The following is a 144,179-nucleotide window of genomic DNA, read 5'->3' as shown; positions in this document are numbered from 1 at the left end:
TACAATACATTAGCAAACATTAAATACATAGAATGTGATGTTAAAAGATAAAACTTAACTTAATTTCTGCAGGACCTGAATTATGGCAGAACAGGTCTCTGGAATAATGATTTCCAGAGCCTGGGGGAGATTCCAGTGGTAAATTTAATATCCTGGAGTCTTCTCCCCATCGCTAAGTACAGCAAGGTGGAAATGAGCCTTTGCTCGGGAGTGATGGCTTGCCGGATCCTTGTCCTTGTCCGTCTCCTGCTTGGTAATATAGAGGGACAGCAAAGCCAATAGACGGTGAAAAACAGGGTCCGTCATCCAGAGATAGTTCCTGAAACCGTCAGGGTTATTCTTCTGGAGCTCCTGCAGCAAAGGCATATGAGAGAATTGGTCATGATTAACCACTTCGCGCCCGCCCTATAGCCGAATGACGGCCGTAGAGCAGGCGCGTTCGTCCGGGTGGCCGTCCCTGGACGTCCTATTGTTTACTTCCGCAATGCGCCCCGCCGCGGGCGCGCATCACGGAAGTTCTGTGTCCGCCGTGTCCCCCTGGGACAGGCAAACACAGATCGCTGTAAACGGCCAATCACAGCGGCCGTTTACAGCGTGATCGGCGTGTCCAATGGGAGATGATCTCATATGTAAACATATGAGATCATCTCTCAGCGCCGCTCTCCCTCCTCACAAGTTCTGCTTCGATCTGTGAAAAAAAAAAAAGTAAAAAAAAAAGTGCCATCCTCCCCCAGCAGTGCCATCCATCCTCCCCCAGCAGTGCCATCCATCCTCCCCCAGCAGTGCCATCCTGCCCCAGTGCCATCCGCCCCAGTGCCATCCTGCCCCAGTGCCATCCGCCCCAGTGCCATCCACCCCAGTGCTACCTGCCCCCAGTGCCATCCACCCCAGTGCTACCTGCCCCCAGTGCCAACCACCCCAGTGCTACCTGCCCCCAGTGCCACCTGCCCCCAGTGCCACCTGCCCCCAGTGCCATTTGTCACCAGTGCCATCTGTCATCAGTGCCACGTATAAGTGCCATCTGTCATCAGTGCCACGTGTCATCAGTGCCACATAGTGCCATCTGTCATCAGTGCCACGTATTAGTGCCATCTGTCATCAGTGCCACGTATCAGTGCCATTTGTCATCAGTGCCACCTGTCAGTGTCACGTGTCATCTGTTGTCAGTGTCACGTGTCATCAATGCCACTTATCAGTGCCATCTGTCATCAGTGTCACGCGTCATCGGTGCCATGTATTAGTGCCATCTGTCATCGGTGGCACGTATTAGTGCCACGTATTAGTGCCATCTGTCATCAGTGCCACGTATTAGTGCCACGTGTCTTCAGTGCCACGTATTAGTGCCACGTGTCATCAGTGCCACATATTAGTGCCACCTGTCATCAGTGCCACATATTAGTGCCATCTGTCATCAGTGCCACATATTAGTGCCATCTGTCATCAGTGCCACGTGTCATCAGTGCCACGTATAAGTGTCATCATTGCCACGTATCAGTGCCATCTGTCATCAGTGTCACGTGTCATTGTCCTGGTGCTTCAAAAGTGTAATAAATAGTCAAAAGTTAGATGTGTAATTTATGTTCCTAGAACACATGATGGCGCTACCTGCATGTTGGGCCTCTCTATGTGGCCAGGCTGTGAAAAAGTCCCACACATGTGGTATTGTAATACTCAGGAGGAGGAGCAGAATTTTTTGGGGGTGTCATTTGTGGTATACACATGCCATGTGAGAGAAATAACCTATTACAATGACAATTTTGTGGAGAAAAAAAAATGAAAAATCTTAATTTTGCAAAGAATTGTGGGAAAAATATGACAACATCAAAAAGCTCACTATGCCTCTTACTAAATACCTTGGAATGTCTACTTTCCAAAAAGGGGTCATTTGGGGGGTATTTGTACTTTCCTGGCTTGTTCGGGTCACAAGAAGCGAGATAGTCCACCAGTACATCAGATGTGATCAATTTTGTGCGATTCGCACCACAGCTTGTAGACTCTCTAACTTTCACAAAGACCAAATAATATCCACTAATTTGGGTTATTTTTACCAAAGATATGTAGCAGTATAAATTGTGGCCAAAATTTATGAAGAAAAATTAATAATTTGCATAATTCTGTCACAGAAACAAAGAAATATGCGTTTTTTTTCAAAATTTTCGGTCTTCTTTCATTTATAGCGCAAAAAATAAAAACCCCAGAGGTGATCAAATACCACCAAAAGAAAGCTCTATTTGTGGGAAAAAAAGGACAAAAAATTCATTTGGGTACAGTGTTGCATGACTGAGTAATTGTCATTCAAAGTGTGAGAGCACCGAAAGCTGAAAATTGGTCTGGGCAGAATGGTGTTTAAGTGCCCAGTAAGCAAGTGGTTAAGTAACCAATTCTTGATCCATGAACTTCTCCTCCCCCTGTTCATGGACTGGACTCCGATCAAAGGAAGAACTCCAACACCAAGCCCAACAACGGTTGGCTGCTCAGAACGAACTGAGAGAACGCACTGAAAATCAAAAAGTACCTGAGAAAAACAAGCTGAAAATCAGAAACGAGTGGACAAGAATGTACTGAAAAACGGAAATGAACTATAAACAGAATGCACTGCAAGACAGGAATGGACTGACTACATGCACAGAAGAACAGATACAAACTGACAAGCACAAACGGAAAACCAGAAACAACCTAAAAAGTGCAAGGCTGAAAAAAGCGAATCATCTCTCACCAAACTTCTACTAACACGAGCTAAACACGAGATTAGCATAAGGAGTCCAAAGAGTGGAGCACTGGCTATTGAACTTCCTTTTTATCGTACATGTTGTATGTCACCGCGTTCTCACGTTTGTAATTGTTGGCCAACATTTGTGTGGCAGTGTGTATGCAAGACAACTTTGAGCCAACAACCTTCAAACAAAAATCCACAGTTTTTTGGCAGAAAGTCTGATCCTGTGTACGTACATTAGTGTGCTTCATCCTTGAAAATAGTGGATTACAAATATAGGTGCTGCCGAAAACCAATAATGTGAATAAGACACGACTGTGAAAAGTGAGATATTTTTCCTTGGGAAGGTAAAAGTCAAGTAAAGAGACACTTTTTTCTTTGGCCACTTGTGTTCGCTAAGCGTAAATGCATTTAAAAGAAAAAAAAAGTAACTTAACAATTTTGTGTTGGCCTGCATTGATAGCCATCTTTGGCAACAGGTTGGACACCCCTGATTTAAAGGATAAGTTCACCTTTGGAAAACATGTTACGTGTTTCACCTGTATTTAAGGTGGTGCATGTAGCATGTTCCAGCTTCTGTGGCCTCTCACCTGATCCCCCACTATTTGTGACAGTGGGCGGGGTTCTTCTTCCCACACCAGTTTTTTGAAAAGAGACATTCATTCACAGTTTCATGTGAATGAACAAACTATAAGTACCGTATGCCACCGTGGAAGATTGGCTTGTAGTTTCAATGGGTTGCGGGAGCAACGATGAGCACTCTGGTAGTTCATTGACATGTTCTCTGTCTTGCAAACAGAAAGCCCATGCCACTGTATGGGCTGAAGGCTGGAGGACATGCCGGTTAGAGCCCTCATTGCACCTGTGATTTACTGATCATGGGTGCAATGTTTTCCAGGCTCCTGTTAGGAAAAGTAATGCACTTTTTTTCTGCAAAAATATGTGCATTTATTATTTTTTTCTATAAAGGCCAAGTTCACTTTTTTTTCTAATTCCAGCTTCCCTATGTACCAATATACTATTAAAGTACCATTTACTAATGTAGTGATGTAATAGATGTACTACGAGCTGATAAAGAGGAAGTTCAATTGTCATGCGCCACCCTTTGAGCCCCTTCTGCTAATTTCATGTTAGTAGAAGTTTGGTGACTGTTGATTCGCACTTTTCAGTTTGTGCTTGTCAGTTCGTTTCTGAATGGCCATTCGTCAACCAGCCATGTTGTGGAATCGGAGGCAAGACCATGCTTTTATCTGCCTTGGAGTTATTGCTTTGACCCAGTCCAGGAACAGGAGGAAGAGGATTTCTTGGACAAAAAATTGGTTGCTTAATCATGACCAATTATGTCATATGACTTTGCTGTGGGAGCTTCACGAGAATAATCTGGATGATTTTCAGAATTATCTCCAGATGACAGACCCCTGCTTTCACCAACTCTTGGCATTGGTGACCCCCTATATAAAAAAGCAGGACAAATGCATGTGGCTTGCCATCACACCTAAGCAAAGGTTCATAGCCACCTTGCATTAGTTGGCGATGGGGAGAAGTCTCCAGGACCTCAAGTTTACCACTGGTATCTCCCCCCAGGCTCTGGGACTCATTATTTCAGACACCTGCAGAAGGACTATATTCAAGTAATTTTTTGCCTTTAACATCACATTCTATGTATTAAATGTTTGATAATGTATTGTTTGAATTTCTTGATTCCATAATTAACATTACTGTAATATGCTGTGAATGTCCTCTTTGTCCTCATGCATGCTGTAAGCTTTGCCTGCTCCTTTTTCAGCCTACATGCATATTTTCCTTCACTAACCTCTCCAGCATGCTATCCTGGGCCCATATACACCTAGCCAAGTAACTTAAAAATGTATTTTGTCAGCTACATTTTTGTTTTTACCCTAAACACCCCCTAAAATGTGTCCAAATGTTATTGTTGTCCTCCAATTCAGGCAGAGTGCAAGAGGCCATTTTTTGGGGCCCAAACTCATTTGCAACCCCCCCCCCTCAAAAATGCTAAGTCAACAGATACAAATACCTCACCTGCTGACTTTTCAGAACCCATACACGCTATGCCTCTTTTGTGGTCATATTTCTGTATAAATTCACCTAACCATGTAGTGCAAGGGCCTGCTTGATTACCTAGAAAGTGTAACGTAGACAGTTTTTGTCTCCTATTATATTGATATGTATTTTCTGAATGTCAAAATTTACTGCAATTTGGATAGTGTGGATCCATATTTTTCGATTTTGACACTTTTTACCTGTCCACTGGGCTGCCAATAGTGTAAGTAAGGAGGGGCTGGCTAACGTATCCCAGATTATTTATGCAAACTGTGCTCATGGAAGTGGAGTGGGTTTCCTGTTCAAAACATCTACCCATTTCCTCCCCCCACCCGAAAATTTTGCTAATGGGCCACCAGAGGGGAGATGAATCAGATAAGTTGACCTTACCCTTTTATCTTTAAATACTGATTTAAGTTTTCTCCTTATGTTGGTTAACCATGTTTGTGTCAAATCTGCTTGCAATGTTATGAATGAATGAATGAAATACTTATATAGCGCGCAATGCGAACTGAATCGCCTCTAGGCCTCTATGTGCAGAAGTAGTAATTTTTAATTTTTTTAATCCGCAGTTTCCTTTAAACCCACAGCAATGGCATGATGTTGCAGCCTATTTCGAGCACCAGTGGGATTTTCCCAACTGTGGTGGTGATATTGATGGAAAACATGTCCAGATTGTCCCACCACCCAATCCGGGCTCATATTATTTTAAATATAAGGGCTTTTGCAGCATAGTCATGCTAGCTGTAGTGTCTGCCACATATGAGTTCTTGTATCTGGATGTTGGGAAGAACGAGCACAACTCTGATGGAGGAGTCATTATGCAGACAGAGTTCTACAAGCAGCTCCAGAATGGCACCTTAAACTTGTCACCTGCTGAGGGGAATGTTGAGGGCTTCAATTTTGTTTTTGTTGCAGATGGGGCCTTAGCTCTGGGGGAACATCTTATGAAGCTGTTTCTTATGAGGAACCTCACCCCAAAGCACAGTATATTTAACTACAGGCTTTCTCGTGCCAGAAGGGTGGTTGAAAATGCCTTTGGCATCCTCTCCAGTCATTTCAGGCTGTTTTTAACACCAATTAACCTGACGCTATACAAAATCCACTGTGTGGTATTGTGCTGCTGTATCCTCTATAATTTTTTACAGAAGAATGCTAGCAGCTACCTTGCCTCAGTGCCCCAACTGATGCAGACCCTGCAGTGGCAGGCCCGGCTGAGGAGGCTGCAGCTTGGCCGTCTGTGGGCATCTTGGACATCTCTCGATAATGCATGTGATGGATTGCCCTCCCAAAATGCCAGAGATCTACAGCAAAAATACGGATATTATTTTGTGGGTAGAGGGGCAGCGGCTTGGCAGCAAATTGTAGCTGATCATGAGTAATATATTTCTTTGATAATAAACTCATATTTAATTTGAACTAATGTTGTCTGTGTTTCCTATCTGTTTAATATGTTCACAAATGGGCTTTATTTTGGCCACTTGCTCCAAATGTACCTTATTTTGTACATGAGGTGAAAATATCTTCTTCTGCTATTATGGTGTGCTGTGGGTCTGCTACACACACACAATGGATCTAATGCATGAAGTTTGTAATTTCTTAGAGGACTAAAAAGTGCATGAGTTGGCCACATTTTAAGAGCACATTGTCACTGTAACTACAACTACTTAACAAATACACTGGTATTGAGCTTTGAAATAATAAGCCACACATTGTTTAGAAAAAAACAATTTACTCAAAGCACATTCACATGTGCATTTTAAGATTTTAAAACAAACCAACATCTTGGTGTGTATCATGTATGTTTTGCATTATTTCCCCTTTTTTGGGGCTAAACAGGCATGTTCAAAAACATTAGATACACATTACAAACTCAGGAACTTACAAAGTTCCATTCTGTTAAAGTGAAGGCCAAATAAGACATTAGTATCCCAAGACTGTGTGGATGTTGCCTTCCTCATATGGGGTGATCCCACCCCTTTAAAAGCCAAAAGTTGAAGCCAGGTACACGTAGAGGCATGACAATTTAATTACCCTTATGTTCCCATGCCGCAAATGTGTGTAGTTACAAACACATTTTTTCCTAAACCCACAAAACACACAGTGGGGGTTATTTACGAAAGGCAAATCCATTTTGCATTACAAATGCAAACTACAAGTGCAAAGTGCACTTGAAATTGCACTGAAAGTGCACTTGGAAGTGCAGTCCTTGTAAATCTGAGGGGTAGATCTGAAATGAGGGGAAGCTCTGCTGATTTTATCATCCAATCATGAGCTAAAATGCTGTTTTTTATTTTCCTTGCATGTCCCCCTCGGATCTATAGCAACTGCACTTCCAAGTGCACTTTCAGTGCAATTTCAAGTGCACTTTGCACTTGTAGTTAGCACTTGTAGTGCAAAGTGGATTTGCTTTTCGTAAATAACCCCCAGTGTGTCAACATGTGCTAGCTCCCATCACAGGGAATCAATGGAAATGTTTCGGGGGGTGTAACCCCTTCCTCTGATCTTCTTTAGTTATGAGGAAGGGGTTGTACCCCCAAAACGCGTCCATTGATACCCAGTGGTGGTAGATAGCACATGTTGACGCACTGTGTGTTTTATGGCATTTGGCAAACTAGATGTATGGAAATACACACATTTTAGGCATGGGATCGTGAGGAAAATAAGAATGTTAAGGCACAATTTGGGAGCACCTTCAAATTTTGGGTTTTATATTCTTCAAAACCCTGAAAAATTACAATTCACATTAGTTAGGGCAGTGTTTCCCAACTCTCCTCCTCAAGATGCAAACCCTGGTCATGTTTTCTATACTCGTAGAATTTGGCACAGGTGATGTTGTCATTTTCAATGTTAGTAATTCACACAGTCATTTTTAGACTGAGGAAAATACAGAAAACAGGACCTGGTGGTGCACCTAGAGAGGTGGAGTGGAGAAACACTGTGTTCGGACACTAAACTTGCTCATTTAAAAAAGTCATAAAAACATGGTAAATATTCAAAGTGCAAACAGGAGTCAACAAGTGGAACAAAACTTCCGAACAGGCAAGAGGAAATTAGAATTTGGCAAGCATTTCTACGAAATCTCTGATTCTTTGCTGTAAAGCAGCCTCCTTTATTTGCTCCAGCTCCTTCAAACAATGCACCATATCTACACTCATTCAGCCAATTGTGCATCTTGGAAGATCATGACCTAGTAAGAAGACAAAAAAGGATTAAGCGAACGATGGTCAAGAGGTTGAGGCCCTACATACAGGGGATCCCCGGGTTACGAACCTGTTAGGGACTTTCCTCCTGTTTGTAATTCAGAAATGTTCATAAGTTGGGCGCGCAATCGCAGAACGACAATTACGGTCATTTCCGTTCTTCCGTCGAATGCTGTTCAGCGCATGCGCGCCAAATTAAGGACATTTTTGTCATTTTCCAAGGCTCCGTCTGGCCATGCATGCGCAGAACGACATCTACGGACATTTCTGATGTTCCGTCGAATCCCGTTCGGCGCATGCACAGCAAATTATGGATATTTCTGACATTTTCCGAGGCTCCGTCTGGCCGCGCATGCGTAGAACGGCAGATGGTCCGCTCAGAACGGCAGAGGTTCCCTGGAGCACCCTATTCGTAAGTAGGAGTGGTTCGTAAGTCAGGAGTTGGTAAGTCGGGGACCCCCTGTAGTGAGTTATGGGCAAGTTACTAGTCAAATTCAGGAAATACTTATGTAGGTCTGCGAGTGCAGGTAGGTCTGCGAGTACCTGTGTATTATCTTGTTGAGTACCTGTGTATTATCTTGTTGAGTACCTGTGTATTGTCTTGAGTATTACTGTCAGGAAGCTAGTTGTTAGGTAATTTGGACAGGGTATAATCCCAAATCCTCATTAAATTTAATAGGTACGATGCCCGGCGGGTGTGGAGAGGCAACTTGTTGTACATCTTGCGGCATGTATGTATCCTTGATCATCCGATCGAGGGTGAATACTGCTGTGCAAAATGTAAGTGCATTGTTTCCCTGGAAGCCCAGGTTCTGAATCTGAGGAAGCAACTGTCAGCACTGAGAAGTCCCTCCATTCTAAAGGTGAGCCAGGAACGTACGCGGCAGGTATCGGCAGGTGCCAGCAAAGAGGTGGGTGGAGACAAAGAGGTGCAGGCATTGGCAAAGAGTAGATGGGTGACAGTGAGGAAGGGTAAAGGGGCAAGTGCTAGGGAGGCTAATCCAGGGCTGGAGCATCCCAATAAGTACGCTCCAATGAGTGGCATTGGTGATCCCAGTCAGGAACCAGCACTGTTGGAGCTGAGGGACTCTCCTAGCTTCCGGGGGAAGAACTCCTCCAGTGAGAATGGGTGGGGGAGTGAAGGGAAAGGAAAGACAGATTCTGGTGGTAGGGGACTCAATTCTTAGAAGGACAGAGAGGCCAATCTGTAACAAAGACCTGAAGCATCGAACAGTATGTTGTCTGCCGGGCGCTCGGGTTCGGTACATCACGGATCTGGTGGACAGATTAATGGGAGGGGCTGGGGAAGACCCAGCTGTCGTGGTGCACGTTAGCACCAATGACAAAGTCAGAGGTAGATGGAGTGTCCTAAAGAATGATTTTAGGGACTTAGGAGCTAAATTGAGGAAAAGGACCTCCAAGTTAGTAATTCTCGGGAATACTACCGGTACATCAAGCCACACCAGAAAGGCAGAGGGAGATTAAGGAATAAACAAGTGGCTGAAGAGCTGGTGTAGTAAGGAGGGGTTTGGGTTCCTGGAGGACCGGGCAGACTTCTCAGTCCATAACCGGTACTATAGAAGGGACGGACTGCACCTAAATGAGGAGGGTGCAGATCAGCTGGGAATGAAGATGGAGTTAGAGGGGTTTTTAAAGGCGATGGGGGGGGGGGTGCAGAGGTAGAGATAGTCAGCGCGAAACATATTACAGAGGGTAGTATTGGGGGCATTAGTGGTAGGTTGACCAAAGCACATAAACCCAAGCTAAGTATAGTAGCAAGTCCTAGTTGCAATCTTGGAACACCCGATAATAGGATAATATGCGACCAGTATACACTACATGGCATGTTCACCAATGCCAGGAGCCTGGCAGACAAGATGGGTGAACTAGAGATACTATTGTACGAGGAGGATTTGGATTTTGTAGGAATTTCAGAGAACTGGCTCAACAGCTCTCATGATTGGCTGGAAAACATTAAAGAGTGCTAGGAAGGGGGGGCGTGGCCTGGCTGAGCATGGGGTAAAACCTGCACAATAGGAGCTCCATAATAAATCCTGCATTACAGTAATCCTCCACTCTAACAACCCCCCCAGTCCAGCGGGCAGCCTGTCTGGGACCCCTCCGCACACCCCACGCATCCTTTGGCCCTCTGGTGATCCGATCGGAGCGGCGTTCTCCTGCGCGGCGGCGGAGCTCAGGCGAGTCCCCGGCTTCGGCCTACACACGGAGGCCGTGGCCATCTTGGCACACCCATCCCTGGGACCAGCGCTGAGCCCTGAGCAGACTGCTATCCTGCCGTCCTGACTAGCCCCTCGGCATTGCTGACCATCCGCCCCCAGATTGGAGGGGTGGCCCTGTTAAACAGGCTCTACACAGCGGCAGCAGCCAGGCGAGATCCCGGCTTCGGCCTACCCACGGAGGCCGCGGCCATCTTGGAACACCCTTCCTTTGCACCAACACAGGGCCCTGTGCGGACCGACGTCCCTATTGCTTGCCTGGACACCCTACATTACTGGCCATCTGACCCCAGAGCAGAGAGGTGACCCTGTGGACCTAATTCTCCACTCAGGCAGGGCCACGGCCTCGGCCTGCACACAGAGGCCCGCCGCCATCTTGGTACACCTGACCCTCAGGCAGGCTCTGAGCCTTGTCTCTGTTACCCTCTCTCCATCCTCCCTGGCCTGCTTTGCCGTGCCCACACCATTAACGAACCTGATATCATGTCCCCCCCCGAAGAGCCTAAAATCATCCGCAGCAAAGCTTGCGCAGTACCGCCGGAACGAAGGAGAGGAGCCGGAGGAGGATGGTGGTGCTGAGAGGACCGGAGGGGGGCGAGGGCAGGGAGACATGGATAAACTACTGGAAGCGATCACACTCTGCAGGACATCCCTCACCGCCCAGATTGAGGGGGTTAAAATGGACGTGTCTCTGATTAGACAAGATTTTCAGAAAATCCGCGATCGGGTCACAGAGACGGAAACCCGCATCAGCACAATTGAAGATGTCCTCCCGCCATTGCAGGCCGGATCTGAACACATGCAGCGACAGATTAACCAGTTGCTCGCCAAGCAAGACGACATGGAAAATCGTCTGAGGAGGTGTAATCTCCGCTTCATCGGTCTCCCGGAGGGAGCGGAAGGCAAAGACCCAACATTGTTCCTGGAACAGCTGCTGGTAGCCACCTATGGTCGCGAGGCCTTCTCCCCTGTGCTGGTGGAGTGGGCGCATAGGATGCCCGCTAAGCCCCCTCCTCAGGGGGCACCCCCCCGCACACTTATTGCAAAGCTTTTAAACTACAAGGATCGAGATGCCGCGTTGAGACTTGCGAGAGAGAGAGGTAACATCCCAGTGGGAAACGTAAAGGTGGCAATATTTCCTGACTTCTCAGCCGAAATACAGAAGCGACGTCAGAGCTTCATGGAAGCCAAACGCAGGCTACGCGACCGTCATCTGAAGTATTCCATGCTCTTCCCTGCACGCTTGAGAGTGGAACATGATGGCTGAGTGTCGTTCTTTGAGGACCCTCGTGAAGTCATCTCGTGGCTGGAACGTGGGCCTGCGCACAACGGGAGAGACCGACGACACATTCGGTGAATGGAATGGTGAGATCACCTTGTTTTATGTTTCCACCGGCACTCGGCCCTCCTAATTACTCTGGCCACATTTCCAAATTGTTTTTTTTTTTCTTTTGGATGTTTAGAGTGGACTTGCTATATTTCATTGCTCCCCTCATGGGAGTCTTTTTTTTTTTTTCTATACCCCTGATCGTATCCGCCGCACGGAGCCTCGGAGGTGTGTTGGTCTTACAAGCCGCATGCATAGTGCAGCGAATTTATGCCCCACTAGCCACTGGGACTTTGTGGATGAACGTTGGATCTGGGCTTTGCTGCCTGTTTTTTATACCAACCTGCAGGGGCACGCAACTTGGCCCCATTTTCATCCTTCTTTGCGGTGGTGGGCCCGGGACCACTGTTTGATCCAGCAACTAAAACTGTTCCTCATCTTCGTTCTAGATGTGCAGTTACTGTTTTTCCCAGCTGACAGTTCGGAGTTGTTAAGGGATAATGCCTACACAAGTTGGGGTGGGTGTAAGGCGGGGAGGGGGGTGAGGGTTGTTCAACAGTTGATTTTGCAATGTTTGAATGTGCATATGGTGCCTCAGGAAATGCCTATGGGAAAATGTGCAGGTGCTGTGGGGGTACTTGATGTGGTGAAGCATGTGCCTCGGCCCTACTATATAATATATTTCCCATTAGCCCATAAGATGCAGCGAGGTTCAGCCTCACTGAACCCTGGAGTTCACGGCCACCGAAGTTATGGAAGGACAGTTAGTTTACAACTGTCGGGGGATGAGGCCCGCACATGTGGGTGTAGGTGTAGGGTGGGGAGGGGGGAGGGGAAAGTTATATTGTTATTTTCTCAATGTCTCAGTGCACATGTATTGTCGCAGAAGGGGACCACGACAATAGGTATGTCTCCTCAATGGGTATCACATGTATGGTACGATCTATGCCAGTGTCTGATGTTACTCAAGTTCTGGATACTCCATGTGGCTTTACTAGATGATCCGTGGTGTTATTTTTCACAAGACATGCTATGACAACTATAAAATTCCTGACATGGAATGTGAGGGGCCTGCGTGAGAAGGTTAAACGCTCGGCAGCCCTCTCATTCCTAAAGCAGCAGTGGGCGGATGTGGTGGCATTGGTGGAGACCCATATAGAAGGGAGGCTGCAGATGGCCCTCCGACGCCCGTGGGTGGGGTGGGCATACCATTCCACGCACACTACCCACGCCAGAGGTGTCTCAATATTAATTGCTAAATCTGTGCACTTTGAGCTATGTGAAGTATTTACTGACCCTCAGGGCCGATATGTATTTCTTCATGCCAAATTATATGGCGAGCAATTTCTCCTCATGGCCTTTTACATACCTCCACCATTCAGTATGACTGTGATCATCGAGGGACTCGCCCTTATGACCCGGCATCCCACAATACCAGTGATCTGGATGGGAGACTTCAATACCACCCTGCGGCCGGCATTAGATAGACTCCAGACTACACAGGGGACGGACGCGGCTAACAGGGAGACAAAATTTTCAAAACTGATCTCCACTGTCCACTTAATAGACACTTGGCGCTACAAATTTCCCCTCGCAAAAGTGTATTCCTGCTTCTCACCTTCCCACAACTCCATGTCCCGCATTGACTTTATTCTTGTATCGAGCACCCTAACGCCACGAATATTAGAAACAGCCTTTTGCCCAAGACTGCTATCTGACCACAGCCCATACTGGACCTCACTGAGCATCCCCGTGGGTAAACCCCATAAGCCCTGGCGCCTAAACCCATTTTGGTTGTCCCTGTTACCGGATGATGATGAGCTCCCGAACCTATGGAAACAATACTTTGCGGACAACGACCAAACTGCCTCTATTGCGGCGATTTGGGACTCATTCAAACTATACGCGCGCGCGACCCTTACCTCCCACATAAATGTAATTAAGACAAAATCCGCAGATATCTTTGACAGGGCGCTAGCAGAACTAAGCTCCACGGAACGGGAGTATGCCATTAATCCTACCCCAGAGATAGCAGCTCGGCTCAAGCTGCAATCCAGAGTGGCAACTCAACTTCAGTTTACAAAGGCCAGACATAAACTGTTTTTCACGAAGCAGAAATTCTTTGAGCATGGAGAAAAGGCGGGCAAGCTGTTGGCATACCTGGTACATAGTGAGGATAGACCCCCAGTGGTCATCACGCTACATGGACCAGAGGGCCATCAGATAACAGATCCTCAAAGAGTAACTGCTAGATTTAGAGACTTCTTTGCAGATTTATACAAGACAATGACTACAGACCCAACGGACCAGAGAACGGCCTTCTTACGCAGCATTACCCTCCCTCAAATGACAACAGACCAGCTTGACCTTCTTGAGGCACCCCTCACTACAGACGAAATAGCCACGGCTATAGCCAGTTTTGCCAGATCCAAATCCCCTGGTTCAGACGGTCTCCCAATCGAGTTTTATTCTCAGTACAGTGAACTTCTTATCCCGAAACTGCTCACGCTATACAACCACCTGTTTGAAACCTTTTCCTTACCACCATCCATGAGAGAGGCAGTAAGGCCGCGTACACACGCGGGGACTGTTCGCTCAACTTTGTTCGTCAAACAGTTTCAGCGGACAGTCCGCTCAAAATTAGCATGGACGGACTTGCCCACACACGACGAACGAACAGTCCGCTGAAACCGTGCGCGATGACGTGAACGGCACGTACGACGGGACTAGAAAACGACGTCCTATACACTGCAATGCAACCTTCGGCGTGTAAATCCTTTCTGAGCATGCGCGGAACTTAGTTTGACGAACAAGCCTACACACGAGGGGACTGTCCGCTGAAACAAAGTTTCAGCGGACAGTTTTTCGGAAATTCCGAAAAACTTTGTTCAGCAGACTGTTCGCTGAAACTGTCCGCTGAAGCCCACACACGAGCGGACTGTCCGCCGAAATACTGTTCAGCGGACAAAGTTGAGCGAACAGTCCCCGCGTGTGTACGCGGCCTAATAGTACTCATTCCCAAACCAGGGAAGGACCCGGGATATCCGGAATCATATCGTCCAATCTCCCTACTCCAGGTAGACATAAAAGTTCTCGCCTAGGTACTATCCCTGAGATTGAACAAAGTTATCCTTTCCTTAATACATGTCGACCAGGCGGGATTCATGCCGGGTCGCAACACATCCTTTAACCTACGCAAATTGTTCATCAACCTACAGGCAACACACATGGAGGCAGGATCTAGGGTGGTGGTGACTTTGGACACGGCGAAAGCCTTTGACTCGGTGGAATGGGAGTACTTATGGAAATGTCTGGAGGGGTATGGCTTCGGCCCTAAATTCATCAAATGGGTACAACTGATGTATCAGTCGCCCACAGCCAGGGTAATGGCGAACGGATGGCCCTCCGAGCAGTTTGACCTCACCAGGGGCACAAGGCAGGGCTGCCCTCTCTCGCCGTTGTTATACGCCCTGGCTGCTGAGCCGCTAGCCATATCCATCCGGAATAATCCAGAAATCAAGGGACTATGCTCAGGTAATCTGATTGAAAAAATTAGTATGTACGCAGATGACACCCTTTTATACCTGGCAGATCCGGGTTCCTCCTTGCGGGTGGCACTACATACAATCGAACAATTTGGGACCTTCTCTGGTTTAAAAATTAACTGGCAAAAATCGCAAATATTACCAATAGACAGTTTCCCACCAACCGAGTCACAGGCCAGTCTGCCACTTCAGAGAGTTAGTACCATCAAATATCTTGGGATCCATGTATCCAGAATGTCGACAGACTTTGTACATCTCAATATTGAACCCCTCACGTCCTATGTAAAAACTAAGCTGAGGACCTGGGCTCGCTTGCCACTGGGGGTATGGGGCAGAATAAACTTAATTAAAATGGTTCTACTTCCCAAAGTATTATATGTTATGTGGCACTCCCCAACATACTTACCTTTGAAATACTTCAAGACTCTAGAAGCCCTTCTCAAACCTTTCGTATGGGGTCCTAACAGACACAAACTGGCATGGCAGACGCTAAAAAAAACCACCTGACCTGGGAGGTATGGCACTACCAGATTTCAACCTATACTATATTTCGTCCCAATTATCACAACTATACCACATTGACAAGACAGACAGGGAGCGGTTCCTCCAGCTGATGTGCCCCAAGTGGGCCAGATGCACTAAAGACCCTATTTATGCGATAACAATAAACACCGGAAATACTGATTTAAGAACTGGTGAGCTGGCCCTGCTGCGTCAATACAGACGCATATGGGACATTGCCTCTGCTAAACTAGAGATTCCCCAATATAACGACTTCACCCCATTATGGCACAACAAGGTCCTACCTGAATTCTTGCAAATTCCTGATGTAGATTGCTGGTCCACCTATGGAATCTTCTATCTCCATCATTTACTTACCAATGGGACTCTAAAAACCTTCCACACACTCCAAGAGGAGTACAAGCTTCCCAATCATATGTTCTTTAGATATCTGCAAGTCAAGCATGCAATCCGCACTCAATTCCCATTGTCCCCCCCTAAGCCCACTTCAAATGTCGCTATGGCAATCATCAAAAACACGGATCCTCAAAAACTAATTTCAGCCTTCTACAATCTACTCTCCACCCCAGTAGCAACTAAAATAGCTTATGGACTTAAACCTCGCTGGGAAAGGGCGGTGGGACCTATCGAGGACGGGGAATGGGAGGAAGCACTGGAATTCTGTAAGACAGTTTCCCCAAAACTGTCGGACAGGCTGACTCAAATTTACATACTCCATCAAGCGTACCTTACCCCCCTCAGGGTTGCCAGGTACAGAGGCTCCCAGTCCACTTTGTGCCAAATGTGTGGAAGGGAGACAGGAACATTCATTCACTTACTGTGGTCATGCCCCAAAGTACAGGGACTATGGACACAGATAGTAAGATTCCTCCATGACAAAATGGGCTCTCCAGCCACGCTGGACCCAAAAATGTGCCTTTTAGGACTCTTGCCAGACTCGACCGACAGGTACATGAAGACATTTCTACACGAGACTTTATTCACAGCACGAAAGACAATAGCTCGGAAATGGATGAGGACTTATCCCCCGAGCATTGCAGAATGGAAAGTAGAAATAAACAACACCCTCCCCTACAAAAAATTTATATACACCAATAGGGGATGTCCTGAGAAATACTACAAAATCTGGGACAGGTGGCTGCAGGAGTCTAGCACTTGTTCATAGCCGGTATATGCACAATACATAGTAATGTAAATGACAAGCGGATCCTTCAGCCCCTGGGTAGTGAAGTAACCCAAACCACTGACACAAGGTACCTTTTTGCTTTATTTATTTCATGCATAAAACGTGATGTGACATTGAAGACTTGAGATGGTTATACAATTGTTATTTGAGGATCTGTACGATATGTAACATTTTTGTAAATGTAATCTGTAACATGTATGCACTGTAAATCGCAATAAACCTGGTTGGTTTAAAAAAAAAGAGTGCTAGTAAGGAGGTGGAATCCTTACGGGTAGAGCTCCAAAGGGATGAAGCTAAGGGGAAGATAATCCTGGGAGTATGCTATAGGCCCCCTAACCTGAGGGAGGAAGGGGAGACTGATCTGCTATCACAACTTGGATTAGCAGCAAGGATGGGAAGTGTTATCGTAATGGGGGATTTTAATTATCCAGACAAAGAATGGGCAGAGGGAATCGGGCATTCATCTAAGGCTCGCCAGTTCCTAAATGTCTTGCAGGACAATTTTATGGGTCAGATGGTAGATGCACCAACTAGAAATAAAGCGTTACTGGATCTACTGATTACCAACAATACAGACCTGTTCACGGATGTGGACATACGGGGCAATTTAGGAAACAGCAACCACAGGTCAATTGGCTTCTGTATAAATCACATAAATAGGAAGAGCTGGTATAGTAAGGAGGGGTTTGGGTTCCTGGAGGACTGGGCCGATTTCTCAGTTAATAACCGGTACTATAGAAGGGACAGACTGCACCTAAATGAGGAGGGTGCAGATCAGCTGGGAATGAAGATGTCCGAAAAGTTAGAGGGGTCTTTAAACTAGGCGATGGGGGGAGGGTGCTGAGGTAGAGATAGTCAACACCGAACATATTCCAGAGGGTAGTATTGGGGGCATTAGTGGTAGGTTGACCAAAGCACATAAACCCAAGGTAAGTATAGTAGCAAGTCCTAGTTGCAAACTCGGAACACCCAATAAGAAGATAATATGCGACCGGTCTACACTACATGGCATGTTTACCAATGCCAGGAGCCTGGCGGACAAGATGGGTGAATTAGAGATACTATTGAACGAGGAGGATTTGGATTTTGTAGGAATTTCAGAGACCTGGCTCAACAGCTCTCATGATTGGCTGGCAAACATTCAAAGGTGCTAGGGAGGAGGTGGAATCCTTATGGGTAGAGCTCCAAAGGGATGAAGCTAAGGGAAAAATAATACTGGGAGTATACTATAGGCCCCCTAACTTGAGGGAGGAAGGGGAGACTGATCTGCGATCACAATTTGGATTAGCAGCAAGGATGGGAAGTGTTATCATAATGGGGAATTTTAATTATCCAAACATAGACTGGGCAGAGGGAACCGCCCATTCATCTAAGGCTCGCCAGTTCCTAAATGTCTTTCAGGACAATTTTATGGGGCAGATGGTAGATGCACCAACTAGAAATAAAGCGTTACTGGATCTACTGATTACCAACAATACAGACCTGATCACGGATGTGGAAATACGGGGCAATTTAGGAAGCAGCGACCAAAGGTCAATTGGCTTCTGTATAAAACACACAAATAGGAAACATACGGGGAATACAAAGAGACTGAATTTCAAAAGAGCCAACTTCCCTAAACTACGAACCTTACTAGAAGGCATAAATCATGATAAAATCTTAGGAAAAAGAGGGCGAAGGAGAGATGGGTTTGCTTTAAGAACATATTAAATAAGGGCATTAGCAAATCCATCCCATTGGGTAATAAATTTAAAAGAGTGAACAAAAGTCCTGGATGGCTTAACTCCAAAGTAAAAATTAATATAAAAGAAAAGGAGAAGGCCTTCAAAAAAGTACAAGGTTGAGGGATCCTCATCAGCATTCGACTTTATAAAGAATGCAACAAGAAATGTAAGGGTGCAATAAGAACAGCTACGATAGAACATGAAAGACACATAGCGGAGGAGAGCAAAAAAAATCCCAAGAAATTCTTTAAGTATGTAAATAGTACCTCCGACCGACCCACAGGATCCCCGCATGAAGACGCAGCTCATGACGAGTGCCGACGTATGAGGCGAGCGCCGACGACGGGTCCGAGAGCGAGGCTGGGACGCGCGGAAGATCCGAAGGGCTGTACGGCAAACACTACGGAAGAGAGCCGGGACCCAGCAATCCTATCCCGTGAATGACCAGGGCGGAGGGAAGGAGCAACCCGACAGCTTGGTAGACGGGAAAAGGAGTGAAAAGGCCTGGGGATCAGCCGGTCGGACCCCAAACGAGTATCTTCTACAGACGGGAGTTTCAAACAAGGACCCGGCAGCCGGAAGCAACACGGGACGGAGCCTCAGAGTAAAGGTACCGGATGGGGAGGGGGGGGAATGATCAGGAACCTAATATGAAGTGAGTAGATTGCTTTACAAAGAGCTCATTGAATAAGGACTGTCACAGAGACGATTGCTAGTGATTTGAAGAGATATGACGCAAATTGGCTGAGCAGGGTTGACTAACAAGAAGGGAAACGGTCTTAGCCTCCCCACAAACTGCTGATACTCAGATTATGACGGCCCTCTAGATGGTAAGGTGCACCAGGTATTTCAGCCACGAAGCAAGTAAGACAAGGAATGTGACTAGCTCTGAAATTTTATAGGCCATTCTGGAAACATATGGGTGGATGGTGAACACGCATAGAAGGTCTACATATGATTTCCTGATCAGACCCCCTCCCAAGAATGAAGGTACCCCCCCTGCCTGACTGTTGAGAGAAAGGACAGTGGAAAACTACAAGGAAGTGATTTCCCATGAATTGCGATAGTGTGGAGTTTGAGTGTCTGTATCCTCCCTAGTAATCGGTGGATTAGAGGGCTTCTCTCCAAGTGTATGGACAAGCTTTGGCTGAGATACTCATACCCCCTTACCCCCTTTTGTGTCTGCTCCATCGGAAACCTTGCTTCAGAGGAGTGAGTGGGTACTAAACCCCTCCCTGGAAGTAGCAGGACATCAGCCGGGACCATCTTGTCTACTAACCCCCAAGACTCAACCTACCCGAGTACAGACTACCTACCGGTGCCATTGGACCCCTTCAAGGGATAACTTTGTCAGCCCAGTTTGATTGTCTGGAAAGAACATTACCCTCATATTTCCGTACGCTCCCTTTGGGTACACTGAAGGTTTATATGGACATTTACGTATATTTCTGTGTAAACAAGGATAGCACAGGTGGACCTTGAAAAGGGCCAACCTGGGGCTGGAGGAGTCCACTTGAAGGGATCTTAGGAAATAGAGGATTATCTTTCCTAGTAATCGGTTGATTAGTGTGCCTCCCACCAAGTGTATGATTAAGCTTTGATGGGGATACACATACCCCCTTGCACCTCCTTTTTTTTTGTGTGTCCTTCCCCAAATCCTTGCCTTAGAAGAGCAAGAAGGTATTAACCCTCTCCCTGGTAGTAGCGGGACGTCAGTCGCGACCAGTTTGCTTATCAACTGGTAGGGAGAGGCACAGAGATAGTGATATGATATACCCACCTGTCTAAGAAGAGGAAACAGTGCAAGAGATAGGTGAATATACGTTGGATTGGAGAAACGTCAGAAGACCCTCAAGTCCCAACATATATTAGTATAGACTATCTATCTGCGCCCTGAGACCCCCTCAGGAGACAATTTCGTCAGCCCAACTAGGTTGACTGGAAAGAACATTACACCCATATTTCCGTATTTTCCCTTTGGGTACATCGAAGGTTTATATTGACATTTTTTTATATTTTTGTGTAAGCAAAGGGGGCGGGAAAATGAGGGGGAAGACCAAACCAGGTAAAAGCTCCCCCCGATATCCAGTCCCGGAGGGATACAGAGATATATGGCATGTAACAATGCGAATACCAGCACGCTGGAGGAGGGGCAGGAAAGCCCAAAACAGGGAGGGGGAAGGAGGTCAGGGCCGAGTAGACAGAAGTTAGGAGAAGAAGGTAAAGGCGTAAAAGCAGACGGGGCTAGAAGTGGGGGGACGAAAGAAATAAGTTCAAGCACTACAAGCACTACAACTCAAAGTTCGAACAGAGGCCAAGGGGAGAAAGGGGGGGGAGAGAGCAATGGGAGAACCCATCCCTGAGGAAGAGACCCTGTGACCCAACCCCCAAGCGGATTCCACCCCGATAAAAGAGATTCTGGGAGAAATGTTCGCAAAAATGGAGGCAGCCCTAAAGACAGAAATAGCGGGAGTGCGCGCAGATATAGGTAGAGTTCTGGGAAGGGTAGAGGAGATTGAAGAGAGAATGGACAACCAGGAGCTGAGGATAGAGGAGATAGCAGAACAGGTTCAGAACCTACGGAGAACAAATAGGTCCCTCCTCTATAAATTAGAAGATCAGGAGAATAGGGGTAGGAGGAAGAACGTACGCATTAAAGGCATCCCTGAAAAATATGGTGCCGCAGAGCTGAGTAAAATAGTGCAGCAGGTTTTCAATCCATTATTACAAAGGGAGCCAACGGAAAACATAAAATTAGATAGGGTCCATAGGATCGCAGCCAGGGGAGGAGTAAGCAGGGAAGCAAAACGGGATGTGATAGTGAGGTTTCACTACGTAGAGGAGAAGGGGCAAATAATGGAGAAACTAAGGGCAGTGTCAGGGATCCCCTTTGAGGGTACAGAACTGCGAGTATTTTCAGATTTAGCCCCAGAAACGCTGAGGAGAAGAAGACTCCTAAAACCCCTTACGGAAGTTATGAACGCGGCGGGCATCTCATATCAGTGGGGTTTCCCAGCGTGTTTGTGGGGGCGAAGAGACGGCCGTTCGGCGGTGCTTCGCTTTCCGGAGGATTTAAGAGGGTTTTGTGAGAACCTAGAGATTACCCCCCCCTCCGTTACCTGGTTGGCAGGAGGAGATAGATACGCACTCCCCCCAAAGAAAGCTAAGATGGCAGAGAAGGAGAACTAAAGAGAGGAATGATGGAGAGGAAGACAACAGATATAGGGGGCAGCAATGTTGAGGGTAAGAAGGGTCCTGTGGGAAGGGGGGGGAGGTGGGAGGGGAGGGAGTCGTTGTTACTGGGTAGGTACTACCAGGTATGAACCCCCAGGTAAACATGGAGTATAGACGCTGTCTGAGAGACAGGGTCGGGTCCATGTACACACAAAAGGGGGGAGAGACCCCCTACCAATGGCTGCAGTTGCAGAGTTGGGGGAGAGGGAGGGAGGTGGGAGGGGGGTATGGGGTTTTAGGTAGCGGGGGGGGTGTGTTTTTTTTTGTTTGTTTTTTGTCCTTCGCGTCCTCCTGGTCCGCTGGAATGGGAAAGCCCATTCTGGGTCAGCGCTCGGGAAGCGATAAAATAAAATAATAGAGGCCAATGGTTTCTATTAACGTGATAACATACAATGTAAGGGGATTAAACACAAGGGAAAAAAGGTATAAAAATTAATAAAGAACTCCAATTTATGGGGGGAAAAGTTATATGTCTTCAAGAAACATATATCACTAGCAGCTCAGGGATAAATTTATCATCGCACCAATTCCCAATGTGGTTCTATGGAGACTCCACATCAGCGCACTCCAGAGGAGTAGCTATTGGCTTTGAAAAATCAGTAAGATTTGAGATCGATGACCGAATGACTGACCCAGATGGGAGATACCTATTCTTAAAGGGCAAATTGGGAACTATGCAATGTACGATTGTTAATGTGTACGCACCAAATAGTAACCAAGAGAAGTTTCTGTTGAGAGTATTAAGTAAATTAGAAGAATTTAGAATGGGTATGGTAATTTTAGCTGGTGATTTAAACTGGTGCTTGGATCCTAAGTTGGACTCCTCAGGGGGTGGTTTACGGGGGGCAGAACACCGCTACAGGAAAATAAATAAAGCATTTACCAACGCTCAGCTACATGACGGTTGGAGGATTACCCATCAGAAAGATCGGGACTATACCCACTTCTCCTCAGTACATAAAACCTTTACAAGATTAGACTATATTTTTGTAGGACAACAATTGGTAGCCAATTTAAAAAAAGCAGAAATTAAGCCAATCACTCTGTCCGACCATGCCCCGGTAAAAATCCACCTAGAAATACAGGGTCAGATGGGGACAGGAAGTGCATGGAAATTAAATGACTCACTTATCCTAGAACAAGACGTAAGTTTAAAAATCTTGCAGGAATTAAGCGATTTCTACGAGACGAATGATACAGGAGAATGTTCAAAGGCTACTATTTGGGAGACTCATAAGGCGGTCATTAGGGGGATTTTGATTGGAATTGGTGCAGGGAAAAAGAAAGACAGGAAGAAGGCGAAGGGACAGCTATACAAGAAGATCGAGGAATTAGAACAAACCACCAGACCCAGAGGGCTCCAGGAATCCCAGGAATTACAAAAAAAAAAAAGAGAGCTGGAAGAATTCCTAGAACAAGAGAGGAGGACAGCTTTCCATAAAATAAATAGGGAGAGACATCTGTGGGGCAATAAGTCAAGTAAGTGGCTAGCTAGAAGAGTAAAAGAACAGAAAAATAGGACTTATATTCCGAGGATTAGAGATAGGGAGGGGGAGATGAAGTTCGCAACACCGGATATCGCAGAGAACTTCCAGTCATACTATAGCGCCATATACAACATAGGCAGGAGAAGGGAGGCAAAGGAGAAAAGGAAAGAAACGATCAGGGATTACTTAGAGAAGTTTAAATGTTTAAAAGTGACATGTGATGCTCTTCAGGAATTAGAGACCCCTATCTCAGTTACGGAAGTGGAAAGGGCAATCAACGAAACAGCTATGGGGGGAAGTCCCGGACCGGATGGCTACTCTATCTTATATTATAAAAAATGTAAAAAATTTCTAGCACCCAAGCTTTGTGAGTATTTCAATGAGGTGGGGGACGGGGGGGACCTTTCGAGAAGAGGCCCTGCTAGCCCACATCACATTGATTTTGAAAGAAGGAAAGGACCCAGCAGCGATGGAGAGTTACAGGCCGATCTCATTATTAAATACAGATGTAAAACTCTATGCGAAAATTTTGGCTGAACGATTGAAAACTCTCCTCCCCGAGTGGATCCATACCGACCAGGTGGGATTTGTCAGGGGACGAGAGGGGAGGGATAACGCTCTAAAGTCAATAATGCTGATACAGGAAGCAATTAGAAGAGAGACTCCCACGCTGCTCTTGTCGGTGGATGCCGAGAAGGCATTTGACAGAGCAGATTGGGAGTTCATAAATGAGACCCTGGAACATTTGGGGCTGGGTGAGAGAATGATGCAGAGGGTAAAAGCATTGTATAACAAACCGACAGCCAGGATCAAGGTGAATGGCTCCCTGTCCCGCCCCCTTGAACTATTCAATGGGACGAGACAGGGATGCCCCCTGTCCTCGATCCTTTTTGTGATTGCCTTGGAGCCGCTATTGGCAGCAATCCGTGGCGGTCAGGACATACGGGGAATAGTGGTGGGAGGTAAAGAGTATAAGGTGTCTGCATTTGCGGACGACCTGCTCTTGTATGTGACACACCCCAGAATATCAATACCAGCGATAGTGAAGGAAATAGAACAATATGGTCGAATATCTAATTTTAAAATTAATCTATCTAAATCAGAAATATTAAATTTGAATGTATCCAAAGAAGTTCAGAATGACTTAACCGCAAGCCTACCTTTTAAATGGAGTGGAGGGGAACTGAGCTACCTAGGGATTAAATTAACGGTAAAAAAAACGAATTTGTACGAAGCAAATTATATACCTTTACTTAATAAAATTAAATCCCAAATGGAAAATATGAAACATAAAAGAATATCGTGGATAGGCAGAGTGAACGCAATAAAAATGTTCATACTGCCGACGGTATTATACACATTTCAAATGCTTCCCATCGCCCTCCCGAGTAGTTTTTTCAGAAAATTAAAATCTCTTGTCCTCGCATTTATATGGTACCCCAAAAAAACGCGTATTGCACACAAGGTCCTTGTAAAGGAGAAGGAAAAAGGAGGAGTGGGTTTCCCAGACTTTAAAAAATATTATGAAGCCATAATATTATCCAGGATAGTAGATTGGATACACAACCTCGAGGGGAAGAGCTGGGCAGAGTTGGAAACAAGATTAAGTGGGACAGACTTAGCAAAAATGATTTGGATACCAACGCAAGCAAGGAACCTAGGAACAGGTACTAGTACAGTCACAAGGCACACATTGAGAACATGGGACAAAATAAATAAGTCACATAACTGGACATGCAATTCCCCCTTAATGTCACTACTAGACACAAAATATTTTTTGCCAGGAATGGAAGAGCGGATGTATTATAGTAGATGGGCACAGAAATTAGAAGTAACACTGGGAGAGGTGATGAAAGGGGATAGGATCCTAACATATAGGGAAATAATCCAAGAATGAGGACACAGACCCCTAGACAAATGGAGATACAATCAACTAGCACACTTCACACAAGGGCTTCCACAGCCCCTACGAGGTATGAATGAGTTAAGGCCACTAGAAAAATTATTTAAGGACCCACATAGCATAGTGAAAAGGATATCTAAATTATACAAAATACTAAGAGGTGAGGGAGAAGGGGAATTACCTGTATACTTAGGGAAATGGGAAGGGGAACTGGGGACACTTAGAAATGATGAACACAGAAGAAAAATCTTAAAAATGACATATGCACTAGCGAAAGATTCACGAACATATGAAATGGCTTATAAATTAATAGCGAGGTGGTATATGACACCCATAAGAATGCAGAAATTAAGAAGGGATGAGGATTTGATGTATTGGAGGAAATGTAAAGAACAAGGCACGTTCAAACACATATGGTGGGATTGCCCAAAAATAAGACCCTTTTGGGATAAGATAATTGAAAATATATATCTGATAACTGGAAAGACGATTAGGAAATGTCCATGGACTTGCCTGTTCCACGACTCAGACATGGGAGTAAGGCAGTACAAAGCCACCCTCATCCCTTATCTCTTGAATGCAGCCAAAGCCGTAATACCAAACCATTGGGGAGATCCCCAGGGGCCGACAATCCTAGAGTGGGTGAAGAGGGTGGAGCAGATTAGACTGATTAAAGATTCGATCAATATAACCCAGGAGCCAGAAAGTGTAATCCAAGGGAAATGGCAACAATGGCTGACATTCATAGAGAGTGGGAACTGTCATGTCTGATTAATAGGAATAGGGAACAGGGGAGGAGGGCGAAGGACACGGGCGGAGAATGGGGGGCACAGCTTCGCCCGATTAATTTTTTTTTTTTTTTTTTTTTTCTTTGCCCGCGGGGAGGGAGGGAGGAGGGGGTTTTACAAGAGTATTATGTAAGATGAGAGGTGTAAAGAGTCTGTAGCTTTGTAACACACTGTACGACTCCACCCTCAAGATTTGTAAAATGATGTGTGAATAATGTACGAAAAATAAAAATAAAGAATATATAAAAAAAAGTATGTAAATAGTAAAAAAGGGAGGACAGACCATATTGGCCCCCATACAGAATGAGGAAGGATATCTGGTTACAAAGGATGGTGAGATGGCGAAGGTATTTAATTTATTCTTCTCCTCAGTCTTCACGAGGGAATTGGGGGGCTTCAGTAACCAAAACTGCAGTGTTTATCCTCAAGACACATCACAAGTAGTACCTTCATGGTTAACAGAGGACAGAATTAAAATTAGACTTGGGAAACTTAACATTAATAAATCACCAGGACCAGACAGCTTGCAACCGAGGGTACTTAGGAAACTCAGTCAAGTAATTGCCAGACCATTGTTCCTAATTTTTACTGACAGTCTACTGACTGGAATGGTACCAGCTGATTGGAGAAAAGCCAATGTTGCACCAATATTTAAAAAGGGCCCAAAATACATCCCTGGGAATTACAGACTAGTTAGCCTAACATCAACATCAATGTAAACTCTTGGAGGGGATGATAAGGGACTATATACAAGATTTTAGTAATGAGAATGGTATCATTAGCAGTAATCAGCATGGATTCATGAAGAATCATTCTTGCCAAACCAATCTACTAACCTTCTATGAGGAGGTGAGTTGCCAGCTGGATAAAGGAAAGACCGTAGACGTGGTGTATCTGGATTTTGCAAAAGCATTTGATACAGTTCCCCATAAATGTTTACTGTACAAAATAAGGTCCCTTGGCATGGATTATAAGGTGAGTACAAGGATTGAAAACTGGCTACAAGGGCGAGTTCAGAGGGTAGTGATAAATGGGAAGTACTCGGAATGGTCAGGGATGGGTAGTGGGGTCCCCCAGGGTTCTGTACTGGGACCAATCCTATCTAATTTGTTCATAAATGACCTGGAGGATGGGGTAAACAGTTCAATCTCTGTATTTGTGGACGATACTAAGCTAAGCAGGGCAATAACTTCTCCGCAGGATGTGGAAACCTTGCAAAAAGATCTGAACAAATGAATGGGGTGGGCAACTATATGACAAATGAGATTCAATGTAGAAAATGTAAAATAATGCATCTGGGTGGCAAAAATAGGAATGCAATCTATACACTGCGGGGAGAACCTCAGGGGGAATCTAGGATGGAAAAGGACCTAGGGGTCCTAGTAGATGATAGGCTCAGCAATGGCATGCAATGCCAAGCTTCTGCTAACAAAGCAAACAGAATATTGGCATGCATTAAAAGGGGGATCAACTCCAGAGATAAAACAATAATTCTCCCGCTCTACAAGACTCTGGTCAAGCCGCACCTGGAATATGCTGTCCAGTTCTGGGCACCAGTCCTCAGGAAAGATGTACTGGAAATGGAGCGAGTACAAAGAAGGGCAACAAAGTTGATAAAGGGTCTGGAGGATATTAGTTATGAGGAAAGGTTGCAAGCACTGATCTTATTCTCTCTGGAGCAGAGACGCTTGAGAGTGGATGTGATTTCAATATAGAAATACCATACTGGTGACCCCATAATAGGGATAAAACTTTTTGCAAAAGGGAGTTTAACAAGACTCGTGGCCACTCGTTAAAATTAGAAGAAAAGAGGTTTAACCTTACACTAGGTAGAGGGTTCTTTACTGTAAGAGCGGCAAGGATATGGAATTCCCTTCCACAGGCGGTGGTCTCAGTGAGGGGCATTGATAGTTTCAAGAAACTATTAGATAAGCACCTGAATGACCACAACATACAGGGATATACAATGTAATACTGACATATAATCACACACATAGGTTGCACTTGATGGACATGTGTCTTTTTTCAACCTCACCTACTATGTAACTATGTAACTTGCCTACTCAGTCTATTGTTGCTTGCAACCTGCTTAACCTTCAGACACCTACACTACTAGGAATGTACACACTGCAACTACTCAGTAAACTTGGTCCTGGTGCCAAAACTCCAAAACTCGGGTACCTAGCAAAAATGACAGCTCCTTCCATCTCTTCCTTCTCTATGCTAATGTTAAGGCACTACATACTTTGTGTGGAGTGGGTGTTTTGTTTGTTAAGATAAACACTCGACATGTAGACACATTTGAAGTCAGATTCCAAGAATACTTGTGCAAACAAGAGGCTCCTGAATACTTGCTTCCTCATCTGGGTTGTTTTGGCCCAAAGTGCGACTTGCGTCAGGGGATTTGACGTCCACAACGGACAGGTCTGTGCTGGGTCCAGGAGTCAGATCCCATTCCTCCAAAGCCACATGAGATGAAAACACTCACTTTCCTCTAAAAAGAAACAATACACCATTCATTAAGCCACCCCTAGCTCCATCTGTTTCTAGCATCCATTTTGCTACATTAGTTGACCAACCTTGCACTTTGTCTGATGACAATGTTTGCTCCGGACTAGTGGACTCCACCATGCTGCACTGTGTTTTTTTTTTTTACAGTGAAAAATGCATAGAAAAGGGAAAGTGATGTCATTTTACAGAGGGCAAACACTGGACAAGTGGCAACATTGAAAAAGTCCTGCAACTAATTTACACATATCCATATTGGTTAGATACAAATGTATTATGTATGAATTATGTATGGACTCCATCTGGTCTTGCTCACGATGTTTGAGATCAGACCATCGTTTTATGATTTGTTCTTTTGTTCGTGTCACCGAAACGGCGATGACCTTCTCCAAAATGCCATCCTTTCGGCTGTTGGGCCATTCGTAATTGTGCAGCTTGCAGTTGTAGTCGTGCTTCATCTCATCCTTGCTCCTGGGGGTTGTTTTGGGCCTCCTATGAGCTACACAACCACAAGGCTGCCTGCCATCGCCATGTTGTGCCGTGTGTGTCACATGCAGAATAGAGATGGTCATGCCCTATTGTCATGACGCACTGAGAGCGGAGTTTCACGCATGCGTAGTGTATATAAAGCCATAACGCTGGGTTGATGTAACGGCCGTAGGAACAATCTTGGAGTAAAGGACAAACGATTGCCATCACCAACACATGAAAGGATGAAAAGAGCCTGAAAACGAAGGGACATTTTGGCACAGGTGGTTAGTGGCTTAGATTGGGAGCAAATTATGAGTTAAGCCAGACATGATGGTTTGTCTTGTGTTTCTTCTTGCAGGCATCATATCATGACGAAAATATTTACCTCGCCAGATTTTTTGCCCCGATTCATTCACTGTCTTGTCTCTGGAAGGTCAAGAGTTGAGTCTACTCAAATAAAATTTTGAGGAAGGCAATGCTGGAGAAACTGCTTGAGTTGGTGAAGCCAGTGTATCCCAGGGCAGACATCAACTATTTGAAGACTAAAATCTCCTGAGGAGTACATTTAAAAGGGAGCACAACAAGGTGATGGACTCACAGAGATATAGAGCATCAGCAAATGACATCTATGTCCCCAGGCTGTGGTATTACAACAGCCTGCGGTTCTGTCAGACCAGACAGAACCCAGGCCATCGCTGTCTACACTACCTTCGACGTTTGCTGAGGCCACAGCTCCAGAGGTCCACCCAGGTCCTGCTACACAGGATGAAGATGTGGAGGAGCCCAGCTGGACCCAGGTATAGCATTGTTGAACATATTTGTGTAATAAAATACAATGATGATAACTAGACGTTATTGTTAAAATATTTCTGCCTTAACAAAGTGGTTTCCATATCAATAGACAGTAGTGACCAGAAATTTTTTGTACAAGAATAAAAAATTCTGGGGTCAGAATTATAGTCTTTTCAGTCTATCCACATTCCATTTGTGAGGAGATCAAAATTGTGTGTGATTGATGTCCAAACCCTAAAAAAAGATTCTAATTATGTGCCATTTTCATACACGGGAATGTGTCAGTCAGGAGGAGCCTGTGACCAGCAGCCAGACGGAGTCCCAGATCCCTCCCCTATGCCCTCCTGCTAAAAGGGCCAGGAAGAGCAGGAATCTGGACAAGGCCACAGCTGCCTTCCTCATTCAGGCCGCTACTGCCCTCAGGATAGAGCCAGATGAGGCTGAGGGATTTGCCATGGTGACTGGCAATAAATTAAGGCAGATGGATGGTGCGCAAAGGAGCAGGTGTGAGGAACTAATCCTGCAGCTCCTCAACAAGGGGGTGAGGGGCCAAATTAAAGAAAACACACACCTGTGTGATTTTGTGGCTCCACATTCACCACCCCCATAGCCACCCCCCCCAACCACAGACACCACAGCAGCATGGCGGGCAGTGGCAATACCAGCCACAAGACCCTCCACAAATGACTAATTTACTTCTTTTTTCTTTTTTGGAATAATGATTTTATTTGTTATATTTTCTCTATTTTTGTATGCATAGAATGCACTTGTTATTTAAGTTCTTTATATTTGTATGGCAGACAGCATCTCTTTTTTTTTTTTTTTTTATTCCAATAGTTTTTATTGAATTTTTTCAAAGAAAAGAAGAAACAAATACAAAAAATGAACACTCAATTGCTTCTGTATAGCACATATCACATATCTCGTTTATGCTTGAACAACAGTAGTAGAATTTGTTTTAAACAACCTGCTGAGGTGTGACCCTGAAAACCCCAATTGGGTACTAGCTGTGTCAGTGGGCAGAGGACAGCCTAAGCCACCTATAAATGCTTATCTTTTGGTAAAAATCCACTTACATACAGGTAGATCTCTTATCACTTCTGTCATCATTAAACAAGAAACCTATAACCATTTTCTTAATAGAGCTCTAAACCTGCACATCTGCCCCGTGTTTCAGTGTAGCGCATTCAGCAGTATTTCCGATTGGGTGTTTATCGTGTAGTGACCGTGCTTGCATCTCCGTTCGTATCTACGTTGACATTCAGGAACAGGTAGTTCATTTCCCACCCCACTCACCTCTACGGGGATCTAACTGTGGGAGGGGTGGGAATCTTATCTTCCCTAGGTAGCTTCTGTTTACCTAGTCCTGATGTCGATGTTTCACGCAAGCCCTCATTTACCTGGGGAGCATCTTGTGGTTATAGCAATTCTATCTACGTGTAGTGTTGAGGGTTGAGGTGATGGTGTAGCCTTGAGCTTGTAGTTCACTGAGCAGGTGCTTCCATTTTCAAAGAGGAGCTAAGAGTAGCGGGGTCTATGGGGTGAGGGGTGGGGTGTGGAACAGTGGGCTAAGTTTGCTAATTTTGGTTTTGCAACCCGATGCGGGAATGAATGTGGGGGTTCTTCCCCCAGGTCAAACTATACGCTGCCTATGAGTGATTTGTATTCATCTGATCGTTGAAATTGTAACCAACAAGCCCATGTTTGAAGAAATTTGGGTGATGTCTCCCTAATTTGGTGTATCAGATCTTCCATCTCGGCTGTCCTGCTTACTCTTTGCAACCAGTCCGCTATACTGGGAGGGGTGGTGGACTTCCAACGTGTGGGTATGCATAGTTTAGCGGCATTTATCATGTGTTGCATGAGGGATTTCCTATATTGTCTATGGGGCATGGAGGTATAGTGCAGTAGGAATTGGGCTGGGGTGAAGTCTGGGTGGAAAGTCGAGATGTTCGCAATAAGGCAGTGGACCTCCATCCAAAAGGGTTGAATTCGGGTACATTCCCACCAAATATGTAGAAGAGATCCGGTGGCTTCCTCGCATCTCCAACATGTTGGGGGAGTGTTTGGGTAGCATTTGTGAAGTGATTTGGGGGTTCTGTACCATCGCGAGAATAATTTATAGCCGTTTTCCTGTACTGAGTTATTTAAGGATCCCTTGTGTAAGTTTAGCCAGATATGGTCCCCGTCGTTCTGGGTTAGCTCTATGCTTAATGCCGTTTCCCATTTTTGAATAAATGGGTTTTTGGATTTGGGGGGTTTGGGAAACAGTAGGGAATATAGCTCCGAGATGACACGTCTCTGGGGTTCGTTTCTAAGACACATGGTTTCAAAAGGGGTTAAATCTCTGCTCCAGTCATGGGGTGTGGATGTGGAGAGTAGGAAATTTGGAGGTATCTAAAGAAGGGTATCTCTCTGTCTGGAAAGCTGAGTTGCAGGGAGTGGAAGGGGATCAAATTTCCTTTCTCGTAGAGATCGCCTGCCCTAATCTTGGTTACTGTTGCCCTAACATTTGTTTGTTCGCACGTCATGCCTGGAGGAAAGTCTGGGTTATCATCCAATGGTGACAAAGCCACCTGTAGTTTCTTACAGATAGTTCTAAAAGTGTGTATGGTTGGGCCTACTAGGGGGTGTGTCGAGAATTCTTGTGGCGTATTCCGTGCGCTGATCCAAGGGAGATGTTGTAGCGGTAATGGTGAGAATGCTCCTTCTAAGTGTACCCAGGCTTTAGTTTCGGTGTGTACATGCCAGTCAATAATCCTGGACATAAGGCACACCCAATAATATTTTTGTAGGTCGGGGAGCCCTATTCCGCCCTGTATTTTTGGTTTTGCCAGCGTTTCCCACTCTATGCGTGGATGTTTATCCGCCCATAGGAATTTCATGCATAGACTTCTGTACGTGGAGAGTAAAGTTTGGGGGGGCTTGATTGGGATCGTCTGGAAGAGATATAAGATTCTAGGGAGAATGCTCATTTTCAGAATTGCTGCTCTGCCGAACCAAGAGAAAGGTTGTTTGTGCCAATTATCAAGGTCTTGTCTGATTGTTTGGAGTAGGGTAAGGAAGTTCCTGGGGTATAGGTCTTTTAGTATGGCTGGTAATTGGATGCCTAAATATGTGATGGAGTGTTTCTCCCAGCTAAAAGGGAAGTTATCTTGGCATTGTGTGAGAGTGGCTTCCGGTAGGGTGATGTTGAGGGCTTTTGATTTACTAAAATTTATTTGGAAGTTGGAAATGGATTTGAAAAAGGTGAGGTCCTTCAAAAGGTTGGGGATCATGGTAATTGGATCTGAGAGGAACAGGAGGACATCATTGGCGTAAGCAGCCATTTTGTATTGGTCATTTTTAACAGGTATCCCTTTTATGGACTGATTAGTTCTAATTCTTTGTAGCATTGGTTCTAACGTGAGGACGAAAATTAGCGGTGAGAGAGGGCATCCCTGTCTAGTTCCATTAGACAGGGAGAAGGCGTCCGACAGGTGACCGTTTGTTTTTAATACGTACAAAAAAAGGGGGGAGTGGGACTTTAAATTAAGCACTTGGATAGTAAAAGAGAATTTTAACATGTTTGTTTATTTTAGTCATTATTCGATAAAAAACTATTTGTTATAAATAAATCAAATTCATAATATATATAGACATCAATACAATAAAAAAACATGGTATCCACATTTGACTGCACATAATAGTAATAATTAAGTTAATGGGGTAATGTGGCATAGTGATGCCTATGACAGCATGCCCGACATCGACAGATATATCCACAAAGTAAAAATGCATCTAATAGATGTAAAACAAAATTCAATATATAATAATAGATCAAGAACTGGTAGATATGGTTCCATATACAATGTGTCTAGGACATCAAATTATAAAGCTCGACGCGTTTCGTGGGTGTCTCCCCACTCATCAGGAGCTGATGCTACCATAAAAGTTCCTATAAAATAAAATAAGAATGTATAAATAATGTACTGACCAATAGGTAGAAATAGACTAATGAAAATGTGATACAAATAGGTAGTTTGGCCAGAGTGGACTCACCAGTCCGGACGACAAGTGCAGCGCGCGGCGGTGGACGCTGGGCGGGCCAGGAACACACTCACCACACGGGAACTGAGGCGGCAAAGAAATGGATGCGATATCTGGCACGGAAAAAATGCACCAGTATAGGAAGGTGTACCCAAGGGTGGAGAATGTAGTGATTGTTGGAACCAAAATATCTAGGGATAAATTGGTGATTATAGGTATGCACAAAAATAATATTATTGCAAAGAATTTAAAAAAATAATAACAAAATTACCATAAGCCCCACAGTAGCCTAAAAGGGTGATAAACAAAAAACAGTGTGATGCTATGTTGAGGGTTTGTGAAGATGAATAAATATAATATTAATAAGGTGTAGGTAAAGGGGAATAAATTAAATATGTGCATGGGAGTATAAGTACGTGAATGCAAGTAAGTGAGGGAATGATGGATAGGTGTGTGTTGATGGTGATGGACAGAAGGGAATGACAAGATTACCCATGAGGAAAAAAAAAAAAAAAAAAATGTAAGTTAGAATAAGAAAAAAAAGGGAAAAAAGGAGAATAAAAGAAAGAGGGGAGAAAAGGTTGTGCACCTGGATAACGCTCCTAGAACCACAACCAGCAGACCAAACAGCTGGTGTGTAAAGACCCCATACAGAGACCGGCCGTGCAAGCAGCTAGCTCCGAGTGGGGTTTAAATATGCCGCCAACGCCACGTGCGTGAAACAAAGGGGGAGGGGTCGCACCTAGCCCTGGTCATCAACCAGCGACAGGCGTACCCAAACCCCCTCAAAGAGACACGGAGAATGAAATTGTTTTTAACCTTGCGCTTGGGGACGAATATAATGCCATAATATATTGGAGGAAACGGTCGTTGGGTCCCATGATACCCTGTCGAACGCCTTCTCCGCATCATGGGAAAGGAAAAAACCTGGGGCGTTGTGTGTGGTTAGCCAATGGTGAATACTAATTGCTTTCTGGGTATTGTCACGGGCCTCTCGGTTCGGAATGAATCCCGATTGATCTAATGCCACTAATGAGGGGAGTAGAGGGAGTAGGCAGTTAGCCAAAATATTTGCATATAGTTTCATGTCCACATTAATTAGGGAGATGGGCCTATAGTTTGGAATCAAGGACGTATCCTTCCCTGGTTTGGGGAAAACCATGATTTGTGCTTCCAGAATGTCAGGGTGTTTAGTGGGTTCTGTAGGCAGGGCATTAAAAAAACTTTAAAATGTGTGGGGATAGTGTTTCTGAGAATGTTTTATAGTAGCTAGTGGAAAGTCCATCTGGACCCAGGCTTTTGCCTGTTTTCAATTGTTTAAGGGCCTCTATTGCCTCCTCTCCTGTTATTGGTGCTTCTAGGCTCGCTGCAGCATCTGTGGGAATGGGTTGTGGGCAGTATTGTGTCAGGAAGTCTGTTATCCTCTGCTGTCTGTCTTTGGCGGTATCTGTCGTGTGGAGTGTGGGTAGGTTATATAGATTCTCGTAAAATTGTCTGAACTGTCTCGCAATGCCCATGGGGGTCTCAATTTTGTTTCCCTTAGGGTCCAGGATATGGTGGATGGTCGCGGCTACTCGCTGTTTTTGGATTGCCCTGGCTAGATACTTGCTTTCTTTATTTCCGAATTCGTAAAAGATTTGTTGCGTGAGGACAAATTTCTGTCTAGTTTTTTTCCCCAGTTCTGCCAGGAATTCTTCTCTTGCCTTCTGGAGATCTGAGAGTGTGTTGTGCGAGAGCGATTGTTTGTGTTTAGCCTCAAGAGATTGTATACGCTCCGATAGTTCACAGATACGTGCTTGTCTAGCTTTCCGCCTTTTTGCAGTCATGAATTCACAGCGTATTACGCATTTATGCGCAGCCCACAGTGAAAGTTGGTGCGTATCGGAGGAAGCATTCTCTTGGAAGTAATTTTTAAGACAAGTGTCAATATTTTGGATGTGGTCCGCGTCGGTTAGCAGGGAGTTGTCTAGGCGCCAGGTGTATGGTCTTGTGGGTGTTGGTGAGAAGGAGATGGTGATTGAAATCGGATGGTGGTCCGAAAGGATCATAGGATCTATAGATGCGGTAACGAGGGATTCTAGGTTTGACTGAGAGAAGAAAAAGTAGTCTATCCTTGTGTATTTATTGTGCGGGGGGAGTAGAAAGTATAATCTTTGTCTTTTGGGTGCAATGTGCGCCAAGTATCATGAAGAGTCAGTGTAGCCAATTGCGTTTTGATTGCATGCAGTGCTCTATATGTGATGGATGACGTTCCGGATGATGAGTCCACTGTAGGGGAGAGGGCTAGATTGAAATCCCCTCCGACCACCAACATTCCGTGGGAGAAGGACGTCAGTTGTCGGATGGTATCGCAAAAGAAGGGGACTTGTTGCTTGTTAGGAGTATATATATTCACCAAAGTGACAGTTTTGTTGTATAGTTTGCCTTTCAGGAATATATAGCGTGCATTCGTATCAATAAGAGTGTCCTGGACTTGAAGAGGGCAATGTTTGGACACCAAAATTGACACTCCCTTGGATTTGGCAGTGCCGTTGGTCGCTTGATATGCTATCGGGAAGTAGGAGGAGTAGAGTTTGGGGACATTGTTGGTTTTAAAATGAGTTTCCTGAAGAAACACCATGTCTGCTTTAGCCTTTTTTAGAAGAAGTAGAAGTTGTGATCTTTTCTCTGGAATGTTTAGACCTCTTATGTTCACAGAGTATAACTTTACCTGAGGGGGTACATTATTTGTGTCTCTGGTAGTCATGCTGCTATTGGGAAACCCTCCTTTAAATATATCTAAATGGTTGGGTTGCTATTCGCGACCACTAGGGAGGTGGGTGAAGGCAGGGAGGGAAACAGGGGGGAGAGTAGAGAGGGTCTACTCCGAAGTAATGTACCCAAAGGTAAGTGACCAAATGAGATTAAACCCTGATAGCGGGATGATCCAGTCTAGATCTCCGTGTGGGGGTTGGACAAGATCTCCCAGCAAACGACAGATCAGTGACAAAGATAGGTGAGGTCGTTACACCATCGCTGTTAATTCACTTGACAGATGAGTATGTCAGTTGACTGGAAGCATGATATATAGTAGAGTATTAGAGCGTATACATATATTGTGTACTAAACTCATGTAACGTCAGCCATGATTGGATTTACATGTACCCGCTGTGTGTGGGCCTTATTACCGGTTTTCCCTTCAAATGCTCCATCCTAGAGGCATTGCCCTGGGTTTGCATGAGCCTGTGTCATGGGAGTGTGGACCTCTGGGTTTATAAGAGGATTCGTGGGGGGTCCGGGATGCAAGTAATACAGCATTCTTATACCTAAATATGCAGAACCATGCATTCATAATAAATTTGCAAACTTAAAAAATGTAACTGTACCTGTATTTCCCTCAAAGGGGTAACTTTATATTTCCATTCAGCCGACTATGGAGGGGGGGATCAGATATCCCTGGAAACTGGTGGTCATTTGTGACCTGTCCCACCCCTTGTGCTTTGGGGCCACTTTGCGGCTCAATTGTCTTTGTTAAAGTTTACGGCCTTGTGGATAGGGGCCCTTCAGGGGTAGGCCGTATTCGACACTGTCCCCTTAAGGTGACCCTAAGGATCATCGTGGTTGTGAGATATGTTTAAGAACGCCCGTGTGGAAGCCTTGTTTGAAGTCTTACCAAGGCATCAGTATTTGAATGCCCGACGTGTGTGCATTCCAGCCCAAGACCTTCGATACTGGGAACCGGTGCTCTGGTGTGAAGGTAACACTAACATATCTTACACTTATGCATTATATAATAGAGGTAATCAGGCAGTTAGGTTATCCTTTGAGGGGACGCTGGAAGGTATACATGGGTATGGGAGTACCTGACCTTCAAGCACTATATGACATCTCGCAAGATGATGGGGTATCCACCCTTGTTTTATCTGATTAGGTCCCACTGGTGCAGACCTATCTGAAGGGAGCTACATGTCATGTGGTTGAGCAGTCTCAAACACAGCATTCACTATGGGCCGGATCCTTCCAGCGTTCCCTCTTGAAGGCAGGCATGCGCTGCCATATGGTGATACAATGCTCACTACGTGAGTCCATAGGTGCAATGCCCAATCTACTGTGGCTATAAATTACACTGCCTCTGAACGTTCTGGTCCCATTAACTGAAATATGCTGTTTCACGGCCCATATTAGATATTACTAACCGTTCCTGGCTAACACGTGCTACTTTTAGGGCCTTGTACTTCTCCCAACGGGTTGGCCCGTTTGTGTGCCTCTGCTTGGATTCAGTGATCATTGTAGCTCTCAATCCCCCTTATCCCTCCAGTTTTGGGGTTAAACGTATTTGTTCCAATAAGGGGGCTTCTCAGTGTATAGCACTGTAGGGGGGGAGTAATCTCACCAGGCCCAGATTTTCTTAGAGTAGGCCGAGTCTCTCTGGCTGGCTGAGTAATAGCATAGACTTGAGGTAGGAGAAAGAAGCATAAGGACAGGTAAGTATAAGGAGTCAGGTTAGGATGGAAAAGGGGCAGAACAGAGATAGTCCAGAACTTAGCTGCTGTAGTCGGTTAATTCCTTGGAGAATGTCCCCGGTGCAGGCCGAGATCTTCTTGCCCTTCTTGCCCTTCTGGATCATGGAGATTCGGTCGGGCTGCCGCCTGTGTGGAATCCTCTCTGTGACTCGTATGGTCTATTGCCTGACGGGGATCTTTGTCTGCGATATCTTGAACTTTGAGCATCCATCGGTTCTTCCTGGCATCTCTCCCTGCTGGGTGGCGGGCAGCAGCGGAATCCTGCATACCAATTAGGGATGTCCATGACTGGTATTTCCATTGATTCACAGAAGAATGGGAGCTCTTCAGGGACCCGTAGTATGGCAGTGCGGCCCCGGTAGGTGGCAGATAGCCCAAAAGGGAATTTCCACTTGTATGGTATGCCCTTTGCGCGTAGTGCGTCCAGCAGTGGTCTCAGATCCCGCCTATGTTGGAGTGTTATGCCCAACAGGTCCTGGTATATGTTGATAGTAGCGCCATCATGCTCCAATTAAATCCTGTTCCGAGCCTTGTGGAGGATTTCTTCTTTTATCGTTTAGTCTACGAGGCAGCAGACTACATCCCTAGGGGGGTCAGTATCTCTCCCTTTAGGCCTTAGGGCTTGGTGAATCCTCTCCATTGCCATTGGTGATTGCGCTGGTTTGTCCAGGAGGTTGTTGAACAGCCCTGTCACCGTTGCCTCAAGTTGATCTGAGTCCACTGATTCCGGCAGACCTCTCACCCTCAGGTTATGGTGTCTACCTCTGTTGTCCAAATCCTCCAAGTGACGTTGGAGGTCTCTCATTTGCAGTGTATGTGTCTCTACTTTATGAGTTATTCTGTGGACCGCCACGCCCTGCTGTGCTGCCGTCTTCTCTACCTCATGAACCCTGTCAGCAATGGCTCTTATGTCCAGTCTGAGGTCAGCTATGGCGGCAGACAGGGTTTCCTTTATATCCGTGGTCACTGTTCTCAAGTCAAGAAGTCTGGGGTGTTGCTGTTGGGGGTTCCCCTGCTCCCCTATATCTGTCAGTGTCAGACTGGGAGAGACGCTCGGCACTGAATGCGCTGCCTGTAGCGGGGTCTGGCGAGAAGCCGCCATGTTACTTCTCTGCGTGCGGAAGATGTCCGGGATGTTTTGGCTCAAACTGCTCTGCTGCCGCCTTGGCGATCGTGAGCGGGATGCCGAGGTATGCCAGGACGCTGTGCCCATGTTTTGCCGGCCGTTCTAAGGCTTACGAGCTTCTGAAGGAGCAGCGGGGATGGACAGCGGCGGGAGCTCTGCTCTCAAGCGTCCATTCCTTCCCGAGGTCAGGCCATGCCCCATCTCTTTTTTTATTGTGCATTAGAAATTTTTTTTTTTTTTAATTGTCACCCGTCACAGGAGATAAGTCAGGAGATAAGTCAGACTTGATTCCCCATAACTGCAGAATTAGATGTACCTGGGGATTCAGGGATGCTTACTTGAATGCACTCAAACTACAACTGTTACAGAAGTATCTGAGATTTTCGGTCAGCCAGGCCCATCTACAGTTCCAGAGTCTCCTCTTTGGACCCCGCACTTCCCTCAGAGCCCTCACGAGGGCTTGGATCACTATCCAAGCTTCTTTATGAGAAATGGGTCTCAGTTCTTATCACTAACCAGATGATATCCTCCTTTTATCAAAAGATCTAGCCCAGCTAGTGGAACACAGGTGGATGCTGTGGCCTACACTCTTAAGATATGATTGGATGGTAAATCATCAAACGAGTCATCTTTTCTCCAGTTTAGGCGCCCTTATCAACACCACAAAAGGGACGGTATCCCTGCCTCAGAAACTGTGGGCGATCATTCAGAAAGCGAAGAGAGTGAAGACATGGTCCTACATAACAGCCTCAAGCTAACTCAACTTAATAGCGATTTTTGCCTTTTTGTATCCAGATGGTCCAATGGACACATGGATACCTCAGGCACTTTTTAGCTAGAGTTCCTGAAGCAATAAAGCAACTATCCCAGTCCATATATCAAACAAGTTTGATGCACAGGGGTCTGAACTAGTGGACAGAGAGGGAGATGCCTGTAAAGCCACGTCCATTAAGGCATGTCTTCTGGACCACAGTTACCACAGACACCAATGCAATAGGCTAGGCGGCACATTGCAACCAGATGTTGGTTCAAGAGAGATGGGCATTCAATGCGGCAGACATCATCGCAAATATCCTGGAAACCCAGGTGGCTTATCTCGTATCGACAGCATTTGCTCTCTCAGACCAAGGACAAATCAGTTCTGATTCGGATAGACAATAGAGCTGCAATATCATACATACATCACCAAGGAGGAACTAACAGTTCCTTGCTAAGGGAAGTGGAACCCATCTTCATTTGGGCAGAGGGGAATCTGAAGGACCTAAGAGTAGTCTTCCAGCCCACTTAAACACAGATGTTGATAACCTATCCCAAGCTTTACAATGCCTCATGGGACATGTGGTTCTGCGGCAGCTAGGGAGCCATAGTTTGCAGATAATCAAGTTGGTTAAGAAGGTGTACAGGGATAGGGGACTGGAACCCCCTCTTCAGTTGGGCCTATGCCACACGTTTGTTTTCTGCTTCCCAGACAGCCACAGCAGACGTATATATCAAAATGATCTAAAGGGTAGCATCATGGTCATCCCAACATGGGTTTATGAGAGGTTACAGAGTAGACCCGGCAGCTTTCTCATCTGTAGAAACTGACAGACAGGCCATCAGGACGGCATTTGCCTATTTTACATTTTTCAAATAAATCTTTTATTATGCATCATCCCATCCCATTCCAGCTAGTTATTTGTCCTTGGTATGCCGCCATGGAGGCACCAGGAAAACAGAAAATTGTTTCATACCGTAGTCTTATTTTCGTGGTGCCGATCCATGGCAGCATACAATCCCACCCTCGGTATGCTATATTATGTAGATTGCTGGGAGTGCACTAATCCTTTTCCTTTATAATATTCACTTATCCTGAGGGAGAAGCCAAGGCGGAGCTTGTCACAGGTATGCTGCCATGGATAGGCACCAGCAAAAGCAAATGACAGTAAGTATGAAACAATTTTCAGTTTTTTTCCATTTTGGATAGAGAAAAGGAGGTTCTGAATACCTGTCATTTAGTTTTTTGCCATCTGTGACCCATTGGGGAGATTTCCCTTTACTTGCTGTCCCATAGCCAATAAAGGAAGTGAGAGGAAATCCCTGCAAATTAAGGGAATCCCTTGGGGACCCCCAGGTTGCCAGAATTAGTGTCCCAATTGGAATATTTCCCTCTTTTACTTTTCTGGGGAGGCTCTAATAGGCTTAAAAAACGGTGGGCTTGGGGCACAGAGCACTGGGCTCCGAGCCTACCCAGTTGTGTAACAATAGTGAATGAATATTCACTATTCTCACACTGATCCTCCTCCCAGCCCATTGGGAAGCGGATCCTGAGACCCGTCACCCGATTGGCTGAAAGGACAGGCTCAGGAGGAGGAGGGAGGAGGAGATGCATGGGGGAAGTCATCCTGATGCAGAGGAGGAGGAGACCCGCAACCCACCTCCCATCCCCAGTAGGAGCGCTGCCTGCCTGGCAACCTAGATGGGGTAAGTGTGGGGCTTGGTGACTGACCGACTGGGGTCCCCCTCTCCCTCCAAGAGCTTGTTCCCATCCACCTCTGGAAGAAGTAGAAAAGTCTGTGAAAAAAAAGAGGTATAGTAATGAGGGAGGCATGGTCCAGAATGGTAAAACACTTCTTAGCCCGCGTACACACGGGCGGATTGTTCGCTCAACTTTGTCCGCTGAACAGTGTTTCAGCGGACAGTCCGCTCGTGTGTGGGGCTTCAGCGGACAGTTTCAGTGGACAGTTTGACGAACAAAGTTTTTCGGAAATTCCGAAAAACTGTCCGCTGAAACTTGGTTTGAGCGGACAGTCCGCCCGTGTGTAGGCCACTTTCGAAATGAGCAAATTGTTCCCGCTCGGAGGAAAGTCTGCTCATTTCGAGCGCGTCTCCAGGTAGGCGGGGCCCGCGAAGGAGACGTCGCGGGCCCCGCCGCCTGGTATGGACTTAAAGGGGAACTCCAACGCTGAAAAAAATCGGCGTGGGGGTCCCCCCAAAGTCCACAACAGACCCTTGTCCGAGCACGCTACCCAGCCGGCCAGGAAAGGGGGGCGAGCGAGCGCGCCCCCCCCTCCCGAGCCGTACCAGGCCGCGTGCCCTCAACATGGGGGGTGCCTTGGGGAAGGGGGGGCCGCGTGGCCCCCCCACCCCAAAGCACCTTGTCCCCATGTTGATGAGGACAAGGGCCTCTTCCCGACAACCCTGGCCGTTGGTTGTCGGGGTCTGCGGGCGGGGGGCTTATCGGAATCCGGGAGCCCCCTTTAATAAGGGGGCCCCCGGATACCGGCCCCCCACCCTATGTGAATGAGTATGGGGTACAATGTACCCCTACCCATTCACCTGTAAAATAAAAGTACCCAAAAAAAAAAACACAACACACGAGATAAAATATTTTATTGCACAGCTCCGGGGGTCTTCCGTCTTCGGGGGTCTTCTCGCCGGACTCCTCCGCTATCTTCTTGTAGCTCTTTTGCTAGCGGAGGAGTCCGGCTTTCTTCCTCCCCGCCGCCGGCCTCTTCTCCCGACTTCGGGGGTCTTGTCCCCCTCTTCGGTTCTTCTGCCGGGCCACCGCGCCTTCTTATAGCTCTTTTGCAGGCGGTGGCCCGGTCTTCTGTCGCCGCCGCCTTCCGTTCTTCTGCCGGGCCACCGCGCCTTCTTATAGCTCTTTTAGAGGCGGTGGCCCGGTCTTCTGTCGCCGCGGTCGCCTTCCGGTCGCCTTCCGTTCTTCTTCTTGTTCTTCTTCTTCTTCTCCAGGAGATGTTGACACGTCGCTCTCTCCGGCCGGAATGCCAGAGCCGCGCTGCGCGGCCACTTATATAGTGACAATGGGGCGGTGTCACATGGTATATGTCACATGGGTTGGTCACATGGGTTGATGTCACATGGGGACTATGACATCGCAAGGGGGCGGGGTCACCATGTGACCAACCCATGTGACATATACCATGTGACACCGCCCCATTGTCACTATATAAGTGGCCGCACAGCGCGGCTCTGGCATTCCGGCCGGAGAGAGCGACGTGTCAACATCTCCTGGAGAAGAAGAAGAAGAACAACAAGAAGAAGAACGGAAGGCGACCGGAAGGCGACAGCGGCGACAGAAGACCGGGCCACCGCCTGCAAAAGAGCTATAAGAAGGCGCGGTGGCCCGGCAGAAGAACCGAAGAGGGGGACAAGACCCCCGAAGTCGGGAGAAGAGGCCGGCGGCGAGGAAGAAAGCCGGACTCCTCCGCTAGCAAAAGAGCTACAAGAAGATAGCGGAGGAGTCCGGCGAGAAGACCCCCAAAGACGGAAGACCCCCGGAGCTGTGCAATAAAATATTTTATCTCGTGTGTTGTGTTTTTTTTTTGGGTACTTTTATTTTACAGGTGAATGGGTAGGGGTACATTGTACCCCATACTCATTCACATAGGGTGGGGGGCCGGTATCCGGGGGCCCCCTTATTAAAGGGGGCTCCCGGATTCCGATAAGCCCCCCGCCCGCAGACCCCGACAACCAACAGCCAGGGTTGTCGGGAAGAGGCCCTTGTCCTCATCAACATGGGGACAAGGTGCTTTGGGGTGGGGGGGCCGCGCGGCCCCCCCTTCCCCAAGGCACCCCCCATGTTGAGGGCACGCGGCCTGGTACGGCTCAGGAGGGGGGGCGCGCTCGCTCGCCCCCCTTTCCTGGCCGGCCGGGTAGCGTGCTCGGACAAGGGTCTGTTGTGGACTTTGGGGGGACCCCCACGCCGATTTTTTTCGGCGTTGGGGTTCCCCTTTAAGTACATTCCAGGCGGCGGAGCCCGCGACGCCTCCGTCGCGGGCCCCGCCTACCTGCACACGCGCTCGAAATGAGCGGACTGTTGCCTCGTGTGTGGGCGAGTCCGTTCATTTCAAAAGTTGCGCGGACTTAGTACGACGAACAAAGTTTGCCGTATTTGTCCGCTCAAAAAGTGCCGTGTGTGGGCGTGTTCGTTCATTCAAAAGTTTGAGCGGACTGTTTGACGAACTTAGTTTCGGCAGACAGTCCCCGCGTGTGTACGCGGCCTAACTCTCAGTAAAGCAGTGCATGATGGGATATGAAGTCTCTTGGATGGTCGCATGATGTTAAAAAAAAGTCAGGGCTCAGAATGTATTTTTGTTTTGTTTTTGGTGTACCTGGGTTTCCGTGTTCTGTGGAAATAGCGTCACATTCTGATGATGCTGCTGAATAGTATGATAGTCTAAATGTAATTGTATGAACAATGAAGTTCTAATTTATGCTCAGTGTGGCACTGCAGCATAAATTAGTGTGCACAAAGTTAGGCTTTTGTGCATTTTGTGTCTTCCAAAGATCTCTGTAGTTGAGCTCCATGAGAGCTGTCATCCAGCCATGAAAAAATATTACATGCTGATCTGCTTCTGTCTGATTGGCAAATCTACCAGTCTAAACGTTCTACAAACTTAAGAGTAAGAGCAATATACTGGGTAAATATTGAAGTGATTGCTTGTAAATAAAAAGTAGTAGGCACTTTTGTCTCCAGCTCTGATACAGATTAACAATTAGCTTCTGGATTGCTTGATTAATTCCCTGCAGAAACTTGTAGTGCAGCAGTCAGAAGTAGAACTGTGTCAATTTGAAACATACCCACAGGCAAGGTCATATAGATAAGCCTGCATGCCATAATTTTCCAAATAGAAAATAACTGGGCTGAAAGCTGTTAGAAGAGCCAGACATTGGCTTAAAAGGTGATTGACATGGTGCTGTTCCAGGAGTATAGGGAAGAGATATCCCAAAGTAGACCCACGCTTTAAACACCTCCATTTAGTAAGCTGTAGAGGTTTTCCTCCAACATTTCCCTTGTTAGTGTCAGGGCTGGGCTCAGCTCTTCTTTCTCAAAGCTGGCCGTTCAGCTGTCAGCTAATTAGTGGGAATGCTTTAGCAGTCCCACTATTGTTATTACTTTTTTTATTTATTAATCATCATCATCATCATTAGTGGGAATGCTTTAGTAGTCCCACTACTGTTATTCGTTTTTTTATTTATTAGTGGGACTGCTTTAGCAGTCCCACTATTGTTATTCGTTTTTTTATTTATTAATCATCATCATCATCATCTTTTTATTATTATTCCATACGTTTTTTGCCTCTACGTAAACTCTGCATACTTTCAGCTATTAAAGCCATTCAACTTTTAAAATGTTCAGCTCTTTCCGCTAATGTGTGCTCTTCTTCAACTTTTTTCTACTATTTATACTTTTTAAAATATTAAGCTTTTTAACACTTTTTTTTAACATTGAAGTCAATGAGAGCATACTTAAAATCCGTAAAATCTTCTCCCGCTGCCAAAAGTTTCAGCTCCTTCATACTTTGACCTACAGACGCCAAACAAACTTTAAAATGTTCACAAAATATTCAGTTTGATATCTTTTACAGTTTTTGCGAAAAAGCTGTTTAAGTTGAGTGATAATTTCAGAAAATTTCATTAAATTAAGGCAGCCGGGTTTTTGCTGTCTGTTTTGTTTCCATGGTTACCAAAGCTTCTTATACACAGTGATGGGCAGTGGGGGAGAGCACAGACACATCATGTACTGATTTATAATAGAGGAATATGATGGGGCAGTTTTGATGGGGCAATTCTGATGGGGCAGTTTTGATGCTATTCAGCATTCCCACGCATTTTCTCCAGGAAATGCATTTTCTAGTTAATCATCATCATTGTCATCTTTTTAATTTTATTATTCCGTACGTTTTTTGGGTCTGCGTAATTCTGCAACCTTTCAGCTATTAAAGCCATTCAACTTTTAAAATGTTCAGCTCTTTTAGCTGATGTGTGCTCTTCTTCAACTTTTTTTCTACTATTTCTACTTTTTAAAATATTAAGCTAACACTTTTTTTTAACATTGAAGTCAATGAGAGCATGCTTAAAATCCATAAAATCTTCCGCTGCCAAAAGTTTCAGCTCCTTCATATTTTCACCTACAGATGCCAATCAAACTTTAAAATGTTCACAAAATATTCAGCTATTTGGCTATATCTTTTCAGTTTGATATCTTTTACAGTTTTTATGAAAAAGCTGTTTAAGTTTAGTGATAATTTCAGAAAATGTCATTAAATTTAGGGCATCCAGGCTTTTGTTGTCCGTTTTGTTTCCATGGTTACCAACACTTCTTATACACAGTGATGGGCAGTGGGGGAAAGCATAGACACACCATGTACTGATTTATAATAGAGGAATATGATGGGGCAGTTTTCATGGGGCAAAATGATTGGGCAGTTTTGATGCTATTCAGGATTCCCACGCATTTTTTCCAGGAAATGCATTTTCTAGTTTGCAGCTCCTATCTCTCCGCAGTGACTCACCTGTTGATGATATCCTGCTCATATTTCCTGCCTACTTAAGCCGTCCAGTCCAGATGATCTCTGCCTTCGCCTTGGTCACATCTCTAGAGAAGCTCTCCTCTGCCCCTGTTAACCACTTGACATCCACACTATGGCCAAATGACGGCCACAGCATGGATGTGAATTCCCGGGAGGCCGTCATAGGACAGCCTCCCCTGTGCACGTTCCCTGTGTGTGCCCTACAGTCCCGACCCCTTGCCATGTGATCAGCTGTCAGCCAATCACAGCTGATCACATGATCAAAACAAAATCTCTGTGATCGCTTTTTTTCTCCTCACGCTGACAGCGGAGGAGAAAAAAAAACGATCACCGGCTCACCTTAAAGGGACATCAGTCCCAAAACGGAAGAGGCAATTATGCCTCATAATTGCCACCTGAATGTGCCCACAAGTGGCCCCTATCAATGCCCACAAGTGCCACCTATCAATGCTCACCAGTGGTGCCAATCAGTGCCACCTAGAAGTTCTGCCTATCAGTGTAACCGATCAGTGCCCATCACTGCCACCTATCAGTGCCCATCACTGCTGCCTCATCAGCGTACATCAATGACGGAAAAAAAATACCCGTTTTAAAATTTTGTAACAAAATAAAAAAATTATTTTTATTTTTTTATTTTTTTAAAATTCTTTAACAAAAAATAAAAATTGCACAGGTGATCAACTACCACCAAAAGAAAGCTCTATTTGTGGGAAAAAATTATAAAAATGTAATTTGGGTACAGTGTTGTATGACCGCGCAATTGTCATTCAAAGTGCATCAGCACTGAAAGCTGAAAATTGGTCGGGATAGGAGGGGGGTTTAAGTGCCTATTAAGCAAGTGGTTAAAGACTTGCTTGGCTGACATTCCTTCTGGCTCCAGATCCTGCTTGCTGTTCTACTAAGCTCCTCTCTAGCTCCCTGACGTTTTGGCTTGTCTGACTATCCGTTCAGATTCCTGAACTCTGGCTATGTTTTGAATACGTTTACTCTGTTTAACTTTTTTTATTATTATTATTAGACAATGTGATTTAACTGTACTTTTGTTTCAGTCTGATTTAAGGTTTCTGACAGTTAGCTACAGCAGGATCTTGATCATAATAATAAAGATATATCAGCACTCAAAATGTGTCATATCTGAAAGAATGATACACATCACTAGACTGTGAAATGTGAAGTCATACTTCCCAGTCCTGAGATAACGACCAGTCTGGAAGAAAGGGTAAATGGGGAGGTCTCAAGCAGGGCTTTTATTAAAAGAGATATCATTTTTTTTTTTTTTTTTTAGATTTGTACTTACCTAAGTGGATGCAGCATTGGTCCTATTTGACCTTTCGTTGGACTATTGGAAATAGGAGTGCATGTTTAAGTCTTGTTATTTGGTGTAAAGTTTATGGTAAATTTTATGTGTAAGATACTTTATGTATTTTGATGTCCATTAAAGTTTTGTTTTATGACTTTTATGAAAACTACTTTCGGTGTGTCTGTTAATTTTAAATATTCACTAGATATTTCAGTGGCTGTCCAATATACCTTTATTATAAAATGTGTTTCCACATTTGATACAGATAACTATTGTTAAATATGTAGGATATTTTTACTGTGCAAGTCCATAGCCAAAATCACATTTTTCTGCAAAATAATTCCATATTAAATTTAACTTTATGATAGTAATGTTGTCATTTTCATTTTACTTTACATTGATTTTTGAGTGTATTCATACTGCATACAGTATATTTAGCTACAGTCTCCAGCTGCATACAATAATGATTAGAATGAATAGGTTCTATAAAACCTTAATAAGTATGTAACTAGTTATTGATTTTGCATTTAACCAAACAGTAACTGCGGTGCTTGTCTATGTAGACTGTAGGCTGGATAGCATAATGCTTTTAACTGGGATAGTCAACTATCTGCCTAAAACTTTGAAGTGACTGTACATGAGAAACTGACCAAAGAGGTCTTTACAGGAACAGAACTGCCAAAATCCTCACATCCTCAAAAGCAACCTAAACCAAGGAGGTGTCAATGTTGGGTTCAGCCCTTGCTTCTCAAATCTGGCCACTCAGCTGTCAGCTAATTGCCTGTTCCTTTCTTTCCACAGTGACTCACCTGTTGATGATATCCTGCTCGTCAGTCCTGCCTATTTAAGCCGTCCAGCCCAGATGATCTCTGCCTTCGCCTTGGTCACATCTCTAGAGACGCTCTCCTGTGTTCCTGATAAAGACTTGCTTAGCTTCTACTACGCTCATCTCTGGCTCCCTGACGTTTAGGCTTGTCTGACTATCTGTTCCTGAACTCTGGCTATGTTTTGACTACGTTTAATCTGTTTACCTTTTTATTATTATTATAAAACAAGTGTGATTTAACTGTACTCCTGTCTCAGTCTGATTCATGGTTTCTGACAGGAGGACCGACACCTAGCACTGAGGAAATAAATTTGCAAACAAGAAAAAATAGTAAATTACAGAATTATTTGTCCAAATATACACTATATTGTTAAAAGCAATGGGACACCTGCCTTTACATGCACATGAACTTTAATGACGTCTTAGTCCGTAGGGTTCAATATTGAGTTGGCCCGCCCTTTGCAGCTATACCAGCTTCAACTTTTCTGGGAAAGCTTTCCACAAGGTTTAGGAGTGTGTCTATATGCATTTGTGAGGCCAATCACTGATGTGGATGAGAAGGCCTGGCTGGTAGTCTTCGCTCTAATTCATCCTAAAAGTGTTCTATCAGGTTGAGGTCAGGACTTTGTGCAGGCCAGTCAAGTTCCTCCACCCCTAACTCACTCATCCATATCTTTATGGACCTTTCTTTGTACACTGGTCCAAATCATTTTGTGGAGGGGGGATTATGGTGTGGGGCTTTGTCCTTTAATACCAGTGAAGGGAACGCTTAAGGCGTCAGCATACCAAGACATTTTGTACAATTTTCTGCTCCCAACTTTGTGGGAACAGCTTGGGGATGACCCCTCCTTGTTCCAACATGACTGCGTACTAGTACACAAAGCAAGGTCCATAAAGACATGGATGAGATATTTTGGGGTTGAGGAATTTGACTGGCCAGTACATAGTCCTGACCTCAACCCGATAGAGCACCTTTGGGCTGAATTAAAGCAGAGACTGCGAGCCAGGCCTTCTAGTCCAACATCAGTGTCTGATCTCACAAATACACTTTTGGAAGAATGGTCAAACATTCCCATAGACACATTCCTAAACATTGAGGACAGGCTTCCCAGAGTTGAAGCTGTTATAGCTGCAAAGAGTGGGCCAACTCACTATTGAACCCTGCAGACTTATGCCCTGTACACACAGTCGGAAATTCCAATGGAAAAGTTCACATCGGATTATGTTGTCAGAAAATCCAATCGTGTGTGGGCTCTATCAGACTTTTTCCGACAACAAAATCCGATCAGACTTTTTCCGATCGTTTGTAGAGAATTCCGACAGACAAAGTGCCACAGATGCTCAGATTCAATTACGAGACCAAAGCTATTGGGTACTAGCCTCTACATAATCCCATCGTAAGCAACGAATGTCACCTTGTTCTGAACGTTTGGATTTTCCGGCAACTTTGTCTGACCATGTGTATGCAACACAAGTTTCGGCCAAAATCCGTCTGAAAAAATCTGATGGATTTTGTGGTCGGAATGTCAAACCGTGTGTACAGGGCATAAGACTGAGATACCATTAAAGTTCATGTGCGTGTAAAGGCAGGCACCCCAATACATTTGAAAATATAGCGTAAGCAGATTTGCTCCGTATGTGGAAAGTTATAAAGTTCATGAATTGTATTGCCTGATTCTCTAGTCTATATTGAGATGGATCTACAATGTTTATAATTCAATGCATACTCTTCTAATTCAATCATAACTACTGGTGACTTTCTGCTTTGGAAAAAAAGTGTCTTGAACTACCTCATCCACTGACACTGGAACATGGTAGAAATTGTATAGGGAGAGCATCCAGTCACACAGATTTTGGGGGTGGGGATATGAAACCAGGAAGCAGGGAGTCGGACAGTGAAAACACTGTGCCAGGGTGTAAATGCTGCGTCACATTCAGCAACATGGCGCTGCAATAAACTGTACCAGATTTTAGAGGTTTAGGAAGGAGTGTGCACCTTCCATAAGAAGTATGAAGGCCATACAAAATAACAGGCGGTGTTACCTATCCTATACCATCAGAGCTATTCCCTATACAGTGAAACCTTGGTTTGCGAGCATAAATAGTCCCAGAAGCATGCTTGTAATCAAAAATAAAAATGAAATGGTATAAATACATGTAGCGCTGGTATTCTTGTCTACTAATGTGTATTAGCAATTACAATGAAAGTCTATGGACGGTTCTATAGTTTAGTGATTGGCCCCATCTAGCGATTCGGTGAGGAACAACCCCAACTCACCCCTTGACACATCTGTACTGGACACTATGGTGTCAGCTGCGAGTGCACAGGACAGCTCCCCATCACAAGTGAACTGGTGGGAAGCTCTTCTGTCTGTATTGTGTAACCGTATAGAGACAAGAATACAGGATAGAGTCAAGATTTTGAACATCTTTGGGGACCAAAGAGACAAAGTAGGGGGAGTGTGTAGCGCTGGTATCCTTGTCTACTAATGTGTAGCAATTACAATGAAAGTCTATGGACGGTTCTATAGTTTAGTGATTGGCCCCATCTAGCGGCCAAATACTGAAAGTGAACTTAAATGACTTTTGCTTTCACAAGCATTGAATTATTTATAGGAAGTGACTGTTATTTACATTGGGGAGTTGACCCTTTTACCCATGATGCCGGGTGACCTACCCATGGACACCCTCTCTTGCACTGCATGGTGGGTAGGATATAAGAGGACCCAGAGCGGCCATCTTAGGCCTCTTGGAACGCATGGCCTGCCTGTGAGGACTTGTGTGGAGGCCTCCCGGAGGAAGTGGCCTATTGACTTTGCAGAACGCAACCCTGCTCGCTGGTGTGAGTGACCTGAAGTGCCAGGGACACAGTGATTGGATTGAGAGGATCCAGAGACACTCGTTTGAGCATCGGAAGACCAGGTCCACCTATCAGAACACAACGGAGTGACGGAGCCAGCTGACGCAGAAGCAAGCTGCAAACATTGGACCAAAGTTACCATACCGAGCTTCCGATCCAGTTGGTGAGCGGGTTGCGACCTAGTTTTCTAAACTTTGCACCTAGTCAGACTTACATACAGGCTTTGCTGGGATACTTAGTCCCACGGAGGAGTAGTATAGCAACTGACAGTAGGCAGGCATAAGGCCTACTTACTATTACATCTCAAGCATTGTACTATATTTAGGGAAACAACACTAGGATCATCCTTAACTCAACTTTAACTGCTTTAACCTTGGATTACAAATTATAAGGAATTATCATTGCTAGCAAAGATCAGAAGAGTACTATAATTGAGATCTCACGCATAGCTATAAAAGTAGGGGGGGCTCCCATATATATATATATATATGTGTGTGTGTGTGTGTGTGTGTGTATATATATATATATGTGTGTGTGTGTGTGTGTGTGTGTGTGTGTGTGTATATATATGTGTGTGTGTGTGTGTGTGTGTGTGTGTGTGTGTGTGTGTATATATATATATATATATATATATATATATATATATTGTAACTGTTTTGTCAAAATTCATTGTCCTGTCATTCTATGTTGGGATGACAGTACAATTGCTGTAATCACCTATTTACAAATATATATATATAGTAAAATATACTTTGGTTAAGTACCTCGTTCTGTGGAGTATTGTTTTTCTCCCAGCAGGTGGAGCCAGTGGATCCTGAGAGGACAATACAGGTATATTGTGATATATTATATTGTACTGTATTGTATTGCACTGAGACAAGTTATTGGGATTTTGTTACTGGAGTGCAGGCCCAAATCAAACCAGCAGCTCCTTCGGGGTCAGTGCTACACATGGGGGCTTGTCCAGGATCCTGTCACTCTGCAAACAAGCCTGCCCTCTTAGTGCCAGTATGGACACCCTCACAGTGATCCAGTGGTGCGAAGCGGAAGGCACACGCTCAGAAGCGAGCATGGCCATTGAACTCCCAGCAGAAGACTGGAGAGAGAACCAAGTTAAAGAAATTGTGCAAGCATTGTCCCCAGACAGAAAGGCTTATGTGGTCACAGTGAGACCAGACTATGGGACTGATTGCACTTACGCATTACTAGAGTGGGGGCAGGGTGTCCCCGAAAACTTTCAAGGTGCCAGTGTAAAATTGTCAGAAAGGACAAAGTTCTACCTGACACATCCCACCAGGTCAAAAGAGGACTGTCCCGGTCAAAAGCAGATTGACAAGGAAGTAGGGACCTCTGATAAATCACAGTCCGAGCAACAGTTGGCTGATCTGAAACAGCAATGAAACTGAGACCTCCAGCATGACAGCCGAGCACATTAATGGATTACGTGTCACACGCGAAATTCAGAAAGACAGCCAGGTTACGCCCAAACCTGGGTCAGTAATGAAGAAGCTTACTCGTGGCTGCCTGCAGGAAGTGGCCATCTGGAAAGACTTCAGCATTGATGGCCAGATAGGAGAGAGAGGGCAGAAAGATAGACCGTCTTAAACAAACCTCCTGCATCAAATTGAGTTGGGGCTACAAAAAGGATATTCGGAGTCCGAAATCAGAGAGGCTGTAATCCATGCCATTTGCCCAGGTTTAAGTGTCAGGAGCATGTTGGAGAGGAAAAGTGGATTGACTCTGACTCAGCTCAAAAGGATATTAAAAAGTTATTATGAGGAGGAAGATGCCGCTGAACTATTCCATCAGCTGATAAATATGGCACAGAGTAGTCAAGAAACTCCCCAGAACTTTCTATTCCGAGCCATTGAACTCAAGGACCATCTGCTGTCTGTATCAAAGGGGGAAGGCACTGGAGAGCACTTCGGAGCCGAACTGGTTCAGAAAAAATTCCGGAGGTCCGTGACTACAGGACTAAGGAGTGATTATATCAAGCTACAGTTGAAGCAGTACCTGGAGGATCCCTCAACTCCAGATAAGATACTCATTGAGAAAGTTAATGAGGCAGACAAGATGGAGATCGAGAGAGATCAGAAACAGAGGAAACTTCAACCTTCCAGCAACAGAAGTGTCAAACTACAACAGTTAGAGGTTCCCTCAAGCACTCGAGAACTCAAATTCCTGACAGCGAGTGCTAAACAGAGACCATGGCTTTCATCTACTCACCATCTACCCACAAGTCAGCTTGAACTGGAGAAACTGCTCCAGACACAGAAAGAAATACTGGAAATGATGGCTCTGTTGACTGCCAGACACACCATTCCTCCTGATAGAGGGGTTCCCATGCCCAAAGAACTGACAAGTCCCACGGTGGTAGAAGAACTCAGGACCTGTTTCAACTGTGGAGGAGTCGGACATCTCAGATGAGTGTGCCCAAGAATGGGGACAAAATCCCAAAAGCCAGCTTTAAACTTCAAAGGGCCCCAGTGAAGGAGTCAACTGGGCGCCCAGTTACCAAAGTGAACTGCAAATCAACCCATACGCACTAGACCCCTGAGACTGCAGTCAAGTCAAGACTGAAGAAGGAGAGGCTACAAAAGCCAACTGTAAAGGTACAAGCCACTAAGCAGACCAAGAGTGCCACTTCCCGTAGACTTCCGCCCAAGTTAGTGGGGTCCTCTCCAATTGTCCCCATCCAGATAGAGGGGATATACACCAAAGCCCTGTTGGACACTGGAGCACAGGTGACATTGCTCTACAGGGACTTCTACAACAAACATCTCAAGCACCTGCTATTATAAAAGCTGGAGATATGGGGATTAGGGACCCAGAACTTCCCATATGATGGTTACCTGCCGGTCAAGCTCACTTTCCACCCGAGTACAGCAGGGAATGCAGAAACCTTTGACACTTTGGCAGTGGTGTGCCCTCGCCCTCCAGGAGCTGACAAAAGTTCCCTCATCATTGGAACGAACACTGATTTGGTGAGATTACTTGCACCGCAGGAAAGGACTCTCCCCACAAAAATACACCCAATGCTAGCCCAGGTGTACCGAGACCTTAAACAAGAAGAGAAGGCCCCAGAAGAGGGAGTGGGAAAAAATCTGGCTTCTGGACAAGAAAGAGAGGCTGGTTCAGCCAGGTGAAGTAGTCTGCCTGAGAGCCTCCATCAAGTTAAGCTGGAAAAGACCGGGCCCTTTCATTTTTCTTGAGACTTCAAACCAAGAAGAACACAGAGGGTTAGAACTTATCCCTGAAGTATTGCCAACCAAGGTATTTAAGAGGAATCACGGCAAGATTTTGGTCAGTGTCCGCAACACAACAGCTGTGCCAGTGAGGGTGCCAGCAAGAAGACTGTTAGGACAGGCCAGCCCAGGAACTCCAGTCTTTCCGCGTGGCTCAATGGGAGAACAAGCCGGAGAGACTCTCCAGAAAGAATTCTCCCTGAAGAACGCACCTCTTACTCCTGCCTGGATAGAGAGAGCTAAAGCTCAACTCCTGAGATGGAAGTCAACCTTCTCTACAAGTGAGTTTGATGTGGGGCTGGCGAAGAGTGCGACCCACCAAATTCGACTGGAAGAAGACAAGCCCTTTCGGGAGAGAGTCAGACAAATCCCAATGGGGGATCTTGAAGACTTGAGGGAACAGCTGGTTGAACTCAAAAGAACGGGCATTATTAGTGTCCCGGAGTCCTTACGCCTCTCCAATAGTGGTGGTAAGGAAGAATGGGTCCCTACGGCTGTGCATTGATTATAGGACCCTGAACCGGAGGACCATTCCTGACCATTCAGTACATTACACCTTTGATAGAAGATGCCTTGCAGAGCCTGTTGGGGGCGAAGTGGTTCAGTGTGCTGGAACTAAAAAGTGGGTACTATCAGATCCCCATGTGTCCTGAAGATAGGGAAAAAAACACTTATCACTCCTGTGGGTTTCTTCGAGTTCAATAGGATGCCGCAAGGTCTGTCTGGAGCCCAGCAACCTTCCAGAGATTAATGGAGAAGACAGTGGGCGACATGAACCTGATTGAAGTGCTGGTATACCTGGACGATATCATAGTGTTTGGGAGAACATTAGAAGAGCATGAAAAACACCTGGAGAAAGTCCTGAGGAGTCTTCATGATGAAGGCCTGAAGCTCTCCATGGAAAAATGCCAATTCTACCAACCCTCAGTGAACTACCTAGGACACATTGTGTCTGAAGAGGGAGTGGCAACAGATCCTGAGACCTGAGAAATTGGAAGCTGTCACTTCTTGGCCCAGGCCTATAAATGTGACTGAGCTCAGATCATTCCTGGGGTGCTGCTCGTACTACAGGAGGTTCGTGGAAGGGTTTGCCAAAATAGCCCACCCACTCACTGAGCTTCTGAAGAATCAGGAAGAAGCTGGTGCAGACTCAGATCAGTCTGGGAAGCCAAAGGAAGGGCCCAGGAAGAAGAAAGAATCCATCCAGGACCAATGGACTCCACAATGTAAGGAAGCCTTCAGACAACTGAAGTGGAGCCTTACCACTGCTCCGGTTCTGGCCTATGCAGACCCAGCCAAACCTTACGAGCTACATGTGGATGCCAGCTGAGACGGGCTAGGAGGAGTGCTCTATCAGGAATATGATGGACGTCTGCGGCCCATTGCCTATGTGACCTGAAGTCTCCTTCCTGCTGAAAGAAACTATCCTACTCACAAGCTTGAATTTCTGGCTCTGAAGTGGGCAGTGGTAGACAAGTTGAAGTATTATCTTTACGGGGCAGAGTTTGTAGTCAAGACGGACAACAACCCCCTCACATACTTGCTCACCACCGCAAAGCTGGACGCCACCCAGAAGACTGGACTCAACTTACCCCTGAAGCGCACTCTGTGAAGGGACAAGCCAGCAAGGGAAAGGTGGGGCCAGAGCTGAAGAAGTGGAAGTGTCCTCAGTGGGGGTGTCCAGGTGTTATTGTAACGTCTCCCAGATTATGCAAGAGGGTCTTCCCAAGCTATCAAAAAAGGATCTCAGGAGAGACCAGGAGGAAGATTCACTCTGTGGGTTAGTGTTGAAGGCATTGGAGAACAAACAGCCTGATCTGCTGCAGAAGAGACACTGGAAAGAAGCTTGGCTACTACTGAAAGAGTGGGGTCGGTTGCTGTGAAAACAGGGAGTGGTCTACCGAAGGGGCCCCTCTGAAGATTCCAAAGAGAAGTGGCAACTGCTTCTGCCGGAAAAGCACAGAGAGAGGGTGCTGATCGCTCTGCACGACCACCATGGTCATTTGGGAGCCGAGAGGACTCTTCAACTCGTAAGGGACAGATTCTACTGGCCTTACATGAGGACCGAAGTGGACAGCTGTTGTCATTCCTGCCTCAGGTGCATACCGCGGAAGACCTTGCCTCAGAGGGCTGCCTCAATGGGCCACTTAGAGAGCCAATGGATCTAGCCTGCATAGACTTTCTGTGTTTGGAACCCGACCTGAGTGGGCAAGGGGACATCTTAGTGGTTACAGATCATGTCACCCGCTATGCCCAGGCGCTCCCTACTAGAGACCAGCAAGCAGCCACAGTAGCAAAGACTCTCATGGAAAAGTTCTTCGTCCATTATGGTCTACCTCAATGGATACATTCGGACCAAAGAAGAGACTTTGAGAGTACGCTGATAAAAAGACTGTTGGATTTATTAGGCATACGAAGTCTAGGACTAATCCTTACCACCCACAAGGGGACCCTCAACTGGAAAAGTTCAACAGAACCCTCCTGAACATGTTGGGGACTTTGACTGCAGAGCAGAAACCCCATTGGAGTAGGCACATCACTGCATTGGTTCATGCCTATAACAGTACCAAGAATGACGCTACTGGATATTCACCTTATAGGCTAATGTTCGGGCGTGAAGCCAGGCTACTGGTAGATCTAGCCTTTGGGACCTCCCTGGACCACACATCAGAGACCTCTCATCAAAGGGTATGTGTTCAGACTGCGGAGGAACCTGAAAATAGCTTACGAGCAAGTTCAAGCCACCTCAAATATCAGAGAAAATAGAAATAAGAGGAACTTTGATCTAAAAGAAAGAGTTCAAGATCTTCAACCAGGTGACCGTGTCATACTAAGGAATCTGGGCATCCCAGGCAAACATAAGTTGGCTGACCGCTGGAGATCACAGCCATATGTTGTGTGTAGGAAACTCCCAGGACTCCCAGTGTATGAAATCAAGCCAGAAGGAAAAACTGGGCCAGTAAAAACCTGGCATCAAAATCATCTCTTAACCCCTCACAGAAGCAGTCAGGATAAGTCCAGAAGAGGATCTCCCCTCCACGTCCACTGCTGTGCGCAGACCAGCAACTAGGTCTCAGCCTGCCCCCCTCTGGAGATGAGAATAAGGAAATAGAGATGAGTTGGCTGTGGCCACCTGAGACATCAGAGACTGAAGTTGATGTTTCCCCAAAGACAGGAGAAGATAATAATGGGACTCTTAGGGCAGAGGCCCAGAATTTGTGCCAATGACACAACAAGCGGAAGACCAAAATACTCCTGTCTACTTCTCATCACCAGCATCTGAAGTGGAGAGTGAAGATACTTGTTCAAGAATGGTGGATACACCAAAAAGGCAAAGAGAAAAGATTACATTGGGTGAATGCTCTGAAGCAACTCAACATACTAGCAAAAGAAACTCTGAAATGCCTGGTCCCTCTACTTCTGATTCGGTGAGGAACAACCCCAACTCACCCCTTGACACATCTGTACTGGACACTATGGTGTCAGCTGCGAGTGCACAGGACAGCTCCCCATCACAAGTGAACTGGTGGGAAGCTCTTCTGTCTGTATTGTGTAACCGTATAGAGACAAGAATACAGGATAGAGTCAAGATTTTGAACATCTTTGGGGACCAAAGAGACAAAGTAGGGGGAGTGTGTAGCGCTGGTATCCTTGTCTACTAATGTGTAGCAATTACAATGAAAGTCTATGGACGGTTCTATAGTTTAGTGATTGGCGCCATCTAGCAGCCAAATACTGAAAGTGAACTTAAATGATTTTTGTTTCACAAGCATTGAACTATTTACAGGAAGTGACTGTTATTTACATTGGGGAGTTGACCCTTTTACCCAGGATGCCGGGTGACCTACCCATGGATACCCTCTCTTGCACTGCATGCTGGGTAGGATATAAGAGGACCCTGAGCGGCCATCTTAGGCCTCTTGGGAATGCATGGCCTGCCTGTGAGGACTTGTGCGGAGGCCTCCCGGAGGAAGTGGCCTATTGCCTTTGCAGAAGGCAACCCTGCTCGCTTGTGTGAGTGACCTGAAGTGCCAGAGACACAGCGATCAGATTGAGAGGATCCAGAGACACTCGTTTGAGCATTGGAAGACCAGGTCCACCTATCGGAATGGAGTGACGGAGCCAGCTGACATAGAAGCAAGCTGCAAACACTGGACCAAAGTTACCATACCGAGCTTCCAATCCAGTTGGTGAGCGGGTTGCGACCCAGTTTTCTAAACTTTGCACCTAGTCAGACTTACATACAGACCTCGCTGGGATACTTAGTCCCACGGAGGAGGAGTATAGCAACTGACACTAGGCAGGCATAAGGCCTACTTACTATCACATCTCAAGCATTGTACTATATTTACGGAAGCAACACTAGGATCATCCTTAACTCAACTTTAACCTTGGATTACAAATTATAAGGAATTATCATTGCTAGAGAAGATCAGAAGACTAAAGACTGAGTACTTTAAGTGAGATCTCACGCATAGCTATAAAAGTAGGGGGAGCTAATATATATATATATATATATATATATATATATATATATATATATTGTTTGTAACTGTTTTATCAAAATTCATTGTGCTGTCATTCTATGTTGGGATGACAGTACAATTGCTGTAATCACCTATTTACAAATATATATAGTAAAATATACTTTGGCTAAGTACCTTGTTGTGTGGAGTATTGTTTTTCTCCCAGCAGGTGGAGCCAGTGGATCCTGAGAGGACAATACAGGTATATTGTGATATATTATATTGTACTGTATTGTATTGTATTGCACTACAGCTGTGTCAAGGGGACTGAGGCAAGTTAGTGGGATTTTGTTACTGGAGTGCAGGCCCAAACCAACAGCTCCTTCGGGGGTCAGTGCTACATACATATATGTACACGTCATAAGTTTTCAATGTGTGTTTTACACCAGGGAGGTAGCACACACAGCTCATTTACTGGATACACACAACAGTATATTTGCAATAATTCCCACACATGTGGAATGTGTTGTGGAGATCAGGCATGCTATGTGGATTATTTTCTCGGCCGGGGCCGGGATCCTTACCTGAGCTCTGGAAAAGACAATCACTTTGGGGTTCCCTCTTCCTCGATGCTAGCCAAGCACAGTGCTTTAGCCAACCTTTTATCTCTGTACCCAACTCCTGATGAATAGCATATAGCCATGAAACGTGTGGAGTTTCAATGGGGTGCTCAGTCCTGTCTGGCTCATTACCTATTCACTGGCCCATATATACCTTTTATACATTCAAAATGTATTGAGTATTATGCAATTATTAATGTGTATGTGTATCTTCCTTTGTTTTTACAGCAGCTCTTTTGCATATGGTGTTCTAATGCCTGTTAATAGGAAATATCTTGTACTATATCTAAAATTAATCATGGTCAATATTTACATCATTCACCTTATTGCCAGATATCATTTCTATGACATTTGTACATATATGTATTTATAACATTTCATCAATAATTATTTGTCACTTCTCACGTGCTGCCAAGCTGACATATATGTATTGATGTATCCATTATGTTCATGCCATGTGTGCATATATATATATATATATATATATATATATATATATATATATATATAAAATTACTTTTGTTCTTGTTTCATGCTATTGTCATGAATAAATAATGGGGTTTATTTACTAAAGGCAAATTCACTTTGCACTACAAATGCACTTGGAAACACCAGTGTTTACTAACTACTCTACCTTCACAAGTCAATGACCTATTTAAAGTCCCATATTCTTTTCTTGTTTACCTTAATCAGGGATGGAGACACATTAATTGTGCCTCATTTAAAGTCCCAAAACCCCCCTCCTCATTTACCCTGTAGCAGTAGGGCACTTTCACACTGGGGCAGGGGGCATCAGCGGTAAATCGCCTCTATTTTTAGCGGCACTTTTAGCTGCGCTTTTTGGCCGCTAGAGGGGCGATTTTAAACCCGCTAGTGGCCAATGAAGGGGTTAATAGTGCCCGCAAATCCCCACTGCTGAAGTGCCCCTACCCATTCATTTTAATGGGCAGGTTTGCTTTAGAAGCAGTGCACATACCGCTCCTAAAGCGCCCCAAAGATGCTGCTTGCAGGACTCTTTTTAACGTCCCACAAGCGTACCGCTCCAGTGTGAAAGTCCTCGGGCTTTCTTACTGGAGTGACAGGAGAGGTGCTTTACAGGCACTTTAAGGATATATTTTTAGCGCTTTAGAGCCTGTAAAGCATCTCAATGTAGAAGTAGCCTAAATCTATACAGTCGCTAAGTGGTTAAAGTTAAAGTAAACAAGTTACTATTGCATTTTGATTTGTGATTAGGTGTACTAAGTGTATAAAATATATAGTAAAACCTAGTTATAAAACAACATAATAAAAGTCATGTCACCTATCTTGAAACTCTTAAACTGTGCCCCCACTCAAATAATCAGTCAGTATTCAAAAAAAGAGATTTAGGTAACTGAGGAAAATATAATAATGAGGGCTTGAATTGCCTAAAGCCACACAGAGTGTTCTGAACATATCTATTTGCACAGAACTCTTTAGGCATTTCAAGCCTTTCAATCAATCAAGAAATTCACGCGTGATCCAGGTGCAGTGCGATTTGTATTCTATTTGAATGGGCTGAAATCCCGCCAGACAACACCAAAAGAAGCGCATGCACCACTTTCTAAAATGTGAAGCAACCGGTACCACTGTACTAGGTGATCTGGTGCAGGCAAATGCACTGCATTTGTGGCCTGTGTTTGGGGTGTCGTTAACAATGACACCTGCTGCAGATTGCAAGTGCAGTGCGTTTTGAACATGGTGCAGGAAACATACACAGAATTACACAGTATACAAATACACAGTTTGCGCATTAAGGAGAATAATTTAAAACTAGATTATAAGATTTTATAGATTTTTTTTCTTGTACTGGGTCTCTAGGCCTGTTTTTCTTGTACCCTCCTAAAATGGTACTACAAAAAGCTATTACCAGTGGGTTTTTTTAGCTTAAAAAAAACTAGTGTGCATGGAGCCTAAAATGTATTAGTTCTGAAATATTATGTACCTGATTTTTTTGATACCAAAGCCTCACACCTAAAAATATCAAACTGATTTTTTTGGCCAAAGCTCCTAAACTCAACTCCATAAAAGCCTATAGTCTTTTACGATTGTTTAGGAGCTGTTGCGCTTAAGGGAGGTTCAACCACCCTCTTCTGAACACGGAAGAATCATGTTCAGGATAGGACTGTTTTGACTGCCACAATTGTATCGTGTTTTGCATTTTCCCATGGCCGGTGATCATAATAGGCTATGTGTACATGAAGTGGGGTACACACTATAAGAAAATGGGGTGAACAATCGTCCGATTTTCCTTGTTGTTTCAGAACAAGTCAGAACCGAGGAAGGAAATAATGTACTAAAATTCTCGTACGACAAAGGCTTTTTTTGTTGTTTATTGTTTCTGATCATGTGCAGTCTTTTGTTTCAGATTTTTCTTGTTGGAAAATCATACAAAAACAGTACATATTAAACTAAAGTCTTAGTTCTGGCCCCACACAAAAAAAAAAAAATGGTATACACACTATCAGAATATCATACGATCGTTCCTCAGACAAAAATGTTTGCCCGATTTTCTTATAGTGTGTACAAGCTTTTATGCTGTCCTTTTTGGCTCCTGGTAAACTGTTTGGTACAGTTTCTTGCACGGTAAAATAATATTACAGTAATGCTGGAGGCACACATGTTCTGATGTTACTGCATCTTCCATCACTTAATTATGTAATAAACTGTATATGATCTATGTCTGGATCTTTGAGTGGGCAATGAAAAAAAGCAGCAAAGAGACACAAAAGTTATCAAATAGACCCGTGAGCTGTAGATTCTATGCTGTTGTCTCTGTTAATGATTACTACCAATTTATGATTTCAGAAGAATGTTGTAGACAGGATAACAATCAAGCAGAAGATTGTGGAGATGCAAGCAATGAGGCAAACAGGATCTGTTACGAGTATGAACACAAGATTATAAAGCAGGGTCACCTGATTAAATGCCTATGGCTAGCCACAGATGGGCAGATGTTTTCCTGGGAATAATGAGATGGGGAGACATCTGCCTGTTGTCACTAGCACAGGATCTCACACTATATCTTATGTGACTTGCCTAGATACCTGAAAGGGTGCATGCCTGGTTATGCTTTTCTTCCATCTTCTCACTGAAAAGTGAGGATCAACCAGGTTACACAAATTTTTACTAAATAAAGTGCACCACTGCTCTAAACATACATAAGTATAAATAAACTAAACAAAAACTTACCTAGTATTCTGGAAAATAAGTGTAAATTGTCTTATTACTGCATTTCAACAACATTTCCTAATATCCATCCTTTAGTTTGTTATTTTAATAATATCCATTTGTATATAGTTTATTTAGTGTTGAAAACCACAAATTGTGAGTATATTATCCCAGACCATACATATATAGATCAGTTTAACTCCAGTGCCCATAAAGAAATGGGTGCTTTGTGATCTATAACAGACTTCATCCAAATGTTTCACCAAATGTTCTCATTATGCTCTCACCTCTCTTGTTTACCCATAAACATTTATAGGTGGAATATGTGCCTTCCTCTTTATGGGGGGTATAGCCTCACTCTCCCTTCTTCCACTTCCACTCCTCTTTTCCTCCAATTCCAAATGGTTAATAGCTCCAACATCTTATCGCAATCCATCAAACCCAGCTCAAAATAAAAACATTAGGGTCATAGTGCTTTCTGTATCACACTTTCCTTTATTAAAAATAGTAAAACCATACTCACATGTATCTAGGCACTAATCCGATGCACTGTGGTATTTGTGGTAAATGTCACCTTAAGAGAGCTACACTCCAAGGACAGCACTACTCAGCCTAGTGCTTGCCTACTTCCTGTAATTGTGTGATGATGTCATTGGCTCTGCCCTTAAGCGTTATGTCACTAGACACATGACTTCTTCAGAGGTTCTGAGTGACCAAATTTTGGAAGGGTGCAATGCGTCAGGTAGGAGGAGCTTGTTATGTCATCATGCAGGTCCCTCTATAGAAATCGAGCACTGGGTCTGTTAACTCAGTGGTTCTCAACCCTGTCCTCAAGTAACCCCAACAGGCCATGTTTTGGGAATTTCTCTTAGATAAACTAGCTGTCAAAAATACCAAGCCCTTGACTCTGATTTAAAGCACCTGTGCAAGATAAAGGAAAACCTGCAAACATGGCTTGTTGGGGGTACTTGAGGACAGGGTTGAGAACCACTGTGTTAACTGATGTGAACTGTAGTTCCCTGTTTTCACACATGAACACTTGGTTTTAAGCGAGTGTATTTGCGGAACTATATGTCTATGGTAATAAATAGTCGGTAAAGCACTATGGAGTCTCTCTGTGTTTCCTTATGTCCTAAAGGGACCTGGAATGTTCTTCTGAAGCAGACTGTGACTGGGAAGCTGACTGTAGGAGACTGTGGTATAATGCTTTTTATAAGCAAAAAAGGAAACAATGAGCGCTCAAAAACAAAAACAGAGAGTAGCTTGCACTAAATAGGTGGTCACCTAACAAACAGTAAATCAAAAAGGAATTGCAGAGCTTATAAAACATAAATTATACCTCATGAATAATATTATGCATAAAGTGCATGTATATCAAACAAGTGCTGGAAATTTTTTAACGCATAAAAAACATATACGTCTAAATAAAAAACATATCATATAAGAAACTCATCAATGAAAGTGCTCAAAAAAAAACTGGAAGGTGCTAGTCCTTAAAATAGCCCACAATGCAATAATCCCAAAATGTACCTATTATTCCAAGTTGCCAACCACAAAGTGCCTTAGTGCAGTATAAAATGAGGAGTGATGCATTCATTAATCCGCTGGTGCAAATCCTCCACCACATTGAATACCAGAAGACTAATGCCCCATACACGCGATCAGACTTTCCGAATGAACGGACTTGCCCACACACGGACTAAAGTCCATTCATTTTGAACGTGACTTCAGGTACGACGGGACTAGAGAAGGAAGTCAATGTCGCTGCTTTCATAGGCGAGATTGACACCTTGCGAGCCCCGTCGCCTGGTATGGGTTTTAAGGATAACGTCTCAATCCAGGTGAGTTCACAAGTTGTGCGTACTCCTTTAAATCACACATTGTGAAATGCAGTCCCATCACCAGTGTCTCACCAACCTGCTCACAATATGACTTCTATAAGGAAATAAGGTCTAAAGCACTTGTATCCCCACAGGGATGAAATATTGCTCAGTCATCCAGATAAAGGGTTGTTTTTAGGTCTTCCAGAACAAAGATTACTCTGCATAATACTCATAACCACTTATCCATATCCATTCATATGAAATAAAAAATAAATAAATAAAAAAACAGTGTCCAATATTAGACCTAGGCTCTGCACCGGTTCCACAGCTGATTTTTGCACATTGAGAACCAGGCCCAGACCTTTCCGTATACAAATCGTGAGGGACACATTTTGCTTTAACTGATGTGCTGAGCATTCTCTGAACAACAAGTCATTCAGATACTCCACAATCCATACTCCTTGAACCCTTAACAAGCCCAGCACTGGAGCTAATAATTTTGTGAACACCCAAGGAGCCATGTCCCGGTTCAAACGGTAGCACCACAAACTGAAAGTTCCAGTCCTCTACTGCAAATTGTAAGAATTTCTGATGCATTGGTAAAATTGGAACACGGAAATATGCATCCCTTTTGTCCACTGATGCAAGAAAATATCCCTTTTGGAACAAGGCTACCACTGAATGAAGCTCAACTCAATATGAAACATCTGAACTTTGAGAAGCCCCCCCACACCACCACCACCTGAACGAGTGGGGGTGCCCCTTCACACTGAAGAGGACTTGAATTCAAGTTTAGCTCACTTGGCCAGGACCTTTTTGCCTTTGGCCTCGAGTTCTCCCTCTGGACCTGGCTGTCTGGGAGTGCCAAAAAGACTTTCTAGATGAAGTGGAACCAGAAGCTGGAGGGACAGGACCTCTACATGCTGGAGGCTTGCCATTTTTCTTTAGCTACCAAATGGGGCTTGAACCAGAAATCTTTTGAATAATGCCGCATACACACGACCGGACATTTCAACGGACTTGGTCTGGCGAACTGGAATCCATCGGACAATTCGATCGTGTGTGGGCTCCAGCTGACTTTTTCTTCTAAAAAGTCTGGCGGACCCAGAACTAAAATTTGCTTCAAATCTTTTTGACGGACTCAAGTCCGGCCAAAAAATCCGGTCTGTGTGCTAGTCCGACTGACTAAAACCGACGCTAGGGCAGTTATTGGCTATGAACTTCCTTATTCTACGTCATCACATTTAAATGCGTCAGACTTTTGGAGTGATCGTGTGTGACCAAGTCCGTTTCGTTTGAAAGTCCGGCGGACCTCAGCTGCAAAGTCCGTTGGATTGTCCGCCGGACCAAGTCCGTCGAAAAGTCCAGTCGCTTGTACGCGGCATAATTGTATCCAAGTCATTACTGAATAGGCATTTCTCGTGAAAAGGAAACCCTGCTAATAATTACTTACAGGGCAGCTCTGTGAACCAGCTTTTCAAAATGAGAATTTGGTGAATAGAGTCCTTCAGGGCATCTGCTTCAAAATTTGATGGGTTCTTCTTTACCAACCGCTTAAATTGGTTGTAAACCCACCAACAGCTTAAAGTGGTTGTAAACCCTTCCATATACCGAGGGAAGTGACTGGCTCCAGAAATGAAACAAATAATTATACACAGGTTGTACCTGTTTATCTGCAGTCTTCTCTTCTCTACATCAGTTCAAAGTGCAGAAAATGTAGCTTGTCTGAGCTGTCAGAAAAAAAGGGGCAGAGATCTGAAATTACACTCTTGGTGTCAGCAAAACTTGTCAGAAGTAATTCATGCTGGTAGCAGAGGTACAAAGCAGCAGACAGAAATGACACTTAATTGGGACAAGTGCACACTATAGAAGGATATTATGCTTTGTTGATATTTAATGTCTGAGGTTTAAAACCACTTTAATGCAATCTTCAAGGCTTTGACAAACGCAGATGGCTGCATAGCAGAAACCGTCAAGGCAAAAGGAAGCTTTTAAATGCATTTCCAGTCTCTTCTCAGCTCAGTCTTTGAGGACCTGCACATCATCAACCAATGAGACAGGAAACTAACTGTTGTGTTAAATGTGGACAAGCTCCACTTGTTTGTTTGCTCCAAAATGTTTCCTTCATTGCAAGTTGAAAAAATCTCTTTGAGGGTACAAAAATGCTATTATAGTTTATTTACGTTCAAATCAAAGCACTGAATGTGAAAAAAAACTGAGGAGCTCGCAAGGAGCCACTGTACTATGTCATGTTACTATAGTGATCTCCTCAGTGAGGTATTGTGGTCTGACAGGGTAATGGACATTAGGCCGGCTTCTGTTGGATAGGCTGCTCTACACACTGGCCGAACGGTTTCTGTTGAACCGCCCGATATGCAGCCTTTGTGTAACAGCCTTAACCCAGGTAGTCATGATCTATAGCCTGCTCTGTGCTCCAGGATGTAAGAAAAATAAATACTTCTTCTTTAAAAAGGTGTGAGGTGGGGGACGTTTATAGTGCCACAAATCATAAATGATGATTTATAACATTAAAAGAAATGTTAAAATGTATTTTCATTTTCTACATCTGATCATCCCCCACAGCAATTACCTTTTGTTCCACTTGACCCTCTCTTCTAGATTATAAGCTCTACTGAGCAGGACCCTCTGATCTCTCCTGTATTGAATCGTATTGTAACTGTACTGTGTGCCCCATGCATACTAGCTCATTATGCCTTTGCCTTACAGGTTTTTTTTTGTTTTGTTTTTTGTTTTTTCAGGCATACAACCGCTTTAATGACCATTCATGTTAGAATTTAAAGAGGCGTTCCACACAAAAATGGAACTTCCGCTTTTTGGAATCCCCCCCCCCCCCTCAGGAGGGAGGGGGGAGCAGTTACCTGTCTAATACAGGGGTATCTTGCTCCCACTTCTGGGCATGGATACTGTGACAGAGGCTTTTGGAGAGGACTGAATGCTAGCCTCTCGCCTTGCGATTATTGGCCCTGGCATTTGGGGGAATGGTGCTCTTTGTGAGCTGTATGCCTGGGGACCCTGGAGGTGGTGTTACTTTTAGATTCAGATCCATGTCCCCCAAGACACACAGACTCTGGGAACCCTGTATATGCCCAAAGACTATTCTTTATTGTTAATTCTGAACAATACACAATCCTTGAATGAGCTGATCACATTGACCTGCAGAGACGGACTGTCTGGTCACCTAGGCTGCCTTAAGTGCTGTGTTAATTAACATGTTAATTATGTAATTGACTTTTAAGTTTCTATAGGGGAGGGGGGGAGTATCCATGAGCAGCCCTACCTCATTATCTAACCCCTTGTGTTAAAAGTGTATAAAAAGGCTGTATTCTGTCCAATAAAGGATTCAAGATTCTACAAGCTATTTTCGGCTAGACTTGTATTCAATGCAGCTATAATAATATATCTCTGATGGTGAGACTGGAGGAAGCGGGATATACTGACGGAAGCACGCAAGCGGAGTGTGGGATAGGATCCGTCACCGATACCTGTGTCACCCGCGGGTATCTACGCCACTTCCCATTCCCTCCCCCCTGCTGTCTTCTGGGAGACACACGGGTCCCAGCACACAGCAGGGACCAGTGGGAATGCGCAGCGCTAGTCACGCATGCGCAGTAGGGGACTAGGAAGTGAACCCGCAACGCTTCACTCCGATTCCCTTACTGAAGATGGTGGCGGCAGCACTCGAGAGCTGAGGGACAGATTGGCTTTGGGTGGCAACATGGCGGGCATCCTGGACAGTTAAGTGTCCATATTTTAAAAGTCAGCAGCTGCAGTATTTGTAGCTGCTGACTTTAAAAGAAAAAAAAACAGCGGAACTCCGCTTTTAAGCAGAAGTAAACCCTCCTATCCTTTAGGGCTGATTCACACCAGAATGTGGTGCGGAAAAGGCATGTTCCATGCGTATTTCCTACACAATGATGGAATGCACTGCCTTTGTGATCTGCTGTGGGTGCCAATGTAATGTTAACGGCACCCCTAACACAAAGCATTTGTGGGCATTAAATTGCATGGTACAACGTGTTTTTAAAAATAGTGAGTGCACTACTTTTTCTGCATTCTGGTGCGATGTATAACCCATTCATGGGCTGCAAAATTGCTTTGCATGGGACTGCAACAAGTGTTCCTGTGCAAATAATGTGTGCACCAGCCCTTGCAGCCAATGAAAATGTTTAAAAAATTGAAAGTGGAACTTTACCCATAACAACTTCATCATGTTTCCTCAACCAAACTGTCAAACCATCAAAATCACATGATTGCGTTCATTGTTTTTTTTCCATCTGTTATCTGTCCGGAAAGTCTGTTTTTCTTTAACTTCCTTTAACCACTTCAGCCCCGGAACCATTTGACTGGCCAAAGACCACTAGATCGTTTTTTTGCTATTCGGCACTGCATCGCTTTAACGGACAATTGCGCAGTCGTGTGACGTGGCTCCCAAACAAAATTGACGTCCTTTTTTCCCCACAAATAGAGCTTAATTTTGATGCTATTTGATCACGTCTACGTTTTTTATTTTTTGGGATATAAACAAAAAAAGGGACAATTTTGAAAAAAAAACGCAATATTTTTTACTTTTTGCTATAAGAAATATTCCCCAAAAATATATATATAAAAAAATTGTTTTCACTCAGTTTAGGACTATATGTATTCTATTCACATTTTTGGTTAAAAAAAAAAATAATAAAAAAATCGCAATAAGCATTTAGTGATTGGTTTGCGCAAAAATTATAGCGTCTACAAAATAGGGGACATTTTTATTAATAATTTTTTTTTACTAGTAATGGTGGCGATCTGCGATTTTTATCGTGACTGTGACATTATGGCGGACAGATCGGACACTTTTGTTGCTATTTTGAGACCATTCACATTTATACAGCAATCAGTGCAATTAAAAATGCACTGAATACTGTGTAAAGCCCCATACACACTATCAGTTTTTCTGCTGAGTTTTTCCTTCAGGTTTACCAAAACCATGTAGTAGAAGGGCCTGCCTGATTGTATACACATGGAAGCTCCTAAGGTTTGACCTCATATTATATGGTTTTGGTAAATCTGAAGGAAAAACTCAGCAGAAAAAATGATAGTGTGTATGGGGCTTAAATGTGACTGGCAATGAAGAGGTTAACCAGTAGGGGGCATTGCAGGGGTTAAGTGTGTCCTAGGGATGTGTTTTAACTGTGGGGGGGGGGGGGGGTGGGCTGCGTGTGTCACGACAATGATCATCGCTCTCGATCACAGGGAGCGGTCATCAGTGTCCTGTCACTAGGAAGATTGTGGAAATGCTTGTTTACATCATTTCCCCGTTCTTCCTCCCTGTCAGACGATCACGTGTATCCCTGCGGACATCGAGTCCGTGGGACCTGCGTTTACACTCATGGAGCTTGCGGTGTGCCCACAATGCCGTGCCTTAAAGGGCAATGTACAGGTACCTTAATATGCCTGTACCTGCCCTTCTGCCGACGTATATCAGTGTGAGCCGGTCAGCAAAAACGTAAAACATGCCGACAAAGAAGTAGAGGGTTGTTTCAAATCATTTATTACTGACAGGAGTGCTTATAACTATCAAATTATATTTATTTATGCAAAACCTTTATTCCAAAAGGAAAAACAAAAATGTTGCTGTAAGTGCTTAAAACAGAACGAAATCCATCAATTTAAAGGGTAACTCCACTTTCGTGAGGGAAAAAAATTAACAAAGAAAAAAATAATATAGCTATACAATTGAGACACAAGTCATATTGTAATTGAGTGTTATTAAAAATGACCTTTCCTTTTCAATCTGAGCGGTGTGCGCTCAGTCACTCCTGCATACAGAACGGCGTGCGCTTAGTCACTCCTGTATGGAGAGCGGTGTGCGCTCAGTCACTACTGTATACAGAGCGGAGTGCGCTCAGTCACTCCTGTATACAGAGCGGTGTGCGCTCAGTCACTCCTGTATACAGAGCGGTGTGCGCTCAGTCACTCCTGTATACAGAGCGGTGTGCGCTCAGTCACTCCTGTATACAGAGCGATGTGCGCTCAGTCACTCCTGTATACAGAGCGATGTGCGCTCAGTCACTCCTGTATACAGAGCGGTGTGCGCTCAGTCACTCCTGTATACAGAGCGGTGTGCGCTCAGTCACTCCTGTATACAGAGCGATGTGCGCTCAGTCACTCCTGTATACAGAGCGATGTGCGCTCAGTCACTCCTGTATGGAGAGCGGTGTGCGCTCAGTCACTCCTGTATGGAGAGCGGTGTGCGCTCAGTCACTCCTGTATACAGAGCGGTGTGCGCTCAGTCACTCCTGTATACAGAGCGGTGTGCGCTCAGTCACTCCTGTATACAGAGCGGTGTGCGCTCAGTCACTCCTGTATGGAGAGCGGTGTGCGCTCAGTCACTCCTGTATGGAGACCGGTGTGCGCTCAGTCACTCCTGTATGGAGAGCGGTGTGCGCTCAGTCACTCCTGTATGGAGAGCGGTGTGCGCTCAGTCACTCCTGTATGGAGAGCGGTGTGCGCTCAGTCACTCCTGTATGGAGAGCGGTGTGCGCTCAGTCACTCCTGTATACAGAGCGGTGTGCGCTCAGTCACTCCTGTATACAGAGCGGTGTGCGCTCAGTCACTCCTGTATACAGAGCGGTGTGCGCTCAGTCACTCCTGTATACAGAGCGGTGTGCGCTCAGTCACTCCTGTATACAGAGCGGTGTGCGCTCAGTCACTCCTGTATACAGAGCGGTGTGCGCTCAGTCACTCCTGTATACAGAGCGGTGTGCGCTCAGTCACTCCTGTATACAGAGCGATGTGCGCTCAGTCACTCCTGTATGGAGAGCTGCAGTTCATCCCTAAAAAAACAAACGTCCTCCTATGGCAGGGTCATTGTAGGTCGGGGCCCTTCACACTCCAGGACTGTCCCAGAAAAGTGTGCATAGCTAAAATGTATCTACTATGGGTGACTGATACTTTATCACAGACTCCCTCCACACAGCCAGACTATACTTTGCCTAACCTCAACTTTCCTACGCCAATTCAGAAGAAAGTGCATTATCCAGACCCAACCCTCTCCCGTGACCACCTATCAAAGCATCGTGACGTCAGCGGAAGCAGTGTCCATGTGCTCTGTCTCAGCTTCCGGAGCGGATAGAAAGAAGGAGGTAGGTTGATATGAGAAGTGTAGTGTGGTGGGAGGCGGTGTTTTGCACAGGTCATGGCAGATACTGGATGGCAGGCTGACATAGGACGAGCTGTGTACATGTGAGACTGTCCCGGGAGCACAGCGCTGTGTGTGCATCACTAATGTCTTTCCGGCATTAATAGGGAAACAGATAAAGTCACTGGCGTTCCTCTTCGGAAGAGGCACTGTGACCGAAACCTGACACTTCTGTTGTGTAGACCGGTTAGGAAGTTAATCACTGGAACACATAACCCTGGCGGAGGTTGGGCTTTGCGTTATTATTATACAGAACTTATATGGTGCTAACAGTATGACTGGAGACTGTATATTTCAGCTCTTTTCATACGGGGAGGTAAAGCTGACAGTTGAGGCTGTTTTTTGTTGAATTGGGCTGTACACAATGCATTGCACAGCAGCAATTTTAAAGCACAACTAAAGAGTTAATACATTTTTTCTGACAGCCCCTCTCTGGCACCGGTGTTCTGTCAAAAAGTGTGCGCTGTGTACTGCGCAGCACTTGCGCAGTACGGAGCACAAGGAAATTCGTAAAATCTCTGAAGATGAGCAGCGACTGCGCCGTGAGTCCAGGTGCAAGCCCCACCAGACAAGTGGACATAGGGCTGCACATAGTTAGAGGGCCCCTCGCTGGCTCGCCACGCTTTGGCACGGCCTCTCTTTGCTTGGCTCTTTTATACTCTAACTCTATGTCCACTTGGATGGTGGAGCTTGAACCTGGACTCGCGGCACAGGCACCGTTTATCTTCGGCTATTTTCAGAATCTGCTTGTCATGGGTACTGCGCATGCGCAGTACACAGCGGACACTATCCGAGGGGGGACAGTATTTGACTGGACACCAGCATCTTCTCCTGTTTGCCGGTTTTGTTTATCTTCGTTGGCCGGTGTGGAATGATGTTACTCCTGTGCATGCGCAGCTCAGTTTACAGTCCAGACATTGTATATCTCTTCTGCAATAAAATGCCTGGTGAAAATAAGGGTGAAAAGTCCTATTTAAAAAAAAAAAAAGAGAGAGAGAAGCTACCATATTTAAGGTGGAACTTTACCCATAACAATTTCATAACCAATAATGTTCTTTAGCAAGGAACATATATTCCACATTAATAATTATGCTACCAAAAATGAGTGTGTGCTGTAAATTGCCTGCAGCGTCGCTCCTGTTTCTTCTTGCTGGAGGCTGCCATTTCGCTGAAGCCCAGAGCACATGAGCAGCAGTAAATCGTAAAGCGGCATCAAACCTGTCAATTTAACTGTTTCAAAAAACAGTTACATTCTTTGAATGCCGGGATTATTAACAGTCATGTTTGCTTGTGTCTTCAACAAAACTGTCAAATCATCATATGGCTGGTTTTGTAATTGATCACATGTGCAGCAGCATGGCAGTTGTAGATCAAACAGAATCAGCTTCCTTGGCTGTAAAGGATAGGAAGGCTTAATTCTGCTTTAAGGCTGTCAGCAGATCGGCCTCTACAAACTTGTGCCTAAAAATGGAGAGCAACCGACCATCTGCAGAGCAGGGTGAGAACAGTGTATTACTGGATTTTACACAGTATTGGCACACATTTTTTATGTTTTACATAGCTATAACTGCAAAAGGGGCCAGCCTGAAGGGATCTAGCAGGACTTAATTTTCTGAATAAAGTTCAGTTTTAACGATTGGTAAAAATGTAATATATTAAAAACATGCTTTGGGGTTTAATACACCTCTAGTGTTACAGCCCTGGAGACTTTTGCATTTTTGTTTTCTCATAAAAATTATTTAATTTACTGTGAAAGGCATATTGGATACAGGCATCAAAAAGTCTTTAAAGAGGAAGTAAACCCTGATGAGTTTACTTCCTCTTTCATTCCCTGCAAAGGCAAAGCATAATGGACTACTATGCATCGCATAGTAGTCCATTATGTGTCACTTACCTGACACAGGAGCCAGCGAAGTCGCCGCTGTCCCCTGTAGTCCGCCGCATCCATCTTGTTGGTGGGGTCTCGCAGCTCCGCCGCTGTCATTTGGCGAAGCCGCGATGACGTCACTCCCGCGCATGCGCACGGGAGTCGACACGCGCGGCAGCGGTGCCCGTTTTCGGGCAAATATCTCCTAAACCATATAGGTTTAGGAGATATTACTTGGACCTACAGGTAAGCCTTAATCTAGGCTTACCTGTAGGTCAAAGTGGTTTGTAAGGGTTTCCAACCACTTTAAGTGAAAGAACTAAAATGCATATGCAGCTGCTGCCACCTTGTGGCCAAAAAGCAGCATTTATATAGTACATGTAAACCTTAGCAATGAACTTATTTGGTCTTTTATAGTAAAACTCCTAGCATTTTATTTAAAATCCTCTCTCCTCATATTGAAAAAAAAAACACATTACTAATTTCTGCTTACCTTCTCCAGGCTTCATTGCTGTCCCCAGCTTCATGGGGTGGTAAAAAGCTGCAGCTCTGCTTTAAAAATATAATTGGAAGCATTTTGTTATATCTGTTAAAGCAGAATTTTACCCATTACAGTTTGATAACGTTTAATGTTCTTTAACAAAAGAACCTACAATGCACATTAATAATTGTGCTACTAAAATTGGTGTGTGCGGTAAATTGCCTCCAGCATTGCTCCTGTTTCTTCTTTCTGGAGGCTGCCATTTTGTTGAAGCCCAGAACAATCACTTTCTTATGGAAACTCTCCCCCTCTCCTGGTCTCAATAACGATCTCACTTTCTTCAATTAAAATATGCAAATTTCCAGTCTTAATTGTATTTCTTGGATAAGTTAACGAGGAAGAAACATTAGTGCTTATGTTAACAGATTTCCTGAGGGAAATATTCAGGAGATAAAAGACACAATCTCAAAATCAGTTTTACTTATTTGTGTGTCTGACAGCAGATATTGTCCTGTCACCTCTTTTCTCTCTCTCCCTAATCTGTGTTCCATTATCATAGTCTGTGTCATTTTTGTTGCTTCCTTCCCCCTTAAGCAAGAGTATATCCTAAAGCTGTGAGCTAATCGGCCTCTAGTGGCACAGTGCCGAGAATAGAGAGCAACTGAGCATGTGTAGAGCAGGGTGAGACGGTGCATTACTGTATTTTAAACAGTATAGATCAGTCTCAAATTTTCCATCTGCATTTTCATGGCTGGCGATTGTGCACTGCCCCGGAGGGGGGAGGGGCGGTGAGCACTGCTGACAGGTGGGGTTGAAAGGGAACCGTTCTCCCAGCGATCACCGAGAGGCGGAGAGAGGAGAGCAGGGGGTCAGATCAACGCAGAACGGGGAACATCGCTGTAGCAGCTTTCATTTGAATTGCCAAGTGTTCCCCGCGCTCGCTGTCATACAGCCCCGCCTCCTGGCCCGTGTACATTGATAGACAGAACATATAGATTATACAGATATAAATTTAGTTTGTGTACAGTGTTGCATGACTGTGCAATTACCAGTTGAAATGGCGCAGTGCTAAATGGCACAAAATTCCTGTTATGAAGGGAACAAAATCCTCTGGAGGTGAAGTGGTTAAGTAGTTGAGAAAAGACAACTGGCAGGGACTGATGCCACTTAGCTGCTAAAATGCTATGGGACCTGAGAGCATTTCTGGCAGATCAACAGGGTTTTTTCCTGTACATACTTATTTCCTCATCTTTTATCCCTTTAAGAAACCTGCATGTATTGCAATGACTTACTGCATATGTTTTGTTCTTTGTCTTTATTTTGACCTAAAAAATATAGCTGCTGGCTGCTCCTTCCAACATGTCCTCCAAAAGTCTTGTAAACACCGACGTCCAACAGGGCATTTTGGAAACAGGTTGTGTACCCAGGCATGACAGTGATGATGAATATGAGGAGGAGGTAAGAGATAAAGTCATACTGGTTATATTTAAAAAACATTAAAGAAGTCCAGCCTGAGCTTGTTTGACTGGCCTTTTCCTATGGGTCGTTGGGTCACCGGAGTGTAAAACTAATTGCACTCCATTTTCAGCAGAGGGTGGTCTGAAGTCCGCTTTCTGCTGACGTCACACAGATCAGTCCAGGCACTGCGTCATCCCAACTCTGGGAGTCTGGATCCACAAGGTGCCTTGACTGATAGTGAATGGGAAAAATACTCCGCTAATCTAATAAAAACTAAAAATATAGCTGCAGCTTAAATATGTGAGATACATAAAAAAAAAATTAATTGTACAAAAAGGAAAAATCTGTGCAAATCAAAAATAAAATAAAATTAAACAGGGATGAATAACCATGATATAAACAATAAATACCCATGATATAATGAAAAACACTGAGTATCATTTAACACCGCTATGACGTCAGCACGTCATGTCCCAACGTACAATTTGTCTATAAATTACGTTGTCTGGGGAACCCCAGACGACGTCATTTATAGACGAAACGTACATTGAGACGTGACGACGTCATATCGGGGTATCTGCAAGCCAATCGGCAATTGTTTGTTTTTGGATGCTTTTATCTACATTCTTTTTGTAAGTGCAGTCTTTATATTCTAATAAATCCTTATATACTGATCCACACTATGGTGAGCTTCTCTCCATTTTTATGAGTCCTTGATCGATGCCTGCCCCGTATATACACTGTATCCTGGCTTACCTTTGATGCTGACTACAGAGAGTCGTTGCTGCTGGAAGGGTGTCTAGATATTGATTTATTACACAGGCTTGTTTAAGCTTGCCCTCCGGTAAGCGTGCATTTTATACGGTGGTGGATCACATCAGAGGGTGGTGTGTGTGCATCAAAGAATTGAATTCACTTTCACTAATACTCACTGGATTTTTTTTCCACTGGACTGTTTATATTGTGCAGTGTTTATTTCAACATTCAATTTATATGATACTCAGTGTTTTTCATTATCTCATGAGTATTTGTTATATCACGGTTATTCATCCTTTTGTTCATTGCCTTGACTGATAGCTGTCTTAGCCTCTCAGCGAGCTGCTGAGACGGCCGCTCCCCACCCCTCCACAGCTCAGCTTTCCAGTGAGAGCGTGGAGGAGCAGAGCAGGAGAGCTGCTCATTGACAGTCATCAGCTCTCTGCTTTGGGAGCAGAGGGAACTGAGCCTTCGGTGGTCTTCGGTGGCTCGGTTCTCAGTGCAGAGACGCCAGGGGACAGATGCAGCATCGGACCAATGCGGCATCCACCTAGGTAAGTATGAATCTGGAAAAAAAAGCCAAACCCATACTTCTCTTTTAACCATTTAAAGTAAAGTGTATTTGTCTATGCGATACTACAGTTCTAGAATAAATTAACTTTTGTTGCCCAGCAGTATCGTATTTGAAATACTTTTACAAATTCTTATCTGACCTGCACACTTCTTTTCAAGCTCCACCATTGAAATATTATATAGTACTTTGAAAGTGTGGATTTTTTAATCATTGCCAGTCATGCATAGTCTTTCACATGAGAGAAACACAGGGTTGTTGACATGAAAATAATTGCCTTTAGTTTTATAACTTTGATTTACTAATTTGCAATAAGCAGGCAGGGCGTGAAGTCATAACTCCTTAATTGCTTAATTTTTGCAGTTTAGGTCCCAATTACTATTTTGCTGTACATTAATACAGGTTGGTATTCATTGTGTTAGGGCAGGCTGCCAGTGCATCAAACATCCTGAAAACTGTATGTGCTACAAATGGCTATAATGCAGCACAGCGCTATGGTGTGTTGCGGTTTACTGCAGCTTGCTGCAACACATGATGTTGGGGTGCCGTTTAAAGCACATTTGTCAAAATGGTCCCTCAATAACTTATAAAGTAAGTATGACGGGTAGTATTTTCAGAAAAATGGCAGTACACACATTTCACTCATGACAGGTTTGCTTATAAATGCATTTTATAATATTTTAGCCCAGGTAATAAGAATTACATTCATTGCTGATTTCCTCAAAAATATTATTTGCATAGCTATGTCTTCAGTGTTTTCTTAGTAATTAAGAACCAGAATGCATCATATAAAGTCAAAAAGAGATGGTGTTTTCTTTGAATAGTTTTTGTATATTGGCTGTAATTTAGGTAATGTTTTAAAAATTTTCATGTTCTTATTTTCAGGAACATTTGGTGTCAGTGGAGTTAACGGGAATTATAGATTCAGACATTTTGGAAAAATGCAACAACAAATGTAAAATTTTGGTAAGATACTTGTGGGCTAGGAAAAAATGTGTTTAAATCATCGTAAAATTTAAATTACTTTGTGTGTATTTGCTGTTAAGTGATGATTTTATTTAAATATAATAAAATAATTTGTTTTTATGTTATCAATTAACTACCTACATGGTGCATAAACAGAAAAAAAATCATTAAATCAAATCTGTATATGATGTGTCAACCTTTTTGCATTTAATGCAGCACCAGTCAAGCTAACCTTGCACACAGTTAAAGTGGTTTTAAACCCCCATGAAAGAAAAGAAAAAAAGACCTGCAAGACAAAGGCATAATGAGCTAGCATGCATAGCATACTAGCTCATTATGTAATACTCGCCTGATATCAAAGTCCCTGCTGCGGTGCCGTACGCGACATTTTTCCCCGGTGTTACTTCTGGGTATTGTGGCTCTGGTGCTGTAATTGGCCGTAGCCGCGATGACGTCACTCCCGTGCATGCGTGCGGGGGCCACCGGTAATGGCACACTCACTGAAGTCAACGGCACGTACGTGCCATTGCTGCAGTGCGCATGTGTCGGTGACGTTGGCACATGCAGATACAGGGGATATCTCCTAAACCGTGCAGGAGTAGGAGATATCCATGGTAGTTACAGGTAAGCATTAGTATAGGCTTACCTGTAGTCAGAAGTGGTCTGTAAGGCTGGATTCACACCTATGCATTTTTGGTGCTTTTTTCATTTTGCAGATTTGTACTACAGCCCATTTAACATGGTTTCCTATGGAACACGTCCTGTAGAGCAAATCTGCAAAATGCAAGAAGCGCTAAAAAATGCATAGGTGTGAATCAAGCCTAAGGGTTTGTAACCACTTTAATGATTTTTCCGGTATATGGTCTATTGTATGGTTAAAGATTTATGCTAATCAGGTAATACAGATCAGTAAGATAACATGTAGGTTAAATAAAATCATTAAATGAGCCAATTCCCACCCAGCCTATAGTCAAATGACGCCCAGGGGAAGCTCTCTTGTTCTACGTGGACATCTTATGAGGTCCTCCCCAGAATGCACCTCGAGTGTGCCCCAAGGGCCGTGCTGCACCAAATCATGTGACAATTGTACACAATGGATGGCTCTCATTCATGACATTTATTGTGTGCTATTGTGTTGATCCTTGTAATTTGTTACAGCTAATCACAATAGTAAACACTGAATCTATTTCATTCAATAAAAAATTGCTGTGTATAACAGTGATATTCACAGTTATAAGCAATCATAGTGTGCAAAAAAAAAAATCCCTCCCCAGAGTAGTACTGTGTTATTCTAGTAAAACTATGCAAAAATTAAGAAAACGTGTAATAAAAATGATTAAACATTTTTTTTCATACTGTCAGTGTCCCTGATCAACACCACACCAGTTATACAATGACGCTTTACTGCACTGGTGACAGTAGGTAAAAAAAGAAAAACAAAAAGTAACAACTTCAAAATACTTGCCCTGCCTTTTCCTACATACCTGGACTGTCTACTTTACAAAAAGGGGACATTTGAGTGATATTTGTACTGTCCTGGAGTTTTCGGGCCTCAAGAAATGGGATTGATCGATTTTTCAGCTGTGTGTGTATGTGTATATATATATATATATATATATATATATATATATATAATCTATATCTCATAGTTTGTGGACTCTGTAGAAAAGTTTTAGACTAAATAATATACACCAATTTGGGTTATTTTCACCACAGACATGTAGCAGAATACACTTTGGACTAAATTCATGAAGGACAATTATTTTTATTTGCAAAACAGAAAACGAAAAAATTTTATTTATTTTTTTACATTTCTGGTCTTTTTGCTTTTTATATATTTAGGTGCGAATTTAGGGAAAAATTTGCACCTGAACCGGTGAACAGAAACACACAAACTCCCAACTGCAAACCACAGCTACATATATGTGAAGCCAGCTTTAAAAATTTTTTAGTCTTCTGCATTTCTTCATTTGCTTCCTTATTTCTGGCCTAGACTAAAATGATGTCATACATCCCATGCGTCTTCATGGGCATTTTTTTTTCATTTATCCTAAGGTGGTGGGGGGGGGGGGGTGGTTTCTCAGCTAAACACACCCTCCTGCTTGCTTGCCTGAGCTAAGGGCAGATGGATTCCAGAAAGTAAATTCCACATGATTCACCTTCCCTTACTCAAAATGGCTGTGATTAGAAATGCTAGGAGGGTGTTTTTCAAAGTGATTTCTCAACAAAGAAATGCATGGAGACATGGATGGGTGAGCTTGCTTTTTCAATTTGTGAGGTTCAGATACAATTTAAGCTCCATTTTAAAACTGTACAAATGTACATAGGAGAATGAATTGTTTAAAAAAGAGTGGACACTTTACATATTTAATTTAGTTTTTATTTCTGTTTATGCATTATGTAGGTTCGTTGATGAAAACTATTCCTTGCATTTATTTTTAAAGCATTCTCACCTTAAGTATTTTTTTCACAAGTGCTTAAAACTTTTGCACAGTACGGTATACACTATATTACCAAAAGTATTTGGACCTCGACCTTTACATGCACATGAACTTTAATGGCATCCCAGTCTTGGTCCATAGGGTTCGATATTGGGTTTGCCCATCTATTGCAGCTATAACAGCTTCAACTCTTCTGGGAAGGCTGTCCACAAGGTTTAGGAGTGTGTCTATGGGAATGTTTGACCATTCTTCCAGAAGCGCATTTGTGAGGCCAGGCACTGATGTGGACAAGAAGGCCTGGTTCACAGTCTCTGCTCTAATTCATCTTTAAAGGTGTTCTATTGGATTGAGGTCAGGTCTCTGCAGGCCAGTCAAGTTCCTCCTCCCCAAAGTTCACTCGTCCGTGTCTTTATTGACCTGTCTTTGTGTACTGGTCCAAATCATTTGGTGGAGGGGGGATTATGGTAAAGGGTTGTTTTTCAGGGCTTGGGTTTGGCCCTTTAGTTCCAGTGAAGAGAACTCTTAAGGAATCAGGGGGGGGTGGCCCCTTCCTGTTCCAACATGACTGTGCACCAGTGCACAAAGCAAGGTCCAGAAAGACATGGATGAGTGAGTTTGGGGTGGAGGAATTTGACTGGCCAGAGTCCTGACTTCAACCCAATAGAACACCTTTGGGATAAATTTGAGTGGAGATTGCCAGACAGGCTTTTTTGTCCACATCAGTGCCTAACCTCACAAATGCGCTTCTGAAAGAATGGTCAAACATTCCCATATACACACTCCTAAACTTTGGACAGCCTTCCCTGGAGAGTTGAAGCCTGTGCATGTAAAGGCAGGTGTCCCAATACTTTTGGCAGTATATTTATGTTCTCCAATTTGGGGGAACTCTCAAAATTAGAGTTAGGACTGCAGTAAACCGGGGTGACATGGCTGCTGCAGCTTGCGCATATATTTACAAATATGTGCACCTAAACCACTTGGTTTTAACGCAAACTGTTAGGGTCATTTCAGTTTGTTGCAGGCTGGCTGGTAATTGTTTTTTAATATCTTGCCAATTGTGCAACAAAACGTGTTATTGTATTAATGTGCATAAGGTTGTGCAACATGTGGTTGAAGTATAGTTGGAAACATTGTTTACACTGATAGAAAATTTATCCAACCTACCAAGCTAAGAGTGCAAACAGCCACGAATAGCTGCGGCCATCGACAGCCTGTCATTAGTGTATGGGCCTGGCAGGTGCAGCTGACTACTTGCAGCTGTCAAAAATAGCAGTAGGGTTCAGTAGAATCCTGCCACTGGAATTCGCACCATGCAAAACTCCCATGTGAATGTACCCTAAAGGAAAAATTTCTAATGGAGCAATGGATATCAGTTGTTGACTTAACATGCACTTGAACTGCCTTTCTCCACCGCGGATGCATACCTTTTTTTGCTTTCCTGTTTTTTCTTCAGTTGATGTTTGTTTTTTGTCCATAGTTCAAAGAGCAAATAAGAAAAGTCCATTGCTGCATTGTTGGGAGTTTCTCTCTTCCTCCTTCTTTCTCCCTCTTTCTTTTTCTTTCTCCCCCCCCCCCCTCCAGACTAATGACACCACAATGCAACTTATTCACTCCTTGATTATTTCCCACTTTGACTACTGCAACTCTCTCCTTAATGGCCTACACTTAAGCAGGCTATTATGAATTCTGCTGCTAGACTAATGCACCTCATTAACCGATCCATGACTGCTGCTCCTCTCTGCCAATCCCTTCACGGCCTCCCCCTACCCCACCGTGTAAAATTCAAAATGCTAACCATAACATACAAGGCCATTCACAACATTGCCCCATCTACATCACCAACCTCATCTGCAGATATCACCCAAATCATGCACTCCACTCCTCCCAGGTCCTCCTGCTCTCTAGCTCCCTTGTTACCGCCTCCCATGCTCGCCTTCAAGACTTCTCCAGAGCCTCTCCCATCCTCTGGAACTCCCTGCCCCAGTATATCCAATCAGCCCCTACCCTGTCCACCTTTTAGGAGATCCTTTATTCAGAGAAGCCTGTTCCAGAGCCACCCCCATCAAATCATTCTCTGCAGCTATTACCTTTTATACCACCCTCTCCATTTAGAATGGAAGTATCTCTCTCGCAGTACAAGGACTACTTTGAAGTTGCACAGATATGAATGGTACTCATTGGAAATCATGGGGACTGCACAGTTGCATGACAAGTCGCACTAGTGTGAAAGAGGCCTTGCACCTTAGGGAAATGCAGGTCATGGTAAATACAAACCAGTACACCAAGCAGCCCTGTAATGACGTAAAATAGTGTCTGCTACATTTTCTCATTTTAGTTTTTTCTTTTAATTCAGGGGATTAACACAGAGAAGCCATTTTTACAAGTTGACAAATATGTGTTTGCAGGGGAATATGAAGGTAAAATTCTAGTTGTTTGTAGCCCATTTTGTAGTGGATTAGCAGGCTTTGTTATAGTTTAATGTTAGCATTATTGTCTGCTTTTTGTTTTTCTCTCTAGATGCTTTGGGCACTTGTGTTATCTTTGAAGAAACTTTGGACCATGGTACGTTAAACCATAGTTTTTATTTACGTAGTTTGTGATGTGCATCGTGGTGACTAAATATATTGCTTGTCTCTCTTCTAACATTCTGTGACAGTCTGGGGGAATATGGTACACAGGGTGGTGGGATGGGATATATTTGCTGCCTAGAATACTGATTGGGGTGCTCCAGGGAAGCTTGTTGAGAAATTTAGTTCAGGCCTGTATTAAGAGGCTGATAATAAGATTCTGCTTTTGAACCTGGAATTTGGCCTGTGGAAGGGTTTGGGTGGGACAGCAGCTTTGCTGCCCTGGTCCACAAATCCACCAGCCAGGATGCCTGACTAATAATGACTGGAAACTCACAGGTGAGGAAGCTATGCTGTGAATTTGAAAAAAGGTGCCTGATGCTGACAGATGGTGGTTTTGGTATGTGCTGTGCAAGAAGCATTTGGAGGGTTCACCAATTAGTCTGGTACTTGTGGCTAAGTAAAAGAGGGCAGGATTTGCAGAGGTAGCTGTAGTGTGTGTGTGTGTGTGTATGTATATATATATATATATATTTTATGTTGAAGTGAAGCTGTTTTGTTTGGACAATTGAAAATAAATGGATACATTCTCCCAAAAGCTATTTTGGCCCTAATTCTTCCCGATCTTCCCAAATTTACAGTCCGGATCCAGCCAGATGCCCGAAGCAGCAGCTGGCTAAACCTCTCGGCGAGCCGCTCCCTTCACAGCCCAGCGCTTCAGTGAGCAACGGAGGGGCAGAGCAGAGAGCCAGTGACTGATTGGATTATAGAAATACTCATTGTGTAATAGTCATCACACTCTCTTTATTAAACGCCAATAAATTATACTTACAATTATAAGTAAAATTACAGGCTAAAATTCCAATATGCTTCCAGAGAGACCTCAGAAGAGGTCAGACCTGCAATTCACAGGAGCAGACACATACTACCAGCTGCTCTGTTCCCGCAAGGCTCACGCTCCTTCCAACTGGACTCAGAGCAAGTAGGCTCCACCTACACGGTTCATCCTGTGTGGAATGTCAAGAGGACATTTCAAACATAGCATGGAAGAGTACTAAAGTCTTGTTGGTTGTTATTTTTAAACAAAAAAAAAAATGTTATACTTGCCTGCTCTGTGGTTTTGTACGGAGCAGCCCAGATCTTCCTCTTCTTGGGTCCCTCGCCGGCGCTCCTGGCCCCTCCCCTCCTGCCGAGTGCCCCCCAGAGAAAGCAGCCACTGCTGTGTGCCCATTCCCCCTCTCCATCCTCATTACCTCATTGAATGCTTTAAGATAAAAAAAAAAAAACCTGCTTTTAGAACCACTTTTAATTATTTGGAGGTTTCTGTACATTGAAAAATTGTCTATATGGTCTGTATGTTTGTTGCATATCTGCATTATTTTTGCATCCAAACTTGACTAGCTATAGATGGCTAGGAGGGTGCTATGAAGCACCTCACGCTGGTCATACACTAGTAGAATTGCATTCAAAATTTTTCTATTGGGGAATGTTTTTGATTTTTCTAACAGTTAAGCCAAATTTTAACCTTGTTTGCAACTATCCTGACATCTCAAGGGAGCAGGATGGAATTTTTTCTGAACAAATATGTGAATGTGGAAATTGTGCTGGAAATTCTACTCATTTTTAAAACGGAGTATTAAATGCAAATTTAATGAAGATACATTTTACAAACCATCAGATGTTCTGATGAGAATTTTCATACGAAAGTTCCTTCAAAAATCTACTAGTAAAGCCAGCTTTGCTTATAGAGGTGTCCTAAGACAAGTGAATGGAATATTTGGTGGTAATTTTTGGGTTGTGAAAGCTCAAAAATAATATACCTTTGGCCCTTGTAGTTGGGATACCACATTTTGTTTGTTTTTCTACATTTTAATAATGCCTGGTGCTTTTTGACCATGCACAATGTGTTAAACTGCACAAATAATTACATATAAAAATCTACTTTTAGAAGACCATAAATAGGTTGCTGGATGAAGGTCTAATCTTTGGGACCTTTGTTGCCTTTGCACAGTTTAGAATTTTGCACTGGAATTTAAAGCCTTGAACAGAGAGGAAAACAGGTGCCCACAGCACAGTTCTAAACCTAAGTCCGCTTTATTTTCTGCAAACAAGACATTTCCTTCAGCATCAGTGTAAGCAAAACAAGTAATGGCTTCTTTTGCCGCAAACCCTTTTACAGGTTTGGTACATGGGGATCACCAGGCAGGATCGAGATTTCAAGACAGCCCAGTGTGGCAGCTTTTCCTCTGAAGTGAGGCTCTTATAAATGACTCTCTCTTCAGACACAACACAAAACCATCTCTCTGAGCTCACATCTTTTAATAGGCAGGGCTGTAGTGGAAGTATCTGCCCTTCCAATTAACCGCCTTTTATATCTAACGATCTTCAGTTCAGTCCTTGCATAGAAGATACCTGTCTGTTCCTAGAGCCCACTTGAAACACTGTAGTGCATAGGCCTTCTCACATTTATCTCCAGCAGAGAGGTGTATCTAATTTAGTCTGAGGAGATATATATATATATATATATATCTATCTATATATATATCTATCTATCTCTATCTCTATATCTATTTCTCTCTTTCTCACAAGAGTACACCCCTCACATTTTTGTAAACAATTTATATCTTTTCATGTGACAACACTGAAGAAATTACACTTTGCTACAATGTAAAGTAGTGAGTGTACAGCTTGTATAACAGTGTAAATTTGTTGTCCCCTCAAAATAACTCAACACGCAGCCATTAATGTCTAAACCGCCGGCAACAAAAGTGACTACATCCCCAAGTGAAAATTTCCAAATTGGTCCCAAGTGTCAATATTTTGTATGGCCACCATTATTTTCCAGTACTGCCTTAACCTTCTTGGGCATGGAGTTCACCAGAGCAGAGTTGCCACTGGAGTCCTCTTCCACTCCTCCACGACGACATCACGGAGCTGGTGGATGTTGGAGACCTTGCGCTCCTCCCGCTGCTGTTTTGAGGTTGTCCCACAGATACTCAATAGGGTTTATGTCTGTAGACCTGCTTGGCCAGTCCATCACCTTTACCCTCAGCTTATTTAGCAAGGCAGTGCTCGTTTTGGGGGTGTGTTTGGGGTCATTATCATGTTGGAATGCTACCCTGTGGCCCAGTCTCTGACGGGAGGGGATCATGCTGCGGCACAATGGTGTAGTGGATAGCACTCTCACCTAGCAGTAAAAAGGGTCACTGGTTCGAATCCCAACCACGACACTACCTGCCTGGAGTTTATATGTTCCATTTGCTTGGGGAACTCTGGTTTCCTCTGACATACTCAGAAGACATGCTGGTAGGTTAATTCGCTTCTGTTCAAAAAAATTGGCCTTAGTATATGAATGTGAGTTGGGGACCTTGGATTGTGGGCTCCTTGAGAGTAGGGATCAATGTGAGTGTGCAATGCATGTGTAGAGCACTGCGTAAATTGATGGCGCTATATGGGTACCTTTTTTAAATAATAATAGATGAGCATCTTAATGAGACACTAGGGGGTTGATTTACTAAAGGCAAATCCACTTTGCACTTGGAAGTGCAGTCGCTTGAGATCTGAGGGGTAGAGCTGAAATGAAGGGAAGCTCTGCTGATTTTATCATTCAATCATGTGCAAGCAAATATGCTGTTTATTTTCCTTGCATATCTCCCTCAGATCTAAAGCGACTGCACTTCCAAGTGCAATTGTAGTGCAAAGTGGATTTGTCTTTAGTAAATAAACCCCAATGTATAGGGATAGGGACAATTGTAGACACACACCCACACTCACTCAGGTTGAACTGGATGGACTAGTGTTTTTATTCAGCCTTATTTATGTAACTATGCTCTGCTTCAGCATGTTACAGTACATGTTGGCATTCATGGTTCCCTCAATGAATTGTAGCTCCCCAATGCCGGCAGCACTCATGCAGCCCCAGATTATGACACTCCCAACACCATGCTTGACTGTAGGCAAGACGCACTTGTCTTTCAACTTCTCACCTGGTTGCCACCCCACAGGCCTGACACCATCTGAACCAAATAAGTTTATCTTGGTCTCATCAGACCACAGGACATGGTTCCAGTAATCCATGCCCTTAGTCTGCCTGTCTTCAGCAAACTGTGGGCTTTCTTGTGCATCATCTTTAGAAGAGGCTTCCTTCTGAGACAACAGCCTTGCAGACCAATTGGATGCAGCGTGCAGCATATGGTCTGAGCACTGACAGGCTGACCCCCCCACCCCTTTCCCAAAGACAACCTCTGGATATGACGCTGAGCATGTGCACTCACTTTGGTTGACCATGGCGAGGCCTGTTCTGAGTGGAACCTGTCCTGTTAAACCGATGTGTGGTCTTGGCCACCATGTTGCAGCTCAGTTCCAGAGTCTTGGCTAGGGTTGTCCAAATGCTCCCGATGCCTTAGCCGATACCTGGGATGGGAGAGAGGCGATGTGCAACAGGAAGTCGGCGGGCACAGTCAGCGGGCAGAAGGGGAGAGCGAGTCCTCAAGCAGGTAAGCTGGCATGGGTGCAGAGTGCAGGGCACAGCTGCATCATCCATCGGGATTGGCGACCGGAGCCATCACATTCGGTAATGGAAGTGACGCTCCGTTTAGGCTGGGTGTAACAAGATGTCCGCTGCTGCTTTGAGGCTGAGTGCAAGGTGTACCAAGATGGGTGTCACAGAGGCAGCATAGAAAAATCAATTCTCTCATGCCCATAAGTGCCAGCCATCAATCAGTGCTCATCAGTGACATGTTAGTGCCATCCATCAGTGCCAATCCATCCATTGCCACTGCCAGCCATCAATCAGTGCCTGCTATAGGTGTGTGCCGCCCATCAGTGCGTGTCACCTATCAGTGCTGCATAATTAGTGCCACCTATTAGTGCTCATCAGTCAGCGCCATCCATCAGTGCCCATTAGTGCATGCCAGCCATCAGTGCATGCCACCTATCAGTGCCCAGCCTTTAGGGTGCCACCTATCAGTACTCATCAGTGCTGCATAATCAGTGCCACCTATCAGTGCACTGCTCATCAGTGCCACCTATCAGTGCGCCTCAGTGCCAACCATCAGTGCGTGCCACCTATCAGGGCCCATTAGTGTGTGCCACCTATTAGTGCATGGCCATCAATGTGTGCCACCTATCAGTGCTCAACACTCCTGCATAATCAGTGCCACCTAGCAATGCTCATCACTTAGTGCCATATTGTTCTCCATGATTAAACCATGCATTGTTATATTTTTTTTACTGTTTTGCACTTTTAGTTGGTTGTGTGAAAATTTTGTTATGTTTTTGTTAATATATTTTGATGTTGTAAAATATATTTTTTGTATTGATCAACATGTTCTGTTAAGAAACCTTCAGTTTACTGTGTGACAAGCAAATAAAACAGTTGTATTCTTTTATAATGTCTTTAGTTACAGTTCTTCATAATTATAAAGAAGATATCATTAGTCTGTATTGTGGTTTGAAAACTGTCACATGACATTAAAAAAAAAAAGTATCGGTGAGTGTTTGAAAAAAAGTATCGGTACTTGTACTTGGTCTTAATGTATAGGTATCGGGACAACCCTAGTCTTGGCAATCTTCTTATAGCCTAGGCCTTCTTTATGTCAAGCAACAATTCTTTTTTTCAGCTCCTCAGCGTTTTGCCATGAGGTGCCATGTTGAACTTCCAGCGACCAGTATGAGAGAGTGAGAGCGATAACACCATATTTAACACACCTGCTCCCCATTCACACCGGGGAGGGAAAATTGCTAATTGAGTCGAATTTGGACATTTTCATTTAGGGGTGTACTTCGCTTTTGTTGCCAGCGGTTTAGACATTAATCGTGTGTTGAGTTTTTTTTGAAGGGGCATCAACTTTACACTGTTATACAAGCTGTACACTCACTAATATTGCAGCAAAGTGTCATGTCTTCAGTGTTGTCCCATGAAAAGATATTATAAAATATTTACAAATATGTGAGGGGTGTACTCACTTTTGTGAGACTATATAATTATAATATAATTTGTGCTCATAAGTTTACATATCCTGGCAGAATTTTACATTTTCTTGGCCATTTTTCAGAGAGTATGAATAACACAAAAACATTTTTCACTCCTAGTTAGTGTTTAGCTGAAGCTATTTATTATCAATGGGTTTAAATGGCTATTAAAGGTATCCATCCTTACCTGTGATCTGTTTGCTTGTAATATGTGTATGTATGTCAATGAGTTTCTTGACTCCTGACACACCCTTGCATCTTTCATCCAGTGCTGCTAACGTTTCTGGATTCTGTATCATGGGGAAAGCAAAAGAATTGTCAAAGGATAAGCGGGAAAAACTTTAATCGCCAAAATTTAGCTTTTTGGCCACAACCATTAACTCTTTGGAGAGGAGTCAAAAAGACCAATGATGAAAGGTACACCATTCCTACTGTGAAGCAAAGCAGGGGATCGCTGATGTTTTGGGGATGTGTCAGCTCCAAAGGCACAGGAAATTTGGTCAAAATTGATTGCAAGATGAATACAATATGTTATCAAAAAATACTAGAGGAATATTTGCATTCATCAGCCAGGAAACTGTGCATGGGACATACTTGGACATTCCAACATGACAATGATCCAAAACACAAGGCCAAGTTGACCTGTCATTGGCTACAGCAGAATAAAGTGAAGGTTCTGGAGTGGCCATCTCAGTTTCCTGACCTCAATATCATTGAGCCACTCTGGGAAGATCTCAAACATGCAGTTCATGCAAGACAGCCCAGGAATTTACAGGAACTGGAGGCTTTTTGCCAAGAGGAATGGGCAGCTTTACCATCTGAGAAGATAAAGAGCCTCATCCACAAATACCACAAAAAACTTCAGGCTGTCATTGATATTAAAGGGGGCAATACACAGTATTAAAAACTAGGGTATGTAAACTTTTAAACAAGGTCATTTTGGTAGTTTCTGTTGTGATTATGATTTAAAAAGAGTAAACAGTTGGCTTTAGCCAAACACCAACCATGAGTGAAAAGTTTTTATTTTTTTGTGTTGTCATTCATATTCTCTGAAAAATGGCCAAGAAATCATAAATTCTGCCACGGTAACTGTATGTAAACTTATGAGCACAAGTGCGTCTATGTGTTTTTTATTTATATATATATATATATATATATATATATATATATATATATATCTCTGAAACTGACGATTATTTTCTTTTCATAATCAATTAGTTGGCTGATTTATTGTTTAGATTAATCACCTTTAAAAAAAAAAAGTGTGAATTTTAATTACGGTAATATGTAAAGTTTAACCACTTTCAGACCGGACCATTTTGCTGGTCAATGACCAGAGGTCTTTTTACAATTTGGCACTGCGCTGCTTTAACTGGTAATTGCGCGGTCATGCAATGTTGTACCCAAACAAAATTTGCGTCCTTTTCTTCCCACAAATAGAGCTTTCTTTTGATGGTATTTGATTGCCTCTGCGATTTTTATTTTTTGCGATATAAATGTAAAAACACCGCAAATTTTTGAAAAAAAATGATATTTTCTACTTTTTGTTATTAGAAAAATCCAATAAACTCAATTTTAGTCATACATTTAGGCCAAAATGTATTCAGCCACATGTCTTTGGTAAAAAAAAAAAGTCAATAACTGTGTATATTTATTGGTTTGCGCAAAAGTTGTCACATCTACAAACTAAGGTACGTTTTCTGGAATTTACGCAGCTTTTAGTTTACGACTGCCTATCTCATTTCTTGAGGTGCTAAAATGGCAGGGCAGTACAAAACCCCCCCAAATGACCCCATTTTGGAAAGTAGACCCCCTAAGGAAATTGATAAGTGGCATGTTGAGCCCATTGAATATTTTATTTTTTTTGCCTCAAGCGATTGAATAATGACAAAAAAATATATATTTTTTTTTTCCACAAAGTTGTCACTAAATGATATATTGCTCACACATGCTATGGGCATATGTGAAATGACACCCCAAAATAAATTCTGCTGCTTCTCCTGAGTACAGGGATACCACATGTGTGGGATTTTTTGGTACGGGGCCCCGAAAGCCAAGAACCGCTTTCAGGTTTTCTAAGGGCGTAAATATTTGACTTCACTCCTCACTACCTATTACAGTTTTGAAGGCCATAAAATGCCAAGATGGCACAAAACCCCCACAAATGACCCCATTTTAGAAAGTAGACACCCCAAGCTATTTGCTGAGAGGCATGTTGAGTCCATGGAATATTTTATATTTTGCCACAAGCTGTGGGAAAATTACAAACTTTTTTATTTTATTTATTTTTTTCACAAAGTTGTCACTAAATGATATATTGCTCGCGCATGCCATGGGCATATGTGAAATGACACCCCAAAATAAATTCTGCTGCTTCTCCTGAGTACGGGGATACCACATATGTGGGACTTTTTGGGAGCCTAGCCGCGTACGGGGCCCCGAAAACCAAGCACCGCCTTCAGGCTTTCTAAGGGCGTTACAGTTTTGAAGGCCATAAAATGCCAAGATGGCACAAACCCCCCCCCAAATGACCCCATTTTGGAAAGTAGACACCCCTAAATTTAGGGGTACACTAGTGAGACTAGGTAATAAATGGCGGGTGCCCTGAAACTATAAAAAAATAACTAACCAACCAGCGTCACCTGTAACAGTTATATGGTGATCACTGGTGAAAGGGTTAACTAGGGGGCAATCAGGGGGCTTTATGCGGTAGTATATGGGGGTCCCTGGCGCTATAAAAAGCTGCGGCGAACCTAAATACCTACCTGCCTAACTAGCGTCACCTGTGACACTAATACAGCGATCAGAAAAATGATCGCTTATTAGGCTGGGTTCACACTGGAGCGATGCGGGAACGCCACAAATCCGCGGCGGGTTCCCGCATCGCATGCCTCCCGACGGCAGTTCACACTGCCCTATGCGAACTGCTGGGAGTGTCAGTGAAATGTTAATGACACCCCCAGATCAGTTCGCATATCGCAGTGCGATCTGAAAACTCGGATCGCATGGTGTGAACACCCATGCGATCCGATTCTGCTGCGGACCAAAAAAAGGGTCCCGTGCGAATTTGCGGCGGGTGCGGTGCGAATTCAGCCATACTATCTGTATGGCTGAACTCGAATCGCACAGAGATCGGATGTGATTTGCACTGCAGTGCAGTGCGAATCACATCCGTTCTCATAAACCGCTGCAATGTGAACCCAGACTTAGTGACACTGGCGACGGGGGGTGATCACGGGGTTAAACCTTATTTGGGGGGGTTAGGGGGGTACATTAGAACTAAAGGGGGCTAACCCTAACTGCACTAACAGTTATTACAGTCACAAATGACACCAATGCAAAAAAAAAATGCAATTGGTGTCACTGTGACTGGGGGGGCAGGGGTAATTGGGGGGGGGGGGGGTGATCGGGGGGTGAAGGGGGGGTGTGAGTGTGCCTGGCATGTTCTACTGTGTAGTGTCGTGTTGTTGCAACTCACCGATCCTCTCTCCTCGGTGCCGGAACGAAAAATACCGACACGGAGGAGAGATTACATCACTTCCTCTCCTGTGTTTACATTACAGGAGAGGAAGTGATGTCACGGAGCATTTCCATTCGTCGGGAGCGATCGCGAGGGGGTGGCCATGAATGAATGGCTGCCCCCTCATCCCGGATCGCTCCCGAACGAATACCGACCGCCGCAGGCACCGGGGGGGGGGGGGCGATCGGGCCCCCCACCCGCGGGAAGGCAGGAACGTATATATACGCCCATATGCCTGCCCGTGCCATTCTGTCGACGTATATCGTCGTGCGGCGGTCGGCAAGTGGTTAAAAGAAAATCAATTTATTCTTAAATATCTCTATACAGTGATAAATATAAATAACCAACTATATGGTTCGGGAGCAAAATATCGAATCCACTCTGAGAATAACAGACAGAAGACATACGCTGTATAAACTATTTGCGGTATATACTAATAAAGGGTGAATCCGGTAAATATCAGACTCGGAGATCAAATTTTTTTTATTTAAAAAAAAAAAAATGTCTTCCTTCAAAAAAAAATATGTAATTTTAAGAACATTTGTTTGATTTTCCAATCGTTAATGGGGTTTTTCTGCAGCTTCTCCATTGAAGTATATTGAACCAAAAAGCACAGTTTTGCATAAAAAAAAAATAAAAAATAAAAAATAAAGTCCCTGACACTTTGCAAATACGCAGCGGCTGAAAAAAAGCACAGATGTGAACGTGTCCTATAGGAAACCATGTAAATGAATTGTAGTGCGTTTCTGCAAAAAGCACCAAAAAACACATAGGTGTGCACCAGGTCTAAGACGTTTAGTAACATAATGGGGTTAAAAAAATAAAATTAGCCCTTTATACTACAACAAAAGCAGATAATCACTACTGTAAGGGTTTTTTTTTTTTTTTTTAAACTGTAGAACTGTGAAAGTAATATTTACAGTAGCGATTATTTGCTCTTTTTGTACTATGAAGGGCTCATTTTAGTTTTTTTCTTAACCCCATTATGTTATTGGCCAATTTAATCGATCATAAAAATAGTAATCGATTCATTTCATAGTTGATTAGTTGTCGATTAATTGATTAGTTCCAGCCATATATACATAATATATTCTGATCCAATAAAGACAACCAATGAAAGGGCTGAGATACTTTGTACAGTGCTTGAAATCCTTTGAAAGAAAATTTCCAATAATAATTGCTGCAATTTTATTGGGAACTGGTATATTTTGCTTTTTTTTATATTGGCTCTACATATTTACCTGTTTTTCTTACACAGGAGATGCAGATAATTCAAAACCAAAGCTGAAGTACAAATGTCACACTGTAAAGAAGCTAAATATGACCAGGACATTTTTAACTGAAAAAAAAGAAGGCGATGATGGAGGTCAGTATGTATTTGTATTTATTTAGAAATATGACATTCATAAATTGTTCTACATACATGTTGTCTTCATTGTGACAAGTCTGCTGCTATCTTGCCATTTTGAGTAGTATACAGGTAAAAGGAGGAAATTGGGACTTTGAGGCCCGCCATATAAAATAAAAATAGAAAAATATAAATAAGTTGGTTTATTATTACAATCCAAAATTCATATCAAATTCTTGAAAAGAAATTGTATTGAATAAAATTGTAGGCACATGACTTGCACTTGAATTATAATGCCCATAGCATGAAATCTAATTAATGCGTTGACATGAGAGACATAAATAATGGATACATAAAATTATATACATAATGGAACCAGATGTATCTTGGTATCTAATGGCACTCAACACATTTCCTGGCATTACAGCCACGCATCAGTAGTGTAGTATGACAATAAACTGTAAAGAATATCAATTGTTAATAGTGCCCTCTAAAAAAAGGGAGAAAAGTAATTTTCCCAAAAAGTGGGGACAGGTCTGTGACTTACAACTCTGCCCCAAGACTGGGCCCAACCTCTGCACGGGAACTTGTAGGGATCTCGGGTAAAGTGTCTCCCTGGAGTTGAGGCAGGAAAGCAGCCAAAAGAAGGCCGGATGGCCACAGCACATTCCAAATGTGATGTGTGCACTTATCATGCATGGTGTCCTACAAGGAATGTATAAGAAAAAAGTAAATGAATAAATGGCAGTTTGTGTATGTAGAGTTATCTAAGTGTTCCCTTGAAGGGACTACATATGGGGTGATGGGTGTGAATGTGCCCACTAAACAAATTTAATGTTGTCCCACAAATGGTGCAAACCACCCAAAATACGTGTGAAGGGGGTGATGAATTAACCCCATTAATTACCTGTAATGGTGCATGGACCAACTCATGTCTGAGTAGCCTTCCAAGTGATAGGATCATACAGCGTGAACCACTGGCCAGCTCAGGCTGATATATACCCCCAGTCCAAGCGGGGCTCTTCAATGCCATGTTGAGCAGGCCAATGCAGCACGGGGGAGGCAGCAGATCCCATTTTGAGTAGTAAATTAGCTGATACTTGTGTACCCCTTAATTCTTATGTCTTGGAGCTGTTATAATAAAAATAAACAGGCAAGTTTCTTATCTGTGACTATTGTTTAAAAGCATTGTAGTTCAGTATATTATGGATTGATAGCTCTTGTTTGTAGGAGGAAAAATAGAATGGTTCCAGATTAAAGAAGACAGCAATACTAGCTGGCCTCAGATGATATGCAGCTTTGCTCAGGAAAATGAGGAAGATGACTCTGCAAGTGAGGAGGACCATGAGCAGTTAAATGAATCAACTGAGGATGTTGAACAGGCAGAGCAGAGTCTTGGTCCAAGTGATAAACCACATTTGAATTCTGAGGAGAAGGGGAATTCTAATGTGGAGGGGAAGGAACAGTCAGATCCTAAGAGAGAGGTACTCACGGAGGAGCAGCATATGGACACTGACAAAGTAGATGGTAGTACAGACAAACCATCATGTACAACAGAGCAAACTGAGACATGCGTCTGAGGATTCTGGATGTGCTCAACAAGAAGATAAAATATGCCCTGAGCAAACTACTTCAGTGTTCCCATACACACTGATTCTGACTGCCTTTTAAACAAAGTTTATTAATGTTCTTTTAAAGACAATGTTAAAAAGAGTGCTTGACATTACTTGCAACTAATGACTAAATGCAAGAATTTGTTTCTTTATACTAATTGTATTCTGTAGAATCCAGAAAAATAATTTGATAGATTTCTGAAAAAATTATTCCTTCTGTGTATGGTAAATCCACCCAAAGCTATAATTTAAGCAAGGAAGATGGCTAGCACTGAGCTCTTTGCTGGAGAAAGATCTCCCTGCATCAAGACAGAGAAGAAGATTGGGGATTTAAAATTCCTGGACTGCTACGTGGGCACTGACAGCTCATCACCCATGAAGGAAAAGTACAGTGGGGACCGAGAGGGCTGGGTAAACTGTAGGGTGTTTCATCATCTTTTCATTTTTTTTTTTCTGAAAAGACGATCTTGCATTTAAATTTACATAGCAAGCTTTCTTTGACCTTTGGTCTGTAGATTAAACAATTCCTGCCCATAGGACATCATATGACATCTTGGACTTGAAGTGAAGATATCAGGTTGATGCCTGCAGCTACAAGCATCATCCCACTATCTCTTTTTTTCCAGCCAGGATTCCCTACAATGTAGAAGCCATCCTAGCAGGTGATAAGCCTCTGGATTTCTTTTATAGGTAACGGGGAGGGGTTCTCACTCTGCCCACAGGCGCCTCTTCGGGCTCTCCTGTGCGATCAGGGAGCCCAGCATCCAGTGCCTCCAGTTCTGGTCCCTGGCCAGCTCTATGATCCCGGGAAGCTAGAAGCGTTGTTGTTACTGTGATTTATTTTTCCTGGAAAGCAGAGATCAATGTTTTGGGTGTTTTTTTTTTTTTTCCTCTCTCCAGGGTAGCAAGATCTAGGGTCTTATAGACACCAGATGTCTCCATAAAGAGGACCTGTCATACCTTATTTCTTTTACAAGGGATGTTTACATTTCTTGTGATAGGAATAAAAGTGATCAGAAAAAATAAAGTACAGTGTAAAAATATAATAATAAAAAAAAAAACGTTTAAAGTGCTCCCGTCCTTTGGTGCTTGCTTGCAGAAGTAAAAGCATACATAGGTCATGCCCGCAAATATAAACAGCCTTCTCACCATGCATCTGAGGTATCTCCGCGAGCTTTCTAGCAAGAGAAATAATTCTAGTGCTTGACCTCCCCTGTAACTCTCAACTGGTAACCTGTAGAAAAAAATTAAAACGTTGCCTATGGTGATTTTTAAGTACTGTAGTTTGGTGACATTCCACGAGCGTGCGCAATTTTAAAGAGGGACACGTTAGTCATCAATTTTGATTTTTACATGTAGGGGTGAAATGCCCGAATTGGTGGCTGATATGGAAGCAGTTAATAATCCACTGCCATTTGCTGCAGGTACGATACTCAACATCTCCTCTTTGACAGGTAACGGCCATCAATTTGTGTCACTGTTTCCTGTCAAATCAGGTTTTAACAGTCACCTATAGTCCCCACGAATGGAACCAATTTAAAGTGCTTACTGATCATGTGAGCCTTATGCCAACTTTAAGTAATCACATGCAGATTTCATTCACAAAGTAAGCCTTCAACCTACTGCTACAGGCTCAAGATTCTAGTGTGCATCTGTTAGACATAACTACAGTATTGAAAAGAATGAATTAAAAAATAAAAGTGAAAAAATTTACATTTTAAGCCTACAGTAAAAAAAATCAAAATTTGTATTCTTGTATTATTTGGTACACTGTCAACAGTGTACCAAATAGAAGCCATATATGCGTCTATCCTTATAAAAATATTAATAAAATGACTTGGGTTTGCAAATTTATTGATAAAGTTACAGTCAAGTTAACCAACATATGCTGATGCTGCTAAATTTGACTTGGGCATCTTGGATTCAGTGACTTCAAGTTGGTTAAATATCTGTTCATGCACTTATATGGGTGCACAACCACAAAATAGTATAAGAATGGCGTGTGTTCTTTAGTATTATAGTGGGAATAATGTAGTAAACTTGTACAGTTAGGTCCATAAATATTGGGACATCGACACAATTCTAATCTTTTTGGCTCTATACACCACCACAAAGGATTTGAAATGAAACTAACAAGATGTACTTTAACTGCAGACTTTCAGCTTTAATTTGAGGGTATTTCTATCCAAAGCAGGTGAACCGTGTAGGAATTACAACAGTTTGTATATGTGCCTCCCACTTTTTAAGGTCCCAAAAGTAATGGGACAGTTGCCTACTTAGCTGTTCCATGACCAGGTGTGTGTTATTCCCTCGTTATCCCATTTACAAGGAGCAGATAAAAGGTCCAGAATTCATTTCAAGTGTGCTATTTGCATTTTGAATCTGTTGCTGTCACTATCAGTGAAGCAAGCCATCATTAGGCTGAAAAAAAAAAAAAACCCAACAGGGAAATAGCAAAAACATTAGGTGTAGCCAAATCAACTGTTTGGAACATCCTTAAAATGAAAGAATGCTCCGGTGAGCTCAGCAACACCGAAAGACCACGGAAAACAACTGCGGTGGATGATGAAGAATTCTTTCCCTGGTGAAGAAAACACCCTTCACAACAGTTGGCCAGATCAAAAACACTCTCCAGGAGTTAGATGTATGTGTGTCAAGGTCAACAATCAAGAGAAGACTTCACCAGAGTGAATACAGAGGGTTCACCACAAGATTTAAACCGTTGGTGAGCCTCAAAAACAGGAAGGCCAGATTGGAGTTTGCCAAACAACATCTAAAAAAACCTTCACCCTTCTGGAACAACATCCTATGGACAGATGAGACCAAGATCAACTTGTACCACAGTGATAAGAAGAGACGAGTATGGAGAAGGAAAGGAACTGCTCATGATCCAAAGCATACCACCTCATCAGTGAATCATGGTGGTGGTAGTGTCATGGCGTGGGCATGTATGGCTGCCAATGGAGCTGGTTCTCTTGTATTTGTATTTATTGATGATGTGACTGCTGACAAAAGCAGCAGGATGAATTATGAAGTGTTTCAGGCAATATCTGCTAATATTCAGCAAAATGCTTCAAAACTCATTAGACGGCGCTTCACAGTGCAGATGGACAATTACCCGAAGCATACTGCGAAAGCAACCAAAGAGTTTAAGGGAAAGAAGTGGAATGTTATGCAATGGCTAAGTCAATCACCTGACCTGAATCCGCTTGAACATGCATTTCAATTGCTGAAGACAAAACTGAAGGGAAAATGCCCCAATAACAAGCAGGAACTGAAGACCGTTGCAGTAGAGGCCTGGCAGAGCATCACCAGGGATCTAACCCAGCGTCTGGTGATGTCTATGCGTTCCAGACTTCAGGCTGTAATTGACTGGATAGGATTTGCAACCAAGTATTAAAAAGTGAAAGTTTGATGGATGATTGTTAATCTGTCCCATTACTTTTGGCCCCTTAAAAATTGGGAGGCACATATAAAAATTGTTTTAATTCCTACACCCTTCACCTGATTTGGATGTAAATACCCTCAAATTAAAGATGAAAGTCTGCAGTTAAAGCACATCTTGTTTAATTTCAAATCCATTGTGGTGGTGTATAGAGCCAAAAAGATTAGAATTGTGTTGATGTCCCAATATTTATGCCCCTGACTGTATATACACAAGCTTTGGGTTTTTCATATTGAAAATGTACTCGTTCCTAATTGTGATGTCAGTCATTTTGTATAAACAATTAAATACTACTTTGTTTGTTTGCATGTGGAGTTGCTCTGGGTCTTTTAACTTTATGGAGGGGGCTGTAGTTTTCAGCATGTGTTTTTTTTGTTGCTGTATTTTAGTCCAGTAGGACAGATTCCTTTTATAGTGGAGTTCCACCCTAATTTTCAACCAGGGCTGCATTTGTTGCCGATCCCTTTGCCATTAATTTTTGGATAATGACATTATTTAAAAAAAAATTTATTTATGTAATTCTTTTGGTTTGTACAAATCGCTCCATTTCTGTTCGTCATTGCAGCTAGTTATGTAATTTCCTTTTTCCCATTGGCTCCAGGGAAACCAGTATCCTCAATCTCAGAATTCACTGAGCAACCTCTGCTTTTAGCATTGCGGTATTTCAAAAATGGAAATGTGGCAATGCAGGGCAGAAGTAGGCACCATTTTTGAATGGGGAACTCCATTGTTTTTCTTTTTTTACGGCAACCTGCAATACACATTGTGGTCCGCGATTAGCTCCCACTGACCATGTGTGTGATCAGGAGGTGCATGCTGGGTAGCCAGCTGCACCCAATGCCAGAAGAGACTCCTAGCAAGCTTAAGATGTCCTCTCTCAGGATGGATGTTTGCCAGTTCAGGAGGGTACATTGAGTCTTAATACATTTACTGTATTTTTCGGACTATAAGGCGCACGTAAAAGCCTAAATTTTCTCCCAAAAACGACCGTGCGCCTTATAGTCCGGTGCGCCTTATATATGACCTGTTGACATCGCTGGAGTTCTTTGTTAACAGTATCTGTCATCTTGACGTAAACCTTCGGACTATAAGGCGCACGTAAAAGCCTAAATTTTCTCCCAAAATCGACCGTGCGCCTTATAGTCCGATGCGCTTTATATATATGGAAATATCCATTTTATCAGCCGGTCGTTGCTAGTGCGCCTTATAATCCGGTGCGCCTTATAGTCCGATGCGCCTTATATATGGAAATATCCATTTTATCAGCCGGTCGTTGCTAGTGCGCCTTATAATCCGGTGCGTCTTATAGTCCGAAAAATACGGTACACAGACAGAAAACTTTGTCATGCTGATATAGATTGTTCCAGCAGCGAGTATCACGTGTTTGATTTAAAAAATTAAAAAAGGGGCGGAGCTCCGCCTTAAGGTCAAATTGTATTGTTGGCATTATTGAAAAAAATGCATGCCTATAAATTGGGCTTTCCTATTGTTCCTGTGAATTGAAGTAAACATAGTTATTGACTATTAAAAAAACAAACAAAATATACATTGTATTTTAAATCCGATCACATTTTAGTACATTTCTCACTGCAGCATTTATTTAAACAATGCAAGTGTACAGCTTTTTATTTTTGCGCATATACACATTGCCCTACATAATAGTGGCAATGATCTAATTTCACCACAAGGTCCCAAAGTGTATGTGAGCTGATGAAATATAATTTTAATCCTGAGAGAATTCGTTTGCACTTACTTGCGCAACTCAATAAGGCATTTTTGACACATTCCTCTGGGTGTAGATGACAAATTCACGAAGGCCCTGTGCCACTTGCATTAGAAGAATGTGTGTGTGTGTGTGTGTGTATATATGTATGTATATATGTGTGTGTGTGTGTGTGTGTGTGTGTGTACACACACACACACACACAAAAAAAAAAGCAATTAATGCGATATTAAGTGAAACAGTGATAAAGTGCGCTAATACAAGAAGATATGCAGAAAAAATACACAAATATGTAAGAATGACTTCCCCTAATTTGAAAAAATAACTAAAATTGCAGTGATATGAGATAATATGTAAAACGGTAATAAAGTGGACTAATTCAAGAAGCTAAGTAGCAAAAATAGACAAGTATGTAAGAATGACTACCCCTAATTACAAAAAAAAAATACAATATATATATATATATATATATATATATATATATATATATATATATATATGCAATAATATATGAAACAGTAATTACTCAGATCAAAAGCAAATATTCATCTGACTTTACATAGTAAATATTATAAGTCCCAAATAATAAAGTGCATGTGCATCAAAAAGTGATGGGATGTGAAGATCAAGTGCCCAAAAAAAAACAGTTCTTGAAAGCTGTGAACACAGTTGCTCCCACTTGCTTACTCCACCAGGAGTGTGTCCCAGTAGTTCATTTTAAACGTAGGCCACAACAGGCCTAGTGGCGCTTTGGTATAAATATCCTTAACGGCAGTTCATGTTCCACTCTCCTCTCCTGCATCGAAATCAACAGCTGGTCTGACATGGCTTTATTATATGGATCCTTTATGGACAATCACATTCCACTCTCCTCTCCTTATAACGTAAATCCAGGGATGTGGTATATGGCTTCGTAATTGAGGATGAATATACGCTATGCTGAATTAGATTGCCTCCACTCCTCCATTCACAGGCCATACAGGACAAATAAGAGCTCCATAGTATAGTAATTTCACAGAAGAAATTGTTTTAGTAAAACATATCTTACATCTAGGTTAAAAGCAAGCAGTATCGATAAAATCCCTACTTACAGTCTCAGCCGTGACTGGAGGCGATGGCACCAGCTCCTCCTACATGTTACGTCACTGGTCACATGACTTTTTCAAGGATCAGTGTGCTGTATTGCAAAAAATGGCCTGGTCAGGAAAGGTGTAAAACCTTCCTGAGCTGAAGTGGTCAAAGGTGGAAAACATTCTGAAATGATTTATCTTTAAATCACTTTTTTACATCACAGAAACTTGACATTTTAACTGGGATGTGTAGATTTTTTATATCCATTGTGTGTGTGTGTATATATATATATATATATATATATATATATATATATATATATATATATATATATATATATATATATATATATATATATATATATATATATATATATATGTGTGTGTGTGTGTGTGTGTGTGTGTGTGTGTGTGTGTGTGTGTGTGTGTGTGTATAGTGTGTAGCGGATGACATTTTGGACAAAACGCATACGCATGTAAATTTAGTTTTTTGCCTCAGAACAGTAGGGGTTCTGAGGGTTGATTACATAGGTTGGCCTTAACATCAGTCTGGCCAGGCTGTGTTTGGAAGTTTTGCCTGATCACGTGAATGGTGAGGTGCATTTGACAGGCCAGAACCTGGCTGGATGTTTAGGTATCCGCCTTCTCGGAACCAATCAGTGGGAGTGCCGGGGCCCACTGAGGAGTCTGGGAAAGGGGTACTTAAGAGGTGTGGGTCACGTGTTCAGGGGGAGAGGAGTTTGTCCTGTGTGGTCTGTTCTGGTTCCAGTATCGGGGTAGCCCCGTGAGGGGTCCAGGTCACGTGGTGTTCGACACCTCGCAACATGTTCCTGTTGGAGGCCCCTGATAGACCTGCCTGGTCTGGGGTAGGGATCCGTCTGTTCCCGAGTCTCAGACCTGGCTGATCCGAGGTGCAGTAACTGAGGGAGGATTCAAGGTGTCCGGGTGTGCTCTCGGCTTGGAGAGGCACCACAGCTCGTGGAAGTGACCGGGGGAGGACTCTTCGGAGGAGGGCCGGCAAGTGGTATCCTGGGAAGTGCCTGGCTACTGAGTTGGGAAGGACATTGACAAATTCACGCTTTTCCAGTACCATTGAGGAGACGGGAAACATTCCAGGTACTGAGGAAAAGGTTCCTGTTCACCCTTAGTTACAACTTGTACACGTGCATAGGATTGCTGCAAGTTTTGAGCCAACGTGCTGACTGCCATGATCTCTGGCTAGAGATCTGTTCAGACTTGAAGTACCCAGCTGCGAGTGGCTACTCTCTGGGTGGAATTAGAGATTTTGCTAGACCTACAGTTCAAGGTGCCTGAGTTCTTCATCCGTGCCCACTAGAGACTGTGTTATTGGATGTTACTACTGCAAAATGAAACCTTTGTTAAAGGACTTCATCTGTGTCAGTGTTCAAGTCATTAGGTATCAACCCTGGGAACCCCTAGAAGTCGAAGAGCAGGCCAAGAGAAGGTAACTGGTAAGCCAAACAAGTCAATATATATACATATACACACACACACAATCTCACAAACTCAACACACAGCCATTAATGTCTAAACCGCTGGCAACAAGAGTACACCCCTATGTGAAAATGTCTAAATTGGGCCCAAAGTATCAGTATTTTGTGTGGTCACCATTATTTTCCAGCACTGCTTTGACCCTCTTGAGAATGGAGATCACCAGAGCTTCACAGGTTGGCACTGGAGTCCTCTTTCACTCTTCCATGATGAAATTACGAAGCTGGTGGATGTTAAAGACCTTGGGCTCCTCAACCTTCCGTTGAGGATGCCCCACAGATGCTCAATAGGGTTTAGGTCTGGAGACATGCTTGGCCAGTCCATCACCTTTTATCCTCAGCTTCTTTAGCAAGGCAGTGGTCGTCTTAGCCCTTGTACACATGGTCGGAGAATCCGTCGGAATGTGTCCTATCGGACCGTGTCATCGGATAATCCGACTGTGTGTGGTATGCATCGGACTGATTCCGTCCGAATATCCGTCGGACCCAATTTTCCAACATGTTGGAAATATTTCCCGACCAACTGGTGTAGCGAATTTTGATCAGACCAAGTGCCACGCATGCTCAGATCAAATTCCTACATCAAAGCTATTGGCTACTAGCCTGAATGTAGTCCCATTGTAACGAAATTACGTCATCACGTTCTGAAAGATCGGATTTTTCGACAACTTAGTCCGACCGTGTGTATGCAACAGTTTCGGACACAATCCGTCGGACTAAATCATACGGACAAAATCCGACGGATTTGGTTGGCAGAATCTCCAACCGTGTGTACAGGGGCTTAGAGGTGTATTTGGGGTCGTTATGTAGGAATACTGCCCTGTGACCCAGGCTCTGCTTCAGTATGTCACAGTACATGTTGCCATTCATGGTTCCCTCAATGAACTGTAGCTCCCCAGTGCCAGCAGCACTCATGCAGTCCCAGACCATGATACTCCCACCACCCTGCTTGACTGTATGCAAGACACACTTGTCTTTGTACTCCTCAACTGGTTGTCGCCACACATGCTTGACAACATCTGAACCAAATAAGTTTATCTTGGTCTCGTCATACCACAGGACACGGTTCTAGTAATCCAAGTCCTTAGTCTGCTTGTCTTCAGCAAACAGTTTGCGGGCTTTCTTGTGTATCATCTTTAGAAATCCATGCAGACCAATTTGATGCAGTGTGTGGTCTGAGCACTGATGGGCTGACCCCCCCACCCCTTCAACCTCTGCAGCAATGCTGACAACACTCATAAGTCTATTTCCCAAAGACAACCTCTGGATATGACACTGAGCACGTGCACTCTTTGGTCGACCATAGCGAGGCCTGTTCTGACGGGAACCTGTCCTGTTAAACCGCTGTATGTTCTTGGTCACTATGCTGCAGCTAAGTTTCAGGGTCTCGGAAATCTTCTTATAGCCTAAGCTATCTTTATGTAGTGCAACAATTCTTTTTTCAGATCCTCAGAGAGTTCTTTGCCACGAGGTGCCTTGTTGGACTTCCAGGGACCAGTATGAGAGCGATAACGACAAATTTAACACAACTGCTCCCCATTCACACTTGAGACCTCAGCTAATTGTGCGCAATTTGGACATTTTCACTTGGGGATATACTCACCTTGTTGCCAGTGGTTTAGACAGTAATGGCTACGTGTTGAGTTTTTTTGAGGGGACAGCAAATTTACACTGTTATACAAGCTGTACACTCACTACTTTACATTGTAGCAAAGTGTCATTTCTTCAGTGTTGTCACATGAAAAGATATAAAAATATTTACAAAAATGTCAGGGGTGTATTTACTTTTGTGAAATACTGTATATACAGTGAGGGGAAACAATATTTGATGCCCTGCTGATTTTGTAAGTTTGCCCACTGACAGAAATGATCAGTCTATACATTTTAATAGTAGGCAGATTTTAACAGTTAGGCTCCATGCACACTGGACTTAAAAAATGTTGATTCTACAGGCGTTTGTTTTTTTTTCCTCCTGCCTCTAGAAGCACTTCTATTGTGTTCTATGTGTCTTTGCACATTATTGACTACTACAGGTGTTTTCTGTCAGGGACGTTCAGAGGCAGGAAGAAAAACCTTCTCTATTGCGTTTTCTGGATGAGTTTAGGAGCTGTAAAAAACGTCAGTCTCTTCTAAACTCCTCTTATCTCTTCTGAACTTCAAGTTTCAATGTTTTTTTAGTAAAAAAAAAAAAAAAAAGTTATGTTGTCACTGTACATAATTTCCTGACTTTTGTGGGGTGTGTAGTGCAAAAAAACGCCTATAAACAAAATGCTTTTAAACGCTCATAGACTTGCCTAAACTTTGTACAATATGCTTTCAATTTGCGTCTTTTATGCCATGTTTTTAAGCTAAAAGGTTGAAGTGTTTTTTTCTGCTCCTAGTGTGTATGGAGCCTGCGAGACAGAATAACAATAAAAAATACCAGAAAAATGCACTTCAAAGAAGTTCTAAATTCATTTACATTTTAGGGAGTGAAATAAATATTTGATCCCCTATCAATCAGCCATATTTCTGGCTCCCAGGTGTCTTCTATACAGGTAATGAGCTTAAGCCTTGTTCACACTGAGCCTAGGTTCACATTGGAGCGATTTGGCATGCAAATTGACAATTGCAATTGCACTGTCCGAATCAGTGCGACACCACAACTTTGAAAAAAAATCAGTTTCTGTACTACTTTTGGTGACTTCGGGGTGCAATTTCCATAGACATCTGTGCAGCAGCCTGCACAGATGTCTCTGAAGTTGCCCCTGAAGTCGGGACGGACCTGCGGGAATAAATCGCACAATTTCATTCCCGCTGTCAGTGTGAACCTGGGCTGAAGGTGGGTTTGAAATCGTGCACGTTCAACTGCGAGTTTGGGGGCGATTTGAAAGGTATCTGTGCGGCTTCATGCGCAGATGTCTATTGAAATCACCCCCGCAGTCATCAAAAGTAGTGCAGAAACTACTTTTAGAAATTGGTGCCGTGCAGCAAAGCTCTCTCGGGCTCTGCTGTCCCAAGGGGAGACCAGAGCTCCTAGACGGCATGTCCGCAGGTTAGTTGGAGACCCATCCAAAGCCATAATCAGCTTTGATCGGGTCTTTGCTATAGTAACCCAGAGGCAATAACATGACATCACTACCAGTTTACCTGGATGTCAATAGCACCATTTTTTTGAAAGTCAAAATTATTCTTAAATGTCGTTCTTGCCGTTTTGAATGCTTTCAAGAACAAAGGAGGGATTTGGGGTCTTATTGACCCCAGGTCCCTCCATAAAGAGTACTTGTCACTGCCTATAATGCCACGTACACACGTAGCAGACTATCCGGCGGACTTAGTCTGGCGGACTTTCCGAACGAGCTACTTGCCCACACACAGCACTTTTTCAGCGGACTAATACGGCGTACTAAGTCCGCCGGACTATCCGCCGTACTTTTGAAATGAACGGACTCGCCCATGCACGCGGAGGAAAGTCCGCTCGTTTTGAGCGCGTCTCCAGGTAGCCGGGGCCAGCGAAGGAGGCGTCGCTGGCCCCGTCACCTGGTATGGACTTAAAGGGGAATCCCTACGCCGAAAAATCGGCGTGGGGGTCCACCCCCCCGGGTCCACATCAGACCCTTGTCCGAGCATGCTACCCGGCTGGCCAGGAAAGGGGGTGGGGACGAGCGAGCGCCCCCTCCTGAGCCGTAACAGGCCGTGTGCCCTCAACATGGGGGGTGCCTTGGGGAAGGGGGGGCCGCGCGGCCCCCCCACCCCAAAGCACCTTGGCCCCATGTTGATGAGGACAAGGGCCTCTTCCCCACAACCCTGGCCGGTGGTTGTCAGGGTCTGCGGGTGGGGGGCTTATCGGAATCCGTGAGTCCCCTTTAATAAGGGGGCCCCCACCCTATGTGAATGAGTATGGGGTACGATGTACCCCTACCCATTTACCTGTGGAAAAATGTAAAAATAAAACACAACACACAAGGGTTAAAATAGTTTATTGCACAGCGCCGGCGGTCTTCTGTCCGTCTTCGGGGGTCTTCTCGCCGGACTCCTCCGCTATCTTCTGCTAGCTCTTTTACTAGCAGAGGAGCCTGGCTTTCTTCTTCGCCGCCGCCCTCTTCTTCCAACTTCGGGGGTCTTGTCCCCCTCTTCGGTTCTTCTTGCCAGGCCACCGCACCTTCTTCTAGCTCTTTTACCCGGTCTTCTGTCGCCGTCTTCTGTTCTTCTCTTCAGATGTTGCCTCGTCGCTCTCCGCTCACAATGACGGGGACGCGGCTTGCGGCGACTTATATAGGGACATCGCCGGATGATGTCCCCGCCCATTATGTCACAGTCCCAGCATCCTCAAGGCACCCCCCCATGTTGAGGGCACGCGGCCTGGTACAGCTCAGGAGGGGGGGGGCGCTCGCTCGTCCCTACCCCTTTCCTAGCCGGCCGGGTAGCGTGCTCGGACAAGGGTCTGATGTGGACCGGGGGGGGACCCCCACGCTGATTTTTTTTTTTTTTTTAGCGTAGGGATTCCCCTTTAAGTCCATACCAGGTGACGGGGCCAGCGACGCCTCCTTCACTGGCCCCGGCTACCTGGAGACGCGCTCAAAATGAGCGGACTTTTCTCCACGCGGGAAAAGTCAGCTCATTTTAAAAGTACGGCGGACTAGCACACACACGGCCGTACTGTCCGCCGAAAAGCATGTCCGGCGGACAGATTGCAGTCCGCCGGACTTTTGGGTAAAAAAAGTCCGCCGGCTACACACAGGCGGATTGTCTGGCGAACTTGAGTTTGCCGGACTTTTCCACCGGATTGTTTAATCGTGTGTACGCGGCATTACAGTCACAAGGTTGTTTTACATTCCTTGTAACAGCAAGAAAAAAAGAAAATTAATAATGAAAATAAAAAAAATTTCAACGTGCCCCCCCCCATGCTAGTGCGCAAAAAAGGCGAATGCATGCATTGGTCCCATACGCACACAAACAGCAATCGTCGGATCTGTAGATAGAGTGGTAACCTGTAAAGGCCTTTAAAGCATCGCCTATGGGTAGTACTTGTTAGGTAGTGGCATGTTGGGTATCTATTTACTCTGCGTGACATCGTCTTTTATATTAAAACTTGTATTTTTCCCCAAAAATTGCGTTTGAAAAACCCCTACGCAAATACTGTGTGACTTAAAAAATTGCAAAATCCACTCATTTATTCTTTAGAGCCTCTGCTTTCAAAAAAATATACAGTTAAGTCAATATATAAAATGGACACAGGCACACTTTTCATACTTTTGGCTCTGTATAAAATTAAAAAGAAACAATCCAAATAAATAAATAAAAAGTGCAGACTTTCAGCTTTAATTCAAGGGGTTGAACATAAATATCAAGTACAAATTTGAGGAACTGCAACCATTTTTATACACAGTCGCCCCATTTTCAGGGGCTCAAATGTAATTGGACAAATTAATATAATTAATATTTTTAGTATTGAATTTTTTTTTACTGGCAATGATTGCATGAAATCTCAAACCCATGGACATTACCAAAGACTTGGTTTCCTCCTTTATGATGCTTTGCTAGGCTCTAACTGCAGAGGTCTTCAGTTGTTTTTTATTTGTGGGTCTTTCTGCCTTTAGTTTTGCCTTCAGCAAGTGAAATAGATGCTCACTTGGGTTGAGATCAGGTGATTGACTCGGCCATTGCAGAATATTCCACTTTTCCTTCCAAAGCTCCTGAGTTGCTTTTGTAGTGTGTTTTGGATCATTGTCCATCTGTACTGTGAAGCAGCGTCCAATCAACTTTTCTGCATTTGGCTGAATCTGGGCTGACAGTATATCTCTAAACACTGCAGAATTAATCTGGCTGCTTCTATCTTCTGTCACATCATCAATAAACACCAATGACCCAGTGCCACTGGAAGCCATGCATGCCCATGCCATCACACTTCCTCCACCATGTTTTACAGATGACGTTGTGTGTTTGGGATCATGAGCTGTTCCAAGTCTTCTCCACACTTTTTTCTTCCTGTCATTCTGGTATAGATTAATCTTTGTTTCATCCATCCAAAGAATGCTTTTCCACAACTGGTCTGGCTCTTTTAGATGTTTTTTTACAAAGTCTAATCTGGCTTTTCTATTCTTAAGGCTTATGAATGATTTGCACCTTGTGGTGAACCCTCTGCATTTGCTCTCGTTAAGTCTTCTCTTGATTGTAGACTTTGCAATGATACACCCACCTCCTACAGAGTGTCCTTCACTTGTCTGGATGTTGTGAATGGGTTTTCTTTACCATAGAGAGGATCCTGCAATTATCCACCACTGTTGTCTTCCATGGACATCCAGGCCTTATGTTGCTGAGCTCCGCAGTGCATTCTTCTTTCCAAACGGTTGATTTGGCCATTCCTAATGTTGCTGCTATCTCTCGGATGGATTTGGTTTTCTTTTTGAAGCCTTATGCCTCGTACACACGATCGTAATATCGGACGCCCGAGCGTACGACTGTTTTCGGTTAATAATGGCAAGTAGAAATTGAATAGCTAAATAAAGTCACGAAAAATCTCGTACGATAGAAAAAATAATCGGAAGTGATGTCATGTGTTGTAATGTATTTGTATTGTATTTTCGGACGACAACCATACTGACTAAAAGAAAATTGTACGGTTTGTAATCGTACGAGGAAAATTTTGTGCATGTCCGATCTAATAATATTGGATGAACGGTCGTGATCGGCTGCCAACATACACACGAACTGAAAAATTGTACAATCCTTCCTCGGACTACCGTTTTCATATGATATTCGGATCGTGTGTATGGGACATAACAATGGCCTGTTTCATTTGCATGGACAGCTCCTCTGCATAATGTAGGTTCACAGCAATAGATTCCAAATGCAAATACCATACTTAGAATCAACTCCAGACCTTTTACCTGCTTAATTGATGAAGAAATAATTAATGAGTAGCCCACACCTGGCCATGAAACAGCTTTTGATTCAATTTTCCAATTAATTTTGGTCCCTTGAAAAAAAAGGGGGGGGGGGGTGGCTTTTGTTAAGAGCTGTAATTCCTAAACTCTTTTGCCGATGTACATGCCCTCAAATTAAACCTGAGAGTGTGCACTTTCATCCCATATCCATTATATAACTATAGCTTGAATATGTTTTGGTAAATAACTGAAAAAATATGAAAATTGTGCCTGTGCCAAAATATATATAGACCTAACTGTATAATGTTTGGGGGTTCTAAGTACTTTTCTAGCAAAAAAAAAAGTTTTTTACATGGAAACAAAAAGTGCCAGAAAATGCCAGGTCTTCAAGTGGTTAAAGAGAGGTTCCACCTGCATACTCTGTAAGAAGACTATAATCATTGGTACCTAAAATGGGAAACCAGATTTCTAATTTTAGGGATTTGAAGCAGTGTTAAACTTAGGGATCTAGATCTACTTATTTTCATTAAGACTAATTCTCTTTCATTAAGTTCATACAAATTAATATACCATGTCAATTTTTTTTAGAAGTAACATGTATTAGTTTTTCAATATACAATTTGTACAGCACTCTATCATACAGAGAGAGAGATCAGAAAGTTGTTTTGCAGAGGAAACCGTACCAACAAAGCTGCTAAGTAATATCCAGTATCTTCCACAGTGTATGCATGCAAGGCAGGTTTTAAGAATACAGTACCTAAAGCATCTAGCAGCATATAGTACATAATTCTAGTTTAAAATTTACCAAGGAGGCTTAATCCCCTGGATATATAATTTTTTTTGTGTTTTGTTTTTTTCAAGTGTTTCTGTGTGCAAAGGCAGTTCTACCTCTTTTTAATCCGAGCAATTGCAGAGTGCATAAATCAAAGTGAACAAAGAAGGTAAAAAAGCAGGAAACACCATGTCAATATTATGTATCCTTTGTTAAAGTATACAGCCTTTAGCTGTATTCAACATTTGAATTGGTAGCTAATTTTGTGAATCCAGCCTAAGGGAGCCTATTGAGATCATGGTCTGAGGAGGTGCTGTGGAGATTGACTATGGGCATGAAATCACTTGCCTTTTGGTAAGCGCATATTTTGTGTGGTGGTGGTCAGGATCCTTAGTGTTTTTTTTGTTGCACAGAAGATTGAAATTTTTTTTATTTTTTCATTATTGTTGCACTCATTATTATCAACATCTTGTTATTATTATCACCAATATATTTTTTTTTTTTTCATTTTTTTTTTATTGCTACTATTAACTTAATATCTTTTCATGAATTCTTATGAATTTTTACTTTTTATCAATTTAGGTATTTATTAAGTTCTCACTGGACTATTTTTAATTTCTTGGACTTTATCACTTCACTGGGATTTTTTGAATTTCATTATTAACACTTGTTATTTGTAATTCTTTTTATAAAATATGGTATGTTTGATTTATTAGAGGGGTAGATCAACTTTTTTTACTACTATTGCAATCAATTAATCACTCATAGGTGTTTATATTTAACTTGTATTTCATTTTATTTATAGTATTTATGTACGTGCGCAGCTTTTTCCTTCAGTGTGAAAGTAGCCTAAACTGCGTAGAGGGTCCTTTACTGTAAGAGCGTCAAGGATGTGGAATTCCCTTCCACAATCAGTGGTTTCTGCAGGGATCATCGGTAGTTTCAAAAAAATATTAGATAAGCACCTGAACTACCACAACATACAGAGATATACAATGTAATACTGACATGTACCGTATATACTCGAGTATAAGCCGAGATTTTCAGCCTCTTTTTTGAGGCTGAAAGTGCCCCCCTCGGCTTATACTCGAGTCATCGCTGTCTGCCCGCTCGATCAGCGTGTCGAGCAGACAGACAGCGGCCATTCTATTCAAAAGCCGCGCCTCCGGCTCCGCCTTCGCCTGTGATAGGCGGAACACTGAATTTCCCAGCAGCCTGTGTTCCGCCTATCACGGACGTCGTATCATCCTCGTACTACGGACGAGGATGATACGACGTCTGTGATAGGCGGAACACAGGCTGCTGGGAAATTCAGTGTTCCGCCTATCACAGGCGAAGGCGGCGGCGCAGCTTTTGAACTTTACAATGGCCGCCGACGAAGAGGGCACGGGACGGCACGGCACGGGACGGGACGGGACGGGGGCAAGGCAAGGCACGACACGGGACGGATGCAAGGAGGCAAGGCACGGCACGGGACGGAGGCAAGGAGGCAAGGCACGGGACGGAGGCTCGGGACAAAGGTAGGCTGGACACACACACACACACACACACACACACACACACACACATGGATGGAGACACACACAGGGATGGATGGATGGATGGAGACACACACACAGGGATGGATGGATGGATGGATGGATGGAGACACACACACACAGGGATGGATGGATGGATGGAGACACACACACACAGGGATGGATGGATGGATGGACACACACACACACAGGGATGGATGGACGGACACACAGGGATGGACGGACACACAGGGATGGACGGACACACAGGGATGGACGGACACACACACAGGGATGGACGGACACACACACAGGGATGGACAGGCATGTCTCACCCTCGGCTTATACACGAGTCAATAAGTTTGCCAGTTTTTTTGGGGGTAAATTGGGGGCCTCGGCTTATATTCGGGTCGGCCTATACTCGAGTATATACGGTAATCACACACATAGGTTGGACTTCACCTACTATGTAACTATGATAGTTTTTTTCAGGAGCAGTGATTTTAATGATGCTTAAAGTGAAACAATACAAATGAAATGTTCCTTTAAATATCGTGCCTGGGGGCCCCTCTTAGCCTGCCTGTAAAGTGGCACATGAAAATTTTTATTTAAACCCGCTCGCAGCTTCCAGCAATATAGATGAAAAATCTATGAAAAAAAATTGTGCATCTTGAAACAGCCAAACCACATGTTTTCAGAGAGTCCTGTATTTCACCTGAAGTTATTTGTGTGTTTTTCTTTGCATCCCGAACAATTTTCCTGAGAGTTGTAGCTGAAATTTTAGTTGGTCTATCTGACCATGGTTTGGTTTCAACAGAACCCCTCATTTTCCACTTATTGATTAGAGTTTGAACACTGCTGATTGGCATTCTCAATTCCTTGGATATCTTTTTATATCCCTTTCCTGTTTTATACAGTTCAGCTATCTTTTCCCCCCAGATCCTTTGACAATTCTTGTGTTTTCTCCATGACTCAGAAGCCAAAAACGTCAGCGCAGCACTGGATGAAAGATGCAAGGGTCTGTCAGGAGTCCAGAAACCCATTGACCTTTTACACACACACACACACACACACACACACACACACACACACACCAATTACAAGCAAACCGATCACAGATGAGGATGGTTACCTTTAAAGTGGTTGTAAACCCTTTTAAAAAAAAATCCTCAAAAAAAAACAACCTGCAAGACAAAGGCATAATGAGCTAGTATGCATAACATACTAGCTCATTATGAATTACTTAGCTGAGATCGAAGCCCCCGCAGCAGTCCTCGTTCACTGCTTCGGCGGCCGCCATCTCCCCGGGGGTTACTTCCGGGTATCGCGGCTCTGGCGCTGTGATAGGCCAGAGCCGCGATGACGCCACTCCCGCGCATGCGCCCGGGAGCCGCTGGTAACTGCACAATACGATAACAATACAAGTATGTGCCGTTGCTTCAGTTTGCATAAGTGCGCATGTGCCGATGACGTCGGCACATGCAAATACAAGGATATCTCCTAAACCATGCAGGGCTAGGAGATATCCAGTGCTAGCTACAGGTAAGCCTAATTATAGGCTTGCCTGTAGTATAAAGTGGTTGTAAAGGGTTTACAACCACTCGACTGGCGCACGCCGATATACGTCGGCAGAATGGCACGGGCAGGCATATTGGCGTACAGCTACGTCCATTTCTATATGCCGCCCTGCCATCGCATGCGCGCCGTCGGCAGCGCTCTCGCATGCTGGTCAGGACCCCGTGAGTCCGATCGCGGGTCCCGCAGACTCGATCGCCGTGGGGACACCCGCGATCATCTCACGGAGCGGCTGAATGGGAAGATGCCATTGTAAACAGCATCTCCCTGTTCTGCCTAGTAACAAGTGACGCTGATCTCTGCTTCATTTGATTGGAGCAGAGATCAGTGTTCACTAACACAAAGCCCAGCCCCCCACAGTTAGTAACACGCCCCTAGGAACACTTAACCCCTACACTGCCACCCCCCTGGTTAACCCCTTCATTGCCAGTGTCATTTACACAGGAATCTGTGCATTTGTATAGCACTGATTGCTGTATAAATGACAATGGTCCCAAAAATGTGTCAAAAATGTCCGATGTGTCCACCATAATGTCACAGTCACAATAAAAATCGCTGATCACCGCCATTACTAGTAAAAAAATTTTTTATAGAAATGCCATAAAACTATCCCCTATTTTGTAAACGCTATAACTTTTGCGCAAACCAATCAATAATCGCTTATTGTGATTTTTTTTACCAAAAATATGTAGAAGAATACATATCGGTCTAAACTGAGGGAAAAAAAATGTTTTATATATAATTTTGGGGATATACAAAAAGTAAGAAAAAATGCGTTTTTATTTTTCAAAATTGTCGATCTATTTTTGTTTATAGCACAAAAAATAAGAAACGCAGGGGTGATCAAATACCACCAAAAGAAACCTCTATTTGTGGGGAAAAATTCACTTCAATTTTGTTTGGGAGCCATGTCGCACGACCGTGCAATTGTCAGTTAAAGCGACGCAGTGCCGAATCGCAAAAAGTGGTCTGGTCTTAAGCCAGCAAAATGGTCCGGTCTGAAAGTGGTTAACAGCCATTCAAACACCTTTGTGTCAACTTTGTGTGCATATTATCAGGCCAAAATCACCAGGGTATGTAAAATTTTTATCAGTTTTTGGTAGTTTCTGTTGCCATTATGTTTTAAAATGAGTAAACACAGTTGATTGATAATAAATGGCTTCAGCCAACCACTAACAATGAGTGAAAGAAATGTTTTTGTGTTATCATGCATATTCTCTGAAAAATGAATAAGAAACCATAAATTCTGCCAGGGTATGTAAACTTATGAGCACAACTGTAACTCTGGTAAGGGAGTCATCCACCTGGAGGGACTGAACCAGGGTGGGGAGGGGTAAGGAACTCCCCTAGAGTCCCTGTTCACATCGGCACGATTTGACAGGTCAAATCAGAGCCTATTGCCGGCAATAGGAGCGTCCCAATGGGTGCAGCGCCGACTTTACAGCGCAGCACCGATTTCCAAAAGTAGTTTCTGCACTACTTTTGGTTATTTCAATAGACATCTGTACATGAAACCTGCACAGATGTCTTTCAAGTTGCCCCCGAAGTCAGACTGCAATGCGGCTTTGAAATCGTGCGAGTTCAGATGATTTCAAAACCATGTTCAGTGTGAACGAGGGTGGAATCCTGGAGCTGTCAAGGATCAAAGACAAAAGGAATACTGTGGAGGGCAGGACCTCTCAATTTATTCTATGCAGGAAGGTTGTCCTGTTGGGTCATGGGGGTGGAGCCAACAGAAAGTTAGGCTGACATGATGAGCTACAGGAAATGTGTGTTGTTGAAAAACCAATGGCATGTTTCTCTGTATAAACCAGAAGCTTTTTTTAATTTCTGTTGTTCCTTTTTGAATTAGTAACAAGTCTAAATTACACCCTGACCAATGAAATTTGGAGATGGAGCAGATACTGTATGATGCATTTGTATCAAGACACCTGTGCAGGATTCAGCCGGACAGTTTGGATATTAAATCAAATGTCAGGGTTTCAGTCCACCTCAGACCCGGCCACATTACACAGACCAGGCTGTGGTTCCCCACGTAGCTGAGATAGTCATACACAAATCTGTTGCCACCATAGGCAGCTGTTTTGATGATGTCAGCAAGGGCGATTTAGCCACACCCCCAACACTCTCTGAGCGGTACATTACCACTCTCCTTGGGGCACCCAAATGTGTCTGTGTAATGCTAACCCGGTAAACTCCCAGACTTCTACAGGACAGCTATGCAGGGAAAAGCATCCAGCAAGATGCCACATCTGCACGGATAAGAGTGCTGTCTCCTATGGCAACAGTCTCCAACAGTTTCCAATACAAGTGTAACAGTTGCTTCAGGTAATTAAGGTGAGTTCAAAACCGAATCTTGTGCCACTCTTATCAACAATAAAGACATTTGGCATTACCTGTTAGCTGCATACTTCTCCAGGCAGTGTCTACTCACCAGTCTCCTGGGTATAGATACTGTGCCACAGGCCCTGCAGGACTGTTGCTGGGGCGCTGGCTCTGGGGAAGAGGAGCAGAGACGTCTTCTTGGAGATTTTCTCCTGAGTGGGAGCGCCATATTTATTTATTTATTTTTTACACTGAGCATGGTCATACTGCTTGCTGAAGTCCCCGGCTGATCCTCCAATGGGAACCTTTAGGCGGGTGGCTGGGCTGAGGTAAACTCAGACAAGGAATCTCGTACTACCTTCTTCAGTAATGATGAGATTTGCGCAGTGTCCTGCTCCCTGTCTACTGTAGACTCCTCTAGACAGTCTTTGCACACCAATTTATTGGATGGGGGACTGCGCCACAAGCCCAGCCTGATTTCTTGCTGGGACGCCTGTATTGCTGTGGAGAAGAGGAGGCGCGATGTGCTCTTTTGCAACGTCTGGAGCTATGCTCCTTTGGAGAACGCCTGTCCTCCGAGAGCGTGAGCGTGCAGAGCTGAAACATATCAAAGAAAACCGCATTAGAGGGCACTCTTTTAAGGACACCTGAAAACTTACCAACTGGTGGTCCCCCTACCTTAAGTATTGAGGGTCTTACAAAAGTGGTGGTTGACTCATGGTAGTAAAGAATAAGGGATGGCCAGCGGAAAAAGAGAGATAGATGAAAAGAGAAACAGAAGTATGGAGATTGCAAGTAATCTCCTAACATGAAAGCCTGAACACTACAACAAAGCAAACAGCTGAAACAAACCAAAGAAAAAGAATGTATCTTTTTTTTTTTTTTTTTTTTTTTTTTTAGTACAGAAAACTTTCCTACCAGCAGATGGCGACACAGACATTTTCTAAGACTGGATCCAGGAACAAACTTCACAGTCTGAAGACACAGTCAGGAGGCTGTATATTGACCATCCCACAGCAGCCCACTGACACTCTTAGGTGATCCTGGGACAGGCAGAACCCGCACCCAGACTCCTCCAGTTGTTTATGGGCAAAACTAATCACTTTGCCCAGAACCAAAATGGTGCCCAGAGCTTCCATCTGCCAGTGCTCATGTGCGGACCGGGTGCTATGACATCATCGGGAGCACCCTAGGCTGATAAATATGGTGCTGGACGGCCGCCTCACGCCTATAGGGATACCCTGACACCTACTGCATGGTACAGCCCACTCCTCACTCACTCGGAACCTACCTAAAGCCAAAAAAGATGGGAGACGAGCAGGAACTGAATAAAACAGGTAAAGTCATAGCCTAACAGACAAGGAAGCCCCTAGAAAAGGAAATGACAGGCTGGCCCCCCCAAAGCTCCGGAACCAAGTCATGCTGAATGGCAGATTTCATTCCTAAAGAGGAAACACTGCAAGGACCCATCAAGACCACACAGACGAGGGTCTGTCGAGCTTATTAGCGCACTGTTAGCAGCCCAGGCACTGAGACTACGCACTGGGAGAGGCTTGAACCCCGCCGATTACTGCTCAGCGGCAGGGTGGGGGACATAAAATTCCTTACTTCTTCACTGGTGTGTGGAGGTATGAGGAAAAAGGAAGAATGGGGTGGCGGCTAACCATACCTTCATTTATGCTATTCACTGGTCCTGAGGGAGTGGTCAAGAGGCGGAGCTCTATCACTAGTATGCTGCCATGTTGGCGGAATATGTTTTCCCGACAGAATTCAGTTTTTCCGTTTGGCTTGCATACACACGGTCACACAAAAGTTATCTGAACTTTCGACCATCAAGAACGTGATGAGCCAAGAAAATGAAGTTCAGTGCTTCTGAGCATGGGTCAAATTGTTTCCGAGCATGCGTAGAAATTTTGTGCAATTTGTACAGACGATCAGAATTTCCGATCTGAACTTTTTCCGACCGAAAAATAGAGAACCTGCTATATATAAAATTCCAGCCAGCAAAAGTTTGATAAAGCATACACACGGTCGGAATTTCTGGCCAAAAGCTCACATGCGACTTTTTCTGGCAGAATTTCTGATTGTGTGTATGGGGCTTTAGGGAAAGGCTAAAATTCTCTATTGCCATCAGAACAGGAATAGTGGGTTAATCTCCCCTGTTTCTGTTCCCTGACACTATTTCTGGCAAATTCTGGAAGTCAAATGAAAACTGGCTGCAGCTCAGTTTAGATGCTTCAATAGGAAATACCATGTAACGACATTATTGCCACACCATATATTTACACTGTTTCTGTGGAGTTGTAGTAGTATAGATGGAGGAATCTAATAGAATCTAGTTGTATTGTTGAAATTAAACAATCCAATATTGTATGGCCAGCTTTCCTATATTTCTTGTAAATGTAAGAGAACTATTGAATGTTAATTTGATGCCCCTTAGGTAGTGATGAGCGTCCCTTTAGGCCCCTTCACGCCGGACATCTTTCCTTTTAAAAATTAAAATCTAATCCGAAAATTGACAGCCTATCAGCTGCTGCATCCAGTCAGATGCAGCCACTTTCAGGTATTCTGACAGCCGCTTGTGCTGTATAGCATGATTGCAGGGACCTGTTGGATTCCAGCCATCGAGCTGAATGAAAACAGTCTATATACAGTAAATCATGTATTATTATAATAAACATAAGAATAATAATGTACGGCCAGCTTTACTATATTACTTTAACATAAGTGAACGATTGAATGTTAGTTGCTTCTAGTCCTTACCCGTGTTCATGAGTGCCTCCCAGGACTTTCCTGGCCTCTGCTAATGACAGGTCTGCAGCATGTTTCCAGCAGATGAATGATACTCTGGGGAATTCACTTAGCAACCTTGCATGGAACAAGCACTTCTCTCAGGAGAGAAGACAGGAGAAACATTTCTTTTCAAGTCTATAGTTGCTTAAACACAGATTAAGTACAGGCTCAACAATATTTCAATGTCTTTTTTGGGGGATTCCCATATGCCAGTGTTTCACTTGTCATCCTGTCGCATATCCTTTAACGTTTGATATTAGCAGAGCACTCATAATGTGTGTCATTTACCTTAACTTCAGAACCACGTGCAAATATTTTAAAGGGGAAGTATCTGAATGGAAGCACTCATACTTCCTGGAGGGTGGAAAGAAGGGCTAGGTTCACATGTGTGTAGGTTGGGAACTCATGCATAATCAAACACATTACTGACCCACGAGCAAACTGTGCTGCTCTTTAGTAGACACGTGGGGGTGCCACTCATTCTTAACCAGTTACAGACCGGACCATTTTGCTGGCTTTAGACCAGACCACTTTTTGCGATTCGGCACTGCGTCACTTTAACTGACAATTGCGCAGTCGTGCAACGTGGCTCCCAAACAAAATTGATGTCCTTTTTTCCCCCACAAATAGAGCTTTCTTTTGGTGGTATTTGATCACCACTGCGTTTTTTATTTTTTGGGCTATAAACAAAAATAGAGCGACAATTTTGAAAAAAATGCATTATTTTTTACCTTTTGTTATAATAAATATCCCCCAAAAAATATATAAAACATTTTTTTTCCCCTCAATTTAGGCCGATACGTATTCTTCTGCATATTTTTGGTAAAAAAAAAATCACAATAAGCAATTATTGATTGGTTTGCGCTAAAGTTATAGCGTTTACAAAATAGGGGATAGTTTTATGGCATTTTTATTAATAATTTTTTTTTTTTACTAGTAATGGCGGTGATCAGCGATTTTTATTGTGACTGCGACATTAGGGTGGACACATCGGACATTTTTGACCCATTTTTGGGACCATTGTCATTTATACAGCAATCACTGCTATACAAATGCAGTGATTCCTGTGAAAATGACACTGGCAGTGAAGGGGTTAATCAGGGGGTGGCAGTGTAGGGGTTGTGTTCCTAGGGGCGTGTTACTAACTGTGGGGGGCTGGGCTTTGTTTTAGTAAACACTGATCTCTGCTCCAATCACATGGAGCAGAGATCAGCGTCACTTGTTGCTAGGCAGAATGGGGAGATGCTGTTTACAACAGCATCTCCTCGTTCAGTCACCCCGTGAGACGATCGCGGGTATGCCCACGGCAATAGAGTCTGCGGGACCCGCGACCGGACTCGCGGGGGTACCGACCGGCACACGAGCGTGCAGCACGCTCACGATGGCAAGGCGGCATTTAAAATTGGACGTACCTGTACGCCAATATGCCTGCCCGTGCCATTCTGCCGACGTACATCTGCGTGCGCCAGTCGGGAAGTGGTTAATGTCACCACCATGCAATGGAAAACGCAGAAATTTTTTGGGTATGAGGAACCTACATGGTGCTGCAGCAATCACATTTTAAAAAAAGTATCGGACTTTTTTTCCTGTGTGTCCCACGGTTACAGAGGCCAATGAGCTGAAGTGCCAACAAAAATGTTGCACACACGACCCGAACAAGTGTGGACCTACATGAAGTATTGGGTTTTGAACACATGGCTGGATTCCGTATACTGTGCTTCATCTTCATTATAAAGTTTCAAATACATGCCAATACTTAACCACCTCTATACAGTGCACTTACACCCCCTTCCTGCCCAGACCAATTTTCAGCTTTCAGCGCTCTTACAGTTTGAATGACAATTACTCAGTCATGCAACACTGTACCCATATGAAACTTGCGTCCTTTTTTTTCACACAAATAGAGCTTTCTTTTGGTGGTATTTAATCACTAGGGGATTTTTTTTGTGTTATAAATAAAAAAAGACCATATATTTTGTGAAAAAAATGATTTTTTCTTTGTTTCTGTCATAAAATGTTGCTAATTAGTAATTTTTCTTCATAAATTTTGGCCAAAATTTATACTGCTACATATCTTTGGTAAAAATAACCCAGATTAGTGTACATTATTTGGTCTTTGTGAAAGTTATAGAGTCTACAATCTATGGTGCCAATCACTGAAAATTGATCACATCTGATCAGGCCTTCAGTACATCAGGTGTATCTCATTTCTTGATACACTAAGGCCTCTTTCAGACGAACGATCCGTTCAGGTCCACCTGTCAGTTTTTTAGGCGGACCTGAACGGATGCTCCATAGACCTCTATGGAGCGTCGGATGTCAGCGGTGACATGTCCGCTGACATTCGACCCTCTCCGATCCAAAAAATGTGACAGAGGAAAAACCTACTTTTCCATCCGTCATCAGATCGGGTGACGACGGACACTGCGGTCCGTTATCATCCGATCTCCCATAAGGGAGAGCGCCGCTCTGACAGGTCCGTCCCTGCACAGTGTGCAGAGACGGACCTGTCATCTTCCTGCTCAGCGGGGATCGACAGAGTGATCCCCGCTGAGCAAGCGGATGTCCACGGGGCGGATCATCACGGATTCGTCCCATGTGAAAAAGCCCTAACAAGTCAGGAAAGTACAAATACCCCCTAAATTACCCCTTTTTAGAAAGTAGACATTCCAAGGTATTAAGTAAGTAGCATGGTGAGTTGTTTTAAGTTGACATTTTTTCCCACAATCCTTTGTAAAATGAAGATTTTTATTTAATTTTTTTACAAAATTGTCATATTATCAGGTTATTTCTCACACACAACATATGCATACAACAAATTACACCCCAAAATACATTCTGCTACTCTTCACGAGTATGGCGATACCACATGTGTGAGACTTTTACACAGCATGGCCACATACAAAGGCCCAACATTGAAGTGGCACTTTCAGGCATTCTAGGAGCATAAATGACACATCTCATTTCTCAACCACCTATTACACTTTTGAAGGCCCTGGAGCACCAGGACAATGTAATTGCCCACAAAATTACCCCAGTTTGGAAAGCAAACACCCCAACGTATAATCTATGAGGCATAATGAGACTTTTGAACGGTTCATTTTTTTCCAGACGTTTTTGGAAAACTTGGAAAAAAATTAAAAAGCATTCTATTTTTACACAAAGTTGTCAATTTATATAATTCCAACACATAGCATGTATATAGCAAAAATGACACCCCAAAACACATTCTGCTACTCTTCCCGAGTATGGCGATACCACATGTGTGAGACTTTTACACAGCCTGGCCACATACAGAGGACCAACATTGAAGTATTACCTTCAGGCATCCTAGGAGCATAAACTACACATCTCATTTCATTCTTACCCATCACACTTTTGAAGGTTCCTTCAGGTACTCATATGGACTGTTACAGGTACTCGGGTACTCTGATGGACTATGACAGGTCCTCGGTTACTCAGATGGACTGACAGGTACTTGGGTACTCTGATGAACTTTGACAGGTATTCGGGTACTCAGATGGACTGTGATAGTTAATCGCGTACTCTGATGGATTGTGACAGGTACTCGTGTACTCTGAGGGGTTGTGACAGGTACTCGGGTACTCTAATGGACTGTGACAGGTACTCGGGTTCTCTGACAGACTGTGACAGGTACTCGGGTACTCTGATGGACTGTGACAGGTACTCAGGTGAACTGTGACAGGTACTTTGATAGGTGGTGACAGATACTTTGATGGGTGGTGACAGGTACTTTGATGGGTCTTGACAGGTCCTCTTTATTGGGGGGGGCAATCAGTGTGATTGGTGTACACTGTAGGCGGTAACGAGATGTTACCGCAATCTCCTTTTCACACACGACCGGTGTGTGAGGAGGAGAACCTGGTAACATCTCATTACCGCGATTTGTTTACATTTAGTGATCGGCCGTGAAAGAATCACAGCCGATCACGTGGTAAACAGCCGCCGGCCAATGGCTGTGTACCACTGTTGATGATAAGCAGCTTTCCCGGGAACACACCGCTACCGACGTGCACACGCAGCACGCTCCCAATTGCGTGCATGCGCCATACAAAGTGGGGCGGTACCACCTGTGATTGGCTGTGACTTCATCACGGCTGATCACGTGGTAAATGGCCACGCCCAGTGGCTGTTCACCCGTCAGTGACGAGCGGTGTCTCGGTGACACGCCACACCCCCGACAGTACAGGGCTGCGCACACACGATCGTGCGCATGCCCTGTTTAAATGGGCTCACGTCATATGACGTCCGCCCAGAACAAGAGCCTTATCGTCCCGCCGCCATATGACGGTGGGCGGTAGGCTGGTGGTTAAAGTGTTACTAAACCCAGGACCCTACATTCGCTATATCTGGTCTCCCACAGTACACAGAACATTAAAATGCAATTATTTTAGTAAATATAAACTGCTAAATACCTTTTATCCTCAACACTATATATCAGTATTGTGACTTATATGTGTCTGGTTAAAGCTTGTAGGAGGAGTTTTCATTCCCCCAATTGTCCTATGAGAATGCAGTGCCCCTGACCCTCTAAACAGTGCTGATTGGCCCTGTGCTGATCACATGCACTCTAGCAATACACACCAAATCAGGATAGGAGACTGGCAACAAGGGTAATCTGTGAAAGTAGAAAAGTTCAAGGCAGGTGGCAAACTGTGGAGATATCTATTAAACATAGCAATGGTAGGGGCAGGCAGTAGACAAGAAAACATCCATAAAATGTAGCAATGGACAGCAGCAAAAATAAACATTCAGAGATATGGGTATACTTGGTCAGCAGGAAAGCACTATCAAAAGCACTATGGCAAAGACTGAATGTACTCTAAATAAGGTACCTTCTGTGTCATCGATTAATGCCAGAGCAAGGGGGTTTGTGACCAGAGTAGTTACCCTGAAACTGACAAGGAAGACTGGGAAAGTATAGGGTGGCAGCCAGTATACTCTGGATGGCTGCCTAACAATCGAAGAGTTGGGAGGGTGCCAAATGCATTATCCCATGGCTAGTAAGAAAGACAGCAGGAGCTGGGAGCTAGGACAAGACCAGGTGTGTGCTCCGTCTTGTTTACAGCCAGCTGCAGGGTACTCTAAGAGCTGGGCAAAGGTGTCCTGGGTCATTAACACAAGTCCATGCAAAGCCCTGGGTAATGTGCCTATCCTGTGCAAACCCTAGATGCAGTGGAGGGAAGCTCTCCAAAGCTGCACCCTAGCTCAGATATGCCATATGACGCAAAGCCTTGGGACGTACCCTCAATGCATGCTGGTTACTGTTTTTTTTCTGAGGTTTGGTTAGGTTCTTTGCTGGAAAGGGGGAGGGAGATATTTGCTTGGGAAGAATTAAATTATTCATACTGGAGAAATTACTCATGTTTTGTCAAGATTGTTGACAGATCCAGAAAATATGTTAGTAGCGACAGAGAGATAAGGGGGGTGCCACATTGCTGGACGAGGGCACTTTGGGAGGTGAGTGTGCCATAATGTGCAAATATGCTGTGTGTGCTTTCACATTATGGCAGGTGCCTTGGAGGGGGGGGGGGGGGGGCTAAAGATTAGGCTCCACTTTAACAGACTATACAGTACACAAGTGTTTTGGTTATGCTTAAGGTTCTTGACCAAACTAGGTTTTCCATGCACACAACAACACGGTCTCCAAACTACAGCCACTGGCTACAACTGGCCCACTACAAGATTTTATCTAGCCCGTAGCTATGGTCAGTGGCATATTGTCAATATGCACTGATTAAAGTGGGGTACCCCCTAAAAAAAAAAAATTAAAAGTCAGCAGCTACAAATACTGCAGCTGCTGGCTTTTAATAATCGGACACTTACCTGTCCCGGGTTCCAGCGATGCGGGGGAACGAAGCCCCCCCCTCGCTCCCCGCTCCGCTCGCGGCGCCGTCATGCATACTGTGGGCACCCGGCTGTGGCTTCACAGCCGGGCACCCACTGCGCATGCGCGAGCGGCGCAGGGCGCCGTGATACGCCGTACAGTCACCTGGGACACGTGACAGGTCCCAGGTGAATGTGCGGCGCGAGGGGAAGTGATGTCACCAGCCCGGGCAATGAAGAAGGCAGACTACGAGGGACCCCCTAGCAACCGGTATTTAGAGGTGAGTAAAAATTTTTTTTTTTGCCAATTATTTTTTTTTGATTTTTTTTAAGATTTTTAAGTGGTTTTATTTTTTGGGGGGCAACTCCACTTTAAGGATTAAGTTCAGCAGAGACTGTCCAATGTTGTCTAATTCTAATGTAAATGAGTAAATTGCTGGAAATGCAGTTATGTGTGGACATTCCTTTATTCCAAGTGCTGGATCTCAGTCTCAGACACTAGTTCTGGTGACCTGGGAGTCCCCAAGTGATTCCCTTAATTTGCAGGGATTTTCTGGTTTGATTTTGGGACAGGAAATAAAGGGAAATCTATCCAATGGGACACAAATGGCTAAAAATGAACCTAAAGGAGTTAGAACCAGAACTTACTGTATCCAAAATGAAAACATAGTTTTGCCTATAGTTTTATTTTAAATGTTGGTTTAGGTTTAGTGGACCAGAAAAAAAAACAGTTTTACTTACCCGCTTTCATAGGCCCCCTCTGCGCAGCCTTTTCTGCCCTATGCTCTGGTGGTAACTGGTCCTCTGATGGCATCAGTTACAACGCAGAGTCCATAGCACTTGCCCATAGATGTGGACCCAAGGGACAGTCGGGGCATAGTAGAGAAGAGGAGAGTGCTGGTGCCAGCTGCATTTGTTGGTACCCTAGATGTAAATGAGTATTAACCCTTGCAATACAGAGGAAGCCCCACTGCAAAATAGGATTGCTTCTTTCCCTGGAAATAGAGTTTTAAGCCAGACACAGCCAGGCAACTAACTTTTTTTTTTGGAAGGAGGCCAGAATGGCAGCCCCCATATTTCTCTCTCTGTGCAGGTTTCCTTTGAGGAATCATTTATGAATATATTCACCCTAGCTGACACATTATATTCCTGGGACAAGTGTTTATTTTGCTAACAGATGTAAGCTGGTTATGCAGAGTGCACATAAACACCATACATAAGACACAGCATGAGCCTTACACACAGGGCAAGTCCTTGTTTGCCCTTATTGTTTATAAGAAGTCTTTTCCAGTAACTTGGGTTTATTATATTCCTTTGAACTTGGTTTCTGGTTCTGCCTCTGGTCCGCTACGTTTTTCTGGCCTGATTCAGATAACACATTTTTCTTGGAATCCTTTTTCCCCCTTACAAAGCCAAAATTGTCTTTCCAGCTTGGATTACTCAGCAAAGGCAACAGCCCCAAATGTAAAAAAATAAGTTCACCTTTAATACCATGTTACATGTTACAACCATATTCAGGGTGTAACATGCTATAAAAGTACCGGCCCCCACTCCCCCCGCTCTGACAGCTAGCGGGGATTTTCTTCTCCCCAAAAGCTGTCAAAATTTAAGAAAAGCATGGCCAGTGCTCTGTGCATTGAAAATTACAAGTCCCTTCAAGTTTTACCTATATTTCTACTTTAAAGTGCTAGTGATCTCTGCAGTGTTTCACTTTGCTTTACAACACACAGTAGGTGATCTCGGCACATTTACTATAAGGGCTCATTCCCATGGGGAGCCCCGACTGCTCACCAAAGGGTAATTCTGCCATTATTATATAAAGCTGTACACATGCAATGGTTTGCTCTACCCACCTGCATCATTCATTTGCGGTGTTCTGGAAATGTGAAAAAAGTACCGACAGCATTTGTGGCTGTCTGCTTGTAGTTCTCAATAAACTAAAATTTTTTATATAAAGGCATTGTTTGTTATAATTTTGCTCATCAACTACAGCAACTGTTTCTCTGCAGTGCCATTCATCTGCATGCATTGCTTTTTTTTCTCCAGTTTACCAAATTCACACTTGTCATATAAATAAAAATAGATACAATAAATGGTTGGGTGCATTCTGTGGTGTTTTTGTTCTCTCGTTCAGCTTCCAGCATATTCCAGCATATTGTACTTAGGCTGAGGTTTCTGTTATTTCCAGCTAAGTCTGAGACAGTGGATATTTCATAACTTGGAGAGAAATGAGATAAACAGACCTGCTGTGACCTTAAAAACCACAGGGAACCCATGTTATCTAGCTGTGTGTATATTATAAGAAACCCAGGCACATTACAATCCCTTCAACTAATTGTACATTTTCCTAGGTAGGAAGAGGCCTCTTCTAATGCAAGAACCAAACACCCATAGACCAATTGTCTTATATGACTTAAAGTAGATGATATGGGGAACTAGTGTCACAACATGAATTATAACTTTTGGAGAGTATCATCCTAGTGAAAACGTGGAAAAGTAGTACTTTAAATATACTTCCAAAGAGTATAACTGCAACTCATACAGGAAAATCATTCAAACATATTACAACTTTATTGCACATTTAAAAACATACCACATAAAATGTGTACTGTCTAGCCGGACACCAGTTCTACCTCTAATTGAGCATACAGATAGTGGAAGAGGAACATTATATAAAATACTCAACAGGGCTGCTGTTAGAAACCAACGGGGCCCCATAAAGTCTATTATGCTTCAGTTATGAATGAACACAGTGAGTGATTGGTACTGATCACTCATTGTGTTCATTCAGGAAAGGAAGGGGCTAGTAAATATGACATATTTACCAGACCCTTCCACCACTCTCCATCCTGAAGGATCCTATTGCAAGCTTGCAGCTGCCTGCATGAAGAAAAGGAGGGAAGCCGGCAGCACTGTAGGGGTTGGAGGTCTGGGGCAAGGGGGAAACGTATGGTGCACAGGGAGGGTGATCAGTGCAGTGGGGGGCAGAGAGGTCAAGCTGACGAGAGGGAGAGAAGACAATGCCAGCTTTCAGCTGCTGCATAGGGAACCATACAGGGGACCGGTACCAACATGGCTAGGTTCACACATATGCGAACTGCATGTGTTTGAAACCACATCCAATTAACATGACATGTGAAAGAACATTGCTTTCTATTGTGCCTGTTCACATGTGTCCGGTGCAGTCAGTGCAAATTGAAAAAGAGTCCTGTCAGTTTTCTGAGCAGTGCGGTCCAGCTCAGGTGCAAATTCAGGCCCACTGACTTCAATAGGAACGCTTCAGAATCGCACATGTCATCCAGTTGTGAACAGGATAAAAACCTGACCTGATCCTGATATAACAATGATCCCGATGCAAATTTGACCTGATCCTGATCAAAAACTGACCTAAAACGCTGAACAATTACTTTGTTAATTAGCTGTGAAAATGGAGCTTCAATTCGCACCTCATATGTGTGCACCCAGCCTAATTGCCCCCGCCACACCGATCACCATTTCTGCCCACATCAGATTCACCCTGCCGCCTGGGCCCTGTACAGGAGGACGGGTGTTACCCATTTATAAACAGCCATGTACTCAGAGATCATATACTTTAGGTCGAAACATGTCTTTTGTTAATCAACCATGTTTATTACAGAAGATTCAGAGAACTTCTGTTTAGAATTAAAGATAGCAGGCTCTTATATTCCTTATTAGTGAGCATCAAGACCACAGAAGGCCTGTTCTTTACATTACTAAATACCCGCACAAATCATTTGCCCTGCAGTAACAATAGCAATCTTTTTTAAATATTCACGCTAAACAAAATACGAGTTCTTTCTGTACTCTTCTAAACCAGCATAACTGTATATCTACAATGAGCAGACATTTAAATGTCTATGTAAGCAGACTTTCTGTTTCAAGAGTGCCTATGTCTGTTGTCTGTCTGAGCTGTTATCTTCACATCACCGCTGTATGACCTTGGGCAAACCCTTTTTCCCAAGAAATGCTCAGTTAACAGATTTAAATAAATTGTTCTCAAACTTCAGAGGGATAACAGAATGCCACTCATTATTGAATAAACTGACACCTTATTCAGGCCTTCACCAATTACGAAAATCTGTCCAAAGGAGGAAGTCATAAAAGAGTCATGTCCTTATATTACTTTGTATAATGCTTAACTAAATGGGCAGGATGATCTAAGGAACACCTGTTGGGTTACAGTTCACTAGTTTTTCACAATGCAGATGAAATATTTTTAGAATAATTTATTTGCATTCATGCATTTTGCAAGGAATGTTGGCTCAGTAGACTTTTCTTTCATTGATAATGAAAATTTGACAAAAAAAATCATGGAAGTCAATTTCAGGGAAAAGGGAAGCTGCTGTCACAAAACGCAAAAGATGTTACGTAATTTTTTTTTAAAACGATTTATATTTTATATAATGATATTAAAATAACCTTTTCTGGTTCAGGTAGTGTTATATTGATATACCATGGAGCAAACATACCATATCATGTCACTACACAACAGCAAGTCTTACTTGATAGACTACAATGTATACTTATGCTTTGCTAGAGGATGTGCGCGTACTGAAAGTAAAAGGGGAATTTAGCATATACCATGTAATAATGTGCAATTTAGAAAGATGAAATTACAGTATGTCGCAGACAACTATTAAAGAAATGTGGAATTTGTTTGACAATTATAGTTGTACCAATCCCTACGTTTTGGGTTTCTTTCTTTTTTGTTTGTAAAGTCACTAGGGGTGCTGAAATTAATGGTTGCATCAATGCATCGGGATTCAGGTGTCCCCGATTCGGCATCGATGCATACGGACCGGAAAATCAATTGCGGGTGACGTTATAAAAACTTACCCCGCCCCTCCCAGGAAAACACTCCGAGCATAGTTTTAAAATGACTTTTTTTAAAATAAATGGCGACTTACAGTGAATGATGTGCCCCGCTGTATATGCTTTAAAAAAAATGTGTCACTTGATTCCCGAAATTCACAGTAAATACATCCCGATCATGTTCCGTGCCGAGCCCGGCCCGCCTCTCGCCTCCCGCCTCCCTCCTCTTTCCTCTCACATCTCTCGAGTCCTGACGTCAGCGGGGAATTCTTAGCCCCGCCGCCTCTCTTCTGATATGATAACTATAGTCAGCGGGCGGGGCTGAGAATTCCCCGCTGACGTGAGGACTCGAGAGAGGAGAGAGGCGGGAGGACAGAGGCGGGCCGGTGTTGTGCCGAGAATGGTTTCCACGTCAAAATATGTTCCCCCTGGCTCTCGGCTCAGACCGGAACTCCGCCTATTCCAGCCCTCTGCACTGCAGCTCCACCTCCTCCTCTACCCCGAATGCAAATCACATTTCCACCGTCCCCTGTACAATATTATTAGTCTATTCTATACACACACACACACACATATATATATATATATATATATATATATATATATATTGTATGTATTAGTCCATCCACACATATATATGGTACAATATTATTACTCCTTCCATATAGTTTCGATCTGAGCTGAGAGTCAGGGGGAACAGATTTCGATGGGGAAACAATTCTCGTCACAACACCCGTCCGTCGTCACCTGATCTCCCATAGGGGAGAGCGGCGCTGTGACAGGTTGTCCCTGTGCAGTGTGCAGAGACAGACCTGTCATCTTCCTGCTCAGCGGAGATCGCTCCAGTGATCCCCGCTGAGCAAGCGGATATCCACAGGGTGGATCAGAACTGATCCGCCCCGTGTGAAAGGACCTTTAAGTGTTTTTTTATGCAAAAGCTAAATAACTTTGCTGTGCGGTCATGTGATCCCCCTCCACTGGTTTTCCCCGATCTATGGAGAGAAGTGGGAGTGGCTGAGATTCCTCTTTGACGCTTTATACGTTGAGGTGTTTGCTTTACAAAATTGGCTCATCTTTTGGGCGTCTCCATTGTACTGGTATTCCAGTGTAAAAGGTAGTCAAGAAATGAAGTGTGTCCAAAGACGGAGCATTCATTTGTCAACAAACAGGAGCATGTCCGGTTCAGGAGACAGATGCAGCAGTGCTGTGGGCTGGATTTGAAGTGCAGACAGCACTGATCTCTGCCCATTCCTGCCCATCCATAGCTCATCCGAGCGCCATCCTTGCTCTATCCATGCTCATCCATGCCCACCAATGCTAATCCATGCTCACCCATGCCCATCCATGCACTGAGTAGATTCCCTCTTTCCATCTAATTGCATCTTCTTGGGCTGGCCAGCTGACCATTTCACATGGACCATTCATACAAGCAGGATTCCAGGAATGCCTATGGCCACAGAACCGCACACAAGGTAATTAAGTTTGACTTACACGCACTACAGCATTTCTTTGGGATAATTTTAGTCTTACATCATACAGTCCACCATTACATGGTGGTTTTACTTTTGGTTCCTATTGCGGGTACATGTATACATAATTTCCCTGGCTGTAGTTTTTTTTAGCTAACACACTTCATATCATTACAGCAATCATCACTAATCATCACTTCACTCATTCACAGGCATAGGCTCATCCTATTAATCAATACATTTATTTCACATGGTTTCATCTTCATACCCTTGAAGAACAGTGTGGACTGTTAAGCCTCGTACACACAATCAAATTCTCCACAGACAAAGCCTCGGACTTTTGTCCGAAGGGTGTTGGCCAGGAACTTGTCTTGCATAAAAATGGCAAGCAATTGTCCGCCAACAAACAGTATTAGACGTACTACAAGGCTCCTTCTGCTAATTTTGTGTTAGTAGAAGTTTGGAGAGTGTTGATTCACACTTTTCATTTCGCGCTTTTGATTTCATGCTTTTCAGTTAGTTTCTGAATGGCCGTTCGTCAACCAGCCATGTTGCAGAATCGGAGGAGATAACGTGCTATTTATTATTGGCCTTGGAGTTATTGCTTTGACCCAAGTCCAGTCCAGGAACATGAGTAGGAGGATTTCTTGGACCAAAAATTGGTTGTTTTATTAATCATGACCATTTATGTCATATGCCGTGGGAGCTCGAGGAGAATAATCCAGATGATTTTTGGAATTATCTCTAGATAATGGACCCCTGCTTTTACTAACTCTTGGCATTGTTGACCCCCTATATTAAGAAGCAGGACACATGCATGAGGGTTTTATTTTATTTTTTGGTTGAATAATGATTTGATTTGATATATTTTCTATATTTTTGGATGCATAGAATGTACTTTTTGGTTAAGTTCTATTGGCAGATAGCATGTTTAATTTTATTTGTTTTCTTTTTTTAATGCACAATAAAAAAAATTGTGTAGAATAATACTTGGCTATGTGTTTTATTTCAAATGACAGTTTGTATTTTTTTAAATGTAACTGCCTACTCCCAATGTAAAATTAACAAGGGACACCAACATAGTTGTATCCTTGATCTTAAAAATTACGGGATAATGGTGTTGTGGTAACTTGCAAAAAAAACAAAAACACAAGCATAATAATATTATTCTTGATATAACTAGAAAAAAAAAGCCTTTGAAAATACGTTTGGCAGAACTCCATCAGTATTACCAGCAAAGCAGGTTCATTATTATCACATTAAAGAAGAAGAGAATGTGTGCTACATTTCTAGATTTCCGCTTCTGGCTTGTCCTTGCTTCCGAGCATGCATGTTTGTACTTTTGTCTGACGGATTTGTGTACACACAATTGGAAAATCTGACAACAGACATTTGTCTGCAGAAAATTTTAAAGCCTGCCATCCAACATTTGTCTGTGGAAAATCTGACAACAATTGTCCGATGGAGCGTGCAAACAGTTGGATATTCCACCAACAGCCTGTCATCACACAATTCCCATTGGAAAATCCAGTCATGTGTACGAGGCTTAAAATATACATCAAGTATACAGATGGTCGTTACATGATTGCTTGCTCTTCATCCCTGTCCCCTGTCTTCCCTTGGACATGGTTGGGCACCACCATTGGGCTGTATTCTAAGTTACACACCTTTATTTTAAAAGATTGTTCTTCGTTCAAAGGATATCCTATATTTATAGATATTACTGGTTTAATTTCAGAGCATTTTATTCCTGATGATTGGCATGAGCCAAGAAACGTGCATCATTGCATTTTCATGAATGGATGAGTGTTTTTATGTAACTGTAATGCTAATTATGTTGTATTTTATTTTGTATAATAATTATATATTCATACAAGTGTATCATAGTACATTGTGTCCTGTATTAGAGATTGACACTCTTTACAATGCGATTTGCTGTTAATAAATAATTTTATGAATGATTTGAATATGGTATCTATTCAGTGACATGACTCACACATGTCCCATTCCTTTCTGTTTTCTGCTGTTTAATACATATCAGGGATGGAGGCTTGCTACTGCTATAATCAGGTTGTGTTAGGTCATTTTAGTATATTGTTATGACAATTTTGTGGGGAAAAAAAGAAGAAAAAAAATCTTAATTTTGCAAAGAATGGTGACTAAATACCTTGGAATATCTACTTTCCAAAAAGTAGTTCTGGCCAGCTCAGTAGATTGCTTTTCAAAAAGGCCTGGATTTTTTCCTAAATGCACATAATATAACTGGATACTAACATTTATAGGAAAAGTTGGTTCAGGGAATATTCGATTGCCTCTCGGGGGATTAGGAAGGTATTTTTTCCCCTGCTGTAGCAAATTGCATCATGCTTTGCTGGTGTTTTTCACCTTCCTCTGGATCAACTGTGGGTATGTGATTGTGTGTATGGGATTATATGCTTGTTTTTATTGGTTGAACTAGATGGACTTCTGTCTTTTTTTAACCCAACTAACTATGTAACATTATTGGGGACTGATATTGAGGCAAAGCCAGCTGTTCCAGAGCTCTGCTTCAGCAGGCTAGTATACACCTATATGCTTGTAATAATGTATGGTAGCATGCATTAATAATACTAATTTTCCATGCCTCTTAATCTTAGCATTTACCCATTTGCCTCAATTATATTTTTAAACATGGTTTAATGCATGTGTCCTGTGTATTTGTAGAACGTGGTGCATTGCCACAGGGCCAGTTCATACCAGAATCGCACAAGAACGCAGCTCATGTTCCTGTACGATACCTGTGCCATCACCTGCAGTGCGATTTGGTAGCCCATTCATTTGAATGGGCTAAAAATCGCACCAGACCAAATAAAATGTACTAGTGCATTCACTACTTCTGAAAAGCACGCTGCATCAAATCTTAATGGTACTGCAGTACCATGCGATCTGGTGCCCGCAAATGCACTGGGTTTGCAATCTGCATTTGGTGGTGCTATTAATGTGTTGGCAAAGGCAGTGCATTTTGATTACAGTGCAGGAAACACACCACGTTCTGGTGTGAACTAGTAAACTTTACCCAAGTAAAGAAAAAAACTATAATCAGTATCTCACAAAAGTGAGTACACCCCTCACATTTTTGTAAATATTTTATTATATCTATTCATGTGGCAAGGGTGGGGGGTCAGCCTGTCAGTGCTCAGACCATAAGCCGTACACTGCATGGCTGTTGTGCCAGAAGGAAGCCTTTTCTAAAGATGATACAATAGAAAGCCCACACATAGTTTGAGAAGTCAAGCTGACTAAGCACATGGATTACTGGAACCATGTCCTGTGGTCTGATGAGACCAAGATAAACTTATTTGGTTCAGATTGTATCAAGCGTGTGGGGCAGCAACCAGGTGAGAAGTACAAAGACAAGTGTGTCTTGCCTACAGTCAAGCATGGTGTTGGGGGTGTCATGGTCTGGGGCTGCATGAGTGCTGCCGGCACTGGGGAGCTACAGTTCATTGAGGGAACCATGAATGCCAACATGTACTGTGAAATACTGAAGCAGAGCCGGATCCCCTCCCTTCGGAGACTGGGCTGCAGGGCAGTATACCAACATAACGACCCCAAACACACCTCCAAGAGAACCACCGCCATGCTAAAGAAGCTGAGGGTAAAGGCGATGGACTGGCCAAGCATGTCTCCAGACCTAAACCCTATTGAGTATCCGTGGGGCATGCTCAAATGGAAGGTGGAGGAGCTCAAGGTCTCTAACATCCACCAACTCTGTGATGTCATCATGGATAAGGGGAAGATGACTCTAGTGGCAGCCTGTGAAGCTCTGGTGAACTCCATGCTCAAGAGGGTTAAGGCAGTGCTGGAAAATAATGGTGGCCACACAAAATATGGACACTTTGGGCCCAATTTGGGCATTTTCACTTAGGGGTGTGCTCACTTTTGTTGCCAGCGATTTAGACATTAATGGCTGTGTGTTGAGTTATTTTGAGGGGACAGCACATGTACATTGTTATACAAGCTGTACATTCACTACTTTACAAAAGTGTAATTTCTTCATTGTTGTCACATGAAAAGATAAAATATTTACAAAAATGTGAGGGGTGTACTCACTTCTGTGAGATACTGTATATTTTATAACTTATTTTCTGCCGTAAAAAAAAAACAAAAAAAAAAACTTGCATTCTAAGGCAGGCAAATACAGAGATGCAAACATGCCCTAATTCTTCTCTGCTGGAGGAATGCAAAACAGAAAAAAAAAATACAATATGTTTAGGCTTAATATTAAAGTAACTATTAAGTATACTGCCACTTTACAATTGGTACACATTTGTTTTTGATAATGTAGAAAATATCTCTCCTCATGGGATAAATAAAGCAGTTGCAAAATATTTTTTTTCCTAAAAAAAGAAACTGATTTAAACTTACCTGCAATACCATTGCACAAAGTGGCCCTGAGCCTTGTCTTCTGGGGTCCCCCGCTAGCACTTTCTGCTCCTCAGCAAGAGCAGAGAAGAGCTGCAGCCAATGATCACAGCGCTGAGAATAGTCTCAGGTAAGTGTTTAGGGGGTGGGGTGCTGCTATTGAAAGGTCTTTACCCTAATGCAGAGAATGCTTTAGAGTAAAAAAACTTTTGTCTTTAGAACCACTTGATGGTCATATTTATCTTAGTAATTATGATTACATAACCTTATCTTTCTGACCTTCTCTGTGTCTGTTTCTAAAACTGAAAAGTACATTTGAGGAAATGTAAGATTTCACATAAATGTTTCATTATGACACTGAAAGAAAACTTACCATCACAGAAGGATTGGGGCTACCATTACTGAGTAAAAACACTAGTTGTTCGACCAATTTTAAAAGCACATTTCACCTTCCTGCCTATGCAAGTATCATGGGCGTCCGCAGAACTTTTTTCAAGGGGGGGCATCATTTTAGGGTACAGTCCCTAGGATAAGTAATCCCCATGCACCATGATGCTCTCCTAGTCTCCTTTGTTTGGCCCTCAGTTATGGCTAATAAGGAAGGAACGGAGCCCCCACCCCGATAGCAATGCAACTGTGCTGAATTTAAGATCTGATCCCTGATTCTGGGAGGGGGGGCACTTGACCCCCCTTGCCCCTACCTGCGGACGCCCATGGCAAGTATGTACATAAAAGAAAACTGTGCAGCTTTGACCAAATCTGAATGATGCCCTTGCTATAAGTGTAGGCCATTTATGTACCTCATGAAGCCTGAGTAGAAACCACCTAAGATGTTGCTGTGGATATTGCTAAGAATTACCCAGTTGTTATTGTTTGCCTCCATCATCACATGCGCTCTTTTCCCTGATGCAGTAGCTCTAAACTCAGCATTAGAGAGCTCACTCCTGTGATGGTGGAGATGAAGAGTAACAGTGGGTGTGCCTTAGCAATGCTCTAGGAGTTTTCCAGTCAGGCTTCATAAGTAAGTAAATGGCCTACACCTTTAGCAAGGGCATTATTCAACTTTGGAAAAAGCTGAACAGTTTGTTTTTATCAACAGACGCTCCTTTATCTGAATAGTTTTATTGGTAAAGATGAACAGGCATGCAGCAAAAAAGATCACAGTAAAGTCAGTTCCTGATCTACATACTTGCTTCCGGTCAGTGACTCAAAAGACAAGGAATGGTGACAGTCATGAATATAGCATTGTCAGAAGCAGATAATCATTGACAGGACTTGTACAGTAGGTGTCTCATGACTGGTTTACTTTAAGGCCCCTTTCACACCAGTGTGATTTCTCCTGCGTCTTCGGTCATGCTGCAATTTATGACAATGGAAATTATTATATACTCTATGATGCCTATTCTCATAAATGCAACATGGTGCAATTTCTAAAAAGGTGCAGGTGCCTCTTCTATAGTGTGTTTTTGTCCCCACCTTAGATTTCAACTTATCTGGACAGTATGGCACCTCGAGCAACATCCACAGACAGCTTAAAGCTGCATTTCATGAATTCTACCACTGTGCTGGAAAACTATGAGTTAAGTCCAACAAGGTGCATGCCATCTCATGGACATATCTTTTTAACTTACATCTGTCAGTTTTATGGAGCTTGAGAAAGATAGCTATTTATACGGTATAAAGCGGTTATGGAGCTCCAACACTGGATCTTCTGGTCTCAGCTTTTTCAACTGCAGAGATGCATGCAGCTGCTGAGCCTGTGCTTCCCCTGTGCTGCCTGTTCACAGATTTTTTTTATTATATGAACTCATATACAAAATACAAAGCCTTATGTGAATAAGCTACAGAGGGTAGGGGTTGGCAGAGATGTTGTGTGTGAGAATACTCAAAGCCCCAGAGTGTAACAATACTGAAAACAAAACAAGGCTGACGGTGCTCAGGAGCTGAGATGAGGAAAGGTGAACGGTGGCTGCAATAAACCACAATTGCTCTTTAATAAGCTTGCTGGCAATTTATTTAATAAAGCGATAAAAGCAGTACATAGTTCATGAAGTATATGGTTGCAATGTTACTATGCTGGCTGTAAGGCTGGCTTGGACACGGATGGATCACTGTATCCAGACTGGGGAAATCCAAGAGGAGGCGCCGACCATCATCGCCGCAAGATGGAGCAGGCAAACAGTGTGCTCCATGCTGAACCCACTGGCGTGTATGGATAATGTCACTGGAGCTTAGGCCGAAGCATGGTAACCAGACTCGACTTGATAAATCGCATACGCACGAAACGCATTGTCGCGTCAAAAAATCATGCCCACCAAAAGGCCCCTACGCCAGATTTACATGCAACAGCACCTTGTCTATATGCTGAGGCACTGTGATTGCACTGATGGCACACAGGATCGTGCCAACTCACGCTGCCGCTGTGTTTCTCTCTCCCCAGACAACAGCAGCGCAAGCTGAACGGGCAATAACGCTGGTTTGATCGCTCCCTCATTGGACCGAGTGATCAAGTGGCAAAGGGCCACTGTCATTGGCCCTTTACCCCGATTTGTGATGCGCTGGGGACTGCGGACCCAGCCATCATGCACTCTTCCGAGAAGAGCAAGACTAGGAGGCCTCCCAGAACTAGCCTGCAGCGCTGTAGCCATCAATCGGCTATATCGCACTCGGCAAGTGGGAGGGACTTGCCCTGAGCTGAGTAAACATATATAGAGCAACCAAATAAGTCAGCCTGCCACTCACATTACACATCACACTAGATTTACTATGAACATAGAACTCACCAGCTGGCAAAGTGGTACCTGAGCCTCTTATTGACAGCACCAGAGATGCAGTGATGTGCGGGCACTTGTGCTGTGCTATGCTGTCATGTGATGTGCTTCGAGTCTTCCAGCCGGGAAACCTGCTCCGCATCACTACCTAACCCATGCGCCCCTCTGGCTCGGCCACACAAGCCATGCCCACCCCACACTGCTCCAAACCAATGCTGCTCGTTCCTGCTTCCCTGCAGCAATGTACACAGGAGCAGGAGGGGAGGAGGTGACACAGACACTGTATGCTGGTCTGGACACTGGAGGCAGAGACTGTACCCTGCCGGTGGTTTATTTTAATGCTTGCTGCCTGTTGTCCCCGCCCATCCAGCAGCCGCTACATTGAGGCTGAGAGCTAATGCCATTACCGGACGGAAATTAGTGGTACTTCTCTTCTTCTTACACACAAAGTGATGTCACTAGCGTTGGTGTGGTAAAACATGGTGTTGCCCCCTCAGTATAGACCTCCCTCCACCAAGTATAGACCCCCCAGGACAAACTACCCCCCTCCTGCATCAGTACAGAGCCCCCTCTCAGGACAAGCCACCCCCTCATCTATTAGTACAGAACCCCCCTCAGGACAAATCACCCCCCCTCTATTAGTACAGACACACCCTCAGGACAAACCACCCCTCCTCTATTAGTATAGACCCCCTCTCAGGACAAACTGCCCCCCTCCTCCATTAGTACAGACCCCCCCAGGACTAACCACCCCCTCATCCATTAGTACAGACCGCCCCCTCAGGATAATCCCCCAATCAGTACAGACCCCCTCAGGATAAATTCCCCCCCCAGGATACCCCAAAATCAGTACAGACCCCCTCAAGATAAATCCCCCCTTTAGTACAGACCCCCTCAGGATAAATCCCCCTTTCTTCAGTACAGACTCCTCCTCAGGATAAATCCCCCCCATCAGTACAGACCCCCCCTTCCCTCCCCTCATGAACCTGGGCAGCGGGTAGAGAGAGGATTCAGTGTGCACCCACCCGGAGAGTTGCTTGCTCAGAGTGTCACTCTCTGGGCGGTGCGCTTGTGACAGCTCAGGGGGCAACAGTGAGAGTGAGGAGTCTCACGCATGGCTAGCATAGCGCCGGAATGTTCCAGCTGAAGAGCCCTGTCTCTAGGATCCTCTGCCGCGCTCTGGATGGTGTGCCACACCCCAGTAACGCCACTGCACACAGTCACCAACTGCATTTTCAGCAGCTGGTGGCAGGGCCGAGAGTTGGGACAAAAGGGGGGGGCGGGGCTGCCAGGCTGGTTTGCTGCCAATATAAATGATTATTATTTAAATTATTGTCTCCAAAAACAAGTAATTCTAAAACTGCACTACTGAGCAGCAAAATTATGTCAACTGGTTAAAAGAGAAGTATAGGTTTTGTTTTTTTCTTAATCATAATTAACTAGGTGGATACAGCATCGGTCCAATGCTACATCTGTCCCCCGCCGGCTAAGACTGAAAACCAACGACTACCGATTGCTCGGTTCTCAGGGCTCCCTGAGCAGAGAGCTTGTGACTGTCTGCTCTGCCCCCTCCTCACTCATTGGAGTGCCAGCCTTAGGAGGGGGTGAGTTTCTGAGAGGCTGAGCCAGGTGCCGGTCCAGGCATGTGGGCGGATCGCAACTTCATTGTCGCCATCTTGCCCAATCCTGGACCCGCTCTATGATGTCAGATTTAGCCCGCTGTCTGTTAAAAAACAGGTCACAGGAGTGCAGAATGAACTATACTCGTGTGATCCACGGGAGAAGTACATCCAAACAAGCTTTTCTTTTAAACTTCTCCTTTAAGTGAAATAAAGTTTGTAGGCATAAAGCACATTTTTTTTCTGCAACAGGTCCTTAAGCGGTAACATGAAAATCTGTATACAGCAGGACTGGTAGACTTTATTTTTAAATCTTTACGTGTTTCATGATAGGTTTGGTTTTATCTTCAGATGTAACAAACAGACAAATGAAAGAGCAAAAAGAAAATATATTGTTTTGAGGACATCCTGTGCTACAACACTAATCCTCCAGGCAAACATGGAATGAATTTCCAATAATAAATTTAAAGGTGCGCCAGCACAAGGGACTTCATAAAGCATCCAAGTTCATAATTAATGCCACTAAAACAGATTAGGCCTTAACAATAATGTAAATGCACACCAATGCAGATAGGTGGCATTGTAACAATCTTTCCTTAAAGTGTATCTAAACCTAAAAGCAAAATATAATATATTTCTTGTTATCAATTCTTAAGGTTGAAGGCAAGTCAAAAACTAAGCTTAAATCTACTTCCACCCCCATTCTAAGCCTTTTCTATCTGCTCTGTAAAAAGGAAGATCTGTATACAGTAAAACATTGGATCGCGAGTAATTTCATCCAGAAGTGTTTTACAAGACGAGCAACTTTTTTTTAAATAAATTTTAACTTGATAAATGAGTGAGGTCTTGCAATACTAGTAGTGTCACGTCCCAAATGAGTAGGCTCGGTTCCTCTCTGCCGTGACTTGGGATCTGGCTTGTGAGACTCCAAGTTGCGTGACATGTGAAAATCCCCTTTTAGTCAATGAGAGCTGTCTTAATTAGCACTACTGAAGTCGCTCCGACTTTAGAAAAGGTTCCTGTACTACTTCAAGGTGACTTCTATTCGACTTATGCCCATAGACTGTAATGAAAGCTGCCTCCAAGTCAGATACTTATCTTAATTGATGTGACTTAGATCCAACAATACAGGAAGATTACCCAGGCATTCCCTGAAGTTGCTTCGAAGTTGCCTTTACCTTGCCTTGAAGCCGTGCTGATTTTCAGGTCGTAGCAGTGTGAACCCCCTCCCTTCTTTTTATACTCTGTAGCTCCAGAAGTGCAGGTTAATTTGTTTTATTTTTACAGTACACTTTATACTGTATTTTGTATTGCTGTAATCATTTTTATAAGAATAAATGGTTGTAGAACAAATCATCTGAGTTTCCATTATTTCTTATGGGGAAATTCTCTTTGATATATGAGTGCTTTGGATTTATCAAGCAAGAACTTACCGAGGCAGAGATGCCGAGAGCGGTTCGCCCTTGCGAATACGTGCACCCCGCCCCCCGGAGGTGGTACGGGGACCGGGTGGCACGGGCCACCAGCGGGTATAGAAGTTCCTAAAGAAAGGCTGCAGAGCTGAACCAAGGTTTTCAGGGCTTCAGGAACTGGCTGAGGATCCAATGCCGGGAGTAGCAGGCAATCCGGGTCACAGACAAAGGATCAGGTACTAGAGAAGGTAAGCAAGTGCCTGTTAATCGCATCTCATGCCTCCCCAGTGTGAAAGACCGAGTGCTTTCACACTGGGACGGTTCGCTTACAAGACAGGAAAAAAAGTCCTGCAAGCAGGACCCCCACTCCCAAAACGCCCTGCCCATTGAAATTAATGGGCAGTGCTGCCGAAGCGCTTTGCCACAACATGACTGCTTTTAACCCTTTTCTTTGGCCACTACCAGGGGTTAAAAGCCCCCGCTAGTGGCAGAAAAGCTTTGCTATAACAGCGGTAACGCCAGCACCACCCCAGTGTGAAAGTAACCTTATAGTTGAAATATTGTGTGTTATTGATTTATGCACTTTGCAGATACATGTACTTTTCTTATGTAGCGCCAGTACTCCTGAAGAGTATGCGCTATGTCTGTAAATTTCATTTTTCCCAAGACTATAGTTGAGCCTTGGGCTTAATTGTGCTAAATTGTGGTTTTGGCATCAGTTTGGCTGGGCTGTACTAATGTTCTGCCTGGTCATAGGTGTAGGTAGCACCTTTGACAGGCATTGTAACGCAGTCTGATTGGACGCATTGGGTACCAATCTCTCTCTCGGAGCCAATCAGTGGGTGCGTTGTCTCGCTGTGTATTCTGGGAGAGGGTACTTAAGGTGCTGAAGTCAGGTGGTTCTGGGTTCCGGTCCAGAAGTATGTTCTGAGTCCACGGTCTTGGTCCTCCTGACCAGCCCCCAGGGGCCCTCATGGCCTGGGGTGCGGATCCATCCGTTTCCGAGTCTCAGAACTGGCTAGTCCATGGCACAGTAACTGGAAGGAGGATTCTAAAGTGGTCCGGTGCCGTCTCAGGTTTTGGAGAGGCCCAGCAACTCGTCATGCAACCAGGGGAGGACTGTTCAGAAGAGGGCCACGCACAAGGCTGGCTGCTCGGTAAGAGCCTGGATGCTGAGCTGTATGGACACTAATTGAATCCACATTTCTTACGGTATCGCCGGACCAGCTGCAAGATACTGGTACTGTAAGAAAGTTCCTATTTTCATCCTTCGGTTACAACTGAGTTCCTGTGAGAGACTTTTTGTGTTCATCTAATGTTTGCAACCAAGTCTGTGGCAGAGACTTTCTAAGTTTGACTCATTTGTCGGCTGCTAAATCCATAAACCAGGATTTATCTGACAGTGGAATTATCCAGTTGGGAGTGGCTATTCCCTGGATTACCTAAAGAGAGACATTCATTAAGTGTCAGCAGTTTTCAAAGTGCCTGAGCTTCCATACCTATACCCTCCATTCCCAACTGAGAGACTGTGTTTCTGTTCAACGTTTGAAGCAAATAAAAATTCCTAAAGGAATTCAAGTGTCGGTCTCTACAGTTATAGTTATAAAGTTAAACGGTAAGCCCAAGAAAACCAGCCGCTCCTTCGGGGGTCAGTGCTACACTTAGTTAAGAACGGAACTGAGGGAGGTGCTTTGTAGTACAGTTCAATGTATATGGTTTCACTGAGGGCATTTATTTATAGGGGAATTGCAAGTGCCACATCATATTGTCTTTTCTTATCTTGGTTGTATCCTATTTATAGGATATAAGCATAGTGGGGACAGCTGCCCTTGGTAATAGATAGCACGGAGTATTGAATTGATTGAGCTGGCTTGATAGATTGGAAAGAAGAAACAACAGATCCCATGATGCACTAGGCCAAGGAGAAATGGTGTCCTGTTCCTTTTTCCTTGGCTGAGGAGAAGTGTGGAGGCTTCTCTGAGGGGATGGATGCCCATCCAGCTGCTAGCAGGCTGTTCACTGCAGCACCTGAGAGATAGAGAGGCACAGTGACAGTCAGATACTCTGGGAGAGTATCATGGATGCTAATTGAGCCTGCTAAAAAACACAATATTGCACAGTATATTGCACAAAATATTTACACAATATTGCACCTGTACCTTTACCATTAATCACTAGTGTTCACATACAGCTGCTGTGTTCAAACATCATATAGTGTCACTATGAAGAAATAAACAGATACCAAACAGCGCATGCACTTTATAACACAGAAGTAAACTAAAACAAGATCAATAAATTCTTGAGTGCAGTGTCCTTATTCAGTCACGTCAAGTGAAAAGTGAATATACTGTATATATATATATATATATATATATATATATATATATATATATATATATAGAGAGAGAGAGAGAGAGAGAGAGAGAGAGAGAGAGAGAGAGAGAGAGAGAGAGAGAGAGAGA

General features: G+C 43.7%; 1 protein-coding gene across 3 annotated transcripts; it reads left to right on the top strand.

Moving 5' to 3' along the window:
• The first annotated feature begins 72,073 nt into the window (after window positions 1–72,073).
• GTF3C6 (general transcription factor IIIC subunit 6) lies at window positions 72,074–97,601 on the top strand. 3 transcript variants are annotated; one of them, XM_077472023.1, is made up of 7 exons: window positions 72,074–72,148; window positions 75,891–76,010; window positions 78,223–78,303; window positions 83,098–83,161; window positions 83,262–83,306; window positions 94,063–94,170; window positions 95,383–97,601. In XM_077472023.1, the coding sequence occupies exons 1-7, from the start codon at window positions 72,107–72,109 to the stop codon at window positions 95,730–95,732; spliced, it is 810 nt and encodes a 269-aa protein (XP_077328149.1). In that variant the 5' UTR covers window positions 72,074–72,106; the 3' UTR covers window positions 95,733–97,601. The 3 variants fall into 3 exon arrangements, with proteins under 3 accessions (XP_077328149.1, XP_077328147.1, XP_077328148.1); XM_077472021.1 differs by lacking the exons at window positions 94,063–94,170; window positions 95,383–97,601 and adding an exon at window positions 89,554–90,287; XM_077472022.1 differs by lacking the exons at window positions 72,074–72,148; window positions 94,063–94,170; window positions 95,383–97,601 and adding exons at window positions 72,159–72,430; window positions 89,554–90,287.
• The last annotated feature ends 46,578 nt before the right edge of the window (window positions 97,602–144,179 follow it).

This window comes from Lithobates pipiens, unplaced genomic scaffold, assembly GCF_037356315.1.
Source record: "Lithobates pipiens isolate NorthernLeopardFrog02 unplaced genomic scaffold, aLitPip1_a1.2 Scaffold_8, whole genome shotgun sequence".
Classification (NCBI taxonomy): domain Eukaryota; kingdom Metazoa; phylum Chordata; class Amphibia; order Anura; family Ranidae; genus Lithobates; species Lithobates pipiens.
The sequence above is the reverse complement of the archived record's forward strand: the minus strand, read 5'-3'. Positions and strand labels throughout refer to the sequence as shown.

Bases quoted from the DNA above. Each gene is read 5' to 3' on its own strand.
- GTF3C6 (XM_077472021.1), top strand. From the start codon at position 72,107: ATGTGCTCTGTCTCAGCTTCCGGAGCGGATAGAAAGAAGGAG. The intron at 76,011-78,222 runs GTAAGAGATAAA...TCTTATTTTCAG, and splicing joins ATGATGAATATGAGGAGGAG to GAACATTTGGTGTCAGTGGA. The intron at 78,304-83,097 runs GTAAGATACTTG...CTTTTAATTCAG, and splicing joins ACAACAAATGTAAAATTTTG to GGGATTAACACAGAGAAGCC.